This window comes from Anomalospiza imberbis, chromosome 2, assembly GCF_031753505.1.
Source record: "Anomalospiza imberbis isolate Cuckoo-Finch-1a 21T00152 chromosome 2, ASM3175350v1, whole genome shotgun sequence".
Lineage (NCBI taxonomy): Eukaryota > Metazoa > Chordata > Aves > Passeriformes > Viduidae > Anomalospiza > Anomalospiza imberbis.
Window position 1 is genome coordinate 63,542,529 of NC_089682.1, and position 123,854 is coordinate 63,666,382.

General features: G+C 37.8%; 2 protein-coding genes across 10 annotated transcripts; both read right to left on the bottom strand.

Moving 5' to 3' along the window:
* Nucleotides 1–15,140: 15,140 nt before the first annotated feature.
* On the bottom strand, nt 15,141–100,146 carry YAP1 (Yes1 associated transcriptional regulator). 8 transcript variants are annotated; one of them, XM_068181428.1, is made up of 9 exons: nt 99,515–100,143; nt 96,336–96,583; nt 51,439–51,554; nt 43,181–43,294; nt 30,616–30,809; nt 29,046–29,093; nt 21,720–21,850; nt 17,593–17,705; nt 15,141–16,975 (listed from the first exon to the last, which is right to left on the bottom strand). In XM_068181428.1, exons 1-9 carry the CDS (start codon nt 99,836–99,838, stop codon nt 16,737–16,739), a joined length of 1,527 nt encoding a protein of 508 aa, XP_068037529.1. In that variant the 5' UTR covers nt 99,839–100,143; the 3' UTR covers nt 15,141–16,736. The 8 variants fall into 8 exon arrangements, with proteins under 8 accessions (XP_068037529.1, XP_068037530.1, XP_068037533.1 ...); XM_068181429.1 differs by having other exon boundaries at nt 30,628–30,809; nt 99,515–100,142; XM_068181432.1 differs by lacking the exon at nt 43,181–43,294 and having other exon boundaries at nt 99,515–100,146.
* Nucleotides 100,147–100,609: 463 nt separating this feature from the next.
* On the bottom strand, nt 100,610–121,320 carry CFAP300 (cilia and flagella associated protein 300). Of its 2 annotated transcripts, XM_068181437.1 has the most exons (7): nt 121,051–121,259; nt 120,546–120,627; nt 118,839–118,911; nt 113,353–113,519; nt 110,945–111,117; nt 105,990–106,056; nt 100,610–100,991 (listed from the first exon to the last, which is right to left on the bottom strand). In XM_068181437.1, exons 1-7 carry the CDS (start codon nt 121,242–121,244, stop codon nt 100,860–100,862), a joined length of 888 nt encoding a protein of 295 aa, XP_068037538.1. In that variant the 5' UTR covers nt 121,245–121,259; the 3' UTR covers nt 100,610–100,859. The 2 variants fall into 2 exon arrangements, with proteins under 2 accessions (XP_068037538.1, XP_068037539.1); XM_068181438.1 differs by lacking the exon at nt 120,546–120,627 and having other exon boundaries at nt 121,051–121,320.
* Nucleotides 121,321–123,854: the final 2,534 nt, after the last annotated feature.

The window sequence follows — 123,854 nt, forward strand, 5'->3', positions numbered from 1 at the left end:
TTAAGGCTGCCAGAGAGATTTCTTCTTTATTTACTACTGCAAAGCAAAATACAGTTGCCAAGGATTCAGTTAATCTGTCATAAAAAAATCAATTGACCTAGATGGCTGATGCTTTTCTTTGTATCACTACAAATGACACATCCTTTTTCTGTTTCAACATTGGTGGCATGAAAGTTTAACAATTAACAAAAAAAGCTAAAGTAACCACATTAAATTTGTAAGTATGCACTGTGAACAACATAAAAATAGCTTAGGATGCTTGAATCATTCCAAACCAAACACAACCTAAAAATAATGAAGTTAAATTTAACAGAAATCAAATATATTTAAATCCAGGAAATGCTAAGCTGAAATAACCCCACTTTGCTCTGACTCTAAAAAGTTATTTCAGGATCATAAACACTATTCAGATTTTAACTGAGCTAGGATTTTTTTGAGGTTTCATCTATATATTTTCTTCTGTTTGAGATTTTAGCCTTTACAAATGTTTAGCATCAGGCATTCAAGAAGCAATTTAGCATTTATAAATGGACATTCCCAATTGACTATTATGTCTAGAGCATTTTTCAGGAGGTAAAGGATTGAAGACAAAGGAAATTCTTCAGTTTAAGACATAACCATTTCAGAAGTTAAGCACGGCTCTGCATAAGAGACTTTTGCTTGAATAATGACATTTTTAAAGAAAACCGAGACATATACTGCCATTTACATCACACTTGGTAAAAACATCATTCAGTTGCATAAGTAATGTAATCTATGATGAGAATCTCTTCTGATTTTCAAAACATCGACAAGCTTATATTCAGGTTGTATATTGGGGGTGCATGCTTATATATCTTACATTTTAAAATGAGTGTGGTTCCTACCAACACTTTTCCATAAAGCCTCAAAGCTTCTGAATTAGGCAACACTATGTATGTAGGATACATTTCCTATCTCTTTTTCTTCTTTTGTGTAAGCAGCTGGTGCAAACTCCATCTCTTTAAAAATTGGTTGTCAAGTATTTTCTTCTTTCCTGGGATATACTTTTTATTTATCTCAATTTTTCATAAAGCTGGGTTGAGTTGCTATTCTGTTTGGGAGAAGGAGGTGAAAGACTACTGCTTCAGATAGGACTGGCTGTATCAGTTTCAAATTCCTTTGGGTTGGAAAAAGTAGCAGAATTATAACAGAAGAAAAATTGGGAAGGGCCAAAAAGCAAATTTTAAAACATCAGTTGTAATTTGTAGGTGGCTCATTTATTATGAAGGAGAAGAGATGAAGTCCTAGGTTTTTGTGTCTGTCAGTGAAAAATTTAGATTCTCCCGGCTGGTAACAGCAAAATTCAACCCAAGTTTGATGTTTATGAGCTCTCTCTCCCCCAGAAAACCACAAAGTAATCAAATAAATGCCTCAAAATAGAGAAGGCCAGCTTCAGCTGGAGACCAACAGCCCTCAGACAGTTTCAACAGCATGAGTGTCACAAGGACCATCTCATCCGCTGGAGTTACTTGGTGGCTTCTCCAAGCTGGTGAAGTCAGATCTCTCCACACACACTTCCTAAAGCTATATGGATAGCTTAAAAAATCCCCTTGCTCAGATATAGCACTGCCACAGAAGCCCAGCTTTTTAAGGGGATCCCTGCTGTTAGTGAACTTAATGGGTTAATCCTATCATCACAGGATGTGTGGACTTTGGAGGACTTGCTCAGGCAAGGATGCTGGTGCCTGAGTCACCAAATCTCTGGAGATCCCAGTCTTTTATGTATAGCTCCCTGTCGTTGGGAGGGGGATCTGTGCTGAGAGAAGCACAGTGCACAAAAGGGGCTGTTGGAGTATCTGACACCCTGGCAGGAACACTGGTGGTTCAAAACAGATTGGCCATTGTAGCATTTGGATCACTTTTCAATTCCTCCCAGATCTTTTAGAGAAAAGGTGGAATTTACCCTGTGAAGGGAAGGTTAAAATCATGGAAGTATTCATCAAGGAAAACTGGATTCAGTTGTTGTTGAAGGTCCTGCACACAGATCTGTGATTTACTGTAGGCTGGAAGCAACGTTTAGAGTTCCCTGTCACAGTTCTTAATTATGTTGTGCAGAGCTCCAAGCTTATTTAAAGTTGCAGCAGACAAGTATGATTTGTGTGTTTAGGATCAGGATGATTCACTCAGACACATGAAACCCCTGGTCTGTACTGGCAAGGACAGCCCAAGTTCTGCTGAGAGTGGGCTCTGCTGGTATCAACTGTAGTTATTCCCTTGCTTTATTTAAAGCCAAAAAGAATGAGCAATTTGAAGGTAGTAGATTTAAAAGAATTACTATTATAAATCAGGGGAAAAAATCCAGCTAAATGGAGAAATCTCTTTTAGGGGCTGCATCTCCTACTGCCCCGTCAGCTGTGTTTCAATTTCTTTTCCCCCGACATAAAAATAAGATAGGACCTAAACCAACAATCCCATTATTAACTTGCACTTTATGGCATAGCACAGCTGTCCAAAAGGATGCTGGATTACTGGCTCTGTTTGCTTTTATCTGTCCACAGTCTGGAATGATTCACTTAATTCAGTATTTCTTAAGTTTTAACTGTGGTCATGCTTTGATAATTGAACTACACCGTGGGAATGGGATAAATTTCTGACACCCAGCTATCACACCCTCCACTAAAAAAACACAGCAAAGGTGACATCATGATTTTTTTGGTAAACGATGTAGAGACTCCACATAGCTACTGAATGGACAAATCAAGCAATTCACCTTTCATCAAAACCACTTTAAGATAGCTTTAGAGGATTAGTAAACTTCATGGGAAATAACAGATGAAGGGTAAATGTGCTCTCATTTAGGTCAATTGCACTGGCTATGACTGCACCATTACTGGCACCTTTGCAACCACTTTTGTCAGTCCTGAGACTGACTACATGTTCCTGTTCCCCTCTCCTGGTCAGACAGAATGGCATTAACAGGTCTGTATCAAACAGTGAATGCAGGTGAAGAACATCCCAGGGAGAATTTTCCAGGGTCCTTACTACCTGTGGTAACTCGCTTCTGCACATGTGATTTGACTTGCTAGCATTTTGATCTTGCTGTTCATAGAAAAATCTGTGCAGCTTCTAAAACATTACAGAGTTCATGATCCCTCTGGTACAAATGAAAGATAAAAGGCTGGCCAGGGCAGTTTTCTGGCATCCCAGATTTTCATGGCAGCTGTAAGCATTACTGAGTGCAACAAGGTGACACTGTTGATGAGCTAGGCTCCCAGAGAAGGCACTTGCACTTTCAAAAAATATTTGGGGTGTTCTTAACCCTATGTATTTTTTGTGGATACCTTTCAAGAATTACTTGTTAGCTTGTAACATGACAGAAACCCTGAAATGGCTTCATAAAGCAAGTTACTTTCACAGTGGTAAATTAACTATACTCATTTCACCTATTAAAACAGACATGTGAGGTGAGGAGGTTTGCCAGAAGTCTGTGCTCTATTGCAGTTCAGGGTTTGGTTTGTGATCCTATGTAATACCCCTGCTCATCCACTCACAGTGATCACTTCACTAGTCAGAAGTATCAAATGACTGGTTTTGCTTTGCCCTTCCACACAAAGAAACTAGAATAATTTGCATGTATAAAATGGCTATATTATTAATATATTATTTTCCATATCAAGGAATCAAGAGAATTACTGCATTTTGTAGATCAGGCATCCTGATTGCTGGCATCAGCTGCAGTTAATAACCTCAGATAGATGGTGTGGTGTCTTTTGTGCAAGCTGGACATGTACGCTGCTAAGGAGGTCTCTGCTAACTGGACTCAAACACTACTTGAAGAGAACAAAGTGCTCCCAACCCTCTTTCCAAAAATAGAAAAGGGAGAGACAATACTCCTTAAGGCATTTGCCAAAATGATAAGGGAGATGAACAAAAACCACTCCCAGCAATACTTCAAGCTCACCAGAATGCTGCTTTCATATTCCAGTGCTGACACTGCTGATCCCAAACTCTTGGCAGTCCCATCTCACCTGTGCGGGGCAGCAAGAAACAGCAACATTATCTTGCCTGCATTTTGAAATAAAATCACTTGAGGGGGAAAAAAATGTTAGTGAACTTCTGAAGGAAGTGACAGACTCTTTGATGGTATCACCTACATCGGCATGCCCAGGCCTGAAACCCCACCTCTCACATGTTGTTCGCTGTACATTTAGGTCACTGAAGTACATCTCCAGGGAGGGGCTGTCTCCTGAAAGCTTCAAGATACATTGCTTCCTGTCTCCCTAATCAGCTGTGCAACAGGGTAAATTTAGAAACAAAAGGCAGCGCAGCAGTGCTGGCAAATGGGTTTAATGCACATTAAAACCTGTTCTGGAGAAGTCAGAACAGGTTGTGCATGTCTTCAACCCAGGCTCTCGGCAAAATAATAAATGACTTGCATACATTTAGCACCTTTCATCCCGAGAGAGCCTGCAGTATTTTACATAATAGGAGTTATCACCTACCCACCCATGAGCAGGCACCTGTGGAAGGCAGGGCAGGCTGCACAGGCCAGATGGGGCACAAGCGTGGTAAAGAGGCAAGTGAAGATGATCTCTCTATTCAAGCACACAGGAGGAATTTAGGTGGGCACATGAAATAGCCAGGTTGGAATTTAGCCAGGAAAACAGTATGAAACAGTGCTTGCTTGGCAATAAATACAGCGAATTATTTAATGACCCTGAGTCAAACACAGCATTTCATCTTAACTTACTGAAATTGCTCCCAAACGTGTTTATATTCCACAAAATTCTCTTTCAAGTCTTCTGAAGCTTGTTTATTCAAGGGTAGAAATGTGAACAGCAGAAAGTCAGCTACAAGGAAGACCTTCCTCAGTAGGGAAAAAAAAGAAAAAAAAATGTTGTAGAGAGAAAGTTTTGAGATAAAGGGGGTGGGAAATATGCCACTCCCTTAAGGAAAATACATACCAGTAAACAAATGATGTGTAAGTCTGCAGGCCATCATTTTTACCACACTGCTCTACACTAGAGAACGTGCAAAAAAGACTGTTCCATTAGAAAAGACCACACACTTCTTTGGCTGGATTTTTTCCCCTCTTACCCAGTTTGATGCTTTTGTTTTTGCCAAGACTGGTATCTGGGCTTAGCTTCAAGCTCATCAGTACTTCTCCCCTAGAGTTTCAGCCAAAAATACATCTTTTCCACAAAGGCTGGATGATTTTCAGGATGATTTTACTTCTCTGCAGGAGGTTTTTCTCCTACTAAGTGGGAGCTGTGCTCAATCTATTGTATCTTGGCCACACTCGAACTCAACTTGCTGGTTTAATTCACAGACAAATTGCACACATGCAGTACATTTAGTTAGAAGACAGATAGCAATAAAGCACCCCTTACCACAGTGGAAACATTTTGTCCAGTTTATTAAAGCAGTTGACCTTATTTAAAGCATGCAAATATTTTCAATAGAAGAAAAGAGGATGTACCAAAGGACATTTTAAGCAGAGAAATAATCAAAGCTGGACAAATGGAAAGTTTTAGCAATTTATTTAACAAATACGTTTTTTTGGATTTCATTTTTTGCATTTTTACACTATCAGTACAATTGCAGGAGCAACAGGGGTTACTAGCTGATATAAGGAAGGGGTCCATTGATCTGAAATGCTAGGAACCTGCGTTTTTTAACCTAGTCCTTGAGCTCTTCAGTTCTTTGACTTGGTGCTTAGAAGTGGACCTCAGAGGTCAGCTCGATCTTTCAGCCACCCGAGGCCAGGTCAGCTCCATCCAGTTTCTGAGAGATGCTCATCAAACTTGTTCTTTGAATGCTGCCACAATAGAGCTACTACAGCCTCCTCAGGCACCACAAGCAAACAGCCAGAAGAGTAAAAGAAGGTTTTCCTAACCTAAAGTTTACTTTACTCCCATGTCACTTCTCACCCTTTACTCCATGGATAACAGATTCATAGTAGCACTTGTCTTTTATTTGAAGATCATCTTTCCCCATTTAGTCAGTTTTTCTGTAGAAAAACAGCCCAGCTACCTTAATCTTCCTCTCTCACCATTTTCCTCATCATCACTGCTTGCCTCTGGACCATGTTCAGTGCCTGTCTCTCATCAAATGCTGTACTCAAAAAGTCTGACCAGCACTCCAGCTGCTCACTGATACGAACCAGTGCAGGATTCCCTTGAGCCTGTTCTGTTTGCATTTATGCATCCCATGAGAGCACATATATTTATTTGTCAGTTAAATAACAGATAAGTCAATTTTGTGTTGATCTCCTGAGCCACAAAAGCAATTTTCTCTATTGACCTAGCAGGTCCTAACTTAAGATTCCTGTAGCTGACTACTTAGTACATACGTGTGGATCTGTCTCCATTGGTTTGTCTCCATTTTTTCTCCAAACACTTCATTGACTGATCTTGTCCTATGGCACACTCAAAGCCCTTCCGAATTTTGTGTATTTCTAAATACAGTTCACAAATATGTGCAAAGTATTAGTTCATATAAATGTATAAAATGTAAACATCTCATCTGAGATTGGAGTATTTGGATAACACAGAAAGTATATAATCCATTTTTACAGATGACACAATGAGAAAAAAAATAAAAGAAAAGCCTAAGATAGTAGCCACTGGAGTCAGTTCTAGAAACAGTAAGAGTACTGTTTGACTATTATGGGATATAAAAATCTCCTGTTTGTTTCACTAGCAGGCTAGGTCCAGTACAAGCACAGCATGGAGTCCAAAGGGCTAATTTAACATCTAAGGTCACATACTCATAGAATCATTATGGCTGGAAAAGACCTCCTTTGACTGAGCACACCCTTGTCAGCTAGACATGGCACGAGTGAGATGTCCAGCCATTTCTGGTACACCTCCATGGATAGTGCCTCCACTGCTTCCCTGGGTGCTGAGGGGGCACTCCATCCCCTCATCCAGATCATTAATAAAGACATTAAACAGGTCTGGCCCCAGTACTGAGCCCTGGGGAATCCCACTTGTGACTGGCCTCCAGCTGGATGTAACTCCAGTCACCAACTCTCTCTGGGCTTGGCCATCCAGTCAGTTCTTCAGCACACAATAAGCAGTGCACCTGTCCGAGCCATGAACAGCCAGCTTCTCCAGGAGAATGCTGTGGGAAATGGTTCAAAGGCTTTTCTGAAGTCCACACATACAACATCCAGAGCCTTTCCCTCATCCATAGGCAGGTCAGATCACCTGGTCATAAAAGAAGATCATGTTGTTCAAGCAAGACCTGCCTTTCCTAATCCCATGCTTCCCAGACTTCTGGCTTCAAAAGTATCCTGAGTCTGCTTTAAATGCCTGGACATCTACTTGGCATTTTATATTCCAGTGCTGTTGCTCTAATAAAGACATACCTAGCAATAAAGTCAGAGCACAGAAGTAGCTACACTCAAGTTCAGAGTAAATCCATGTTAATACATTTTAAAACAGTCTAGGCTCACCCATGGAGGCATCTGAAATCTTTAAAACCAAAAGAAACCCCAGAAACTGTCATGGGATCTTGGGGATAGGAAAGCAATCCAAAAAACCATCTTAATCTCTGTTTAAAGATAATAGCTCAAGCAAGTAGCACAGTACGTGCTGTGTGTCAGTGGAACATGGCACTCTGTTGTATCAGGCACCCACTAGGGGTTAATCCTTGCTATGAGTAAACTCTTTGCTCTATAATGTACCAGTTTGTGTCTCGATAGCCACACACACACATCTTTGTGACTGTGGCAGAATTCATACACACTAAGGCGCAAAGCATGGATTATGCATTAAACGTGAAGGTAAACATCAGCGTAGAGAAATCTGTCCTGCAGCTAACCTCCATTTGGTCCCAGCTTAAAAGCAAAACATGCTCTCTCACAGGGATCAGAGACTGGCAACCTTACTTCTCTTACCCCAGCTCTTTGTTTTTGCGTTGTGTGCAAGGTGCCTTCAAGTCCCCATCAAGACTGGTTTCTTGAGAGGCAGCACAATGGAATAACACATGTGTTCATATCCTCTCGTTATTCATTCTGGTTTTCTGATTGAAATTAGTCTACCTCACACCTAAAACCCTAAATATTTAAAAATAAGCAACAACCATGCAGACTCTGTAAATGGGATGACACTTCTACTTTTTTTTTTTCCTTGTGAAGCCTAGAACAAATATAATGCTCATGAGAAACTGAGTTGTCTTTAGGCAGGAAATCAGTGTTTATGTATAGAATATCTATATATAGACACACACACAAATGCATGCAACAATACTGTATGCCTGAATATATGTATAATGATGCAAGATTTCCGCCCCCTCACATTCATGATCATTCAATGTACTTCTACACCTAAAGGGTCATTCTTGGCTTCCCAGAAGCAGCTCAACAAGAAAGCTCAATCTAAAAAATAACTAAAAACTTAAGGACTTAGGTACAGAAGTGTTCAGGGAAGAAAGAACTGGTGTACGTTAATGTGTCAGTGGTAACTGCACTCTTTCCTGTCAAACAGAAGGGAATTGAAGCTAACTGGTGAGCAGCACAGGAGGGCTAACTTGAGTCAGTTCACCTACTGAGTGTTCACATGCCAGTGAAAACCATCATTTGGTATGCATGGATATACGACCTTCCTGTAATGCGTTTGTGTGTTTAAACTTGTACAATCAGATGCATACCTTATACTACATTGCAAAGATTATATTCATATGTGGTGATGTCACTGAGTAGAAGCCCCAGAATAGCACAGCTTGAGAATGAATTAATAGGAAGCACTTAATGCTTAACCCTCAAAGCATTTTGCAAACATTAACATTTCTGTGCTCCCAGAACACAAGTAAAACCATGCACACAGCTTTCCTGGGAAATGATAAAATGCCTCACTCAAAGGCTCAGCAGGAAGTCAGATGTGCCATTACAAGGTGGGAACTTGGCAACTGTACCCAGGTAGATTGTACCTGATTACATTTTAAAAAAACATCTTTATCCTGTTTCAGATGTCAACAGTGCAATCACTTCAACAATGTGGTCATCTGTTAGATGTTAGTTACATTGAAAATAAAATGCAAGCAAATATGAAAGTGCCAAGACCAGCAGATGTCTGTGAGTCTTTTCCAAAAAAATGAGACATTTCCAAAAGGAGCTAAGAAACACGGTCCTCCTGCTGCAGCAGTACACGTCTGCTTCCTACCTATTCTCATGAACCTCACGAGGCTCCATTACTTTCTTTTCAAGGTGATGATAAAGCAAAATCCACACATTGCAATAGCAAACTTCACCAGCAGAGATGACAGTTGTAAGGAACCTGAGCCTTATGGCAGTCATGGATCTTCATGTAAAACCAACTCGTTTTCCAAACCATGGCTAGTATATGGATGAGAGGAACTTGGATGCAGATATTACTGTTTGAGTGACAGATTTTCTAGCATTCTTGCCACTAAGCTGCAGAGAGAAATTTCTATTTCTCAGTGATGTATTGGTGCTTATAACAGTCATATTAATTAGAAAAATCTACATCCACAGAAAGATTACCAGATCCTGAAAGGCTGTTCACAGGAACAAAGACCTATAAAAGGAGAGTCATATTTTAAGTGAAATACAAACATTTGAAAAATCAAGGAAGTCACAGTTTTACACACTGGCAAATACAAATCTAAACCCCAGTGCTTTAGAGCAGTTGCTTGAATCACCTGCAGGCAGGGGTGAAGAGGGTGGCAGGTACAGGCTGCATTGATAGGGGGCCTTTAATCAGCCCAGCAGTTGTCACCTTCTGGAACAGTGACACTTTTCTCAACCACAGCCTGAATCTCACCTGTATGGAAAGAGCCAGGCTGCCCCACAGGCTTTGCTTTTGCCAGAACTTCTTGGACTACACTGATAACCACTTTCAGGCTAAACCCCACTGGCCTAACCAGAAGGTACCTCACTGTTACTGCCATTTGCTGTGAGGTATCACCACCAAAGTCACACAATTTCTTAGCACTGTGGGTTTGGGATTTTGTCATACACAAATATAACCAGTTACCTCGTTTTGACTGTAGACTTTGACAGTCCAGGATTGCAGCTGAACCTCTCAGAGGCCTCTGGGTCACACTTCAACAGAGGATGATGGGTATGAAAGGGTTACATCGCTGGGCAAACTCTGAAAATGGCCCCTTGTCAGTCAAGAGCGCTGAAACAATTGTATTGCATACCTAACAATGAAACTATGAGAGAAAGACTGAATTACTCTGTCAGCTTAAAAAAACCCATCATGGCTAACATCAGGTTAAGTGCTGGGTAGGAGTACTGCAACAGGAGGACTGTTGCCTTTGCTCCTGCTAGGACAGCTGGCTGCAGAAATCAAAGCAATGACACAGCCAAACTTTTCCAGTCTCAAACAAGATCAGAAATCCACCATCAGTCAAAAAAACCATGCTTGCCCATAACCATCCTGTACCAGCAGCTGGGCACCAGCACGTTTGGAGTCAAGACTGTAATTCTGTGTTATATTACACACTTCAAACACAATGGCAGCTGGATTTCAGAATGGAGGAACTCTGCTCTCCTCTGGGGACAAACCTAGTACTACAGTCCAGTCTTTAGGTGTTAGGAAAGCAAAACTCACAGATGATAAATACAATAAATAATTTAAAACACACTAAAGCAGCTCAGAATTGACATATATGAGAGGAGGAGAAAGAGCATATCAGGCGAGATTGAATGTAGCATTTTTATGGAGCTCTAGTTCGTTGTTTGCAGGACATTGAAAATAAAGCCTCTCGGGCTGCTCCTGACCCCTCCCCTTAAAAAACTAACAAAACAACCCCCTCCCCCCCAGTCATACTTGCTGATAGACAGGAAAATCCCATAAAACTACTTTGCCTCTCATATTCTAAGCTGAGCCAATTTAATATAGAAAACTCTATCATCAGAGTGACCAACTGCATTCCCACATAGAGAAAATAAAACCAGTCTGTGGACAGCCTCGATCTGTGGCATTCACTGCTACAACCTCTGCATTAAAGACAGAGGAGTATGTCTGGAGAAGTAAAAACTGTGAGTTTTCCACAAAATCCATTAGGTAGTTTTGTCAGATGTGTCAGTATTTATATGTTTCCCACTCAACAGGCTCCCTCAGTGCCTAGAGAAAAACACATTGGCTGTTTTATTTAAGAGGCATTCAGTACTGGATATGGTAGTTGGTACAAAGCTCTACCCTCTGTTCTAAAGACAATTTGATTCTTCAGTTAAGAGTTGGATTCACACTGACATTTCATGTCAACCAAGATCTCTCGTCCTGTATCGACATCTTCCTATTTTGATGACACCGAAGTTTAGAGGGTGCAGATAACCCCTGTTAGCAATAAGAAGTGGTGACAACAAAGGTCAAGAAGCACACCTTTACTCTTCAGGAGGAATATATAAACTCTGGATGCTGATACTGTAAATAAAATGAGTAGCCCTGGTTTATCTCTGAATGAACCTCCAAAACAGGAGGCGCTATATGGATCATAGCCTGATCTCAAATAATTATTCTGTTGATGATCCAAGATGAAAAATGCTTTCTTTGGCTGATAACTGGCACTTTCCTCCTTGCAAGCATATTATTTCTGGCTTATTGAAATGAATACTTTTTATTTTTAACTAAATGTTGAAATTATTTCAAAGAGAATTGTGAAGTAAGCCTGTAATACCTGGACCAAATATCCTGTTTTGCAGTAATACAGTCTATTTAGGGCTGCCTCAGAAGGTCACTCATACTTCAACTACTGCAGTATGTCACCACCTTAGAAATGAGAGTGATATTAGCAAACAAAATTGGTACCTTATCATTCCCTGGCACTGGCCGCCTACTCCCAGGTGGAAGGTGTGATGTTACATTTAAATTTAAGGATCTGCGTGACTAAAGTTGGCTATGAACTCAGAAGTAGAAGACAAACTGATAAATCCATCAAGGGCTGTACCCTTAACTAAGAAAACACAAATGTGCTGAATTCCACAGGGTTGGGGCATTTGGTGCTGAACAGTAACAACTCTGGGACTGCTAAAATCCAAACAGTGTATAACTTTGGCCTTTCCAAACTGCACTACATTTTAAAAAAAACCCCATCTTTCAGACTGTTATATAGAAGGTCAAAATTAATGAAACCTGTCAAGATATTTTACATCTTCGGGCCCTTTCAAGGTATGTCATTACATATTTCACAATTCATAAGTCAAAACTTGGAAATGAAAATAGTGTGTCTTTATTGATAGTCTGCCACAAATTAATGCATAAACTTAAGAGTTAGCCAAAAATGTATCTGCCATCCAAACATGGCAAGCATTATCTGAAAAAAGAAGAAATCTACTTTCTTCTAGTAGATACCCAGATGTTCTGTTACCAGGTCTCACTGCAGTGCCATTTGCAATTAAAGTATTGTTTTACACAAGCTACATGATGCTCACCAGAGTCACTGTCTCTTCATTCCTGCAAGCACACAGACATGCACACATCTTATTAATGTTAAGCCTTTACTGAAGCCAGTGGAACTCATTTGTCTCTCAGGTGAGCTTGCACACCGTATCTGCAGAACTGGAGTTTACAACTACAAAAGCAATGACAAGGGGGACAACAACAACAGACGCACTACAATAGGCATTCCAGCAATTCAATGCATCTATCTTACGGAAGGAAATCATATCTTTACATGCTATTGAATGTTAAAAACGAACAAAGATGTTTAAGCACAAAGTATATATTTATACCAAATAAAACAACTGAAAAAGTATTACATAAAGAAAAATAATGTAACAGAATGTACTTAAGTACCTAGCTTACAGTCATGCTCATATCTAAAAATAACATTGTTAAGTAATATATATAATTTTGGACATAATTCTCTAACATACAACATGATTCTGTGATTCTAAATGTGGAGAGTACTTTTTCCATGATACAGAACACAAATTATTTTATACAGGCACACCTGCTAATTTGTATAAAAAACATGCTTGTAAGTGAAAAGGTCACTGTAGTACTAATTTACCATGTAGTGTTAATCACGTTGAAATTGTCTCTTCTCCTTTTGCATTGGTGAGCGCCAACACTGAATGGTACAATATTTGATCCATATGGTTCACTGACACTGCAACCTGTTCCCAAGCAGTAGCCCTACCCGGGTGTTAACAGTACAGTTCTGTACAGCCCCATCTGTCTGCATATAGTGTATTTAAAACTAACAGCTATTACAATTATTACAATGATTTCTGTTTCAATATATACATCAGTATAAAATACTACCCAAAACACTTTTGCATTTCAAACAATTTTAACCACTTCATCAAACAATGCATTTGCAGAATTAAAAAAAAAATTCCGAATTAATATTGATTGCCAACAGTACAGCATCTCTATGGTATGTTTCCTAATAAGTGAGAGAACGGAAATGTCTTATTAAAATAAGTATCACAAAACATAATTAATGTTAGAGCTGTTCAAGGATTCCCAGTTTGTCAGTATCTACCCTAAGCCATGCTACCCAAATACAGTATAAGCCATTTAGTGTTTCTACAATGAGAAAAAACATTCAAATATTAAAGCTGTGACAAACACACAAAAGCAAGGAAAGAGAATTTGTTCTGTACTCATTTCTGTTGTAGCGAGGTACAGCATGTCAGGAGTTTGCACTCAGTGCATCATATCTGGTTGTCTGCATAGACTGAGGAATGAGATGCTGCAGAGCAGTGCTGCAGAGAGGGACCTGGGGGTCCTGGTCTGTGGCAAGTTGAACATGAGCCAGCAGTGCCCTGGCAGCCAGGAGGGCCAACCCTGTCCCGGGGGGCATCAGGCACAGCATGGCCAGCCGGGAAAGGGAGGAGGGGATTGTCCTGCTCTGCTCTGCACTGGGGGGGCCTCACCTCCAGTGCTGGGGGCACTTCTGGGTGCCGTGCCACCATATGAGAGGGATATTGAACTACTGGAAAGTGTCCAAAGGAGGGCAGTGAAGGTGGTGAAGGGCCTTGAGGGGAAGCCACACTTCATGGCTGAGGTCACTTGCTCTGTTCAGACTGGAGGAGACGAAGGGAGACCTCATTGCAGTCTGCAGCTTCCTCATGAGAGGATGAGGAGGGACAGGTAAGATCTCTTCACTCTCAAGATCAGTGACAGGACCCAAGGGCATGGCCTGAAGCTGTGTCAGGGGAGGTTTAGGCTGCATATCAGGAAAAGGTTCTTCACCCAGAGGGTGGTTGGGCACTGGAACAGGCTCCCCAGGGAAGTGGTCACAGCACCAGCCTAACAGTTCAAGAAGTGTTTGGACAATGCTCTCAGGCTCATGGTGTGAAGCTTGGGATGTCCTGTGCAGGGCCAGGAGTCGGACTTGATGATCCTGACGGGTCCCTTCCAACTCAGCTTATTCTGTGATTCTCTATGTGCTATGATACCTGGAAACAACTGTGGAAGACAGCTGAAATAGAATCAACTCTGAATTTCCTTGCTGTTGTGGTTTTATGTCAGATCGTTCAAGTTAGGAAAACTTAGTGTCTTTTTCTTTTCCTGAAGGGAGGGAGAGAGAGGAATTCAAAATGAAGTTGCAAAAATGCTACTAAAATCACTATCTTGGACACAATAACACTGCTTTAGGAGCTACTGTGTCATTGCACAATAAAAGTGGCCTATTAATCGCTGAATTATTGGTGTAGCAGAATATATATCATTGTGAATGTGTTTTAAAAATTATTATTTTAAAACTTGCCTGTATTCCATAAAAAAACATAAAATTTTGTGTTTTTCAAACACTAATACATTTATGTAAAGTAGTAAATGTACATTTATAGTGGCAAATTTCAAATCTCTGCCTCTGCTGCTTCAGTTTTTAAAATAGGGTTTGGTTAAAAAGTTTTCATTCTTTACATCGTCCTAAACCACAATTATTTCTGAAGCATAAAAGAAATCCAAATGGCAATAGTAATATGATGGGGTTTTTTGTTTGTTTTGCTGATTTGTTCCTAGCTTAAAAAATAATCAGTGTCTTGAAAAAAAATGCAAAACAGTAAACCCCAAAAAATCTCTCCTCAGAAGAAGTTCCTGCTAACTGAGAGTTTTTTTCCAAAACTAAGTTTCATGCTTACAGTATCTTTATAGTCATGTTATACACCCTTGAAAATAAAGGCTCACTGTTGAGAATGGTGACAGGCCCTTAATTATAGAGGTGTTAACTGGTGACACTATTTTCCATCAAAAAAAAACCCAAAAGCCCTACAAAAATTCATAGCTTATATTGAAAGTTTGATTCACACTCATTTTGTTCATTTAAAAATACTCTTTGGAAACTTGTGTCAACTCCTGCAGACAACTTAGTGATACATCTTTTCCTGTTAAAATAAAAATGATTCATATTCACCTCTACCCCATGCTAAGCTCTACTACTAATATACACTTCATTACCTGCTCATGTCACCATCTAACACATATCTTTACATTCTTCTACATATAGTGTCCAGGGCTTATTTTTCACCAAACAGAACTTGATAACTATTACACGTAGAAGTTTTTATTGAGAAGTTTTTTGGTGTTCTAGCCTTTTCATTGCAACACACAGTGATAATAATAGTTCAGAATTTTTGTCTGTGTTAACTTAAAAGAAACTTTTTATAACTTTTTTTTTTCATTATGGATTTTAAAATCTGAACTCACTTAGAGATCAAAACAGAAAACCAGAAGAGAGATTAGATGTAATTTTAAAATGGTTCTGCTACTTTAAGATGCATTTAAAATTTGTACACATAACAAAAGACTCTAACTTTTACATTGCTGTAATCAGATTCTAATTCAAAGTCTCACAAATACACATGAAAAATAAGCCACTGGTCATGAAATCTAATGATTACATTCAAAGCTAGCCTTAAAAAAATAAAAAAAGTTACAGGCAAAACATAATGGTTTATGTACTCACTAGCTTATCAGGCTACAATAGGCATGGTTTAAGTATAAAAAAAAGCAGACAATTTAGATTTAAATAAGACTGTGTGAAATCAGAAAAAACCCTTAGATTTCACTATTAAAAAAAAACCCAGAACACCTATAATTACTTCCCATCCTACAGCTATAGTTAAACCAACTAACAAAAATAATCAAAGTATTTTTGACAAATGGAAGTTAGGCTAGAGTATGTGGCAACAATCAAAGTTCATATATGTTTCTATGTAAAATGACTCATGATTTACTATAACATAAAATACGAACAAGAGCACTTTGTGGCTAATGCAAGAGCTACTAGTAGGAACACTTAATGCTAAACAGTCTTCAGCCCTCCTTTACGTCATATCTCCAAATCAGTATTGACTTCTTTTGACCAGATACATCATTTTTGGCTTGTCACCCCAGTATGTCATGTTTTACCACTTGCCACAGGCAGCAGGAGACAACTAGCTGAGCAAACTACAAGCAGTGACATGCAGTAATTAACTCTCAAATCTGAGTACTTAGATAAAATGATACGCAAGCGCACACTAGGACAAAAGGAATGGCATTCGTCATCCAAAATAGGCTCATCATCCCTCCCCACCCCCCTCCAACAGTAGTTGCAACAGCAATAGAAAAAGATCAAGAAGATGTCTGTTCTTCAGAGTCAACTGTGGAAAAAAGTCAGCAATATATAACAGCAGCGATGGACAAGGAAGAGCAAACCAAAACAATCTTGTTGAGCATTTGTTCATTTACTTTTTCTGAACACAAGCCAAAGTGCACCACACCGGCTTGTTCTGAACTTCAGATACAGATGTCCTAATCTCCTTAGATCCTTCACAGATTTAGAATTCAGTCTCCCTGAGGCCCCTATAACCAAGTAAGAAAACTCTCTTTATCTAGCTTGGTGGCTGCCAAGACAGATTCCATGTCATTTAGGATGTCAGAGCTCAAAGCCTCTTGCAGACTTGGCATCAGTTCTTCTCCTTCTATATTCATTCCATCTCCTTCCAGTGTCCCAAGGTCCACATTTGTCCCTGGAATGGCTTCAAGGTAGTCTGGGAAACGGTTTTGATGGGATGGTATGTTACTTTGGCCGATACTGTCACCTAGTTATAACACAAAGATGGATATTAAGTATACTGGAAGTACCAAACCTACAATTTATCAGGACAACTGGTTAGAGGCTAATCATGTACCTCTTGCATCACACAAGCAGTGTGACTCACAGAAATCCATCACAAACCCCCAAAGATAACTTGGCTGCATGCAGATGCATAAAGAACATGCCTTTGTTTCCAATTTTCACCTACTGACCCAAATCTTACAGATCTTTGATGTCATTTAGCATAATTTAATTTTTACACTTGAAGGAAAAAGTCAATACTAAGTCAAATACAGTTTTGGAGTAGTATTAACAACACTGGATGAGGTACTATTCTTAGCTCTGAACAATATTACTTCAAAAAGCAAACATGCTTAAATTCCTTATAAAAACAGGAGTGATACTACTTACAAGCAATTTCCCCATCCTCCCAATACAGTTGATTACAAATATGTTTTTTCACAAATCTAACCACAATGTTTTTATCAGAAAAACAGGGGAAATAGGAAAAGGTAGAAAACAGTGCAAAAAGAATCAGAGCTTTTCAGAACTGCTTGTTTTCATTGCAATGGATACAAGTGTATTTGGAAAACATGCATTAAAAATGTACACAAACCAGACCTGTATCCATCTCATCAACACTGTTCAGGAAGTCATCTGGGGTTCTGGGTACACTGTAACTGCTCATGCTAAGTCCACTATCTGTGCTTTCATCTCTGGAGTGATATGTTCCACTGTAACAGAAGATAAGGAGTTAAAAAATGAGGGTAGAGCACTGAAAATATAAAATAGATGCTTGTTTTGAACTAATTTATGAGCTTTGAAAACATTGCTACTATGAGAAATCCCCTATTCTAATAAAAACTGAAGCATTTGTTTGCATGAGACACCTGGCTTTTATTTTATGCAGACCTTTTCCAATTAAAACCATATTATTTAGATTCAATTTAACTTGAGAACATACCTAAGCAGCTTTAAGAAATGGCCTTCTTGTGTTGTGCATAATTTTAATCTTTTCACACCCACCCACAGCTAAAACCTTTCGAAGCACATCAGATAATCCATAATGATTATAAAAATAATAATAATTATGGTGCACCCTTTTATGCTTCCATAAGGATAAAAAAATAAGGATAAAAAATACTTCTAACTTATGTTAGAAGTTTAATCAACCACTGAAGTGTATTTTTAGGTCACTGCTGTTATAAATAGTTGGAGCTCCTTTAACAATTCTTCAATTGCTTCAATTACTACTTGTTCAGTCACGCACATCAAGGCAAGAGAGCACTGAAATATAAATCAAACACTGGTACAGAAGCCATCCTATAAACAAACCCTGCTCACAATGATCTTGCTGACAGAATAGTTAACCAAACTGATGGCATGGGGCCTTACATGCCTTCACTTTCTTACTGCTATGTCCTGCCAGCGCAGCAAGCAAGACCAAGAGAGTCACCGTGGAACATGTGGGAAGGAGAGGGCAAGTAGGCCACTGTGTTGAGATTATATAGTATGGTTTTGGTAGCAGGGGTCTGCAGGGATCACTATGCTGTGTGACACAGCAGGAGGAGCTGCTCCCATGTTAGACAGCTGCTTCCAGCTGTCTCCAAAGTGGTCCAGCTGCCCAAAGCTGAGCCCATCAGTGACAATGATGGTACCTTTGTCATAACATATTTAAAAAGAGGGGAAAAGTGCTGAACAGCAGGTGGGAGAGAGGAGCAGCCTGCAGGCCCCATGGTCAGTGCAGAAGGAGGGACAGGAGGTGCTCCAGGCACCAGAGCAGAGATTCCCCTGTAGCCCGTGGTGTACAGCCCATGGTGAGGCTGCTGTGCCCCTGCAGCCTGTGGAGATGCCAGGGGGAGCAGAGATCTGCCTGCAGCCTGTGGAGGATCCACACCAGAGCAGGCTGATGCCTCGAGGAGGCAGTGACCCCATGGGAAGTCTGTGCTGGAGCAGGCTGACAGCACCTGTGCCCCATGGAGAGAGGAGCCCATGCTGGAGCAGCTTTGCTGGCAGGAGCTGTGGCCTGTATAAGCAGCTGTTGAAGGCCACCATTACCTCCCTCCCCCTCTGCATCTCCTAATATTCAGTCTTTACAAAATATTTTCAAAATCTGTTTTTCTTCAGGTTATGTATTCTGAGATTCACTGAGAATCCTTACTGATTTTCCATCTGGCATCCTCAATGAACATCAACTTGGTTTACTGTTCAAATTATCATTTGAAGACATACTAATCCTCCTCATGATGTACTTGTGATGTACATAGAATATGCCTTTTTGTCAAGTGTGAAGAACCAAAAAAATTATGAACAGCTATTCAGCATCAGATGCCAGTAGAATGCCTTCAGCCATTTATGCATATATGCATAAGCATATATGCTTCAGCACATATTTATGTATATAAGTATATATACTTGATTCCATGAAGACACCTTTGCCACACAAGAAAGGAACCTAACATTTCTTTATAGATAAATCATAAATATTTCCTTTTTTTAAGATTTATTTAAGAACAGAATCACCACACGTTCAATACAATCCTAGTAATTAAACTTAAACAATTTAGAACTTCTGTGAATAAAAATCTGGTTTACTTTATGGGACAAAATACTAAGAACAGAACTGAGACTATGCTGAACTAAATCACTGCAGAGGAGAAGGCTTTTTGGCTGCTGCTCTCATACTTGGAATGTCCAGTACTTCTCTTCAAATCACTCCTTAATACACATTTCCTCTTTCTTCAACAAGGATTTGTTCATTCAGTAGTCATACCACCCAAAATTACCACATGCAACTAAACAGCATTACCCAAAATAGAGTGGATTCGTCTTCAAATAATCATTGTTAAAATATGTGTATACAAAAGAAGAAATACCAACTTAGGAGTTAAACAGAGAACTACCATCACTACCAATATAAATCTAACCGACAAAAATATTTAAACAAGTGTGGCAAATCAAAAGGTGAAATAGTCTAATGAAGTCTGCACTGATGAATATCCCATTAAAAAAATAATCAAATATACCATAATGACAGTAAGTACTGAAGACAGCAGGCAGATTTGATTATGCATTTTAAAACACTACTGAGCATTATCCCAAATTACTCCAATGTAGTGATTTTCTGAGATTTTTTTTAATGCTTCTATTATATAGGCAGAAGAAAATATTAAACAACCTAAACTCTGAATATATAACTCTGGGGCCTAAATTTAGTACTGTCTCACCAGAAACTTTATATACACCCTATAAAGATAGAAAGGAGCATTTCTCAAAGTCTGAACTTTAACATAAGGAGTATCAACAAGATCTTTAGGTCAAAACTATTGGACTGCTTTCTGAGACAGCAATGCATATTCACAGATGTCCGTTCTTAAAAATCCCTTTCCCACATCCATATGACAGAATTAGGTGTGGTGCCACACATACACCAGCCTAGAAAGATACAAATTTTCAGACCAAAGTGCAAATTAAAATAATCTGAACTCAAGTCAAACACAGATTTTCAATACTTTGTATGGGGTAAGGGCTACATAAAAAAACCCCAGTTAAACATATATGCAATAATGCAAGCAGTATCTTTTTGCACTTTGCAGTAAATATCAACCTGCCATAAAATTACAGTATGTAAATTTGCTCTTTCTAGCTTTTTCCCCTGTTTCTAGGTAATGGCAAAGATCCATCACTTTATATTTTATGTGTGTAGAATCACAACGGATAAACTGCATCAGTCCACTGCCATGGCTGTTTGAAACCTAAAGATACATTTCCTTCAGGTCAGAAGACAGGTTTTGAAGATGTGAGGACCTGTATGGTGTATGATGGCAACAGCGTTCCAGAAGTTCAAGCTAGAATGTTATTATACCACATTGATACCATTACCTATCTACGGAGGCTTCCCACAGGAGAGCAAGTCAGGTTTAAATTGTCTTGTCTCTTATTTCTTAGGACAAAGCCAGCACAGTTGAGGCTCATGCAAGAACACCCTACAGTATGGATACCATGTAGGGTAATCCCTCCAAAAAACATCAGGTTTTCTAATCAGAATTGTCTGTGTAGGAGATAAATCATCCCAAAGGGACTACCCAAAATAAAGATGTCATTTATCTCAAGCTGCAGCAGTGTCTCTAAAGTTGTAATGTTTGGTAGGAAGCATTTGAAAGCTGAAATTTGAACTGTATCTCCAACAAAATAAATGCTTCAAGTCAGAGGGATTTAGGAAAAAGTTTTATGAAAGACAACTCTATATTGTAAGATTCTAAAACCTGAATGAAAATACCCACTTCAAAATAATACAGCATTTAAAATGAAACATGCCACTATTTGTAGATCTAACATTATCAGAGTAAAAATACTGCTAAATACCTGAAGTGGATGGGAGGGGTGAATGGAGAAACCTTAAAATGAACCTCAAGCTGCAATCCTAAATGTGCCTCACAGTTCATTTGATCTCACAGCGAGCTATTCACAAATTGAGCCAGTAATTTGAAATGACTGTTAGTCAACAGATTATGCAGAGGCAAACATGTTATGACTTTGAATAAAAACCTTCCTACAAGTCTGAACAGACTACTTCCTCCCACAGGAGACAGCTTTTAATTTTCAACTTTTACTAGACTTGCCATTTAAGGAAAGATTCATTTACAGCTGTGGCTCTTGGCACGGACAGATGTTCAAAATAAACTATTACATGTACCAAACAGAATTTTAAATCAAATTTCTTTCCACTAGTAGCTACTCCTACAAACCTGTTAAGAAAGGGATCAGAACTATTTGTAGTCATTGTTCTCAGTTCCTGAGACATTCCAGGAGATGACACAGGGTTTTGAGATCCACCGTCTTGTTCCATTGTTGGAAGCTGGCTACGGAGAGCCAATTCCTAGAACAGCAGGAGAGGGAGAAAGAGAGATCATGTCAGGCATTTGAACGCACTTTTTGGATACATAAACACATGACATTATAGATAATTGATAAAGCTTCCTGGAATTTTACTGCTTTTACTGCTTCCAGTTAGAAGAATTAAATGAAATTAAACTGAAGTTTCTGAGGACAAACCAAGAATCTGTACTGGCTTCAATGAAAATGCAAGTTCCAGCAGCCATGACCACCATTACAGAGATGGCACTGTAAAAGTATTTATGGATATAAATATCTGTATGCTTACAGAAATATTTTCTAGTTCACTACAGTATCTTTCTGCTAAGTCTATACTTAAACCAAAACAAGAATTGTTAATACTATCTGACCCCTAATATAACCTGTTTAGCTCTGCTAAATAGCATTTTATCCCCATTTCTTTTAAATTCTGATTTAGTTCCTGGATTCCTTTGTACCTTTCTTGTTTCAGTCAGCAAATTTTCAAGTCTTTCCCTAAAAGTCTCTATTCATTATTCCTGTTTGAGGCATGCATTTGAAATTTCTGACTGATCAAATCAGTGATTAGTTCCCCAAGTAAATTTCAAAGCTCTTCAAATTCGTAGTAATTTCTTAGCAAGGACAAGACACTGCACTTCTGAAGTTACAAACGTAAATTGCATATAATTTTTTACACATCTGAATGTTCACCAGCTTGAATAAAACCATTCATTAAGCTTGTAATTACTAATTACTAAAAGTAAGTGTTAACATAAAATGCATTCTATTAAGGGCAGATGGAAATAAGCAACATTTGGTGTAATTTCCAGTGATTCCTCTCCCCTTTTTAAACAAGTAATCCATGAGTTACACATGCGAAAATACAGTAATTTTCTTCAAGCAACTCTATTCAAACATCATCAATGTCCCACCAAGACTGAGCTTTGTTATTGCAGAGATTGATAAATCTATTGACTACCTTGTCACCATTACTGGTAGTATGTGACTTCCAGGTTGTGCCTGGGAAGATAATCTTGGGCAAAACCAATCCTGTCAATCTTGACAATAATCAGTATTTCTCACTTGTAAAATAAGAGGTCGTCATCCATTTTCAATTATAAGCTTAAGGACTACTATACTGTAGTCTTTCAGAATGTAAAACTAACTTCATTATGTACAACTAACTTTGCCCCAGTTATTTTTCCAAGTGATTTCTTTTTAAGAAATCTAAGGTTATTTTATTTTATTTCCAGCAGACTGCGTATTGAAGCTTTCCTACTGCCAGGTTTTATTTTATTTTATTTTCATTTTTCTTTTTCTTTTCTAATTTGCATATGCTTCACTCCCATTCCTGTGGATTACTATTCTACATATTCTGCATATTCCTTTAAGTTTTATGTCTCGCACTAGAAAATTTTCTCACTACAGTTGATTAGATCTCTGCAGAAAGTGTACAAGCATACCATTGTTTTTTGCATTCATCATACTCAATTACTACTTCAAGTTAACCCAGCCCTCTGTTCATCACCACTTATCTGGCAACTGTTCTAACAAACAGTAATAATACTCCATCCCCATTTTCAGATCACAGGACATTAAGCATCTTTTAATAATTTCTAAAGGCTTATCCATATGATTTTCATTTGCTTATGTAATAAAACCAAATGTAAAGCCTATATAATGACATCTTATTCACAGCTAAGTTTGCAACTTTGTATCAGTCACAAGTTACCTGATATACAGGTAGACTCATCCATTTGTAAAAAAGAAAGAAAGAAGTGTTACTTCCTGGAATTTCCGAAACAGTGATCTGAAGAAGGCAGAAGGTTTTAGACCAGCTATCCCAGAGATAAGTCCAGAACTGCTCACCCAAGTCCTCTGTCCTTTTCCCTTTCCCTCTTAGTTTGATCTGTACATTACATCTTTATTTCCTCGGGCTGCAGTCCCTGATTTGGATGAAGAGGAGGAGCCAAAAGTGCCAGCAGACTGCAGAAGCAGCATAATCACATACCAGTGCCACAAAGAGTGGTAACAAAGTAAAATCTACATGGAGTCATTTCTGTATATGAACTAAAGTGACATTTTATTTCCTTTGTGTGGCCTTTCCAATTTGAACTGCCTCCTGATTCAATAGTTGTGAAGAAGATAAGAAATCCAGACATCCCCTTTCAAGAGCTACTGACACCAGGAAAGAAAAAAAAAAACCACACAATTTTTCTTCTGTTACTATAAGAAAAAAAGTCAGTACAAAGGAATAAGAAATAGGGAAAAACAGTGGAGTTACCTTCATAATTTTCTAAATCCTCAGAGTGTAGGAGAGGTTGAAGTTTCATCAATACATGAACTTAAACAGTATGGTAAAAATAAATGCAGCTCAAGACACTAGCCAGCTAAAACAAAAAAAAATCTCATTTCTCTAAAGGCCCAATAAAGAAATGTATTAAACCAGGAGAGAGAACTATATTTTGCCTACTTTTTGGCATGTACTACGTAGTGAAACTAGTATTTTTTTAATTAGTACTACTTTTATCTTTGTTTTAACAACATTGTTAAAAATGGAAAACTGCAACTATTTTTAACTATTTATAAGTAGTATTACTGCTACTTTTACAGGAGTCAGAAGCACTTTCCCCACAAAAGAATGTTATTACTCATCAAAGTAATAAATTTATGTCATTCTGGGAGTCTGAAAGAGAAGGAATTACCAAAAAAGACAAGCTATTGAGAAACAAATACAGGGCAATTTTTAATCATTCTGTAAGATAAGCAAAGTTTCCTAAAGGCCTAAAGAGTATGTAAAGACTATTTTTCCTAAAAGGTATAAAAAATGGAAGCTGAAGTTGTTTTGCTTGAAGAACAGTCCTTTAATTTCTCCTCCCTTACAAACCTGTTTTGTAATAAAAAAGTTGTAGATTTTCTACACTTAAAAAAATGTATGGGAGTGTCCAAGCCTCTCCCAGCTCCAAAACAGAGCAATGTGAACTCAAGGCTTTTAATTCATGCTTTAAAATATGTGCTTTATTAGAAGTATTTAAAGTCTGGAGGCAAAAATAAAACTATGACAAAATCCTGGCTTAGATTTCTATGAATTGATCTCATCCTATTTTTTAAGTATGTCAAACTTGTTTTAAGTACCTCTGGAAAAAGAAAAGCTTAGCATTCCTATTGTTAGCACAAAAGCTGAATTTTAGTTATTACACAGAGACCAAAATTATCTGTCATCTCCTTGAATAATTTTAAAAATAAGGTTAGCACTGTGTAATTTATCTGGCTGACCTCATGCACATTTTTTTCATAATTCCAGACAGATTAAGTTTTACATTAAGTTACAGGTCATTCACACCATGTTCAAATTAACTTCATAAAATTACCCTTTCAAGACCATTTTTATCTTCACTGGCTTTTGAGGAAAGGCAGATGACTTGTGCAACTCACTTATTTTCTTACAGTATTAAACCCAGGATATGCTACTCAATTTGACTTTATATATCCTGATAATTGGTTTTGCAAATTTACTTTAAAAGTGCCAATTGTAACATTTCTGCCCCCAGCCATCACCCAACTTTCAAAGGATCCACAGACTTTCCTGGGAGGGGAGAGAAGTTTTAGGGGAAAGAGAAGACCACAGCAGACTTACAGCACCAGTTGCTTCTTCAGATTAAGTGCTTGCATTTTTGTGAGGGCCACAAAGTTACAGCATGTATACAAAAGAAACAGGGAAGACACGGGGACAGATGGAAGACAAATGAACTCCACAATGAGGAGTTGGGCAATTTGTGAGGACTAAGCGGTAAACAGACCATTCACTGCTTCACAACAACCGGCACAGCCAGTGAATGCAGTTCTGATTTACTATACAGACTTTTAAACAAGGTATTTATCCATAAAGATCTACACATATGAGCAAGCAATACAATTCTTTTGTTGATCTGTAAAGCTTAGAAACAAGCTAGAAACAAGCAGCAGATACAGAATGAGCAAGCATATACAGAGGAACTTGTCTCATAAATATGTAGTATGCTGATCTTACTAACAAATAGTCTAATATTAGCAGCAGATAAATAAGAAATCTTACATTCTCAGCACAAGAAAATAGTCTGCACAACATCCAAGAATAATGCCATCAGTACCTCGACATTATTTCCCTCTATCTCTTTCCATAGCACACTGTAAGGGAAGAAATCTGTTACTTAACATCAGTTCAATTTTGTGACATATACAAAACTTGATTGACATCTGCTCTACATTAGAAATTTTTGACAACCAGATGCTAACTGCATGAAAATGGAAAGAGAGTGAGTGGGGATGGAGTGAAATTCAAGTCAACCAATCTCATACTAAGACAGTAATTATTAAGGTTTCACAAATAACTGATGATGATAAGCACAAGTAACTGAACAAATGCTTGATGTTTTTAAATTTCCTGGATGTATCAACAGTTCTTGCTGATACACAGTAAGTCTGAAAGTTGTAATTTTTGCTACAGGTACCTTTGAAATTTTTAGAATTTCAGTAAAATACATCCTCATTCAAACAAGAAGAGCCTCTTACCATGCTTTCTATAAAAAATGAAACTGAGCAATTATTTGCTATTTCCAGAAGGTGCTAAGGCTTCCATACACAACACTTGGAATTTTAGTGTCACCACAGCATACTGCAGTACCATGGCAGAGAGACCAAAACCTAGTAGGGACACTATGGTTACCCAATACCAAAAAAACCTGACTGTAGATACCAATACAACCATGGTACTGGATCCAAGCTACATGGGGAAAAATGTCAAGAAGGATGAGGATATTGGACTAGATGACCTCCACCAGAGTCCCTTCTAACCTAGTGATTGTGTGACACGAAAAGTTCAGAGATCCAGTTAAAAGTTTAGAAATATTTCTCAGATGTTTTTAATCCATCTATACAAGAGATTTCATTAGATGCAAGCTTCAAGAATGCCAGTGTTACATAATTTCTTACAAATGAAAGACCTTAGCAATCCCTCTCTAAAACAAACTTAGACTTCCCAGAATTAAGAGTGCTGAACATATGAAGATTTAATTTTTATTATTCCTTAAAAGAATATCTAAAATTTAGCAAGAGAAGCAATTACTCTGCTACCAAGCACAGCTTTATCATCAGGGAAGCAGGTAATTCCTCCAAACTTCATTAATTTTATTCAAAAAGAAAGAAAGACCTGTCTGAAAGAAAAAGGTGAACAAAGAAATGTTAATTCTTTCTATACATTTTCCAGATTCACTAGGTCAGCTGTGATCTGATCAGATGTACGGACTGGGACTTCAATAGCAGCATCATCAGAGAAGACAGACTACATTTGCCTCTACAGTACTAGGCCTCAAGAAGCATTTAGAGAACCAGAACCCAGAAGCAGTTCTCTAAACACTTTCTTCCACCTGTGGCTATTCATTACATTACTGAGGTGATATGAAAACACAGAAAGTACATTTAGATGGTGCAACACGAATAGTCTAGTATTACAGAACTTTAAAGGTGACACGATTGCCCATTCTTCTACCCAACAGATCACTCACACACACCTTGACTCATTAGTAAGTGCAGATTAATAAAACTGATCCCAGGCAGGAGGTATGGTAGGAAGCAAGGTTAAATATAAATGAAATCCTGATTTTTGTATGAATCCTTGAATCAGTTTCCACTTCAAACAGAGCAGAGTGACCACTACATATACATTTGATGAATTATCAGTATAGTCCCTTTGAGTTTTCGCTGTTTTTTAGGATTTACAGCCATAATTTCAAGAAGTTCCAATAACCTCATCTTACAGAGTAAAGTATGAAACTGATAACAAACTTCTCCATTTCCCGTATTTTTTTTTGAGTTGGCAACAGGAAGAAATTAGTGGAAGAGTGAACAATGACAGGGCTTCAGGCATAGAAGAAAACACAGAATATACTTTTGGCATGCCGTAAGAAAAACATCCCATGTGAATGAACTAATTATGTTAGAAGATAAGGTGTTTTCAACTGGTATGGAGGAGTTCTCCTTTGTTTATTCTCTTGTATACCCATTATTCTTGAGGACATATTTTTTCTTCTCCAGAATAGGATCTAATACTGATTGATAAGATCATTATGTGGCTAATGCTTTGCTAATGAATCAAACTACTACATCTCAATTAAAATGCTTCTGTTTAAGAGCTGCTCTGGTATTGTCAAACAGGAAAGTATTTTTTCCAGGGTGTCAGCACTAAGGTCTGAGGTTCCTGTATCACAGAACTAGTAACATACAAGGTTTGTGGTTCTCTTCAGAATGCAACAGTACATCAGTACTAATCACTTCCAAACAGAGGATATTTTCTTTTATTCTGTTTTTCTTGCCTAGTGCATACAGAGATATTTCTTAAAAACAAAGTACAGTGCAAGCCAACATAAATATTGTGCTAAGAACCAGTAGATTAAAGAACTGTTAACAATAGTAAGCATGAAGTTCTCTGAATATATCCATAAATCCACCCTTCCAGAGATTCATTCTCTGATCAACCTCTTTAGCAACTGAAAGAAGACCACATTAAGTTGTTTATTATGCTTCACATTTTGAACAATTTTACTTTGGTCAGAGCTTTTCATAACTGTTGTTTCCTATACAGAAAATGTATATGTGCAAGAGACAGTTAAATGTCAAAATGGAAAAATTATATCTGCATGGCAATTATTTTGTTAGTCTAATCTATAAAGTAATTCTGTTATACTATGCATGCTTAAAAATCATAACCATTTCAAGTGACTTTTCTTTAAGTGATAACAGATATCCTTCTCTAAGATCATACCTGCTTTAACAAACTGATAAGAACATTCATATGAGCAGTACTTAAAAGTCACCAACTACTACCTTAGATAATTTGCTTCAAATAAACATCTTGATGACATCAGGACTGGAACAGCAGTATCCTCAAGAACGCTAAACAAGAAGGTTGTTTTCAATGTAAAAAAATGTGCAATGAATTCCTTGTTTGCTCTTAAATATTGATATAAAGTTGTGGCAATGCAGCACTCCTAAAAACAGTGTTAGGGCTGTGACCAGAAAACCAGAAAAGTGATTCTAAAATGTGCATGGCAGAGTTTGGATTTTTTTTTTTTTTTGTTTTTTTTTCTTTTTTAGAATGTTTTCATGTAGCAAAAAGTTTCCTGCTAGCCTAACTTAATGCTCTCATTTCTCTAATTATGCTGAAACATCAGTTAAGAGCCTACCTGATGTTTTGGAGAATTTGCTGTGCTGGGATTGATATTCCGCAATGCCTAAGAGTAAAAATAAGATGGATAAAAATTACTTTAGCTGCATGGTTTACCTATGCAGGCTGTCTTATAAACACCATCTTGTAGTATCAAGCCCCCAAAACAGGCCAGATGAGACAGGATATGGGAGTTAAGAACTGTGAAAATCATGACACAGTGAAACAAAACTCACAGATTTACCAAGGATACATATTTGACAGATAAGCTTAATGACTAAGGAGAACAACATGAAGAGAATCGGTTGTCACCTGCTCCAAAGTTAGTCAGGTTCTCAATGACAACTGAGGCAAGAAGACAATTAGAAGGCCTACCTAGAAGCATGCTAGCACAGGGTAAAATATCTGTTTGTGGATTAATTGCAAAGCAGGAACAGCAGAAACCCAGGTGCTTAAGCAGAGAGAAAGTCCTGATGCCACCTTTGCAATGTATTCTTACCTAGAGTTCTGTAAAAAGTAATGCCTGTAAAGATGACCCATCTTACACCAAGAGATGCTGAAGATTCCTACAAAACAGTCCTTGTCTACAAAGGGGATAATGGAAGTCACATTCCAGGACAGAATACTGCAGGTGATGAAGAAAGAGAAAAGCTGTCTTTGAAGACATTAGGATGTTATCCTCTTCTGACACAAGGCCCATCACCCAAAGTGAAAAGGGAAAGATTTTAGAAGGTTTTCCTCAAAGAAAAGATTAGTGCTTTTTCTGCAAGTGTCAAAAACACAAAGAAATATCTTAAGTATCTAGCACAGATAGTAGTAACTATTAAAACACTCAGATTGAACAATCGAAGCAGAAGGCTTAGAGTCAAAAGGAGATCAAGCCCGAACTCCAATCCAGAGATTGCAAAGTCCAGCCCTACACTTTAATATTTGCTACAGCCATATCCATATAGTAGAAAATACAGCCATATCCATATAGTGGAAAACACTGAAAGGCATATTTTGCAGCCTTATTATGAAGTTTGAAATTCTTCAGCATAAGAAAACCACAGGTTCAAAATGCAGCACAAGTTACTCAGTTGTTTCATGCTCACTCCACCACCAAACAGGTAAGATTTTGGCAACAAAGCATCTCCTCAGTGTATCTTATATAAACTTTGAAAATACTTCAAAATCATACAGACTGCAACAGGTTCTAAAACTGAAAATTTTCCTCCACTTAAAAGGGAGAACTAAAGTAGCTGTGGGAAATAACTTTTTGCATGACTTGGAACTCAATGAATATTAAGTATATTATTAGGAGGAATATCCAATCACATCAACAGTCCATGCTGTCATCCTTATAGTTTGTGAAGCCTGCTCTTTAAGAATTTTGTTAGAGGGAGGAATGAGGGAGGGAAGCAAAATTCTCCATTTTAAAAAATCAGATACTTTCATCACCAAGCTGATATCAGTAAGAGAATGAATTCAGACTTTTTTAGATCTCAAAGCTTTTTGTATAGTCACTGGTCTTTAAGACTCACTGAAACAACAACTTAGAAAAACCAAAACATAACATACAAAAGAAATAGTGGAAGTAGGTGTCTAACCTGTGGCCTCACCTGCCGAAGCAGTTCTTGATGCTTCAGTCTCAGTCTTTCTTTCTCCATCTGTAGCTGCTGAAGTCTCATCTGTTGTTGCTGATTGGAGCTACTCCCTCCCATCACACCACCCTGGGGACTCTGAGGAGCCAGAGGAGGTGGCTGTTTGACTGGAGCACTTTGGCTGATTCGCTGATTCATGGCTAAAGAACCAAAACAATAAATATTTAAAAAATAAATTCAAACAAATACATGCAAGGAAAGTAGTATCCATGAAAGTTATCCATTAAAAAAATCTACAAAATTACAAGGCATGGCAGTACAAAACATGCAGCTACACTGATGTTCAGAGTGTGAAAGGTATGCTCATGTGTAAGCAATCAATGTGTGTAAAATTAACGCAACAGTCTCACAGTTAAGACTACATACTTGTTCTAAAAGCTTCTGAAAACAGCTTAATGTGCTAACTGGTGAAAAATTCAAAAGTGGTAGTAAAATATTTCAAGTTGAAATAGAAAAATCTCTCTTCTTTCTAATAAACTATTCTCACTGCAGACACAAATAGTAAATAACTTATTTTAATCATGTGGAATCTTAGGTTCATTTAACTTGAGAACACACAGAATGACAAAATGGATCATTTCACCTTTACTGAAAACAATTTAAGGCTACTCATTGTGGTGCAAGGTCATGCAACCAGCATTCACATCCTTGTCACATCACTATTTTAGTGTTAGAGACTTCATTTAGAGCTTCTTGATAGGCAAAATTAGAGTTGGTATAGAAATGGCAAATAAATGATACAGCCATAAATACTGACAACAACATAGAAAACACTAGTGCTTCATTTTCTTTTACCCCTCAGAATTATACATTGCATTTTTCCTGGGGAGTGGACACTAAAAATATAACTTTGAAAGCATAGTGCACAATAAGAACCCATCTTCCCTTCCCCTGTAAAAGCAAGGCCTAAGACAATTTTATTTTATAAAATAATACATGACTGGGATGCATCTATTTGATGCATGAGGCCTGATTTCTCCCTCACATGACACCAATATTGTTAAAGTCAACAGAGGCACTAGAGTTCCCAGAGAGAAAATAGGGTGGGAAAGGCTGACTGTATTGCAAAGGCACTATTTTCAGGAGCTTTCAGCTTGGAATTACCTCTCCATCTCTATCATGTTCTCTGTAACAAACTGAATCTGTTAACACTCACAGTATTCTGCAGAATGCATTTGCTACACATTCTGTGATGGAAGCAAGGATGGGAGAATGGCAGGGATTTGGTTTTTTTTTTTTTCTTTTTTTTCCTGGGAATGAAGATTATGGTTTACAGAAACTAAGGAAAAAAAAAAAAAGAGAGAAGTTCTTTTAGGAGGACAGGGTGAAGTGGGGAAAAAAAAACATCTGTAGAATTAGTGTAAATTAATGTTTTCATCATATAGAGGATTCCTGGACATTGCTAACTACCATAAGAAAGAAGAATTCTCTCATAAAAAAATCTGCATCATCTTTTCACTGAAATGCCCTTCAGTCTCCACTGTCTTTTGAGTGCTCAATTTAAGGTACAGTAGTGTTGCTCTTCTGTTCCAAGAAAGCCAACATATATTTATCACATAATACTAAACCAATTAGGGACCCAACTCTGCAGTCTACCCTTTCAACTAATCCACTGGTCCAGCACAGACTCAACAGTCTAATAGGCAGAAGGGTCATATTTTCATGAGTCCAGCCGACATAAAATGCTGTAAAACAGCTTACAGTAATTTGAAACAGTATTTCATGCAGTTACTTGTTAAAGAGCTTCATACATATAATTGCTAATATTGTAAAACTTCCTGTAAGGTAAGTGAACCTGTGAAGTAGGAACAGAAACTGGATCCCAGGACCAAGTAGAAACAACTAGAGCTGCAGTTCAGTTCCAACCTACAAGTCTCATCCTGACTCAGCATGAAAAAAAAAAAAACCAGTGGGAAGATGACATTCCTGTGGATCAAAGCCTAAAATCAAGCAGTTGATGTTACGAGACATCCAGTGTCACTTCACCATCAGAACTGAACTTCAGGACAGAAGATGACCAGAGTGAGCCAATTAACCAGCTCTGCCATGCGAGCTGTGGTGGTCTCTGGGCCAGTGACAGGAAGACAAGGCCCAAGACACCACCTAGAAACTGTTAAGCCAAAGTTCTAACAGCATCAGCAGCTGTCCTGTAAGGATGTGGGCAGTGAACATTTAACTACAAGCACCAGGAGCTCCACTGGGCAATATCTGCTGGAAGCTTGACAGCAGTTACTCAACCTTCATTTATCAAAGCAGAAGCAAAGTTGAAGCTAGAGAAAGCAATGCAAAAAGCAAGGCAGCCCATCTAGCAGTTTTAGACAAGCTAGACAAGACACTACTAGAGTGGGGAATAAATCTCCTTCTTTCTCTTTTTCCAAATCTTGAACCAGGACCATGCCTTTTACTCTATATATCTTACTCTCTTTCACCTTATAAGCAGTAATGACATTAGTAGGGGACAACAGAAAACAGCCTTCTCCTGCTGTTAGTTAATTCTGCAACCCTATCCTCAGAAGTTCCAGGATTGAAACCCTACTATTAAACAAGACTGAAGGCCAATTACAGTGTAAAGTCAAGAGGGAGAAAAATTTGAAAATTACAATCACCTGAAATGAGCACATCTAAGTTAAAAGCAAACTAGCTTGTAGAATTTAAGTACCCAAAGCTGAAAAATGTAAATTTTCTTTTGGTTAAAAAGGCTCCCTTTATAGTCTAGTCTCCAATTATATAATCATGGTTTCAGAGTCCTACCTCAAGGCAGTTCACAGTCAAGTCATGTTACAGATAACCTCATAAAAATTTAACAGTGTCTAACCTTAGGTAAACACTTCAGTGCAATATCACTAACATTCCTTCAACATGTTATGAATTTGTTTTCCCTGCATGCACCATACAAGTATCTCTTTTCCACAAATAGGCAGCTTTGTATTTCCTGCTCATGCCACTTTCTGCTTTTTTTATTTTATATATGTGTGTCTTTCTGACAGCTGCTTGTATTATTCCTGTTCTCTCTGACCACTGTTTGCTCAATTCTTCTCAACTACTGACTTTGCAATTTTAACTTTAAGAAATAAATCATGTTTCTCTTATGCTTTGCATATTATTCCCTCATCCTAGATCCCCAAAGCATCTTCTAATGTCCATTTTGAAAGTAATATTTCTAATTAAAAGCATACCTAAAGCAGGAATATCATAAGATATTAAGACTTTGGAGTATACATAAAATTCATCAATAATTATTAGGGGATCACTTAATGATATGATTTGGTAACTATTTGGAAACCGAATCTAAAATTCCAGTTTCTAAGTTATTATTATTATTCATACATCATTGAAAGAATGTTTCTGAACATTTTATTATTTCAAGAATGAAAGTGCAAAAGACTTCAAATTCATAAGATTTTAAAGTGTCCTCAGAACAGATTGTGGAGATGTTTTTATATAAGTGAACTCTCTTTAACTGTGAAATTAAACTAAAAGTTAGGATATTAGAAGGAGATGATGCTAACTGAATTTTACTGACTTAACATATCCAAGTGAAGAACCAGTGAAAAAACCACAACAATAGTATCAATGATTTTCATACAACTTGGTGATTACACAAGTGTACTATCTTCAAGGGAAACTCAAAGAAGAAGGTAATTATCTATAATTTCCAACACAGTATTTAATGAAAAGAGTGGGGGGGAAACACATCTTGTTTCAAGTGACAGGAAAAACCAGAGAGTTTTAAAGCTTTTTGTTGTTGATTTGGGGTTGAGGTACTTTTGCTTGCTTGTTTTGTTGGTGAACTTTTTTTTCTTTTTACATTCCTATTCCCCATTACTTACCAGGACACAACTGCAGAAATCTGCACTCTAAAGAATATGCTTATTAATGTGATCTCAGACAGCAGACTTTATTTTTTCTACACCTCATGTATTTGTTATCATCCTGACATGCACAGTTCTTTTCAAGTACTTCGAATTCAAAGGTGAAGAGCTTTATTTTATCTGTTAGCTAGGAAGCTACCAGTTTCTAATGCATCCTGTTCCTTACCTTCCATGGCTATGGAAATAATTTAAATAAGGGGCTCTGCACCCACATAGCAGAGGCTGCAAAGACCTCACAGGCAGAGCAGGAACAAACAAGCCTTTGTTTCTAGAAGAGGGGGATTTGAGGGAGGAGGAGGGGCAGACAAGTTAAAAAACATGGGCAACTTAAGACAATAAAAAGATCTTGTCCTAAAATATGGCTTCACAATCTGCAGAATACAGTCAGTTGCAATTGCTGCAATTTGTTTTTGACAAAATTACTCATCTTTAACTGCTACACATTAAATGTTCTACTGTCAACAGCAGAAATGCCTCTTCTGTACTCTTACCAGACAATACCTGACAATTCCTGAAAAAAGTTTAGACTGCTGCCAACATACATGAAAAAAATCAAACAACCAAAACCCAAAAAACAAAATCAAGAGAGAGAAACAATCACCAGGCATTGGTGCTAGAGAGAAAAGGCCAATAAAATTTTACCAACTCAAGAATAAAAGGCTAACTTCTCTCTCAAGATGCCCGGTCAGTTGAAAATCCCAAGTCCCAGGGCAGTGATAGTTTGCAGTAACACAGCACTTCTCTCCTATGCAGAATTACATGCAGAGATTGCACCCTTAATGATTAGTAGACACAGCTGAATATTTGATGTTGTTTCTTTCCTACTTATAATTTCACCCTTCAAAGCTAAACCTAATTTTAATCAGCCAATTCGAATACATTATTTAGCTGAACAAAAAACAACAAAAAAGCTCAGGATGCGAGCCTACTATAGCTGACTGTCCTTACTAATAAGAATCAATGTTTTCATTGAGGGCACTAAAGAACTTTTGTCCCCTTCAGCTCCATTTTGAAACTAGACAGCTATTGTGCATAATTTTTGGCGATAGTCAGGCTTTTACCTGGTGCTAGTTTGCAACACTTCAACAAAGGCAAAAGTCTTCTTTGATTACATTTAAAAGAGCTGTGAAAAAAAAATACCAGTAGGATTTGAAAGAGCCTCGGAAGTAATAAAAATACGTTCCAAGGAGCTTTTTAAGAAAGGCTTGGTACAATGATGTGTTGTTTAATCAGGACAATGACTGAAACATGACTGGTTAAACTATTTGTTGTTTAACCAGTCATGTTTCTGGATTGTATTCTATATAATGTATTGCTTGCTACGTTACTCTAAGGAAATCCCACTCACAGTTTCATAATGCTGTTGTTATGAAACAACCTAAAAATTAGCACAATAAAATATTCCATTGCTTTCAGTCTCTGATTAATCTGACAATCCTGGATCTTAAGAGTATGGGAGAAACCACAAATAGACTGTTCTCTGGGCTCATTTTGCTGCTTTAAGTGTACAAACAAATCTTAGCGTCTTAGGCAAACAGAAATATCCACAGACTCCTGAACTGAACTTTTGGTTAAAGCAAGAGATATCCAATGAAAATACTATTACAGAATCATGTCCAAACTACAGACTGGTTACTCTGCATTTATCAACTAGTTTCATTCAAATTAAATTAGTATTCTTCTTTCTGTTTTAGTACCACTATCGCATATGCTGGTTAAAACAACATAAATTAAGTTCCTTTTTCTTTGATAAATCTGCCACTGTTTTTGAAGTCTTTCTGTATTGTCAAATGTAGATGTGCAATAGCCAGACTGACTTGAGCACCATTGAGACACTACAGCATGTACAAACAGACTCTTGAATCACTGGTAACTAAACTGGAGTAAAAAGCTCTGTCAGTTCTTTTCCCCCCACAGCAGTAAACAGCAGTATTTATAAAGCACTTTCACTCAATGTATGCCAGTTTCAGAAGAACTAAAATATTCTGGCCAGCCAGAAATGCAAATATAAATTATATTCAGCAGTAAAGTAAGTAAGTAGCTTTTAGAAGTTTCAGTGCACACATATAAAACAAAACTCTTCAATAATGGGCTCTTATTAAAACACTCTTTTAACTCTCTATATAACTCTTCTTCACTTTTTGAAAAAAAAAAAACAAATTTTAATTTTGGAAGGTTAAACAAGTTTTAAATTACTTGACTTATAGAACTCAACTGACACTGTAAGTATTAGCACTACAGAACTATATAAGACACAGTGCACTGGACAGATTATGAGAAGAAACCTGAACTAATGTTGTTTGAATTTAAATGCCATGTATGAAACACTTAAGACTGCAGCAAGTGCAGGAATCTGAGCTAACCAAGGCCTTGTATGTCTGTCCACTGACTCTCTGGCAAAATATATTTAATGAAAGCTAGTCCACATGTTAGACCAAAATTTAATCAGTCAAGAGTCTACATAAGGCTATTAGCTGTGAACAGTTTCACTGTTTAATCACCACATAATACTTCCTGGGTTAATTAACCAAAAAACAAGCTTCTTTACTATTTCTTATAAAATAATGTGATAACTTTTTAAAATGCAGGTTTTCTTCAATTTATTTGTGTGGAACAAACCCTGTATATATGCAGCTGCACATCTTAATATTTTTTTTTAATTTGTCATAAGCCCATTAGAAATGATTAAACATAAATTACAAAATCCAGTAAAAACTACTATGACAAAAAAAAAAAAATCAACAGTATACCGTCAAGAAACACTTCTATATGTAAGAAACTACCATCATGTTTCAACTCAACTGAATTTAAAGACAAAAAACCTGATGTCTTTGAATTTAAGATCATATATTATTAGATACAGACTATATAATTACTGCGTGTATATATATATTTAGATTACAGATAATGAATCATGTTCAAAATGATCCACCTTCAACTTTTAACACAGTATGCTCATTAACTGGAAAGTGCAAACTGCTGTATTAGAAGGATATGGTGGAAAAAGTGTCCCTGTTAGGAGTGCAGTTTCCTTTCACTATCACAGCTGCTTAGCACAAGGTTGCAAGCATGCATTATTTTTACTGGCACCCAGAAATCATTAGCAATAAATCTTCTTTCCTGAAAAGGATTAAATTATTCTGAAAACAGAACAAACCCCCAAACAGGTATAAACTTACATAAACCTACTGTCCTGATAAATTCTTAAGAAAAGTGTTGGTTTCTCTCTCTTTCATAGTCTAGAAATATTGTACCTAAAGTAGGTAACTACATCTTGACACAATACTTATGGACAGATTTAGTGATTTCTTCAGTGAACTTCAGTTAAGAGGTATAAATACATCCTGCTTTCAAACAAACCCAGATTTCACTTTCTGATATAATCATAGACAACAAATAATTATTTATAGTCATTACCATAAGGCAGCATCTGCCTTTTACAAAGGGATGCTTACCAGTGAAATTTCATCTGCCTCTGCAGATTCGCAGCAGACTTTGACAGAAGTCACTGGTTCACTGAAAACTGATGCTGCTTCATCTGTAAACATCTCTGACACACATACCAAAATACAGAAGTCTTTACCCCAACCTAAGTGATCTCCTGAAACTGTTCTTCTGGAAAAACAGAGACAGGTAAGTGAAAAATCTAATACCACTAGACCTTTTTAGTTGAGTCAAATCCTCCTTTGTTTTATGGCATATGTAAAGAGGATATGCCATTGCATTTGCAGACCAAAGCCACTTGTGGCTCATGCTCTGCTTTTTGTGCAAAAAACTGAAGGCAGATCTGGAACTTAAGAAGCCTTAAATGCTATTATGATCAGACACAAAATCTGGGCTTTTTTCTCTTTTTGACTAGACAAAGGCCAAACCCCAGTTTTCCAATCTAGAGCTCCAGTTCTATCTTGTGCAAAAATCTGCATCTTGAAAGGCTCCTACAAACTAATTTGAAGAAATATATATTAAACAAAGTGCTAGACAGGTAAGGAGTAAGAAAGCAACACTATGGAATAGCTCCTTTTAATTTCTGATACTTAGAAATTAGCAGATGCTCAGAAGCTTAAGCTTTAATTGAATTTCAAGCTTTTTCTGTGTTTGCTTGCTTTTTCTTTAAACAGAAATGATAAATATATGTTTCAATGAAATGTACATTTTACTATCGTGTTTCTGAACAAGCTATTTTCACTTTTTCAAAGGCACAATGTTTTTATACTACAAAAAAAAAAGGAAGCAGAAAACCTGGTATACATTCTCTATAATCATACTGTCATCATCAGTTTTATTTCGCTTTCTAATTATGCAGTCAAGCAGCTACTGTACACAGAGCCCCTATGGCACTTTTCATAATGATATTAAACATTGTCTTGCCTTACCTTCCCCCTCATCCAAAATTCATGCAGAACTTCAAAGAACATTAACATTATCTCTTAAGTGGGAGTGATAAAGTCATGGCAGTGATTTCAACCTGAGGTCACATATTTTGCTTCATACCCCATTATAGCAGCTCCAAGAATTGGAAGACCAGAAGGAAAGAGACTGGGAGTGTGCAACACTGGTATGACCGTAAGTTACAAGCCTTTGAAACCCAAGTTTAGAATAAAATAACAAGGAAACTCAAACAATATCTTGTTTTACTTCAATCTCTAAAGACACTTGTCTGACTACTCTACTGGAGTAGTAAGGTCTCCACACCAAACTTAAACCAGCAGAGACACCAGAAATCAACTGCCAGTTTCCAGTATTTTCCCACTTCAATTTCATCTTTGAATTTAATATATTAAGCACCCTCAAAGTGCAAATTATTTAAGGTTGCATTTCAAAACCAAGTCCTACCATTGGCAAACTTAAATAAGAGTTAAAATCCCTTTAATGGTATTTGATACAAAAGCCAATTCTTGGAAAATTACAGCAAAAAAGCTGAACAATTTTAAATTTCAACTGGTTCTAGGAAATTTGATTTTATAGGAAAAGCAGATGTTCTTCTACTTCACCAACTCCAGCCACTCAGAATGCATAGCTGATGTGCTTCCTATCCAGATGTTCTTTGAGTATCAAGAAAACACATTATGTTATCTGAAAGGCTTTAAAATCCAGTAGGATCTGTGAAGAATGACCAATGAACAATAGCAGAAAAGACAAAATGGTCCAAAAGACAAGTTCAACCTGACAGTCCAATTCCATCAAGGGAAAAAAAACCCTTGTCTAAATAAAATAAAAAACCAAGGCAATTTGAAGCCTCTTACTATGATGACTGCAAAGGCACTGAGAAGGTAGGACAGCATGCTTTTACCAGATGCTCCACTAGACAAGAATCCTGCTGACACAGGCTTAAGGACCAACCCTCTCCCATCCCCACTCCTTTGATCCCATGCCATCTTTATGACTGCCTGTGCTGGGCATAAGACGACCCTCCTTTAATACTTAGTTCTTTCCTAGATATTAAAGTTTGTGAATTGTTTTAAAGTTGTATTTGTAGACTTGGAGGATGAAAGTCTGAGCCACAGGAGTTCTCTGACAATTAAGTGGTGTAGCTGAAGACCACTAACCATTTCAAAGATGTTAGATTTGAGTCTTGGAATGAAGTTCTTATCTTCAACTTGGAGCACGCAGGTTTTAGACCCAGCCTACCCCACAGCTGTTCTGACAGAGGCTCTTTTCTGATGCATTATTTTTAAAAGCCTGCTCCAAGAAAGAATATATACTAATTATATTTCTTTATTTTCTGTTTAAAAACAAGAATGCTATACCAAAATGCTCCACACCAAGTCAGTCCACCTAAAATAATTTTTCCAACTGATTTTCCTTCCACTTGCTCTTTTCTAGCTACAATAATGGAAAATTCCAAGCACTAATTAAAAAAGAGCTATATCCACACCTACTACAGAAAATAAAGATGAATGCAAAGCTTCCATCTGATGAAGAACATATAGACATAAAGGCTGTCTCCGTGGAAGCTGGGAATTCAGAAGCAATAAGGGCAAAAACTCTTCATACCTTCTGCTTCTGAATACTGGAACAGAGGAGTATGTTTGCACATACCATTCAATAGCTTTGTTTTCTTCAATGGTTCTTAAGATAGGTGAAAGTGGCAGAGAGAGACATTAATTCCTCCTTCATTTTCAATCACCATTAGCATCACTGTAATAACGAAGAGCTTCAACAAGACAAAGATGAATTTATCCTGCTTCTCGAAGTATTAGTAGTCACAAATATTGAAAACCAAGCCCTTATAGTAAAGCACAGTGATAAAAAAGGGTATGGTTATATCCTCAGGGGAAAATACCAACAGAAGTTTCAACCTATATTAAGCACAGAAAGGTAAACTTCTGAGTCATTCACATGCTATTTAAGGTCACAGCACATATTTGTCAAGGATCTCCACATAGTAAATAAATGCAAGGCTCAGTAATTTAACTGTCAAAGAGATTTTTTTTTTTCTTCTTGACTGGAGTGACTTAAGGAGGCCACAAGTAAGAAAGCAACAGGAATAGAATTTTGTATTTTCTTGGCTCAAATGATAAAAACATAAACCACAATACAATGTGTACAGCTTAGGTTTTCAAGGAAAACTCCTTCAAGCTCAAAAGCAGCTAGCAGCTTGTCTCTATTTGCCGTCACTCTAGATCAGAAGAGCCCACATGCTTTTTTTTTTCTTTTCCTGCCCCTTTCAGTTACACTTGAGCTCTTTGACTGAAAAGGTCTGGAACAGATTAAAAGTCCGACCACAAAATAAAGAGCCTTGGCATGTACTCAAGCCTGTCTGGGATACACATACACAGTGGGCCCAAAAAGGGAAGCTATGCAGCAAGAAACCCTTAATCAGTCTTTTGGACATTTTTAACTTCTTTCAGTTTAACTGCACAGCCTTAACATTTGATAGAGTTTCAGTACGCACAAGACAAGCAGCTTTTGCCCTTATAGTTGGACCACTCTATTTACAGGAATACAAAATAGTTGTGAGAAGCAAGATTCATCTCACTCACAACCTCTGTCCATTAAGGCATTTTCCACACTCCTTTTTAATTCCAGTCCATCTTTGGAAATGATAAAGTAATGCATGTAAAGAAAAACAGATACCCTGCAAGATTACCTGAGTAAATGTAATTGCAAAAGGCAACACATTTTCAAAATGACTGCTTCCTTTTCAGCCTTACTCACATACTAAGTAATTGTGAAGTTGCAAATTACCCACACACTCTTGCAACGTGCAAACAGGTCTGTAGCTCTGGCTGGTGTTAAAGCCAGCATGGACATTTGCCAAAGGTGACACCCCACCTTTGGGCTCAAGTTGCATAGTGGTTCAACCTGTCTACAAACTGGGGAGCAGTTTATAAACAAAGTGTGACAATCTGGTGTTCTCTGTAAGAGTAAACGGATGTTTTAAGTAAGCACTCAAGCCTACAAACCAAAAATGCAGAATTTCTAACAGACATTTCCGAAAACAAAACAGAACAGTGACAACATGTTGAGTTTTGTAGCTCTGTATTTATATGGCATTCATGGAGTTAATGCCTTTCCCAAAAGGGGCCCACAGTTGTTGTTAGGTCAACCCCTGTAAAGCTTCAAAGGTTTTGCATCCCCTCAGCCTGACCTACTCAGTGATCTGCACACTGTTTTCATTTAGCAGCACTGAGTCCAAAAGTAAAGCCTGAAAACCACAATGATCTCTTCTTTTTTTTTTTTTTTTTTTTTTTTTTTAACTTCTACTGTTTTTCCATGGCTCTGGAAAAATAACTAAAATCCAAAGGAGTTGAAAATAGTAAGTTATTGGAAAAACAAATCAAGGGCAAGCTAGTAAGACTGACACCCACAGGTCATGGCTTTACAAAAAACCAGAAATTTTAATGCCATACTAAATACATCACTTGGATAATCTATGAAAGTAGCTTAGAGTCTTCACATTACATGTGATTTCTATTCATAGTCATCAGTGCCAATATTTTATTGAAAAGTTTGCAGTTCTGCTCTTCATACAGATCAAAAATATAACTGAAAAAAATTACATAAAAGTTCTTTTCTGTTGAATTTCTCCATCTTGAGTTTGTGATTGTTAAGTTACTATTTCTATTTCCAATAATACATAGTCTTTACCCCACAAAAAGGTTACTAAAACAGGAGCAACAAAACTAATAATTCCTTATCTTATTGTTTAATACAGAAAGTTTTGTCATGATAATCACTGTGACAAGCTGGAATTATAAGCTGGTATATGTTTCAAGTGTATTTAAACAGCATGAACTATTATTTGACAATGCCCTCTTAAGATAGCACAAAGGAAAGTAAATATTTGTTTAGGAATTAAAAGATTCTTCTGGGGTAATGTTTTGCTAATTTAAAGGGATGAATGGGCTTGACTGAAACTGTCTTAATAAGTAATTTCTGAATGTCACCACTTTGGGGAACTGTATGGATCATGTGGCAAAATACCGACCCGTAGCATTAGAAACTTGGGTAACATACAGTCCTGAAGGATATAAGCTAATAGTTTTTATCTTAAAAAAAAAAAGTTATTTAAATAAGGCCTCTACAACTCAAAATATATTTTAATCGTACATAGAAAGTTTTCAAAATATGCTTGCAAAATTAAAGCTGAGTGAACTGAAGCAAATCAAGAATTCTGAATTGAGATGAACTTTTACCAAAGCGTGGGTCAAGCCTTGGGTCTAGCCAAGAAGTGGTCTTGTTCTTATGGTTTATGTAGTAAATTTCTCCATCCTGGGTCATAGCTTGTTCCCATCCATCGGGGAGTGGGCCTGCAATATAGAAGGAAGGAGTTCATGGCGAGCTCTTGTTTGCTCCAGCTGAAATTGATCTAAAGAATATTTTAACATTCTACATATATAACAATACATGAAACAGAAGAGTTTCAAGCTCATTTCTGGGATTAAGGGCAAAGAAGTGCTGTGTGGGAAACAAGTAACAGGAAACACTTCTATCATTTTTATTTAGGATGTGGACTTCAATTTTCCAACTTGTTTGTATCCTTTCATATGCTTTTGACACATCATTTTGCTATAGCATTCTAGTATAAAACCAGCAATAAGTCAAGCCTGCCAGAATGAAACCAGCATGTGCACCAGGAAAAAGAAGTATAGCATAATTCTACCTCTCACAGAAAAGTTCATCTAGTGATTAAGACACACGATCAGCAACAAGCTAACACTGAGGAGATCCTGAAATATTCCTGTCTTTCACAAACAATTAAAAAAGAAAGTGACAAAATTTATTTCCTCTTTACTTCATACTCTAACTTTCAGTGAAAGCATTCAAGGCTTAAGCAGACAAAAATGCAAACCTGAAGAACAAGGCAGGCAAACAAGCAATGACAAAGCAAAGGCAAGAAAACACCATGAGCAGTCACAAAGACACAGGGCTATGAACAGCAGTGCAACACCTCTACAAGCAGAAAGGCACACACAGGAAAAACTACTTCCAGAAAATGGTCAAAGGGAGGTACATAATGATGTTGTGGAGTCCACAGTTGATGTCTGAACAAAGAGCCTGAGGAGTGGTTCCCATATGCTCCCATCAGCAGCTTTCATTCCTTTACAGTTCTTAAACCCCTCATTCACATCTCTATATGACCATGTACATTTATCCATACTTTGCTTAGACTGAAAACTATTTTAAAAAATTATATTTATCTTGTCTTATCTAGGAGGTGCTTTACAAATATCTAAATTAGACACAGGAAGATCTTCCCTGTTTTTTAGATTTAAGTACAACCCTTAAATTTTACAACAAAAGATTCACTACACATGTTAAGAATGTAAAAGAAATTAGAACAAAACCTGCTGTAGCAATAAGCCATCAAGTTCCTCTACTCCTCCTCAGTGTAATACAGTAATACAATAGCAGAAGCCATCTGGCTGTTAGACTTGGACTAACAGATTATTCTGTATAATGTAAAATACACTAGGTATACACAGACATCATTATTTCACACATGATATTCAGGTATACCCAAAAATATGTGTGTATCTGATTAATGTCTACTATATCCAACTTCGAACTACATTAGCTCTTGACTGTAACTGTGTCCTGAAGTCATGCTCCTGCTGAAGAATTCAGTCTAAAGCTGGGAGGAGAGGTGGGGAGGATAAATTTGTTTGCTTAATCTCAAAAGATGTTCTTGGAGAAATGTCAAAAAGAGTAAAAAAATAATTCAATTGCATTCCAATAATATCCCAAGGCATAATCAGGACAAGAATTTCTTACTGTGGTCTTTGAAGATCCCTTGCAAACTACATTTCTAATTTAAACTTTCATTTTGGCTCAGAAAACAAAGCCCTTCTCTAACAACTTCACTACTCCATCATTAGAGCTACAGATGAATTTCAAGTGAGGAAAAACAGTGAACACTAGACATTTTCTTCCCACCTCTAACACTCTAAATGTTGCCTACAAGTAACGAGTACCTTAGCTTTTATCAGAAGCTAGTGAACAGAACAGGCAGGAAAGAGTGACAATATTGCAAATGATGCTTAAACCCTAAGATACTCACTGTACAAAAGGACTTTGATGAAGGAATGAAAGCTCCAGTGCAAAGAACACTGTATTTTGTTACCATACCCAAAGACCAGCCAGCTAACCAGTGAGATGCTTTTTTACAAAGCTGGGGCACAGGAGCACAGAGGCACAAGTCAATGAAGAACTAAACCCACGCCTTTACTGCTGAGCCAACACGCTAGCCATGCAGGCAGACCTTCTCACTACCACTCTCCTCAGAGTCCTGCTAAGCCATACCTGCCTTGGAGAAACCCATCAAGAAATTCTTTGTAAACTGCAAAGCCAGAAAAAACCTCTTTGGCTTTAGGAAAAACAAAACCAGCCTTGGGGTGTCAGTCCTGCTGAACACTGAAATCTGTACTGGTCCAGCATGTTCCTTTGTAGCAAGTAAGAACAAAATGCCTTTGAAGAAGGCTGCCAGGAGCTGATCAGTCCATCCACCTGGTGGAATAATGCTACTTATGAGATTCAGTGATCTGATGAGTACTAACTTACTATTAGAGACAAACCTGGGCAAGGTTCTCTTCCTAAATAAAATGCACAGCTGTGGAACAGGACAAAAAGGTCCATCTGCTCACCTGGCTGTGACAGCAGCAAGCCTTCCTTGCTAAGTGCTATAAATGACTGCAGAAGCAAGACCTTTTATCTCTAGAAACTTTTGGTATTAATAATCTAGCTTTCTTCCTTGGACAACAGACTGCTCTCATGTTTCTGCTGTCATTGTTACATACTGAAAAGGCAGTTCAAAAACTGAAATTATTGCCTTCTGTAATTCCTGTTTGGTTTTGTGAGTAATTGTGAAACTAGAAGATAGGTCTGATTTTCTAAAGGGTCACTTGACAAACTCTGTATTAGAGGCAGCTACCAGAGGAAAGAACTAAACCCATGCTGAGGAATAGGAGACACATACACCCAGAGCATCTAGGAAAATTCCTTTGCAATTACATGCCCATTTTCCCCCAAAAGGCTCAATAGGAACAGAATTTTCAGCGTTAGATAACCTAGGTCACAAAAACTGAGTCCTATATTGCAGCTATTCAGACCTTCTCACTAAAATTTCCATAATTACTGTAGCTCATGTTGTATAGAAACAGCAATACTGGGTCTAACCAAAAGTCCATTTAGTCCAGGCATCTAGCCTGAGCTGATGGACAGATCTTGTTGGTTGCTGAAAGTAGCCCATTTAGCGACTGTCACATTCTATAAACTTTTAAATAAAGCACCAAATACATATAGAGACCTAAAAGGTATAGAGGCCATGAATAGTCACTTGGCCTCCAGTATGTTGGGCACTGGAACAGGCTCCTCAAGGGACATGGTCATAGCCTCAATCCTGCCAGATCTCAAGAAGTGTTTGGACAATGCTCCCAATGGTGTGACTCTTGTGGATGTCCTGCATAGGGCCAGGAATTGGACTTGATGATCCTTCTAAATCAGGATATTCTGTGACTCTATCACAAGTTACTCCTTGGGCCAGTTTCTGTCTGCTTACTATGTGCCAAAATATCTCTCTTTCAAGTACTTCTCCAGTTTCCCTCCAACTTTTGTAAATATTTAGCACAAACAATATCCCTGTGACATGGACCCCCCACTAGTTCCACTAGTTCTGTTTGGTGCCTCCTATGACAATTGAACACTATCACAAATGTAAGTTTAGAATTCTATGAAGCAATTTGCACAGGGAGACACAACCCGTCTAGGTAGGGAATTCTGTCTGCACTGTGGTACTTTTGAGGACAAATTTACCAAAAAATTAAATTCTAATTTCCAAATGTAAGCCAGCTTTCCAGAACTACTGGTAAGCCATACCTCTGTAACTAAATATTTATATAACGGTGTAACTTCATATAAATAACATGTAATTTTAAAAGCCTGTGTGCATGTCTCTTTGGTGCATGTGTCCACTTCTTGTGATTTTTTTTTCAACTTTCTCATATGCCATGGAGTCTGGAATGCAAAGCAGAGCTTGCTGCTGGCAGAGAGAATGCAACTGGAAAAGTAACAAAAGCAAAAATGTAGTAGAGATTCAACTATGCTGGGATAAGAAGTGAATCTTGCAAGACTCTACAGTTCCTAACACTTAATTTTAAAACAAATGTAAACAAAGCCGTATTTTATCAACAGGTCAATGCGTATCAGAGGGCATCTGTATCTATCTACCAACTGATTATGCATGGACAAGCTAGGAACTATAATACCTATGTTCAGCAACAGAAATCACCTGCACCTAATACAAACACTGATCTCCAAGAACTTTCCTAATCTTTCTCTGTGAAAGCTGAACTTTTTCCCTTCAGTCACTCTGGTTCTAAAACTTCCAAAATTTATATCAAAGTCCACAATATTTACTTAAAGTACACCTTTATCCTGTCAATTTAGTATAAAAAGACACTATTTAAAAAGGGGTGGTTTTTGCAGATCAAGAAAGAAATTAACATTATTGTCACACAGATACTTAGAAACTCGAGTTTCACAACAGATCATAGTGTTGACTGTACACAAAACAGAATTTTGTAGCATGACTGGCTACATAGGTGCAATCTGCATCTGAAGTGAGCAAGGACTTAAGAGAAGAGCTAGAACTTGTTTTAGTTATTGGGAATGTTATTATAGTCCTTCCTACCCGCCTGTCCCCTGAGAATTATGAATTCAAGTGTCCATTTTCTTACCAACATTTAACATGGCACTAAAGCCTTAACTTAAGAGACAATGGAATTGCACTAGGTCTACAAACTTTAACTGGGAAACTCAATTCAAAACTGCCACATAAGAATGAAGACAAAAGAGGACAAAGACAAATAGTCTGCTCCAAGGCTAATTATCTAAGGTCTAGGCGTAAGCGGAAGAGGCTAAAGTATGCAGTGCTGTCAAGCATGATTCAAGCAAGATTCAGAAAATAAAAGTATCTGAAGAACAGAAATACATAAATACAATTATCCCATCTGTTGTATCATCTGTAATTGTATATGAAACAGCCACTGTTGACACATCCTATACATTTCCTACTGAGGTAAAGTTATATATTTGAAAATAAAATGTACAACTTTACCTCAGTAGGAAATGTATAGGATATGTTCCTAAGAAGAACAGCATACCATTATTACTACCTTTTTGTTTGTTTGTTTTAAATCAGGACAGAAGAAACTATGTTGGTTTTTTTTTTTTTTCCCTGTTCTGTTTTGCTTTAGGAAAAAATGCTTAGAAACATAATGCAAAAAATCAGAACAGTCACAATGACTTTTTATATACATCTGGCATATTTACAACTAACAGGCTTGTTTCCTTTCCACTACTGAAGTAAAGATGCAATCCTATTTCACAGATGAACCAACAAATGCCATCTAATAGAGCACTGTGCTGCTTCTCTGGATACATATGGCCCAAACTATTTTAGCTGATTACACGTAGCAACTAAGTTAAGAAAGACAGACAAAAACACCCTCACTTTCCACACACTGATGACTTCCTATAAAGGATGTATCTAACTAACACTCACAGAATAACTCATTCACAAAAATCATGCCTGGAACAGATGTCCATCAACTTCCTTGAAAAAATGTCATTTGCAGCAAGATACCTAAGTCCCTCAAGAGATGGAATTTCTTAAGACAGATAACCTAAAGATTTCAATCTCATGCAAAACTACATCTTTCCCATTTTTATATTTGAATAATCTTTCGACTTGCCCTTATCACATCTTTCCTGAGTTCTTCTTCTCCTATTTATCCAAAAAGACAACGGGTTTATCTCCAATATGTACACATCAGCTTTCAGATTTCTCTTCTCTCTGCATCTTCAGTTTGCTTTCCTGTTTGCAATTCTTACATTTCAGCACAGTAACTTGACTTACAGGCTCCTAAGGCAGTATACTAGAACTTGGACAGTAACTTTAAGGGCTAAAATTAATCAGCACCATACAACGTCTATACAGAAAGGAAAATATTCTCCTTTGTGGCATTTCAGACAGTTTTTTGCAAATCCGTGATCTCCAGCTGTCACAATACTTACACTCATTTTTTTCCAATATCTTTCATGAAAGGCTCTCATGCACTAGTGTATGTTTCACTGCCAGCAATAAGAGGAAACTTCTGTCTTAAAGGTCTCAACTTGATTTCTCAAGGATGAATACCCAAATTAGAACATTAAGTAGTCTAAAATCTGAGTGCCAACATCATGACTGTAAGTTCCACTGTGCTGAAGTGGTACATAGTTACTTGACTTTTCCATTTCTCTCAAAGATTATTCAAGAGGCTACCAAGGAAGCATAAGCTACCATGAACTCAGTAATAAAAAGTAACAAAACCAGGTATAAGAGACTTTAGTAAAAACAAATATACAGTCATAATTTAAAGTTATTACATAAACATTTGCCAGATCAAGTATCAGAATCGCATCCAATAAATGCAGGTTTGGTATTACTTAATTCAGAGCAGACTTTTGTTAATAGCAAATAAGGGTAAGCAAGTGCATCCAAAGAGCCAGTTCCAAGTCATACTACCTCAACTGCCTTAAGCTTAAAAAATCCTAACACCACATAAGATGTGATGCAATTCAGTATACACAAGAGTTCTGAGTCCTTCATGCACTTTATCAGATTCAGAGCACTTGGGGCAAAAAAAAAACTTCACAGGATTTTCAGTTGATGTTCAACACAGTATCATCTGTGAAATTAAAGATAAATGTTCAATTAACTTGTATCCAAGTAAGTGATTTCTCAAATCACAAGACAACCCACTTGCACATTTCAACTGTTCTTTACTGCACAAAGAACAGTATCTATGCAGCATCACTCTCTCACACACTTACATCAGGCAATTACATGTAAATGCTCTTTTAAAAATAATCCTTGTGTCCAGATTGCTAGCTTCTTTTCTTATTTGTTAACACCCTGTTATAATTTAACAGTACATTTTTTTGCTAAGGATCCTTCTTTTTTAAGTACATAAAGTGATTCCTGCTTTACTATCAATATTTTTTCCTGTCAATTCTTGGTACAAGAATTGTAGGAGGTTTGAGGAGTTATCTTAAAATACAGAATTCATGTCAATATTGAAACAGCAAGCATTTAGTTTTAGCACCAATAAGCAAAAAGGCAGGTCAGACCAAGGAATTGTTTCCTTTCTCCTATTCTCCCTCCTTTAGAAATGTCCCTACAAAAACATGCCACCTCTATTGCTGCAGGTTTCCTGGGATAAATTTACACAGAAAATAATCACACTGTTTTATTTTCACATCAGAGTCTGAGACCTTAATTGCTGTGAATCACGACTTCCTGAACTTGAACAGGACTCATTTGTTTCAGGATAATCCAGCCTCCTGGCCTAGCCAGCAAAAAGTTTGATTAACTTCCCCTCTAATACTCAGTCATGAACAGCGGAGTTTGGTCACGCCTGTTAATCTTTTGGTATTGTCTGCAGCACATGAATTGCAGCATGAAACAAAGCTGTCTAAACAGACCACAAAAGCAGCACCAGAGAATAACCCTTGGGAAGTACAGGAACAGCAGACACACACAAAATACAGTCAGACTGTGAGAAAATAAATATAACATGAACCTCAGTGACAGACAGGAGGTGACAAAGCAAGGGCAAGACCAAGCACTCAAACAAGCATGGCACCAAAATGCTTGCTCTCTGCATAATCATATGAGAGAGCTCTGAAAACATACAGTAGATTCTACAGCAAGAACAAGAACATTTTACTGCTGTCTAGTGAGAGGCCCTGCCAGGCCAGCTGAAAAACAATTTTATATTCCAGGAAAAGACTTAAGACTTCCCCAGCTAGAGTAATAATGACCATCATACTGGATTTTGGAAGTAATAGAAACACAAGATGAAAACCAAAACATCTCTGCTTCTAAACAAGGTATTTGCTTGATCCATTTAGGGAGGACAGGAAAAAAATTATGTTCATATTAAATGTAGTAAATGTCAATAAATGGTAGTATACCATCTCTAGTCAGTAAGCAAATGGAAGCAGAAGAGCACTGTGAAGCACAAAAGCTTTAATGTAAATTGATATTAATGGTATGGAAATTCTTGTCTTCATCAGTTCAGCAGCATTTTTTGGTCAAAAGAAAATAGACAAAAATTCTTAAAATTTTGAACCATTCCTTACATTCCAATCCTTACAAGTTTGAACCATTCATTTGAAAAATAAAAACATAAATCAAAGAACTACAGTGCTCTTTCTATAGACAACATAAATATTATACAAATTCTCTTATTTCAACTATCAGCCTCTTGCTTGATAGATTCATCAACAAATTTAAAGTTTCAAACCAGGATAACTAGAAGAACATTTATTAAATCTGGACTGCCTTTCCCCTGATTAGAATAGCTTGTGGCTTACTTGTATGAGCTTTTTAATAAATACAAATTTTGCTTACCTGATGCTGAGTTCATGATGTTCTGCTGCACAGAAGGACTGGTGGGAGCTGTAACATTCATCTGGGAAAGCATGGCCTTCCTAGGATCTTGCCATGTTGTTGTTTGATCAATGTGACTAAGACAAAACAAAGCAAGAGTTAGGACAGTCAATGATCTGCTAAGCACAGAAAGTTTAACAACAAAAGGTTAAGCTTGCCAACAACAGCCACATTCAAAACCAAACAAGAACTGTTTGGATTCTCTCCAAGCATCACTGTATGTCAGATTCTCAAACCCTTGCCCTGGCCACCACTACTTTCCCAACCAACAGCTGCAGCAACTAGAGCTAGAGCAATGGCTAGATAAGGTTCATCATGAATACCATAATCTAAACTGTTGTACCGTAACTAGATGTTGTACCCTGGAACAAAGCATTTGCTTCCTTCTCTCTTCGATCACTTATTTGCCATTTTTTAAATGTGACTTCACAGATTTTCAAACCAAGCCAGTTATGTCTGGAATCTCAAGCACAGTCCAGTAGCTCAGCATGAAGAGTTCAAATTCAGGGCCTAGGGAGTGGTAATGAACGGGCTAGTATTGCAATCATTAGTGTTCCCAAACTTTCTGTGCATAGACCACATCCACAGATTATCGGACGGACTACTCTCCTCCCCACTGACACCTGAACAATCTCTCTGTGGTAGCTGAAGTAACCAATCACACTAAAGCAGTAATGTGAATGGAATGTGCAGCTGCCTTTCAACTTCATGTGAAAAGATGAGGACTGTGTGACAGTCAAGCAACCCACCCAGCCCTCTGCAAAACTTTGGAAGTTTAGATTTCTCTGTTTTGAAAAAAAATGGCAAGTACATTCATGGAAGTATTCAATTCAATGAAAATACAAAAGTGTAATTAATCATTATTTTACTTTTGGATTATGTGATTAGCATGTTTTGCTAATGAGCAACAGATGCAGTCTATTCATAAAGGCATCAATTTTACCTTGGTGGCATTAAGCAACACTGCTCTGAGAAGTACATAGGGACAAAGATAAAACTCCAAATGTACATGAACACTGACAACAAAATTTGTTATCCATCATTTAGAACTGGTATCAATAAAAAATAATATTCAGTAGATAGTATTGTCATAAATTAGAATCCAGTGCATTATTAACTTGGTACCATTCTTTCCTTAAACAAACTATCCTTCAAATTATGCTTTTCTGGATTACATGGAATGCCCCTTTTCATATTCTTCAGCAAAACCACAACAAGTAAAAAATTCAGAAGAACATAAAATGAAGCAGTAGTCACCAAAATAATTAGTTATGTCAAATTACTTATCACATTCTAATCTTCTGTTACAAAGTAAACACGAACTAGCTTTTAAAAAAGTTTTAAGATATGTATATTTACGCTCTCTAAACATGCACACAAGCAATTCCAGACCAAAGAATTACAGAAACACTGTAGTAACTCATTTAATACAGTACGTGCTGGTTTTGACTGGGGTAGAGGTTATTTTCTTCACCATGGCTAGTACTGGGCTATGTTTTAGATGAACCTGACCTCCCTCTGACCATCACACCAATAAATTATGTTTGATGGCTGGGGTTAAGCCTCAACAAGATACTATTATGCAGACTGCATCTTTGGTTGCGCAGGTTTTCAAATATTCAGCTTCACTGAGAAACATGCCACATACAGCGAGACTTCTTTGTTTCTTTTTTAAGCCTATTTATTTATAAAACATGGTGCAACATAGTAAAGACTACCCTATATATACAGGACTATATATAAACCTTCATACTGGAGAACAATTTTTCACTTTTCTGCTGGTCAGCAATGAAAACAGGTAAAGATAATACAGATGTAAAAACACTGCACTGTAATGCTTCACAGACTGTGTGTTTAAATTACTGTACCAGCACGTGCTACTCCTCCCCTCCATTTCTGATTTGTTATATTTGCTCAACTCAGTTCTGGCAATATTGGAAACTGGGAAAATACGACTGTACCTGTAATAACACATTCATCTATTTCCATTTAACTCTTATAAAAATCCATGTAACACTATGAACTAATAAAATGCAAGGTACGTAACTTATAGTATTTGTTTTTTTATGCTATTTGAGTGCATAATAAGAAATAGAAGAAAAAATGTTTTCTCCCTGCATTACAGAACCATTTTTACAGTTAACTGTATGAATGCACTGAAACAACATCCATCAATTTTTCAAAACATATCTGAACATGGGACAGATGAATGGATCATGGAAGAAGCAGTTTTAGATGTACCTCCAATTTTGAGCACAAGAACAGCATAAGTGATTCCTCAAGACAGCTTAAGCATGCCACTCAAAGGTACAGTTAATGTTCATGTGGAGTTGTTAACAAGGATAGCTATTTTAGGCAGTAGCAGCTTCCAGCTTTTCCCTAGCTCAGTATCACTTGAGAAAAGTCAGCATGTTCCTTACGTGACCAACTGAACTACAATCAGAGCAGTCTTAGAGCCAAGAGCTATGGAGGAAAAGTCTCAAAGTAAGCAAGCTTATTTTTTTTCCCTCCCACTCAGCTCAGTACTTCATGACCTACATATCCATTTCCTCCACACCTTCCCTCAAAACTTTTCTCCTCAACCTCCATCAAATCACAGTCCTCGTATCTTACCTGCTCCACATCCTGAGTGTTTGAATGCTATATATTAAGAAAGCACCCAAAACACATCACAACAGATGAGTTCTTTCCTACAAATTCCAAATAATGCCCAGCTGACAGAATACAAAGTAGGCAAGTCCTCACTTGTATGGATGAAATGTTGAAATAAATCCTAGTACTACATGGAAAAATATAGGAATTCATTTTGTTCCCATTCGCAGCACATGGACCAATGTAACTTACTATAAACACCGTGTATTTTTAATTATCAAGTTAAGTATTGAAATAGGACATTCTCCACAGGTAAAGATCTTTCCCTCTGTTTTGAACAGCAGCACAGAAAAGGTCTCAATGGACATAACAGGAACTGACATCAACACTGCATTATCTTTCCCTGCATTAAGTAGATTTTTTTCTCATAGGAGCTGAATTACACAACTGCCCCTATCCTTACATTACAGATCTTCTATTTTACATAAGCTGTACCATATCTCAATAAGCAACTAGTGTCAACACAAATAAAAGACTAAAAAACATTAGCGAATTATATGCAATCAATGTAACCTATAAATGAACCACTATATATAGTATGTATTATCAAATTAAAACTTAAAATTCTACCTACTCAGGAATGAGAAACACGGCTCTGTACTGTGTGAACAGAACCGAGTGAGTAAATATTCCTGGAATTAAAACAACATTTCTAGGATAATCAAGCAATAAAAGACATTTTATTTTACAGAATAAATTCTCAAATCTAACATCTATCTGCCACTGTTTATGATTGTTCATTTATGTTGTGGAGAAGCAAAACTTTATTAAACTGGACAAACATCGTATAAACTAAGGAAATCAGACTGTACCATAAATGTAGGTCTGTGGTAACAGGCCTTAGAAAAACAAAACTAAAACTAAGCATTTGTTAGCAAACTTATGTGAATTCTAGTATCAAGAAGAGTGACTGTTCCAAGACACATCACCCACCATCCTCCACCAAAAAGGACTTTCAAAGTGCTGTGCACTACGAAGAGCACAAGCTGCATCTCCTCACCTGTTGGAACCCAGAATGTCCCTCAGACACTCTTGGATGTTCCGGGCCCAGGTCAAAAGCATTTGAGACCCTGGCATGCAGCCACAGACCCCTGTGGCTTTGAACCTGATCCATGGAACAATTTACCAACCTTGCAGGAAGAACGAGAAATCACAAAAGTTTAGCTATTATAGTAGAAGTAGTCACAAAGTGAAAGGAAGAATTTTTGAGTGCTGTACAGGGGGGTTTTAGGCCTTGTACAGAGGGGTCTGAGTTTTGTACATGGGGGTCAGAAGTTCTAAGATGGAGGGACTTGGGCGTGCCCTGTCCTCTTTCCTTCTTCTTCCTAACCTTCATGTTCTTGGTGATGTTGGCATTCACAGATTGGTTTAGAGTAGAAAGTCACTGTTCAATATAGGTGATGGGCATTGGGGAAAAACCATAAACATTTAACACATAATGTATGATATAAAAGAGGGCACCAGCCCCCTGGGTGTGGGAGTGTGCCTTTGCCTGACTGCTGAACGGACCGCAGCAGCTCAGGGAGAAATCTTTTAGATAAGACGCAACAAACTACCTTGAGACCGAACGACTGAAGACTACTGAGTCTTTCTTTGATGGCACGGGTTGGATGAGTGACTTTTCCATCTTTCGGGGTCACCCCAGTCTGGGGGTGAGCCCGGTCACTCACCCATTCTCAAGTTCTACAGCCAAATACAAATTATTTGCATTTTGACAACAACAACTTCAGAGAAAAGAAAAACGTTCTCATTTTATATACACAAAGAAAATTTCTGAAGTTACTAAGAATCAGAATTTCTAATTGAAAGAAATCTTTACTGGCATTAAACACTATCACATGCCTAAAGATTTGTCAGATTCAAATTCTAACCAAATTTTAGAGTTTAAGGTTTGGGTTTGTTGTGGTAGTGGTTTTGGTGTTTTGCCTCTTTTTTTTTTTTTTTTTTGAGGGAGAGGGGAGAAGGGTGTTGAAGATTTTGATTTGAGTTTTGGTTGTGTTGTTTTTTTTTTTTTTTAAGTACATTGGAAAAGAAGCAGGAGATCTAGAGACCTAAAAAAGAAAAGGGAATTTACTTTTTGTTTTAAGAACCCTTTGGATCTTAGTAGATTAATAAAATAACACCATTTTAAAAACAAAGAACTCATCTGCCCCTTGTACAACGTGTAATATACCTTCCCATTTATTCTCCAGTTGCTGCACTGAAAAGACACATACTGCTTTGTTAAAAGCCATGTCAGAAACATACACAAAAAAGACACTCAAAGAATTACCTAAAATTCTTCAAGAAAGGCTAATCTAAGAGGTCTTCAGTTTTGATATTCTTTAGTATGTATTGCAACTACAGGGTCCCCATTGGCAGGTGCACTTTCCAGGGTATGCTGAGAACTTCATTTCAGAATTCCTAGTCATTATAAAATCATATGTCTTTCTTGCCCTTTTTGCCTTTATTAGCATAGAGTCACCTTATATATGCTATATAATTTATAACTAGAACTTCCCTTTCACAGAAACAGATCTTAGGACAGACATTACTAACATAAGCAGGCCAGAACTGCAAGACTATTTCGGTAAAGTGTGCAATAGAAATGTAATGTTAGGAAGAAAAGCAAAAGAGAATGAACAGATATTCTAATCCTCAGTACCAGGTGATCTTACTGTATGAAATTTCTGCAACAGCAAAAAAGCATGAGGTCTGATCTACACATAAAATAATAGGTAAGAATAAATAATCCGCCACTTCTCAGTACATTTGCACATGGCTTTTCACAAAAGGACATTTCAAAAATTCAGTATCAAACACACAGAAAGACAAGTTTTTCCTAAGTATAAAAGCATCACTGTAAAAAACTATGCAAACATCTTTCCATAATGTAATGCTTGTGCTTTAACAATCTAGAAAAGACTTATATTTTATGTCTGTGAGAAAATTAGATTTTGGTTTTCAGATTTTTGGGGCTGTTAAGAATTCACTGTAAATCACATTTTAAGAAAAGCAAAACACGAATGCATACCACATCATGACAGACCTCCCAAGGGTGTTGACATGGCACCTAGTACTTTTTGTTCTGGGGATAGCTAGGAAAGGCTTTGTGTAACGTAAGCAAGTGCACAAATGAAACTACATCTAATTATGTTCTATTTTTGGTGTGAAATGTAAACTTTTTATTAAATCCCAAATGTCAGCTGCTCCATTGACAAGCACGTCACCTATGATTCTGTTTTGTTAAATGAATGAGATATAGATTCTTCTCTTTCATTTTTTCTTTGTCTTCCTAACCAGCTAGCTTCTTTAATCCATATAATACATCACTTTCTGAAAGGTTTTCGCTTTTTATTTATATTTGTCTATTAACTTTAAGGACTAGTAAAGAGAAAGTGTCTCCTCATAAATGCCAGAATTATTTTAGAGCTCTCACCAGTACATTTCAGCATATCAGGTCTTGATGTATATACTGAAAGTTAGCTTTCCTCGTGATTCCGGAAGAAACTGTTTATTTATATATTTCTGCTCTTGAAACTACCACAAATTGTCAAAAAAAAAAAAATAACTAACCTCTTTACCAAATCTTATATAAACTTGTCCTGTGTACAGGCAGTGTAGGGTACCTCCAAGACACCCACTTAGCTATCATTTTTGCAGGCAAGGAAGAAATCAGTATATCTACTTCTGCAGAGGCCTGAGCTCTACACCAGAATACCAATATGGTGGTCTGACCAGAGGGTAGCTGTCAAAGTGGCAGTATCCACTAATTCAAAAATAGAGCTGGATGCATATCCCTAAGAAAGTGGCAATAGCTGGAAGGCCGAGATCAGTTTGACAGGGCTGATGAACTAGGGGGATTCCCACAGGTAAATTTTCCATAGCTGCATTTAGAAATGGGATGAAAAAGAAGGTTTTGAGTATAGAAGCCTTGACATGAACTGGTCTAATTACCACTCTCAAAAACTGGAGTGTAGCATGCAGAGACTTCTGGGTTATGGCTGCTGATGATCTTAGGATATTTACACACAATGGAGTGGATTCAACTTTGCCTGAGGATAGAAGGCGTGACATTCTTTGTGCATGCACCCTTTTCTATCCTATTCAGGGGATTTTGAGAATTGGAAAGGATTAAAACAGGAATCTAAGTCTTCAGATATATGGGCCATTTTTAATTAGCATATCTGACTGTGCAGGTGCTGTAACAAAATTACAGATTTATACTTTAAATACATTATTTGAGAAGATTTCAATTCCAAGCAGAAACAGTATAGAGAAAAGCCTGAAAGGGAGATGAGACATCTCAGTTAGCAATTACATCTACCCTTAGTTCAGTCCTCCATAAACATTTCCCTGAATTTGTACCATTCTTAGATGAGGATACACATTTAAAGTGACCATAAACCCTTTAAGGACCTTCCAACTGGCTTTGTAAAGAAAAAAAATCCAACAAAATCCAGCAAAAGAAAAGGCTGGTTACAGAGCAATGAAAATGTTATCTGCTGAGAGATTATATTCCACCCATTGCTGGGGAAAGCACTGTTTCTCCACTTGTGTTGTCCATTTATTTGCAATATTTCCTTAAGTTTCAGGACTGTTACAGCCTAATTATATAAAAGCACATGGCAGTAAAATTCAAAACTTCCTAATCTCACTGTTTCCCAAAAAGCATCAGAAAAAGCCCCTAAAATTTGTAAGAGATTATCTCTTATGGGTGGTAATGTCTGCAGGTATGGTCTAATTGCCTGAAAGAACTAGAAACATTAATACAATTTTCTGAATATTCCTGAAATAAATAAAATGGCTGTATTTTTGAGTTCTCCTAATTCTTCCTTCTGCTTGGCAGCCTTAATGCATTAACTAAACAAAGCTTGTGTTGGATTACTCCATCTACATCACTGATCATGTTCTCACCAAACTGCACCACAGGCATATGATGCCAGAGAGCACACCAGTAAAATGACAATAAACAATTCTAACTTTCATTCAGCTTGCAAAAGCATACCTTAAAATTGACATGCAAGTGGTTCAGTGTGCAATCCTGTGGTGCCACAGCCGTGATTTCATTAATTTTGAAATAGAATAAAAGCAAAAAGTAAGAGAATGGTGGGCAGAAGCATCCTGTTGACCAGGTGGGAAGAGAGCCTGTCAGAGTTCAAGTTCCTTAACCTAAGCATGAAATAAAACCACATGCTATCCTACAAAATTACAGTCCTAGGCAGCAGAAATTCTTCCAGCAAATTAATGGTCTGAATCTGAACTAGAACAATGCAATAAGGGAAACTTAGATGCATCTGACAAAAGTCTAATTAGTCAAGAAACAGATTTTGCACACAGTCATTACTAGTCAGACAAGTTCTTCAACAAATCTCTCTGGAATTTATTCCTAAGGTGGTTGAATATTGCAAGATAGTAAGAGGTACCAGAAATTCCAGAAAGCATGGCCCACAAAGCTGTGGACAGTGATACATAAAACACAGTATTTAGTATTAAGATATTCAAAGGCAGCCTTCATTAGCACTGGCCTACCTGCAGACAGTGCACAATACATACACCAAGGACTTAAAAACTAAGCTTCCTGTTCTGATTATAAACACCACACTGTTTTGAAGCTGCAGAACAGCACTGCACTTCTTAGGAAAGCATTCACAGAAAGGTCCTCACTTCAGAGTGTGTAATGCTAAAATGGATGTGAGGGCAGTAGGTAATCTGACCACACGATGAAAAGATGGTGAGATGAAAAAGAAAAGGAAGAGACGAACGCATGATGTGATGTTCAAAGGTTTGCCAAGGTAGCCCTACTTTTATTATAATGTGCTCTTGAAACAACTATCTTTTGTCAAAGCCAAAATGGAAGCAATAACATGCATTATTATTTTGCATTTATTATTCTTATTCCTCCTGCCCCTTTTCCTGCCTTGCACTTAAGGACCTCATATAGAAAAGTAGGGCTGGTATCACAATATTTACAAGTTTTTAAATTGATTCCCAAAATTGATTCCCAAATTAATTGATTTATTCTTGGATTCCACTGTGGATTTCCCAAGTAAAATAATTTTCTGAGTTTCAGGAACAAATAAGGAGTACAAGGACATTCTCATTTCCAGAGCTTTTTCCATTACTTTGAAAACTGTAAGGCATAGCAGTATTATAGAGACTAAAAAGAAAAGTCCTTGTTTTGCAGTCTTTTTACCAGTTCAATTATTTTCCAAAGTCTATAAAGGACTAAATGCTGTGATCACATTCTCTGTCACCAGATTTATTTAAACTTCCCCTCTCAGTTCCCCAGCAGAAAAAGAGCCTACTTTTAATGGAAACCTCCCTTTCTTTCCACCCTACCCCCAAAGTTAAGAAGTTTGCTTCCCATGGCTAAGTCATTCAGCATATGAAGAATTCACCTTTTTTTCTCTCCTTAATTTTAAATGAAAAGATAAAGATATATCACAAAGGAGGGCAAATATAAAGGAAGAACTGTCTCTGCTGCTATTTCAAGTGATATTACTATATTTGTTTGACTTTACAGATACCCTCCTACACTCCTGCTTAGCAAATGCTGAAGACCTCCCCAGGATGCCTTCTGTAAAACTAAAGACAAGATTACACAAACACTAGCTTTCACATTTATTAAGGGAAGGCAGACGATTTCCAGAAGTGATGGGCCATGGAATACTTCATCAGTTTCGTGTCCTTTTATCTCTGAGATTCTATCTCATTTCTCTCTCTTAAAAGGAGACAAAGAAAGCAAGAGGGAAATCAAATGCTTCTTTGCATGAAGAGAAGCCAGGCAATTTTACGCCCCTCTCAAAACACCCTACTTTTGTTGCCTGAAGGTTTTCAAGTCAGAGAGGCTTGCCTAAGCATGCTGCAATTAAAGCTGCTATAGCCAGCTGTCTCAGTATCTAAAGGGGGCTGTTCCTAGCAATCCCGTCGATTAACCCTGAGGCTAACCACCACTAAGGAAAACAAAATATTAAGATAAAAAGATTCTTTAGGTTGTTTCCTTATTGCTCTAAGTAGGAAGTCTCAGAGGGCAGTTCAAACTGGTTGCTTGAGTGTTCAGACAATGATCACTCCCAGATGGCCTTGACAGGATGAGCTGACTCTTAGAGAACCATTAGGTAGGACCTACTGGAAAATGAAGCTTTCTGCTACAAAGTGAACCTGTTTTTCTTGCCATTAAAATAATTAACATTGACATCTCTTTTTAATTTATGTTTCAGAGCTCAGACTTCACACCTGAAGTTGATCATCTGTTCAGATGTTCTCAGTTTTAGTCATACTAATAGTCTTATGGACTATCTTTGCCCGCATTTGAGGGCTGCACTTCATTTCATATAATACCCAAGTCATCCGTTTCCTTCTTATGATTCTTGTTTCAGGGAGAGCTTTTTATTTTTACAATTCAGACAACCACCACGTGCTGCTGAGGTAGGAGGCAATTATTCCTGTCCCTAAAGATTCTGCAGAATGCTAAGTAAAACAAAGAACAGAATCTTCCAACAGCAAGTTGCTGCCTGAGTCAGTACTTGTAAGATACCTTCTCAGTCAACCCTAGGCAACCTTATATACTGTTTGTCGCCAGCAGATTATTCTTTTTCCTCCCCCACCCTTCAAACCCCTGAAGACAGATTTCACAATCCACCAGAGGCAACAGATTTCTTGACCCCAGATACACGATATTGTCTGAAGGCTATGCTTTGAAAAGTTATTTTTATTTACCCATTTAACCTAGAGTGGCAAAGAAAATACAGAGTTAAAGCCTGAGAATAAACTAAACTACTTAGTGTATAATTTTAATTATCATTTAAATGTACACTACACTTAAATATAATAGCTATTACATTTTTCTTTAAAGGTGACCTTAAAGTGTTTTTGACCTGAGGCTTTTAAAGTTGCAGGTTCTACATTTCTCTTCACCATTCAGAAAGAGTTTAAGGAGCATATTTTTAAACAGTATTCAAAGGCCCATTGTAAAATAAGCAAAGGAAACTAAAACTAATTTTGAACTCAAATTTCACTGCATGTTTCAGACGTTATCAACTGGAAATATTAATTTACTTTTTGGTTTATTATTAAGAACTTGGGTATTCACAGAAACTGAAAGGTTGAAGGGATTACTGGAGGTCATCCAGCCCAACCACCCTGCTTGAAAAAGTAACAGAGTAATAACGAAGTCCAGGATTGAACAGAAACTAAAAGTTTGACTGTAAAATCATCAACAACAAACAAACCCTAGTTTTCTAGCAACAATTAAAGTCTTAATTTATTTCATTAAATCATCATAATAAATACCAATACCTCATCATTTATGTATTTGATTTGCAGTAATTTAATGTATTTTCTGAGTATCTTTTGGTAGAGAGAGAATTACAAATAAGGATGACAAAATATGCCAAGCACATGATTTTATCTAAAAGCATATCACTTTTATTACTAACAGTTCTTAAAGTATTAACAGTTTAGTCTTTGCCAAAATTAGCAACTACCATGCTTTATCAATAAATATAGTGAAGTATTAATTTAGAAATTGTTCAACCCTTAAATGCAAAACAGATCACAAAGCAAAAACCACAGATCTCCTAATTTCACTGAATTTCAGCAGATTTGTAAGCATTGAAGTTCCAAATAAATCCTATATAACCAAAAGTTATCACCTTAACTTAGTACAAATTAATCCCAAATTTATAATCCCTGCAGTCTTCATCTACTAGTTATGAAAATCAGCACTTTTAACTGGGGGAGTGGGATGGTGAAGGGACTGTGGTGCTGCCATGAGAGAGGGGGATAAACACTGTATTAAATTATTGTCCTACATTTTTAAAAAACATGTACTCAACTAGACTCATATGTCTAGTATCTAAAATGCTTACAAGTAACAGGCCTCTCTAAAGATATGAATACATCCTACCCACACAAGAGATCAGACAACAGGTCACTACTGATTACTACTGTCTCAGAAGACAATCGTGTGGGTTTTTTAATGGCTAACATCATTATAATCAAGCTTGCTTTCTAGCATCGCCCCTCCCCACTTTTCTAACAGTTCAGTTTAGAGACTTCCCCAGTCCAAATTTTATGCTTGGATAATGTAGAGTTTATTTTTCTACAGGAAGTGAGATCAGTTCTCAATACAAGAACTCCCTTACAGTGTTTGCTCACCATTAGTCAGCACTTCCCTATGGCCTACCCCTTTCCTCCACTCCCTTTCAATTCCAAAAGCTGCCATTATTGGCTTCCAATTTTTTGGGATTTTTGCCTGCAAATTCACAAACTTATTTTAGAAATTCCCTGGAGGGTGAAGCAGCTTTTTTTCCCATGAGTATTGTCACTTTGAACTCCTGAACAAAGTGAGTTCCTTTAATCTCTTCTATAAAATAGACTTCCTACAGCCAAATATCTTATCACCATCCTACAGGACCACTTTTGTCCATCAACTAGGCAGCCAAAATTGTTTTGAAACTTTCAAATCAAACAAAATTCTCACTGCAAGCTCTGGAGGTTGTCTAGATTTTGTCTATTTGCTTGGGTAGCTCATTCAGTAGTTAGCCTATAAAATTCCAAAGACAAAACATATTTGTTCCACAACCCATGTTTGGAAAATATAATGCCCCTGATGTCAGAAGAGCCAACATGCATATCACATATCAGTAATTTCAACACACGAGTAATAAGACACAGCTTTTCTGAAACTTAAGCAGTAGATTAGAGAACCTAGTTAATGGAACCATATTGATCCCAGTTTTATGCCAAGCTCTCAGGAAGCAAGCCTGTATAAAGGTTACCTGATACACACCTGGGGCAAGGCGCCTAAACTGCACATGAACAGTTGCAACACTCAGTGACTGACTCTCACTGCAAACTGCAGAATATATCCACTCTTGCCCTTTCAACTCAGCACTCTAAACTGTAATCTTCAAATCAGACGATGTAAACAGTACCTGAAGGCAAAAGATTTAAGATATATCAAGAGGAGACTGAAACTCCCAATATATTTTTAATTCATAGTATTTCATAGACATAGATTTAAGATATATCAAGAGGAGACTGAAACTCCCAATATATTTCTAATTCATAGTATTTCATAGACATCCACACTTAGCTTGCTGAAATTGAACACTGAGCTAATATAATCCTTTTGGTCTGCCCCATTCCAGTAATCTTTGATATTCCTATAAAATGTTTGAATTGTATTTATCAATGTGAATCGATTGCTTTTAGTCACCATGTAAAGAAAGCTTACTATAACAGATGTCATTCTTTTTCCCACATAATTTTTACATTCAGAATTAAGGAAGAAGGAAACAAACCACTCTGCTCTTCAGCTCCAAGTTTCTTAGTTTTGAACTAAGATGCTTGAAAAACCAAAAAAGTAAACATTTACTTGGCTAATGCTTTCTAAGCTGTGGTTTAACACTTCATAGTTCCAGGTACTTAAACAGCAACTTCCTTCCAGAATTTATCAAAGCTCAGTAGCAAACATTCACTGTTTAGTCGCGGCGTCTCTATGCAACATTTAGTGTTATCTTAAAATTTATTTTGCAACCATTTCATTATCACTACACAGGTCATAATTTTAAACTTTATCTCAAAACCTTTTAAAAGTAAACTGTACATTAATAAGAAAAAAAAATCTATTCCTAGATACAGTGATTCTAGCTGTATAAACTGGGACATTAAATATTCTGGTCACTCTTCTCTGCTACCTTGTTATCCTTTAAATATATTTTCAGAAATCTATTCCTTCAGAAAATTGTTACAAAATATTTATGTTCAAATGAGACCAGAAAAGGACTGTTACATGTCTGACAACGTACACATGGTTCTTCCCAAGAAATCTATTTAAATTTTTATGTTTATCAAGAGCAACCAAATTTAAGAGTATACTAAGAGCAAAGAATATACTGCAGAAGACATATGAAAGAAAATCAACCAGGCCCTGGAGTTGACTGGCTGTATTTCAGAGTCCCATTTCTTCATGCTACATTTCTCCTCACCTCTGACTTGACTACTCGCATATGCTGAGCTTGTCAGAATTGCAATCTTAAGTAACTTGCAGTAGTCCTGTAATCTTGCAGTCTATCTGGTAACTCTCCTACTCTACTACAGGGAACAGCTGCTTGGACAGCAAGCATCACCCAATCAGCCAAATACCACCTTCTGTGCTAGAGCATGCACAGAGCAGGCTGGAAGCTGCTGCTGCCAAACTCTGCTCCCACATGCAGGAGGAGCAGGCCTGGGGCACTCTCGTCCTGCTCACAGAGCAGCCAAAATTGCACTTTGCTGACTCTGTCCATGCAATCAGTGGGGGATTTGTCCCTTAAATACAGTAACTGTATTGAGACCGTATCAGTGTCAGTACACACAAGACAAATTAAATCTGCTGATAGACTCATGCTGCTACAGTATACTTAGAAAATCATCTGTGATGAGGGATTTCAAATGAATCAATTTCCTGAATATCTTCATAAGATGTTATCTAACACCTTATCTGAAAATCACTGTATATGTTAGAGTAAAAATGTCCTGCAGGTGAAAGCTGCTGAAGAGCAGTTTGCACTAAAATAAATCACATCCATTAAAAATTAATTTGCATCCTATCCAGAATTGTGCAAGGATCTAATAAACTGTTTAATTACTAAACATCGGTAGCTATTTTGTGAGATAATGACACTCAAGTAATTTCTGTACTTTTATAAAATTGAAGGGGACTACACTTCAAAACAGCAGATGTTAAAACATGGTTTATCTGACTCTGTAACTGCTATTTATTTATTTATTTATTTACACTCATGTAAAAAAGCAACATCACAGTGAACACTTCAGCACGGTACTGGAGGTGATTAATTAGGGAGTGGCAGAGGAAAGGATGAAACATCAAAAGAAAGTGAATACTGTAAGCGTAAAAGAAAAAATGTCTTGCAGATGTATCTGGCAATCTTGTAATATCAACTTCTCCCAAGGAACCAAGCTGCATGAAGAGATGCTGACGTCACCAAGGAAGGAGGTCAAAATCTGCAGATTTACAAACCACAGGAAGAATTCTTGCTGAGAATGAATGAGCTGTTGAACCCACTGGACAGAAATATACTGGTGTGGGAGATTAAACTGGGACGAAGACTCTCACCAGAGTGGAAGGAAGTGCTGAATACTAACATTATGAACCCTCTCCTACTCTAAGGCAGAGGAAGAACACAGAGCCTTTTAGCTCAGGTGGGAGAATGAACAAAATTTGTTGAGCAGAAAACTACCACAGATGAGCAACACAACTTATCAGAATACCAAGAGTAACAGAAGGACACAGAGACATTTGTGTACCAGTGGCAAAAGAACATTGAAAGTACAAAATGGAGAAGAGACATTAAAAGCTGATTTAAAATTCTACCAGTGTTAAGAACAGGTTTGATTTTCAATCTGTACAAGCCAAAACAAAACTTTACATACTTGCAAAGCAAAACTAACAATTCTTTCTTTAAGCATGTATCAGAAATTCACTGAAATATCAACTAAGAAATGGAAAAAAAAATCATCAAAAGCTGCAAAGCAGTAAGTTTTACAGTAAAAATATATGCCAGCTGCATACAAGAAATTATTACTTTCCAATGCTAGAATTATTTTTTAGCATTGTGCAATCCTCTTTTGAAAATCTTGACCTCCAAGAAATAAAAAAAGTTTCCTCACTCTCACATTGCAAATTATTAGATGAAATGCTTTTACTTCACCATAACTGGTAAAAACCAAGATTTTCCCTTAGTTTTAAACTGAAGGGTTTTCTAAATATCCCAGTACCCTATAGAAATGTGCCCATACTCTACATAAGGTGGTAACACTGTTCTCAGCACAGAGAATGCCAGTACTGACTTAGCAGTTTTTTGCACAAAGCTGCCCATTTGCTCCTTGCTCTCCTTGTTTTTGCTTTGCTGATCAAAGGAGTTGCCAAGTTTTTTCTTTACCATTACAAGGCAGGAAAAATGGCTCTCCTCGGAGAGGCCCCTTGTGAAGGTCACAAAGGTTAGCTCCACAAGCCCTAGAGTCTGCTCTGACGCTGAAGTGATTGGCTGGCTTCCCTGCAGTTAACCTGCATTTCCCCTCCTTCACAATAGTGCACTGGTTATGGAAACTAAATATGAAAGAACTTGGTGGGGGAGGAAAGAATTTCTATGGAGACACATTCTAAAACACTCACAAGTTCTACTTGTTTGAGCAGCCTGGAAACCTAGCATTCTAAAACATTTGATTTCTTTCTCAAAACCACAAAAATTTCAGTCAGCAAATCTCTCTATTTTGAAAGGAAAATACACAAAGTTTGCTTTTTTTTTTACATACAAATACATAGATACTACTAGTCTGCCTTGGTCTGGAAAAGGTTTAAGATGCTTACTTGCCCCATTTCTGGACTTAAAACAAGTGGAATCCACACATCACACCATCTTAATGAAGACTAAAATGAAGACAACTAATCAGGATACAGATTTGTAGCACTTTTCAGCTCCAGAGCAGTATCACACCCAAGGCACTTTTTAAATTTAGGTCCTAAAGTTAAGTAATGAAGACATCTTGAGATATCAAGCAAAACAATAATTGTGTTTTAGATGGTTGATTAAATCCACTTCCCATTTTTATAAATTCAGACCTACCAATCCACAGGTTTTTCTTATACATAAAAAATTTAACCCATAGTGTATACACTGAAAGCTCTAAGCCAGTTCAAAACATCTACTCCTAGAAAATGGATTCAGTATTGGTCCAAGTAGGGGAAAGTAATATACATTTTGTATATTGAAGAATTAACTTTCTGAGACTTCATATTTTGGGGACAAAATTTCATATCACTTTACAAATAAAACTTTGATTCTCAGCATTGCTCGAAAAGCTTTTTTACCACCCTGAAAGTCAAGCCAGGCTCCTTCCTCTCTATGTAACTACAGGTGTGAATTTCTGTCTCCAGTGCCATCACCCGTATGTTTGGACAGATGAAGCCAATTAAAATTCAGCCAGTGTCTTTGATGCTGAACCTACCTCTGCAGCTGTTCTGAGTTCATTATGTTACCAGGAGTCAAAAGTACTTCCAGAATAGTCAAGATGCATAGCCCCACTAAATAGGTATTTCAAACTGTTTAAGTCCTCTCAAGATTTAACAATAAGAGAGAGGCTCATACTACAGTTTTATCTTCCTAGGTGGAACCAACCAACCAACCAAGGCTTCCTCTTCTTAACCAGATGCCTCTGTTCACAAAACATTAAGGAAAACAAACCCTCTCTATTAGGACACAACAACAAAATACTGAGAATGCCAGAATCCGAAGCTGAAAAAAATAAAATACATAATTAAAGAAGGAATATTATAGTTCATATAAAAACACAGAAGTGGAAGCGGGATCTTGACCCAGTTACTTGGATTTGTTCTCCTGTAAAAAGATTCAGTGGAAGTAGAGACACCTCACGGGGTCTCCAGAACTACTTCAACAAGTTTAGATGTAGATGCAAGGAGAGATCCATACAATAGCCATATTGTAATAAAAAGCAGAAAGTATATGTAGGAAAGAACTGCATCTGATCATCATTAATACTTACCAGAGAAACTTTTAAAGGGGTACAAAAGCACTATACCAAATTACTTTTCTCCTCTTTTGCAGGAGAACTTTTACCACCAACGTTTGCCATTTTTTTGTTAGCAGGTATAATAAGGCATAGCACACTTCTGACAAAAAGCTTTATCAAACTTCTCAAGCCTCTTTAGGGGTGGGCCACAAAGGTCAGCACACCTAACACGTATCAAACCCATGCCTTCCTCCACTCTCATACAAATGCTGGGTACACAACGTGCTGGCCAGCAGAAAGCACAGACACCAGATCACCTGAGACATTTGCAACACCAACACATCACTTAACTTTCGAACTTGCCATGACAATAAAACCCCAGACGAGAAAGAATTGGGTCAAGAGTCAGTAACACATGCTATTTTGCTACCAGGCACATCTTTGACCCCCCCAGTACAGAACAGAAATTCTTATCCTTCTGGCTGATGTTGCTATGCAGACAAGAAGCTTCCCATGGTATATGCTATGATAACATTAAGGCATTTCTCCTGCTTTTGTTATTTAGGCAATACAAGGCAAAAAACCTTTCTTATACCACCACCACCTACCCAAACCACACTAGGGGACTCTGCTGATGCCATCATGTTTTCTGACAAGTATTTACTTAATTATTACATTAACCCATTCCTATCTAAGGAATTAAATTTATTACCTGAAAAGTGTAGAGCAACATCAGCTTACTGCAGCTCCTGTGCTCTTACAGTCCCCATAGTTAAGAGGAAAGAAAAAGCTTTGATCCAAAAATATCTAAAATATCCAAAAGTAAAAAGGCCAACACTAGACACAAGTAAATGAACAAAAAACCCTCTCCATAATCAGCAGTAAGACAGGGATATCACTCAAATCTGTAACACAGGAAAAGGCTAAAGTTCAGGACTACGGTTTTGTAAGTTTTTATGTTAAAGGTTCTGATTGCTGTAATGCTTTAATAATGTCACATCTGGGCCAAGGAATAGATGCACTGTAACCAGCCTCCTTCTGCTGTATGTAATACAGGAAGGACATCCAAGACTGTTTTGGAAAGCAACCCCCTTCAAAAACATACTTTATGAAAATGCTGAGTAATTCCCTGATACAAGACTCAAGCAATTTAAGAATCTTTGGAATGGCTGTAGGACGAACTGTCCTACGTCATTCCTGCAACTGTACAGAAGAAATATGTTCAGACCTATTGCCTTTTTTTGAGCAAGTTACAGAAAAATTACTAAAACCAGTCTGAACACACGCATTTCTTAAAATTTGAATTGAAAAGAGCTTCATGTATGGCAAAAAGCTTAAATGTTTCATTTGCACCTCAGTTTCATTTCATTTTATGACTTACGATGTAACCAAGAGGTCAATAAGCTTGTAACTTCCAAATTAACAACAGCAACAAAAAAAACCAAAAAAAACAAAAAACAACAAAAAAAAAACCCAAAAAAAAAAAAACCAAAAAAAAATCCCCATGAATTGACATATAAAATAAAAGTAAAAGAATACAGAGATAAATGAAGATGAAGATCAAAATAATTCAGTTTTATGTTTTCTGCTTGAGTAATATGGTTATCTCAACTCATCATTATGACATATGACCTCCAAATTTAGGTTTTTAGCTTAAAATTTGACAGGTCTTATTTTTTAATTTAGCCTATAAACACCAGTAAACCTAACACTATGTTGTTAGTGCAACTTCCAAAATTTTTATTACCAAACCAACTGAACCAAAGCAATCTTTACTATAATTTCATTGTTCATACCAAACATATACCCACTGAAGTAAACCTGATCTACTAAAAAATGAAAACTACTTTGTTCCTGATATTTTAAATACAAAGTTATAAGAGAATGCAGAGATTTTCCAATAGGAAAGGGGAGCAGGTCAAAGAACACAACAAAAACAAACATGCCAAAATGTTGGCTTACAAGGTAGCTTAGCCCAGTGTTCTCCAAGCTTCTTTACCACAAACTTTATCAGTAAAACAATTTTGAGTATGCACCCACAATCTACGTACATTTATAAATAAAATACATGTAATACATGATGTACATTACAAAACATATACAAAGACAGGAATAAGAAAAGGATGTGCTAAAGATGAACTAAGCACTATTTTACTTCTTAATTTTTATTTATTAATGGTCCAAAATACATTTTCCTCACCCCACTGGACTGTCTTTCACAGCACTTGGGTTATACACACCCCATGTTGGAGACCACCAGCTTATACTGTCTGAAAGATGAATATCCTTTTGAAATGCACTCGCTTGCAGAATTTGGTCTTTTAAATATAAGTGGAACAACTATTGGAAAGGTTGATGACAGATATATTTTAAATCAAGACTAAAACCATATATGTTTTGATTGTAACTGACTTTTATTTTTTACAGGGATCACATTTGTTACATTCTACCAAAGTTTTTTGAAACTTCTAGTAGGGAGGAGACAAGATAAAGCTGGCAGCATTTAACAGTGCAAATTACTGTTTTGTAAGACGTTACACAGCTTCACCTTTCCAGCTGGGGGATCAATTTAGGCACATTACAAATATTACCTGAAATTAGAAGTCTACACTGAAAGCTACTGGAATTTCTGTTGCCTGTTTTCATAAATGCAAAGGGAAATCTGATCTGAGGTTCATGCTGAAGATTCAGTCTGAATTAATTCTCTACCAAATACAATAGGATTGGGAGAGGGGGTGAAAGAAGGAAAAAAGACTGTTCTAGTACAAAGCCGAGTCCAAATCCAGAAAACAAAACAAAATCATACGCAGCAATGAAACCAGGCCTCACGTACAGGGCACCACCCACTACAAAGACAAGGTTCCTCCATTTGCTGATTGCTGCAGACAAGAAACCCTTTAGTTTGCCATGATTTTAACATCAATTCACATCTAGAAGGTGACCAGATAGTGACTGATCACCTCCTGAAAACTATTACTTCAGAGGATGATGACTCTAAAAGCTTGAAAGATGATGCTTTATTAGGAAAAGAGCTATGATAATTTACAGAAATATTTATTTCTTCTAAATGCTATTACTTTTTTCTAGATCAAACAATCAGGTGGTGTATTCAAGCTATTTAGAAGAGGGACAGGTTCAGCAATACTCTTAGTGATTTCTGAGCCATTGGGCCACAAGGCTCCATTTCTACATATGGATAAACAGAAAAAACAAATAAAAATCATGTGCCCAAAAAAGTCAGGAAGACAGACAACATTTTGAGAAAATCAGCCTTACATTGATCCAACACTCCCCATGGCACATAGTATTAGCAAGACAGTCATTGCAAAGACTGAAATTCTTTGTGAGTACAGTTGCCTAAAAAACCCTGGTAAAGTGGCAGGGGAAATTATGGCCCACTTACTAAGCTTACATTTGTTATGAGAGAGTGCTATTTATAATGTCACATGCTGGAACTTGTTCCCAAGCTAGCTAAACCTACACGCTTAGTTGACTCAATAGACAATGCTGCATTGTTAAGACTAATCTCTTCCTACAGGCTACAGTTTCCAAACCATGAAAGTTTTTATACATTTCAATTTTTTTCAGGAGTTCTGAAATCAGAAAACTTCAAAATATACATGCACATACAGATACACACAGTATGACTAAACTACACACACAGTAACTATCACTAAAATTCACATATCCATATGCAAACTGAGTCATCAGAAAGTCCAAGTACTTAACATAGGAGCCAGTGGGTTTTTAAAGTTCCTATTTCAGACATCCAAGATGGAAGGGACTAAGGAAGAAAGCCTGGGAGTGTGTTCATGTCAGCATGGAGCAGCAGCTCTCATGTCACATAAGATTTTGACTAAGCCACCTTATAAAGTATTTGTTTCAAGTTATTTCCCAAGAGTAAGGTTCTGAGAACGTCTAGTTAGTTTAAGTCTGACAAGTTCACAATTAAAAACTAATTTAAACAAAAATTACCGAATGCTGCAGACATACTGGATTGCAGACTAGCTTAGTTTTGCACAGCAAACAAGTTTCATTAAGTATTTCAGCCATGAAAAGGAACTCAAGTTTTTAAACATTTGCATACCAACTATCATAATAATTACTGAATTTTAGGGATTGAAGTTATTCAATTACTATTTATTTGAAACAGCAAATTGATTCAATTACTTTTATAACCAGCTTCAGAAAGCTGAATTTTGATATCTTGGGATCAAACTATGTTGATTTTAAAATATCTGACTGAATACCTTCTGACTCTACCCCATCCTGAAATTGATGAAAAGAAACAACTTAGAGAACAAATCTACTAAATCTTAAAATTTCTTATGTAGTTTGGGAAAAAATAACAAATAAAGTCGAAAAATAATAAAACTATGCCTTCTCAAACTACTGCCAGATGTAAGTGATTAGCAGAACTGAAGTATTCATAACATCGCCAAGCAACTCTGACAAGAGTGCTTGAGTTCTTTAAGTCAATCGTGATCAGCTGCTCTTAATGCCTATAAACACACACCTAACAGTTACCAAAATACAGAGACTAAAAGTCAAGATAAACATTAAAAGGCATCAGTGTACACATGTACTTTTATTTTTCTGTACAGACTTGCTGTTTAATGTATTTACCTTTGACATTTTTATAGTTATATAATGAAGATTTGTATTTGAACTCCCTCTTTTTGTTGCTAGTATCTCAACAGGATAGCACTCAACAACCAAAACAATAATCTTCTTTAAAAAACAATGCTTCACTGAAAAGATAGCCTCCAAAAGGATATATTTACATACATGCACTGTTTCTTGAATAACATGACAGCAGGAATGATATGAGCACTATTGATAAAACCTGGTTCAGATAGTCTCCCATGTCTCATGTTTCATTGACTCAAGATGAAAGCAGCCTTCTAAAACATTGGAGGGTTAAATTAACAACTATCACGGCTTTCCTCTATAATGCATCTCCTAGTTTTCCCATACCAAGAAGCCATCAGGTTTATACTGTAGGAGGATGAAACAGCTTTGCAAAAACAATATATGATTCCCTTTAATCCGAAGGGGTTTTTAGGCTGAAGGGCATCTGGTCCCACTTGTTTCACTTTTTTCTGATCTTCACAAAAACACCATTATTCAAGCTGACTGTAAAAATTAAAAGAAAAAAAGATGGAGATAGAAAACTGCTAAATTACTTAAAGCATAAAAAATGGACTCCAAAAAGTCAAACCATGTTGGAAAGGCACTCTTTCAATTGCCACAGGGTCTAATGATATTTTGACAAGACTGCAATTATGCTTCTGTTATAAGAACAGATCTTGTTCTCCGCGTCTTGCCAGGATAATACTGCTTTTAATTAATGCTTTTGTTGTGAAGTGTTCCCTCAGGCAGTAATAACTTTTATAATAATTTCAGTATGTAGCATGTATTTCCCCACACCATTTACTCAAAATTTCTCATCATTTGGCCTTATGGATAATGCCCAGGCTCTTGCTTCCCAGAAGGCTTCAAAACATGGCTAACCCCTGCCATGCTGAGCAAGACACTGTTAAAACATGTCTTCGTACAATTGTTTCCCTCTGCTTCCCTCAGGAAGAAAGTAATACTACATGCCTATCAGACTGGCACAGTGACAAGAGAACCAAGTCTCCTTATAAACATAAGTCCCAGTTTCCCTTTCAGGAAGCAGTACACACATCTTTCTTCTTTTCCAGTAGTTGATATGTGCTTTTAGTGTACATTTTAGAAACAGTTGCAACCATTGCCAAACTGTCATAAGATGCTGATCTTCAATTCCATTTACTGATCACCAAAGCTGGGTAAAACAATACAAGTGCAGCTTTTCTTCTTAAAATCCAGTGTATAACCCACCTCTCAAACTTGTAAAGTTATGGTAAAGGAAGTTCCAAACCAGAGTTTCAGCAAACAGGCCGTTACTGAAGCCTTGGAACTTTGACACACATTTACCTGAAGCTTGAGAGAAGTACAGTAATGGGTGGGAAATATTATGAAATCCCTGTCAAGAAAACTAGGCCTCAGATTTAATCCACTCACTGCCTCTTTCTACCACAAACAGCAGTGAAGTAACTAACTTGGTTTTTATTTAAATGTTACTAATTAATAAAACATGACTGTCTTAACTCCACAAGAAGGTGGAAAGTTTCAAACTAATTTCTATATGCCAATTAAAATTGGCTTTACAAGGTGTTTTGATAGATTATATTGACTTGTAAAGTCAATAAACATACTGAAGGAACTCAATTTTAGCTGTCACATATTCTCTGACCATTTTCAAGAAAAGAAATTAAAATATTAAATCTCACTTCCACTGAAACATTCAAACTTTGTGCCTTTGCTTGATTAAAGTGGTCTGTATTTCAGCAAGTTCAGGTCTCTGAAGTTAAAGGAGACAGTATGTTTAAAAGCAACAGTATGTTTATACCTTCAACAGAGGGAAGAATTAATGTTACATTTACAAACAAAATTACAAACATTATTTCCAATTATTTTTCATTACTTTTTATTTCTCTAATAAAACTAATCCAATATTCTGTCTGATCTCTCAAACACAAAATTAATTTCAGAATCCTGTCCCCATTTCAGGCACAAACAGTTTCTCCTGCATGGTCTTTGCATGACTTCACTGGAAGTCAACATTTAAATAGACCACTATTTGTTAAGAATAAATGTACATATTGTCAACAGCAAAACTGATGGATTACATCATATGGCCTTTATCAAGAAGGTCAAACTAGGTGACAGATGCCTCCAGTATTTCCAAATTCCCCGGTGGTAGCTGGAAAGTGCATTTGTCTCAAGGGTATTACTTGAATTTTTTAGCCAGGTTGGATTTGTGTATTTAGTCTAACATCTAGTAAAACTAGTAAAACCAACAAGTTTTGTGATTGTGATTTGCAAAAGCAGCCAGTAAAAGAGTTCCAAGGCTTTCAATGTAACAAAAAATGAATTTAATTCGTAGAAACTCTATTTAACAGACATAAAACCACTCACACAAAAACCAGCATTGTGATTGTGTAATTATTTTTAGAATCAAACCTACTGCAACATTGAGCTTTTGCAATCTTAACTGCCAATTTCTTTTACACTGCTGACATATTTGCCCAGAAAATAACTACTGATGGATTTAATCAGAGGTCAAATCCAAACCAATAATAAACACAGGCTTTCTTTACAAATGGCTGAATTGCCCCAATCAATAGAGATCCACTGGTTGCCTCTGAACAGCAGGCTATAAGCATCAATTTAAGAAATTATCTTTTTGACCCTTCCCCTTTTCTTTCAGAGGAAGCTTTACTGCATTACTCCATTCCCAATGTTTCTCATAATAAAGCAAAACATAATCTTGGAATTAAAATGGAATCATCAAACAGAAGCAGATTGAATAAAGAGTTGGAATACTAGACCTCTGGCGATCAATACTATTAATATCAAATCGTTCACAAAAGAAGGCAGTATCCAACCTCTAGAAATCTGTAGATTGGCTTCAATTAATGCTACAATCAAAAGCTTGTACTATGAAACAGAGAAGTACTAAAAAACAAAATCAAAGTAATTAATTTTTACTGTCTCTCTCCTGTAGTTACTGGGCGACATTACCATCAGTGGCATATCTAGTGCATATCTAGAAACAAAAAACGGCTTACAACCAAAGTGTAAAAGAAGTGTGTAACTCAGAACTGAGATTTATTTCTTTCTGATTTTGTCACACTGGCTAAGCTGTAGAGTTACTGTGTAAAGTAACTCTACAGTTACTTTACACAGTAAAGTACTGTGTAAAGTAATATTAAAACCCACATGAAACCACTTCAAATATTAAAATTTCCAGAATCAGAACTACCACCTTTAGATCTCAGGCACACTTGATAATTTCTGCTTTGAGATAAATTTCAGGCTATACAAAGTCCTTGACTGAATTTACACAAAATATATAACAGTGTTGTGCTTTTTTGCTCCAAGGATGTGTCGTGTCAGCCACTGAAGTTCTGTATAGAGCAGTGAGAATTTTAATGGCACTTATTTCTTAAAACATGTTTTTGTGTTACAAGTCTGACTTCTGCTTAAAATCATATTGTATGTATTTTGATCTATGTATCTGATTATATACATATGGGAGAATAAAAGGTTCACAGATGAGCTACATACATCTTTCTGTAATGAAACATACACTGAAACTATTTGCTCTATCCTCATATAATATGACAGTTAATTAAAGCATTCAAAGTTTACTTTAGTTTTACACAGCACAGCAGTTAAACCAAGCTGGTCAACTGGAAGAACAAGTCATAAATCAAAAAGGAGCCATGTGGAGCAAGGAACAAGGTAATTTTTTATTCTGATGTTTGTGATGAACTGCAAATGCATTAACTATTTACACAAGGAACAGGAGATTTTAGAAAAGGATTGAACTTTAGAAGATTTATAAAATACTACTGATTACTCACACTTTTAAATGTTTAGTAAAATATCTGAAAATAATGGTACAGGCTTGAATTCTTTGTTAATATCAGTTCTTCCAAGAATAAACCATAACAAATTCCTTTAGTAGCAGACCTGTACCTACACGTTTCTTGCTTTCTCGTTTACCCACATCAATTTGTGTTGGTCTGACACTCAGTATTCTTCATCACCCTGTTTAGCCTATGGCAAACAAAACAGCCACGTGTATTTTCTGAGAAAAAAACTGCAGCAAAAAACCCAAGCCCATCCCACCTCTTAGGCGTCCATATCAAACCTAACTTTACTATAGGACATAAAGCAGTAGCATGCTAATTTTGTCACTAAAATGCATAACAGATTGTACTGTATAAGCATGCAATTGTAATTCCAAACTGTCATTACTACTTAAAAGTGAACCAAATCATTACCTCTTTTATTGCTTCTGCTGAACTAATTTTCTTTAACATGAGAAAGAAATGAAGAAATGTCAATATTGCATTATTTTTACGTTCCTTTCTATTCCAGTCTCCCTCTAAACCCTCCCTCACATTACCTGCTGTATGAATTTGAACCTTGCCCAACATTTCAATTTTGCTGGTAAGTGTGCTTCAAGAACTTGCAATATGTTAAGCAACAAAAAGCCCCAACATGTTCAGCAACAAAAAAAAATCCAACCAAGAAGGAAGAGCGTGGTGTGGATACACTTGTGAACAAATTTATGCATTTACCCTTCTTAATAAAGCTTGCATTCTGTGATTTATTCTACTGACACAGACCTTCAGAACATCTGAGACTTTTGCTTGCACAGGTGTACTTACAAGAAAAAACTTTTGAGAACAGAAAATACTTGTTCTGATTTCACCTGGACTAGGAGCAGTCGGAGTTGCAACAGACCTATTACTTAAAAGTTGAGCTGGTAAGTACAATAGTTACAGCATTAAATATCCCACTTAGATCTAGTACAACTCACAGTACTTATCAATACCTCACTTTAGATCTAAACCACTCTGCTTTTGTAAAAAAAAAAAAAAAAAAAAAAAAAAAAAAACACCAACAACAACAAAAACCCCAACATTTTTTCCCTCCATTTTATTTTTAGCACACTTAGATCAAATTATTATGGAGTACAGTTTTATGCCAGCAAGGCAGATATTCTGGTGGGAGTGGGAGTCTGTTATAGACCACCCAATCAGGATGAAGAGGCAGATGAAATATTCTGTAAGCAGCTGGGAGAAGTCTCACCATCTCTAGCCCTTATTCTCATGGGAGACATTGACTTACCAGATGTCTTCTGGAAGTACAACACAGTAGAGAGGAAACAGTCTAGGATATTCCTGAAGTCTGTGAAAGAGACTTCCCTTACAGAGCTGGTGAAGGAGCCAGCTAGGGAAGGTGTCCTCTTGGACCAGGTGTTTGTGAGCAGAGAAGGACTGGTGGATGGCCAGAGGCCATTTTGGTCACAGCACTCACAAAATGAGAGTTTTCAATTCTCAAAAGGAACAGACATCAGCAGTACTGCCACCATGGACTTAGAGAAGGCAGATTTTGGCTTGTTTAGGAGCCTGATTGAGAAAGTCACTTGGAAGGTCATCCTAAAGGGCAAAAGAATGCAAGAAGGCTGGACATTATTTAGGAAGGAATTATGAAAAGTATGGTAACAGGCCACCCCAATGTGGTAAAAAGACAAGCTGTTGAGGAAGACTGGCCTGGCTGAACAGACAGGCTGAACAGATAAAAAGAAGAGTTTGTGATCTTTGGGAGAAGGGGCAGGCAACTCATGAGGACTACAAAGATGTCATAGATTATACAAGGAGAAAATTAGGACCAAAGCACAACTAGAACTTAAATTGTTCACTGCTGATAAGGGCAATAAAAAAAGTTTCCATTAATGCATTAGCAACCAAAGGAGAGCTAAGGAGAATTGCCATCCTTTACTACAAACAGGGAGAAGCATAGTGACAAAGGATGATGAAAAGGCTGAGGTACTTAGTGCCTTCATTGCCTCAGCTCCTCTTAATAGTAAGACCAGTTATTCTTAGAGTACCCAGCCCCCTAAGCTAGAAGACTGGGATGGGGAACAGAATGAAACTCCCATAATCCTAGAAGAATCAGTCAGTGAGCTGCTACACCACACAGACATGTCTCCATGGGGTCAAATGGGATCCAACCAAGAGTCCTGAGGGAGGTGGCAGAAATGCCATTTTCCATCATTTACCAGCAGTCCTGGGAACTAGTGAGGTCCTAGCTGACTAAAGGTCAGCAAATGTGATTCCCATCTACAAGAAGAGACAGAGGAGCTGAGAGAGTACAGGCCTGTCAGCCTAACCTCAAGTGCTGGGAAGGCCATGGAACAGATCATTTTGAGTGCCAACACTCAGCACATGCAGGACAGCCAGGGATCAGGCCCAGCCAGCACAGGTTTGTGAAAGGCAGGTCCTGCTTGATCAACCTGATCTCTTTATGTGACCAGGTGACCCTCTCAGTGGATGACAGAAAGGCTGTGGATTTCCTCTAGGTGGATTTTAGTAAAGCCTTTGGCATCATTTACCACAGTATTCTCCTGGAGAAGCTGGGTGCTCATGGCTTGCAGGGCTACATTGTTCACTGGATAAAAACTGCCAGGATGTCTGAGTCCAGAGAGGAGTTGTGAATGGAGTCATGTCCAGCTTGCACACAAGTGCCACACAAGTGGGGTGAGCCCAAGGGCTCAGTATTGGGGCCAGCCCTGTTTAATGTCTTTTCTGAAGATGTGGATTAGAAGATCAAGTGTCCACTCAGCAAGTTTGCAGATGACACCAAGTTGGGTGTGACTGTTGATCTGCTGGTGGCAGATCAACAGGGCAATCTGGACAGGCTGGATCTATGATAACAGTTGGTCAAGGGCAACTGCAAGAGGTTCAACAAGGCCAAGTGCTGGGTCCTGCACCTAGGTCACTGCAACCCCAGGCAGTGCTACAGGCTGGGGGCAGTGGCTGGAAAGCTTCCAGATGGAAAAGGACCTGGCTGTGCTGGTCAACAGCAGCTGAATATGATCCAGCATGTGCCCAGGTGGCCAAGAAGGCCGATGGCATCCTGGCCTGGATCAGCATTGGTGTGACCAGCAGGAGCAGGGCAGTGACCGTGCCCCTGTACTCAGCACTGGTGAGGCCACAGCTCCAATCCTGTGTGCAGTTCTGGGCCCCTCACTGCAAGAAAGACATTGAGGGGCTGGAGCGTGTCCAGAGAAGGGCAACGGAGCTGGGGAAGGGTCTTGAACAGAAATTCTATGAGGAGTGGCTGAGGGAGCTGGGGGTGTTTAGCCAGGAGAAAAGGCAGCTCAGGGAGAAGCTCATCACTCTCTACAACTGCCTGAAAGGAGGGTGTAGCCAGGGGGAGGTCAGTTTCTTGTCCCAGGTAACAAGTGACAGAACAGGATGAAATGGCTACAAGTTGTGCCAGGGAGGTTTATGTTGGGTATCAGGAAAAATTGATTCACTGAAAGGGCTGTCAAACACTGGAACAGGCTGAACCACTTCCAAGGGAAGTGGTGGAGTCATCATCCCTGGAGGTATTTAAAAGACATGGACACGTGGCACTTTGGGACGGTGTACACAGTGGTGCCAGGTTACCAGTTCGGCTCAATGACCGCCTCCTTTCCAACTTAAATAATTCCAGGATTAAAAGTCACTTGTAGATCAGTCATTAATTCAGCTCAATACATTTCTTTTTACAGTAACTGTCTAATACCAGGTGCACAAAATTTACACTGTTAAAAAACTAAAATTAATATTATATTCCCACAATGAAAGTTAACTACAGTAACATTATTCATTTTGTGCAGATTTTGGATCCCATTAATGGCTTGAACAGGCTGAAACTTGGTTGAGCACTTGTAGGCTCAAAAATCAACACATACATGCAGTGGCAAAAATCCAAGTTGTCTTCCTCCCAGCACCCCTCCATAAACTCACACTATTTCAGATCTTCCAGTTAAGCTAGAAGTTTTGGACTGTGATAAATTGCAAGGAAACAGAAGATTCTATACAGAGGTAAGAAATTTTTATTTCAGCTTTATTAGCACATCGTCTTTGATAGCACACATCATGTGAGCTAACAGCTCAATTCAATGTTCAAGTTTTTTAACTAAAGGAAAAAAACCCCAAACCAAAAACCTCAAAACCACAAACCAAAACAAACGAACAAAAAAAAAATCCAACCACAAAACAACCATACACCCCTTGCTGATTTCAGCTGAATTTAGTTCACACATCAAATCTGTAACTACAGCAAAGCCAAGTTTGTGCATATTGTTAAAATAAAACCAAGCTCAGACCTCAATGAATTAGCTACAGAACACATACTGGATCACAGCAAAGTATAATACTTATCAAGCATCAAAGTATGCCTTTTTTTCTGGATTGCCCTCTTATTTTTAGTTGTTAGTCCTAAGTAACTAAGACATGCATTGATGAGATTGGAAGAACCATTGTGGCACCCTAACCCAGTTTCAGTGAAGAAAGGTAGTAACTCTACACAGATGGCTGCAGTAAAACCTGAAGTTTAAAAGCCAGACAAACATGACTGCTTTTTAATTTTTCTTCTCCATATGGGTCACTAAAAACTCCTTTTTCCTATTAATTTTTGCTGTTTTCAAAGTTCATATTAAGCTAAATATTAATACATGGGTTTATTTACTAAAAATAAACCAAAACCAACAATGACCCCCTAAAACCTCCATCTAAACTAAAAAATTATACAAATTTATCTATACTATTTCCTCTACCCCCCACTGATGTACCACATATTTGGACCAGAAGACTGACATTTTCAGTTAGACACCAAAGTAGACCATCTTACACCATGTTTTGGGATACTCCATTCAGTGAAACCTGTGCCTCTATAAACAGCACAAGAATGCAAATTCCACAAACAGAAGATTATGACCACATACATATAGGAGCCTACACAAGGGGGATTGGGGTTTTTTGTGTTTTTTGAACCAAACATCTCGAAATACAATTTAAAAAGTTAGATTTTGTCCACTTTTTAAACTCACTTCTTGAGGACTGCAGTCAATCAACTCTCTGGATTTTAGATTTAGGATTGTTACATTTGTTGAGCATCACCATACCTGAAATGATGTGCATATAGATTAACAGAAAAACCTGAAGGCCCCCTTTTCTGGATATTCATAATAGATTCTGGATTCAAGACAGAAAAGAATAAACATTATGCCTTATTACTCAATTACTCTTTCAATGACTGTGTTTAATATCCACAGTGAACTTATTATAAAGAAGAGTATCAGAAAAGCACTGCTTAGAAGCTTTAGTTAAGAATTTAGAAGTAACATTTCAATAAAGCCTTAATATTTTATGTTGTTTCTCCTGTAGGTTTATGTTCAGCTACTATGAAGTTCATCAAAATGTTGTTTGATTGCATCACAGGGTAAAAGAGTAAAAACAGCATCAGTTGAACCTAAAATATATTTACTGCAGACAAAACAAATGGATCAAATACCCACTAAAGCTGCCCAGAACAAGGCAATGTAGAATTCACTCATTTGTCCACAGGAAATGGTAAGCATGTGATTTTGAATTGCAGAGAATAGTATTGACAGTAAATGTAAAAAATAAGCAAACTATACAACAAAAAACTAATGCACACTCGCCCCAAAAAACCCCAAACCAAAATCCATAACCCACCACACAACCAAGAAGCTCCTCTAAACCCCCAATCCCAGTCTTCCCAAGTGTAAACAAAATACTTTATGGAATAGAGGCTTGTTTTGACAAAAAAGTACAACTAGATTCTGATGTCAGATGGAATGATGCCACATGCATGTCTCTTTAGTGCCATTACTGATTTGCTTAATTAACTCTTGAGAAGCATCTACCTCACTTCCTCCTCTGAGCAGTCACACCATGACCTGGATCAGAGAAGGAGTTTAGCTGAAAAAAGATAATCACAGAAAAAGCTGATATATGGCTTATAGCATAACTACGCACAGCTTCAATTACAAAACCCAGAAAAAGACTGCCTCAAACAAAATCTGTAAACAAAGCTTCCTTTCACTCTTCAAACTCCACCTCTTCCAACATCTTTAACCTCATTAAGCTCTGCTGTCTTCCCATGACTTTACTTACTCACATCCCATCTGCCATGACAAGTTCAACAACTGAAAGAGAAAAATTAAGACTGACTGTTGCACCAAGAACTGGGGAGTACCACTGCTGACAAAAGACCATCTCTATGCACCAGTGTGATGAGCTCACATTACCGCCACACTCTGGAATCAGATGAGAAGTCAGCGCTGTAAGACTTCTTTCCAAAATCAAACTACATTATAAGACATGCTTTCCCAATGGAAATAAGCTTCTCTCTGTTCCATCTGCTTTCCTCTTCTCAGTTCTAGCTTGCTCAGAAACCCATAATTACAGTACACTGACAGTACAAATACAGAGGATGATTTCATAAACAAGGAGCAATTTCTTCTATTTTGAATAGGATTCCCTGCTATTATGACTTAGGACTCACCATATACATTTAAGAAACCATGTTATATACTGACTGAAATGCAATTACTGTATTACACATCCAGTAACCTGCCAGTGCTTCATGAAATTTAAAAGAAATTGCATAAATATGATCACAACTGTAAGCAACAACCAAAAAAGCTGATACATGTTAACCAGGTATTCCAGTAAGGCAGATCTCTGGATGAATTACTGAATACGTACCACACTGTACAGTACAGCACAGTCATTTGGAGAACTTACTCAATGTAAGAAGGTCATGGAATATCACAACACAGGACTAAAGTATATGAAACAGACCACAAAAATGTAGTAGGCTGACCCTGGTGGGCCACCAAGTGCCCACCAAACCTGCACTATCTCTCCTCTCCTCAGCTGGAGAGAAAATATAACAAAAGGCTCATGGGTTGAGGTAAGCACAGAGAGAGATCACTCACCAGTTACAGTCACAGGCAAAATACATGATGCAGGGAAATAAGTTTAATTTATAGCCAGTCAAATCAGAGTAGGGTAATAAGATATAAAAACAAAACTTAAAAAACATCTTTACCCCACACTTCCTTCTCCCTGGGCTCAACTTCACTTCTGATTTCTCTACTTTCTCCCTGACTGCAGTGCAGCGGGCAGGGAATGGGGTCTGCTGTCAGTTCATCACATGCTGTCTACTCAGGAGAAGGGCCTCTGCTGCAATGTGGTGTCTCTCCCATGGGATGCAGACCTTCACTAACAGCTCCAACATGAGATCTACCCATAGGCTGCAGACTGCTCCTGTGTGGGTCCTCCCCACAGCATGGGGTTCCCTTGAGGAACAGGCTGCTCCAGTGTGGATGCCCCATGGGCTCCCAAGTCCTGCCAGCAAACCTGCTCTGGTGTGGGTTTCTCTCTCCATGGAGTCACAGGTCCTGCCAGAAGCCTGTTACAGTGTGGGCTTCCCATGGGGTCACAGCCTCCTTCAGGCATCCACCTAGTCTGGCATGAGGTCCTGCAGGGGCTGCAGGTGAATCTCTGCATCCTCATGGACCTCCATGGGCTGCAGGGGCACATCTGCCTCACCAGGGGCTGCAGCAGGAGCTGCAGGGGAATCTCAGCTCCAGAGGCTGGAGCACCTCCTGCCCCTCCTTCAGCACTGACCTTAGGGTCTACAGGGCTCCTCCTCTCCCATACTCCCACTCCTCTCTTCAGGTATTGCTGTTCTGCAGCAGTTTTTTTCCCTTCTTAAATATATTATTCCAGAAGAACTACCTCTGTCACTGATGGCCTTCATCTTTGCCAGCTTCTTAGAGCCAGATGGCATTGTCTCTGTAAGAATGGAGGAAGCTTCTAGTAACATCTCAAAGAAATCATCCCTATAGCACCTCAGCTATCAAAATTCTACTATGCAAACCCATTATAGCAACTGCCTTAATTGCTTTCTTTTTATTAATAAGAAAATACCATCTAAACATATTTTTTTTGGCTAGCAGAGAAACTTCAGCCGCTTTACAAAATGACTGTGTCCATCAGGAGCTACATTAGATATTTTGCTGAGCCGCAGAGAAATCATCTTATGAAGGATCATTTTAATAGGAGGAAGGGAGGATATGGTATCTCCAACCTTGGATGTTTTCCAGACTTGGCTCAACAGGTCACTTCTGACCTGATTAAGCTTTAGCAACATTTGTGTGCTTTCAGCAGAAGGCTGGAAGAATGACCAACCTTCACTAAGTACTAGGTTGGAGAGATAATACTAATGACACTAATGGCTATGGTTGTGAACTTCAGGGGAAAAACAGACCAAAAAACCCAAACCATGTCTAGATCACTTGTTGTTTCGTGGTTCTTTGTCCAGTCAACTTAAGAGCTGGACAATGCTGAGCTGTCTATGGAGAATCAATCAACCTTTTCTGCTGTGAGAAGCAAGCTTCCACTGAGCTAATTAGTCAGGTGTTTTTCAGACTCAGCCAACTGTCCCTTATTATCTATTTACTAATTGCTACATTTGAAAAAACATATTCAATATCACAAAATCAGTTACAGATGGTTGACAATCTTTAAAAAAAATCACAACTCTGGAGAGCCAAATACATCTCTTTTGGTTACTGAACTATTGTGCTACGTAGACATACTGCATGGCACAGGAAAATATGGTGTAAGCATGTGATATTCAGATACTAGGAAGTATAGCATGGTATAGGCAGAAGTGGTTTTGTAGCAAAATTTAGTAGCATATGACAGTTTCAAAGCATGGTTGAAACTAACATTGTTTCAGCATCACAGAAACAGGGTATATGAAGAAACATAAGCCATCTTCCAAATACACTGCCACCGCTCACTTCTTTAATTACATTTCCATTCAATTCAAGATCTACATACATTGAACAGGTTCAGTACATCTAGTATATATCATTAGGTACATGTGTACTATCATCCACAAAATATTTTGTTCTAGAAATTGATCTTGCTTGGGTATTTTAAAGCACATACACATCATTTTCTCAAACCAGCATACTTCCATTTCATGGATGCAGCTCCCAAACACCAGCCGACGCAAGTGTAGATGACCCTTCTCTTTTGAGATGAATGCATCAACAGAAGTATTTGCATCCCAGCGTTTATACAGAAGGCTCCCCTTCTGCAGACACAGCATTCACAGTAGGCATTAAGCTTCAGAAACCAGTGACTACACAATCTAATTAGGAACAGCAAGTATTGTTGGTTTTTATTAAAACAAACAAAAGACAGCTACAGAATGCAGATAGGTCCTGATATGACACAAAGAAACAGTTACCAGTAAGAAACTATAAAGCAAACACACAGCACTAGGAAGGAGGAATCAGCAGCTCTTGCACCAGTGGTGGGACTCTCACTAACTTTCACAAGAGCCTATACGCTGGAATCTATCCAAGAGAAAGCAGCAGCAGCACCATAGCTCCCCAATGATACAAATTTACTTTTGGTCAACTGCTAAGTGCAAAGAACTGGGGAGAAACAGGTATATAGAGTAAAAGGACAAGTGGCAGTAAGAATAAATTGAGTAATTTTAGATGGAAGGTTCAGAATGGTGAATGCTGCAAAACATCCCTAACCCTTCACTTGAAAAAAAACAAAAATTGGAAAATGCATGAGTTCAGAATATGAAAAAGATGGGTGGCAGGGTTAACTGAAAAAAAGCTCCTATTCCAGAAAGATCCAGCAGATCTTCAAATTTCAAAAGAAGTAGTTTCCAGAGGAAAAGACAGCATAAATACCTGCATACAGTAGTTGAGTTTGCAAAGTTTTAATCAATGGTAGGTGCATAACTGAATGGTTGCATTCAGTTTTTATATACTTCAGTAAAGTAGTCAAAGGCCTCATAAGTTCATGTCCCCGCTGCAGGTAAAGGCTATAATGATCAAATATATTTACCAGGAGAAATCAGAAAGAAGTCATATAAGAAGTAAAAGCACTGTGAATCAGAAAAATTGTAGGTTTGCTTATACCTTTCACATAAAGAATTTTACAAAGTTATAGGCAAACTATGCAAAGATCCTGGCAAAGTAAAAAGCATCAACACCAGGATCTCCTGTATTTCAAATCAATTCCATACAAACATGCATGCACATTTGCATACAGAAAATAAGAGCTCAACTGTTTCTTGCAGATATAAAGGACTTCTTCCCATAAATTTTATCCATGACAAAAGCCAGCAATTTTCACTTCATTGCCACTCCCTCAGCTATTTGATAAGTAAGTTGTTACCTTAGCTTGGAAACCACTTGAAATCGTCCCCCTTAGGTTTCAGAGAGCTAGCGTTTGAGGCCATTTTAAAAAGGCCAAGTTTGACACAGACAGGAGCCTACACTTATACTCCAACAAGACTGCAGAGCAAAGCAACCAGTTAAAGTTCATCCACAATCTCTGAGTTGCTCATCATCACAGCATAAACAGGATTCAAACTGTAGCTGTCAGCAAAAGCTACACAAATAGTTGCACCAGAAGAAAACAAAAGTATCCCCCTTCTGCTTCCCTGCTCCCTACTCCAACGCAACACCAAAACTCAAAGTTGGAAAATGGGTACCACAACGATGAAGTTGACTGATTCTTTTTTCCTCGATACATTACCAAATAAAACTGAAATTTAATTCATTACGAAAGCAATGAACTGTCCAACTTCCTCAACAAATTTGAATAACACAAAGCTGACCAGTCTGACAACATCAAAAAAAATGGGGACAACTTTGAATTGCAAACAATTTTTAAAAGCATGTAATTAAGACTTCCTCTGACCTTGTTAACATGGATGCTAAAATGTTAATTCTTAACTAACTGTTTATGCTAAGGTCTGTTTCACATTTTCTCTTCCTTATGCCTAACCAATGTCTAAATTAACCAGGATATTAAATATCCAATAGATCTTTTCCTTCTTATTAGTCATTACAGGAAAAATAAAAAGACAAAGCCTCACAATCAAAGATTAACAGTTCTAACACTACAAATCTGAAAGTTCCTGCCCTCTGTTACTTACTAATTATTTGGTTCCAAAATCTTAGGTCTGCTTAGTTTTAGAATTAAAATCTCATAAAAAGTGAAAACCTGAAATACCAGTTAAGAAAGAGAATGCTTACTTCAGTTCAAATGTTATACTCAGTGACCAGAAATAAGTGATATACACGGTCAGAAATTAGATGTGCATGTGACATGTTTTTCTTATATCTACAAAAACAGCCTCTAAAGATGGCATAGAACATGCTTCAAAGCAACTTTGTCACAGCCTTTTATATATCAGATTACACCTTTTAAAGTATATATATATTTCATATCCTTAACGCATGCAAAGCTGGCTGTTCTGGGAGTGACAAAAATTTTGTAAATAAAAATCACTACTGAATTATGTGTTCATTGGACATTTAGGTTTATTAACCATATCAACTACACCAACAGCATAGTTAGCAAAAATAGGAAATTTCTCTATTACTCTATTTTTCACCATTCTAAAGAGACTACATGAAATGTTGCAATCAAAATAATCGCAGAGGACTTGCCAACCAAGCTTTTCAAATAAGTACAACAAATTAGAAAAAAATAACTGCAAAGTGAGATCCAGTAAGAAAATATACCTGTGAGTTGCATTTATTTTCTTTAATCAAAGAATTCCATTTTGCCTATAAACCTAGGCTTCTTCACTTTCAGATGTTTTATTCAGCCATATATGTCTAACTTGATAACCAGTAAAGGCAAAAGTTACTTGCAACAAGGGATTCAGAAAGGGAAAGGCATCCTTGAAGTTGTAACACTGTTTAAACAAAACTGTGTAGCGCATACAGACTTCCAACGAAGTTCTCAATAAATCAGAACTCACTGGAGACAAACTAGCAATAGGTAATGACCTCACTTGACTTTCCTATAAAACAATTCAGCAGGAAAAAAAACTGCCTTCAGAACCTCGGTGTAATAATCAGTAACTACACTGAACCCCTAACACTGATCTAAGTTACTAAACAGCATATCAGAGACTCAGCAAGAGAGATCTGGTCTTTCACTGTGACGCAGCAAAGCCTCCTTAGCAAAATTAAAGCAAAGTCCAAGACTGTTTTCAAGACAGCTTTTGTCTCCTTAGCAACTGACATGACCAACAGGCAGCATACTGGTAAAAGTCTTACTTTACAAGGCAGCTTTGTACCATTACTTTGACTTAACCAGCAATTTAGAATACTTGCCTGAAATACAGCCTGAAGTAACTTAGTTAAAAGCCAAATAAAACAGCAACAGAGTGAATCCCAGAAAACAGACTCCAAGAAGCACTTCAGGAGGCCATGAAACAGTGTCACAGCTTAGTCACGCCTTACAAAAACTTTTGTTCTCTAAATAAAACTCCAGTTTTATTTAGCAAAAAGTAGCTATGAGGTACCGTTCTCATTAAAAACAAATTTCCCCCATGTTGTAAATTCCTATTCAAATGCTTAACAAAAAATACAGTACATCTGGTAAATTTCCCAAGAGAGCTTGCCATCAAAATCAGGTTGAGCAAACTGTTTGGGAGACAGTGTCCAGCCAGTACATGGCATCTGTCTGTTAACATTCCATTACAACATTCCTCCAAGAATTTGCTTCCCAACATGCTACCCCCCATGCTGTTAAATTTTTTCTAGACACAATTCTGTCATTCTTTCGGCCAAAGTACCATGTAGTTGGCCCATATGTTAGGGGCACCTACCAGAGGACTGCTATTCATAGAAACATCCCACAGATTTTCTGCACTCAACCAAGTGAAATTTTGTTTCTAATTTACATGAGAAACTGAGTCAGGTAAATAACAGCATTTACATAATCACTCACAGCTTGTTGCCACAGGGAGAGAACATAAAAAAAAAAAAAAGAAAAGAAAAAACTACACCTTAAAAAAGGAATATTTACTCAAATAGCAAAAGACAGCAAGTTCCACCCACCATTATTGAGTTTCACTGCACAGGTATATGAGAACTGTACAAACAATAAATGCAAGCATGTTGGAATGTATAAAAACACAAGGACACAAATTAAAATGAGAACTGAGCAGCTATCAGTTTTAAAAGGTTAAACTAAATCTAATTATATCATCTGAATTTGTTCCCAGCTATCAAGATAAACACATGTAGCTCTCTAGCCACATATAAAAAAAAAGATGAACATCCCTAGTTTTGGATGACAGATCTCTGTTGCTGTTTACCTTATTTTTGTTTTTCTTTTCTTTGGTTGGTTGCAGAGGAGAGGTGCCTAGTCTTAATCAAGATTGCTTGTAACTCAGACTAGTTTCAACAGTTAATCCTGTACCTCAGCCTTGAGCAACACCTCCTGCTCTTCTGGGCATCACCCCCTAAGCACTTACATCCAATGCTTACGTCCCATACATGAAAATGTGTCTTTGAGAGCAACAGGAACTCTGCTTTACTTTTACATGTGACTTAATTTAGGTCCTGACATTAAATATTTCAGCACTCCCAGTGCTAATAAGTTACTTTCTCTGAGGGTTTAGTTTAAAACCAGACAGAGTGAAAAATCCAATTTGCTTGCTGTGTCAGCTTTTAAAAATTTGCAGCTGTTATGCCACAATTGCAGAGGGAAATTGAGTAAAGTAAAAATGGTGGCTTTACATTTTGAATTTTAAAGCTACTGTTATTTTTTCATTTCCAGAAGGAAAAAGATATGAGACTAAGAGATGAATCTTGTAAAAATCTTGGGTATGATTTTACCCAAACATGCCACTGATCATTTCAACAGCATTTGCCCATTAGAAGTTTCCTGCAAAAATATGATATAGTAGTGCTCAGTCTAACATTCGTGGGAATTTTCAAATTAACATGCTTTTATTCTTTTTCTATCAAGCAGGAATTTCCATCATGTGACTGAGGGGTTAAGACTATCCTATGCTACAAGCCAGATGACTACTAAAAAACCCACTACTGTAATTCTTTGCCATCTTCCACACACAGGAAAAAAAAAGCAGAAGTAGTTCCATAGTAGCGCAATTACATCCATAGAGCTTAATGTTACAACTCTAACTCAAATACAACCAGATGAAATATTTAATAAGTAGAATCACAGAAGAATCTTTTTTAAACATGAAATTCTGATTAAGCCTGTATTTGAATACTGTTCTTATTACTAATCAGAGATACGTTAGTATTTTAATTATAAATGACTGGTTAAGACTTGGTCACAATTACAGCTTTCAACACAATAAAAAGTTTTCAGATCACCAGTAAGATAAAACTAATCTCAAATTTGATTCAGGAGATAGGAAAACAGTATGAGATACCTATATAAACCCAAAATCAGATACTGTAACACACAAAGACTATTTTTATGAGAGATATGTGAAAGGCAAAAACCCATGGGAAGAAGAAAGGTTCAGGTCAACAACTAATTAAAAAAAAATCCTCAGAGAGAATTATTAACTTCCAACTAGGTGTCACAGATGCTGTATTTTCCCCAGCTCTATTTTCTTTTGAAGATAATAATTGTCAGTATGCTTATAAATAAAAAAACCAAACATTTGTGAAAACCATGAGATATGTTTTTGGTTTACCTGAAATCATTATCTCAACTGCTTTTTGGAATAGTCTTATAAAATGACCCTGGTACAGCAGGGTACTGAATGCATAGATAATGTTGTTTCACCAAACACAAGGAAATGTGTGCCACTGCTTTCATTGATGCCCAGTCTCTGTGCTAACACTAATGAAGTATATTTGCCCTTATTCTTCCTCGGCCCTTTCAAAGATATTGAAATGCTCAGTAGAACTGTGAATTCGAAAAAACTTGTGCCATTGTTCTTTCATAGGACTATTCAAAGTAAGAAGTGGAAGGAAAAATACACACTCAGTAGTACTGTGACTGTCTTCCCTTAAATTGTCAAAAACATGTTAACATGTTTAACTAATGTTTTTCCTTCAGCTATGTTCTGAAACTGACAGCGTCCACAGTACCATTTTTTCATGGCTTTTTCTAGGAAGATCTTTGATCTTTTGAGTATTTTCTTAAACAGTCAAATCATCAATATAAAAATGCAATTAACTTGACATATTACAAATAGAATTTAGCAACCAAAGATTTTCAAAAGTGGAGAAGCCCATCAAAAGCAGTGGCTACAGTTTTGGCTTCCAACAATACTGCTATTTCACTGACCAGATTGCTTAAACTATAGAACTATAAACACAAGAAGTCATATTGATGACTCTGAATATGCACTTCAGTAAATTAAGGTATTCAATAAAATATGCAGCTGTGGCTTCAGCTTTTTCAACAAACATCTTTTGTCCCTGAAAACTAAGATTACTTTGGTGGGGTGGAGAGACCAAGGGGAGCAGAGGATATTGGTGTTGTGGGTAGTACCAGTCAGGGGTAAAAACAGGATGCAAGAGAAATTTAACATCATCACTGGATATTTTTCATGTGTGACATAAGGAAATTAAAAAAACCAAACCAAATTAAAAAAACCAAACCAAAAAATCATACCAACAAACTTCTCTGTTGTCTTAACACTAGTTGGTTTTGTAACACCCAAAGCCATACCTCCGTATGGAGCACATGAGAAATGTGTAACAGCAATCTTTTTTCCTGCCAGATGGATAAACACCTCAAACACACCCACAAATACTAATGAAAACCACCTTGGCCTCCTTCAGGAAGTCATTCAACACTTCAGAGAAAAAATAGGAAGTTGTTGATAAACTACTTGCAAGAACTACTTCCTGTAGGAAAAATAATTACAAGACTTGTTTGCTGGACAATCAGTTAACTTTTCCTCACACTACAACAAGAGAAGAAGTATTACACAAGCTCTGTAAGAATTAAAAGCATAACTCTAAAATGATACAAGAGTAATTCTAAAACCGAGCAAAATTTGTTTATTCTTTCTGCAAGCTGTTGTCTGCTACTCCCACTGCACATTATCTTTTGCCTCGAGAGCGATTCCCTATCTTTCTGCACAGTTCACCGAAATGTCAAGCAGCAGCTGGCTAACAGGAAGCGGTTAAAAAGCAATGCAATTGACATCACCACACAAACCAAGCTCGGCTTTTTTACTGTATGTTTAAGAATGGGCTACACCAGTGAGAGATGACTCAGATGTGACCACTTACTAACCAGCAAGTCTTAACTTATGAGCTCCTCTGAAGGGGCAGTATCAATAAAAAATAGTTTTACCAGCTGTACAGTAAGCAGGCCTTAATCCACTGCTCAAAATCATTGCTAAGGGAGAATTAAACTCAATATTACTACTCCTAACAATGAGATGAATGCTAATGAGTGGGATTCTGGCAAATCATATGTTGGGCATTCATACATAAGGGGGTCTGTTTATCCAGATGATAGACTTATTTACAAGAGTAGTTCTGGTTCAAACCCTATAGTACTGCTCTCACCTTGTTTTAATATGTATAGATGGGGTATGTATATAAAATATTTGGCCAAACAAGTCTGTGCGTCTATCTCTATAAATACACACACACACAGATGATTAAGTATTTTCTCTCCCATATACAGTATTTTCATTTCTTTGCACAAATCACTGTGTTTGCACTGCTTGACCCACTGATTAGTGGAAGTGACTGTAATTCCAGAGTGTATTAAGTATGGTACTCAATTTTGTATTATTCTCTTTGCACTGTAGCATATTATGATAACTATAACCATAAGGCTTACTGACATCTGGAAAGAATCTAATATTGTTACCTATTCTGCAAAGATCTTTCTAGAGCCTGATTACCAGACTGTTCACAGAGCAGCTACAGAACAGAGCAAGTGGAAACAAAGAGCAATGCAGCCAATGAAGAAAAAAAGCCGAATACTTGAAGAGACACTAAAAATCTGCATATGGTAGAAAGAACCACATTAAAGGTAATTTAGAATCAGAAATCTTAGTACTTACACTTCAAGCAAATGTTTAAGGCATAACTAGGCAAGATGTGAACTTTAACAGTCTTGTAGGTGTGAGATAGAACTTACCACTCATCACTGAAAAAAACCTTTAGTATACAAACTTGCTACTCAAAACTAGTCTTAAATTTCTTTGGGCTTCCTACACATACAGAGCAAACATTGTGCTAGCACTTTAAATGCTTTTTATAAATCTCAAAAAACCCCAATGATGTCAGTGGATCTCACCTATAGATCATATTAAGCAACCTTTTATGAACAAATGTTCTTCAAGTGTGAACAGAGCTGTCCTCATTAGACTCTCTCATACCACAGCATCACCCAAGGAAAGCCAAAAGGAAACAGCCCGTTACACTGTTTAAAATCTCCCAAGGGTCAGCATATGACCCAGGAGGGAAAGGTTCAAAAAGCACAGCCTTTATTTTTTTTCCTAACAACCTGGTTTGTTTCCACTCCTTTCCCCTTCAAGACACATCCTTCACAGCTAGCAGCTCTTTCAATCATTTACTTTGGATGTCTGCTTGAGAACAAACGATCTTGCTCATGCAGATGAGTTTGCCAGACTTGTGTGTACTTTCCAGGCTCAGGCTCTTTATTGTTCTTGCTGAAACCTGACCCTTTGAAATGGATACCAGGACACCAAGAAAGGACAAAAAAACTTGCAGAAGAGAAAGGAAAGATTTTTGTGGTAATAATCAAACTGCAGAAAAAGCTCTCCAAGAATAAATCCTTCACTCTGATTTCACCTGAATGAGCACAATTAAAAAATTCATTAGAAGAGCAGGAAGCTCTTAAACTCTTTCATTTTCTGTAAAATTGACAGTGCTATCAAGAACAAACACTTGTGGCAGTAAAACTTTAAAATTAAATATCTATTTTTCATGCTTCATAAGGTGCTCTTTAAGAGCTCTAACACAGTCAAAACAAAAGTTTGCTTTTCATTTCAAAACTCATTCTGTTCTTTCCTCAAGGTTCAATGAGCTACAGTTCTCAAATGGCGTAAATTACACAGTTCAAAAAAAACTTCTACTTGTGCCTGCTGAAGAGCTCATATTCTCGAACACACTGATCTGTTAAACTTCAGCAAAGAAAATATCACATCTTCAAGATCTATAGCTAATGCTTATTTTCATATTTCTAATAGAGAATGATTGTTCTCAAAAGGGAACCTTCAGGCTCAAATAATTTCAGACAACTAATGCAACGTCTTTTTGGTTGAAAAGGCAAATTTCTCTGTATGGAAATACCACAGCTACAGGAACAAGAAATATTTTTAAGAAGCTCTGCAAGTTCAATTTTCATTGCAGAAAATGTAAATTTGTTATTGCTTTTGAAGCTACAAGGTCAACTACTTCAATTGGATTAATCACAATGTTTGAGTGAGAAAAGTAGTAATAAATATGTTTTTCTTGGCTGAAACAAGTTTTCCATAAGTACCACAGTGCTACCTCTCCCCACCCTGCAAATGACATATAATGGGTTATTTAGAGACTTGCTGTCAAATAAAAAGTTCAAATTATAGTCAAAGTATTTGAGGGCAAGTTATGGTCTTGGTGGGCACATTTTCAGAAGGAAGGACAAGTCCCTGCTGTTTTACAAAACTGCACAGAATTAAAGAAAATGCTTCCTGATGGACTGAGTGTCAAATGGATGGCACGTCTAACTTTTCTTCAGTTATAGAAAAGGTGATACTAATTTCACTGTGTGGAAAAGTTACAGCTCTAGGAACATGAAACAATGTTAGAAATTCTGAAATTGCCTTTTCATTGCCAGGAATGTAGATGAGTTAATATACAAACACAAATACTGTAATCAAACACATATGTTAATTACCTCGGGAAGAGAGAATAGGCAAAAAACATTCTGGTTGTGTATTTAAACAATTGCCTTTAATCAAAACATAAAAAGTCCTGACATACTGACAATACTCTCTAAAGTTAACTCTGTATTTTTACATCTGTATTATTAAAATTAGGCAACATGTATCTTGACCTGCATGACAACTCTGACAATATTCAACAAATTCAAAAGTTTTGTTGTTCAAGAATGACTATGCTAATTTCACTGATTTTTTAATACACAATATAATGGATAACACTGTTTAGCTAAAATTAAGATAGGACAAATATTCACAGAGTACCATACAGTTTTCAGAAACAGTAGAGTTGATATGTGAGAAATACTGAAGTGGTAGAGTCCCCTACTTAAAATCACAAGCATGTTTTTAAAAATATGTATTTTAAACACACTGAAATTTATTGAAATTCTAAGATTATAAAAACATAAATACCCCAACAAAAAAAAAAAAAAAGCCAGAGATACAGCTAATTAAAAAGAAATTTGACTTACTTAAGGAAGTATCTCTGTCCAGATGGTGTCTTAGCCATCTCCCAACCTGGTGGCAAAGGTACATCATCAGGGATCTCAAAAGAGGACTGGCGGAGGTGTTGAGAAGATGGAGCTCCAGGTCCAGTCACTACTCCAGAGGGTGTAAGTGTCCCTGGAGAAACAGCTCCCAGCTGCAGTGATGCTGGAGAGGAATGAGCTCGGACATGCTGTGGGGTCAGGGCTCCTGCTGTCCCGGCATCAGTGCTGGCCTGCCAGGAGTGAAATTATTTTTATTAAGATTCCTATATTTCAGCAGAAATGCATCTGTCAGAAGACAATTCACTGTAAATGAACATTTCAGGACAAATTCATAGCTCAGTTGTTCTAAAGTTCTGCTTATTTTCCAGTTACTAGTCAAGCAAGCCTCCATGTAGTTTGGTTAATTAGCATCACAAAAGCCCTTGTGCAAGTCAAGAAATATTAACTGTAAGTGTTGAGAGCCCTTAGTTTTATTCTGAAAACTAAAGTTCTTACTCCTCAGCACGGGGTTAAGAACAAACCTGCCTGTAGTCAGCAGATCTCATCCAGAGCATTAAGTGGTGGTTTGTTACTGGACTGCACCCACTCACTACCATCACACCCACTTTCTGCTGGAGGAGTTAATTTCCCACTCTCCTTTTCAAGTGGGGGTGTGGGGATTCAAGTATATGCACATACAACACCATTTCCCCCCTCCCCGTAGGGATTTAAAAGATCACACAAAGAGAAAAGCCATAGTGAAATGCCAACTGGCAGCAGCGAGTTCCAATGGAGGAAGACTCATGAATTCAACCATTAAAAAAACCTAAACAAGAAGAGTGAATATAACATTTCCTAATAACTCAAATTTTTAAGTCAAACTTTTACAGTCTGTCCATGCTTTATCTAAAGCAAAGCTTCAGCAAACGGCTGAACCAGTCAAACAAATGACCCAGAAACCCATTCACCGGAGTCACCACTCATAAATACACAGAAAGTCCTTGCCAGTACTAAATACATGTCCAACATGGAATAGAAAAGGCAGCTCTGAAAACCTGGTTAAAGTAAAATTGGCTTTTAAAAATATATTTACCAACTAACTGGTCTTATAGACAGACCAGAACAACATTAACACCTATAATGAGATGCATGTATCAGTCCCTGTCACACCTCTCTACACAAGGTATTGCACCATAAGGGGACCCACTTACACACTCTTACAGTTCTGCTTCGCTCCCTCTGGATGCAAGCACACATGAAGTTCCATGTGTTCAAATGGAAACAAATCAGTTTTCACTTATATGCAGACAAAAGAAGCAAGTAGTAAATCAAGTGGATTTGCAATATTTTAACTTCTGAGAATCGCAGAATTATAGAAAACAGAGACGTTTTCTTTAAGCAGAATGTTTATGTGGCATAACTAAACAAAAAAGAAAAATGAAAATAGTCAAAAATGAAGCAAATTATTCTCTTGCTTTAGCTGGATTTCAAGTTTATGTTTTAGGAACCACTGAGTGGTACAAGGAACAGAGATCCAACTAAATATCATTTACAGACAAAGATTAACATACACAAGGAATATAAGGCTAAGCCTAAAAGTACAACCAAAAGCTGTGTGACCATCACACACTTTTAGAGCATTTCAAACATGACAGCTATTTAACTGCAGTTACTGTATTTAACAAGACATAGCACCAAGTGTTAGACGAATGTTACCCATTCATATTTGTACACAATGGAACCGCAATGAGATTTGCACAAGTTGGGAGAACACTATACATAAACCCTTATTCCTTGCTGGATTTCAGTACATTAATAAAGGTCTGCAACTCAGAAGCTAGCAAAACTACAGAAGCAGATCAGCTCCACCCCTTCCAATTTTCTTTTCAGTCTTCCTATATGAAGGCCAGACTGCTTTTTTTATGTATTTGGAAAATGAATTAACTCCTAGGCTGTTAGACTACGTGCCAAGGTTCAGCCTGGAATGAACTTCTGAAGTCAAGTTATAAATCGTTCAAAACAGAAGTTTAATAATGGAAATGCTGACAGACCCTTAACAACACGGGTACCAGGCACCAGTAAACAGCGAGTTTCACCCTTACTGGCTACATAGATAAAGTGACAACAGCCAATAATACAACCCATTTTATAGCTTAGCAACTAAGTTCATTACTTAATAACACTTGACTAGGTAGGCACAGTCTCCATCCAAAACGTTGGTTAACAGCATTAGCTTTCGCTCATATTCACACCAGCACTTAGGTCTTGGTACAAAAGTCCCTCTGCTTAAATACCAAACGGCCCCGGAGGCCGAGCAACGACCCTGCCCCGCACACCCCACCCCGTTCCTCCCCGGCCCTGCCCCCGCATCGCCCCTTCCCCCCGGGCCTTCCCCGCCCCCTTCCCGGCCCTGCCCCGCATCCCTCCCCCGCATCGCTCCCTCCCCCAGGCCGGCACGGCCGAGGCCCCACGGCTCCGAGTCCCAGTCCCAGGCTGCCGCCGCTGCCCTGCATGCGGGTGCTGCGCCCGGCGGACCCTGGACGCCGTCAGACCTGGCGTCTGGCTCGGGAATTAACTTCGGATGTGCGTGCGTGTGTATGTGAGGGGGTTAATCCTACTCAACCCAGCGCCGTGCTGAAATGGTGGAAAAGTCACATCCATATTTACTGTCTGACGGGGCGAGGGGGTGTAGGTTTGGCACCACTTCATCGACCCCTTCTACAGAGGGCAGGGAATTGGACCGCAAAGCGACATTCCAAGCGAAGCGTTTTCACCCAAGTTTTAGGGGCTCCCTCCCACTGTCGCCCTCCCGGGGAGGCCGAGATAGCCAAAGGGCGGATGTGGAGTTCGGGGCCCCGCTGGAGACCGGGACGGGGCCAGCGCTCGCCCGCCCTCCCGCCGCGGTCCCGGTCCCGGCCCCGGCCCCGTCGGCGTCTCGGGGCGCGGGAGGCGGCCCTGCCCCAGGGGAAGAACAAATAAAGGGGTGTGGGGGCGGCAGAGAGCGCCCCGACAGCCCCGGCCAGGCGCCCCCCACCCCGCTCGGCCCCGTGGATTCCCGCCCCGGCCCCCTCCCCCACACGCCTCCCCCGGGAGGAGCTCGGCGGCGGGGAGGGGGAACATGGCCCGGCCGGGCTGTCCCCCGCCCGCCCGCGGCGCGGGCCCCTTCCTTCCCTCCCCCTCACCTGGCGGGAGTGGGCCTTGGGTTCGGGCGGCTTGAAGAAGGAGTCGGGCAGTTTCCGCAGTCGCATGGGCAGCGTGTGTGGCACGTTGGCGCCCTTGGGGTTCATCACGGCGTTGAACAGCGCCTCCAAGTCGGTCTCCGAGTCGCCCCGCACATGGACGATCTGGTGCCCCGCCGGAGGGGGCCCAGCACCCGGGGGCTGCGTCGCGCCGGCCGGGGCCCCCGACACCGGGCCAGGGGGCTGCGGCGGAGGCTGCTGCTGCTGCGAGGCCGGGGGCTGCGCCGCCTGCGGCGGCTGCTGCGTTTGAGGCTGCCCAGGATCCATGGCTCCGTCGGGACCCCCCGGCGCTTCCCTGGCGGGGCTCGGCGGCTCAGAGCCCGGATTCCCAGTCCCGCATGCCCCGCTCCCCGGGCCGCGGGCTCGTCCTGCTGTCGCCGGTGCTTCTCACCCCTCGGTCGGGAAGCCGACCCGCCCGCGGCAACTGGCAAAACAACTCTGGCCGTGCGGCGCTTCCCCGAGCCCGGCCCAGCCCGGCCGGCGCCTGTGTCCCGGCGGCGGAAACTAACTCACACAACACACCAAACAAAAGTTCGCAGTTACGCCCGCCCGAATCACTCTCCGCCGCCGGCTCCACCCCTCCTGAGCCCGCCCGCACCGTATCCGAGCGAGGGAGCCTGTGTTCGCAGCGCTCCTGCGCGCCCGCCCGCACCGCCTCCCGCCCGGAGCGCTGGGGGCGCTGCGCCGCCCCCCCAGACCCCGCTCCGCCCGCGGCCCCGGCCCCGGCCCCGGCCCGGCCGGCAGCGCACCGCCCCTCGCTCCGCGCCTCTCCCGCCCGCCCGCTGCCGCCAACCAAAACTTTTATTTTTCTCCCTAACTTCTATCCCAATTTCCAGGAAGCCGCTCCGCGAGGGGGTGGAAAGGGGCGGCCGCGCTTCTCTGCCCCCGGCCCGGAGGGGGCAGCGGCCAGGGACCCCTCCCGCCGGTCCCCTCCGCGCTTTCTCCCGATTCCGCTGAGCTTTCACCGACTGCAGAGGCCTCCCCTGCTGATACGGGTCGCGGGTCTGTAAAACAGGCTCATAAAAATGACGAGACCTCTAGAGAAATACTTTTTATTCGATAAAACGGGGAGGGAATGGGGGAAACGGCCAAGAAACAGCTTCAAGAACTATAAATAGTGGAAAACTTTTGTCACTAACCACACAGTAACATCTGAGTGAACGAGAAGCACTTCCGAGCACTTCAAGGAGTAGAGCTTTCCTCGTCAGAAAACTATGCAATGTCTACCTGAACGCAACAGAAAGAAGGCTATCTCTATAATAAAACTGGAGACCAGCCAGGTTTATAACTAGTTTGTAAATAGGCTTCCATCGAAACAGTGATACAGAATATTTACATGTCGTTTGCAGGGATCCACAATCAAGTAGGCAAAAGTCTGTTGGTGGCTTTTGCTTGAAGGGTAACACAGGCCATTAGCATCCTGGGAGGAAGAAAAAAACCAAAACCAAAACAGTATTAGGGACAATAGGGATATCTGTAAGAGAATTAATAAAATCTGAAGTTAATAATTTTGTTCCAGTTGTAACTGTTCATTGCACAGCAAAATAGAACAAATACACCACAGTTTATTTAAATGGTATATGTCCCCATGAGGATCCCAACACTAGAAAATGCACAGTAATTCTGACTGGATGTATCAAATAACCTTGAGGTAAATGTAATATTAATATAAAATGTAAAATTAAACATCTAAGCATGTGTTTACACAATTAGAGCCTAAAATACAAATTATTAAATATACAACAGCCCATCATGTTTCCTTTGAAAGAGAAAAATAATCACTTACTCTATATTAATACATAAAGTTGTTTCATCTGTAATTTTTACCACTTAGCGTTTGCTAATGCATCTGTTCAGGTTCCAATATTTGCATTTAAGCAAAACGCTTATTACAGATCACATTTACAACTTTGGACTATTACTGGAAACATTTTGTGTGCCAGTCCTCAGAAAGGGTTTGAAGGGATTCTAGACACCTAGCTGCAAAATCCTGGTTATGAAAAAAATACTTTCAGCTGACAATCAGCAGGGGAACTGGGTTCTTCACATTAACATCCTACGTCTGCACATGTCAATAAAAGCTTCAGTGTTGACAGCGCAGCACAGCTGGACACACTTCAAATCAGGTAGGGATCCAAAAACTAGATGGAGGGATTTTTAAAGCGTTGGGGTTTTTTACTTAGTCAGTGTGGTAATTGAACATGTGAAAGATCAATAAATATGTAGCTGACACTTCCTTTCTTTTAAAACATGTAACATTTTCCTCCCGCCCCCCAACACCTTTGTACAATAGTTGAAACGATGTGGGTGGGTTCTGTTACACTTTTCCTGCTTGAGGGAAATTACTACATTGCATATATTGTTCATTTTCTCCAGGAAAATTTTAAACTCATAGATTACAGACTATTCGAGATTTCACATCTCTTGCATTCTTCTGCTGAAGCTGTCTTCCTTTGCATAAAAGGAATACAGCTTTTTTTGGACCAAAGAAACATGAAAACTGTAACCTGGTTAAGTCAGTCAGCTGAGAAGGAAAAGAGCTGGGTCCCCATTTCTGCACCAAGGACCATTTGTGAATTTTATCCTTTAGCTGTTACTGGCACCCCATTTTCTCCTGCTGTTTTAAAGAGAATTAATCCATTATTAGATGGTCTGGTGTCTTCTTTTGGGGGATTGTTCAAACCCTAAATCTTTAATTAAGATAAGCACCTCATAAAAGCACTGTTTTAGACAGGTAGAGATTTGATAATGTTTATTCCCAGAATTTTCCAATGGTAGTCAAATGCCACAAGCTAGAAATAGCATTCTATTTTTAAGTGGCACAGCATATAAACTCTGTAGCTCCAGTTGTAGGATACCTGGCTTTCTTCAGGTGTTTTCTAAGGATGCATCTGTAACAAACACTGGATTCTCAACTGCAGTAAGGAGACCAAATTTTTAAGATTTTATAGTGCTCAGCATCAAAAGGCCTTTGGAATTTGATCCAAAAATAACCTAAGCTCATGCATGTAACTGAAGGAAAAAAAGTAACACAAGATCAGCATCAAGACATGATTGATAGTTAAACTCTTTTCCCATTGGTACTGAGGATCCCACTCCTGCAGTCTGTGTGGAATTGATTGAGGTTTTGAGGTTGTGGCAGTTGAGGTTTTGACTGTTTAGTGGCAGTGTGAGCCCACTAAAAATTTGTTCAACAACTCAAGAACAAAAACAATGTAAGTTCTGGTGATGAGGCATTTCAAGCAATTACCAAACCTAGTATCAGGAAAATAATCAATATAACCTAATTAAATGAAAAGGTTCTTAATTTTAATGAGCAAAAGAGGTCATAAAACCCCTAAAATGCTTGAGCATAAAGGCTCTGATATTTACATTCATGCATGTACACAACTAAGAATCATACCAATTCCATCTGCAGTGTGGACTTTGGTTCACACATGCAGGGGGTGTAATGATTGATTTACTGATGTTAGAGTAGGATCATTTTATTTTTTCTTTGTAGCAACACAGCTGATGATTTAAGAATACATATGCATAGCATAAAACAAAAATAAAAATACTGCTGAAGATTTTCAAAACTGCATAATGTAATTGACATTTTTTTAAAACACTTCTTGAATAAACTTTGCATTATTCTGTTTTCTAACACTGCCACAGTTTGGGTTCAGGTAAAAAAAGTTCTAAAATACCAGTGAGCACTCCAATACTTAAGCTGTAAAAGTGTTTCATTATATGCAAAGCTCCAAAGCTCTCAAGGGTATTTAGATTTCAACAGAGTACTTTGTCACAAGATGTAAAATTATTTCTCTTGTGATGCCCAGGTCTATCAGGTTTTGATGCTGAAGAGCTCTACAGACATTTGTAAGAGAGACCTCAAGAAATTAGAGGGCTGGACAATGACCAACCATATGGAGCTCAACAATGGGAAAGTTCTGGATTCTGCACCTAGGATGGGGCAGCCCTGGATGTACAGACAGACTGAGGAATGAGATGCTGCAGAGCAGTGCTGCACAAAGGGACCAGGGGGTTCTGGTCAATGACAAGTTGAACATGAGCTACCAGTGCCCTGGCAGCCAGGAGGGCCAACCCTGTCCTGGGGGGGCATCAGGCACAGCATGGCCAGCCGGGCAAGGGAGGGGATTGTCCTGCTCTGCTCTGCACTGGGGTGGCCTCACCTCCAGTGCTGGGGGCAGTTCTGGGTGCCACCATATAAAAAACACATTAAAGTATTAGAGAGTGTCCAAAGAAGGGCAATGAGAATGGTGAAGGGCCTTGGGGGGAAATCATTTGAGGAGTGGCTGAGGTCACTTGCTCTGTTCAGCCTGGAGAAGAGGAGACTGAGGGGAGATCTCACTAGTCTGCAGCTTCCTTGTGAGGGGAAGAAGAGGGGCAGGCACTGATCTCTGCTCTGTGATGACCAGTGACAGGACCTGAGACAACAGCACGAAGCTGAGTCAGAGGAGGTTTAGGCTGGATATCAGGAAAAGGTTCTTTACCCAGAGGGTGGTTGGGCACTGGAACAGGCTCCCCAGGGAAGTGGTCACAGCGCCCCGACAGAGGTCATGAAGTGTTTGGGCAACACTCTCTGGCACACGGTGTGACTCCTGGGGATGGTGCTGTGTAGGACCAGGAGGTGCACTTAAGCATCCTCGTGGGTCCTTTCTAACTCAGCACATTCTGTGATTCTGTGAACTATAACTTAGAACTTTAAGATATTTACATCTCTAATAGTGTGCTTTTTAAGATACTGTTTTAAAATTGTGCTCAGCTGCACAAGTCACTTTTATGATATCAGCTTTTTAAAATTTATTTATTTTAAAAATTATTTATCTATTTACATCAGGCTAGGAGGGTATGTCCTTTTCTTCCAGATACAAACCACAAAATCTTGGCTTAAAAAATGTCAGGATTATAGTAACACTCTACTGTTATTTATCAAATGAACTCAGAAACTAAATCCACTGCAGAAATGTAGTTATGTCCTTGAGAGAAACTTTTCACCACAAACACAAGACATTTGTGCTCCAGTAAGTGTCCTTCTTGTAAGTGCCATGTGGACTGGAGTAGTTTTGATCCACATAACTATCAAACAGTCTAGGCACACTGTTTAAGCCTTTCTGTTTTCTGAGAGAAAATTCTTCAGGATGTTCTTTAATAGAAATCATAATTTCAGAATTCTTCTTCACCCCACAAATTTTCAGAATGTGCAGTAATGCCCAATTTTCCTTCAAGGCTACAAGGAGGATAGCCTGCTCTGCATTAACATTGGATCTTCTTTTGTCCATCTATTTTGTTTACAAAATTTGCTAAAATTTGGTTGGGGTTTTGTTTGTTTGTTGTTTTTTTCTTTGTAGTACTGATGCTATTTAATGTATTGCCAACACAGTTAGGGGAGCTCTTTAATGTCTATCTGCCTAAACATAGAAATCTGCAAAGTTCACATCAATGCATTTGATTTAGAGGTGTGAAAGGAACAGTAATAACAGAAGAACATCCAGTTACCAGGGTTTTGCTTTTTTGTTTTTATTACAGTCTGCAATCCAGCAGAAAGATAAATTTTGATACACCCAGAAAGTGTTTATTTTCAAAAGCCTTTTATGAATCATACATGCTACTTAAAAGATGATGACCAACATATGAACAACTGGGCTATTGGCAACCTACAGGGAAGTTTGTGCAGTCTGAAATGACATCAGCTACTGCTGTTGAAAGTCAGTACATTATCTGACATTTAATTATCACATATTCTGGTTACTCAAGAAGAATTTGGAGTAGTTCATCCTACTGTAACAACTTAAATGACAGATATGCTGAATCTAGTAAACATGCCAGTTCTCAAACTTATCTTGATGGTAAATGTATGATTTTGCAAGGGAAACAGATAGGAATGAGACTTGACAAAGGAGGGGAAAAGAGGTTAGCAGTTATCTCACTAGCCCAGCCTTTTTGAATACTAAACTTCCTTGCAGTGTTTACAGAAACAAATGCAATGCAAGCTATTCACAAAGCTCTAGCAACATTTCAAAAAATAGAACTACAGGAGTGCATCCTTGATCCTTACTGTTACCTCAAGTTTTATTATTATCTAAACCTAGAATTACTCAGATTTTTATTTTTCTTTTTTTTCATTAGCTAATTTCTGGATGACTATTATGACTTCCACTGTAATCCAGTAAACCTATTTTTAGTGAGTGAGCTACCAAATAAAACTTTAGCTGCTGGTTACTAATTAAGAGTTAGTAAAGAGGATGAGAAACTGGATAAGTTCAGAGAAAGAGTTAATGAATAAAAAAGTGACAGCTATGGGAAAATAACCCATTACAAGGGAATATTATATTTTCTTTGTGCAAAATTGAATTCATTATTGTTATGTATATTACTGCCAGTAAAATCCCATATAAAAATTATTAATACTTACATATGCAGACACTCTGAAGACTGTAGAAATAATACGTATTTCTTTTGTTTCAGGGTTCTTTTGAACACTGAAATACAGGGGTATAATACATAATATATATCATAAGTACTGATAAATAGACTCTTTAATTTATTAAATAAATTTTTAACATATGCACTGTATCCTTGCTCAAATTTTATGAAGGTCAAATTTATAGCCAAAATTCAACTTAAGTCATACTGAACATGAAAAGTTATGTGGCCATTGTTAGGCAACATGGTTATTATGACATTTTACTGAAAAATATTTAATATGTTTAGTAATCTGACTTGGTTTCACTGTTCTCAGCTACTAAATCACAGCAATATTACCCAGACCTAGATGATTCCAAATACAGAGTTTTCATTTTGATAGATATGAAAAATTATACAGCTAAACATTTCATAAAAATATTTTCCCATATTCTTTGAGAAAGAACCTGCAAAGTGAAATGAATCTTAATACAGACTACAAGAAGTAGCAGCATTAGTGGTGAAGAAATACATTCTTTAGCTTATTTTTAATTAGTATATAATTATAGTTTAGGTTTATTTTTTCTCCTTTGGAATTTTGTATTTATAGTCAGCTATGCAACTTGGGATGGGATTAGTTCTGAGCTTTTATATTTCTAGACTGTTGTGAAGATTGCCATTTCTTCCATCACATTTACTAATAACACTGAATATTATTGCAAAGAATCCAGGCATCTCAACCTATTTGAAGTATTTTAATATGTAATTTTTCCTCAAATCTGCTTTAAGTGATGCTTGCATTTCTTCAGAAATTAGATCATGCAACTGCTACTCATTTATCTAATTTTGCAGATTCCCACTTACATTAACTCACTGTGGAACAGCTGAGGCTTAAAACTTCCACACTTATGTGCTTCCAAGAAATGCCTATCGCAAAACCTGCCTTGTCACAAATTGGTTCCATTCCGAAGAAAGGTCCCAGTATAGACAAGTTACAAGAAGATGTGTGAAACACAGCCCAGTTGAACACCACACCAGGTCCAAGCTGTGACAGCAGTCCCCTGTTACCAGTGCTTTGGCAAAGCTTCTTTTTATAAGAACAAAGGAACCCCAAATCAACCAACAGCACCTTTGTTGATTCAATCTCTGCAGCCAATAAAAGAGATTGACTCTCCAATTAACTGATTTCATCTGTAGAGTAATGACACAGTCATGTTTGAACCTATAGTGTGAGGCTGATCTTTCCCGTGGTCAGTCAGTAGTGACGCTTTCTCAGAACTTTTTGTTGCATCTGACATGTTGACATACTCAATTCTGGATGAAGACAGCATTGCTGAAATCAGTACTGACCCCAGTTGTGTGCCTTCCCACCCCTCCAGAGATGTCTGCCTTCTCAGCAGGACAGCTCAGCTACCTCATGACTCAGCTTCTGAACCATAGCAGTTTACAGACTAGTGCATTAAGCCAAACTAACCCAGATGGCACTTTATGCTGACACACCAGGCTGTAACTGCAACAGTTCAGAAACTCTTCAACCATCTCTGTGGAAAGAGTGACAACTTCAGAACGTGACATAGAGGATTAGTGGCATTATGGCCTTCTACCATGTATCACCACCACCAAAAGCAACAGTGGTATTTAAGTTATTCTGGCTTCAGATTCTTGATTCTTCTGTCAGAAAACTATGCTATCAATTTCTGGTTTCTTAATTTTCATATTATATATATATATATATATATCTAGGATACCAAAGTAAGAGTTGACAAAGTCTTCCTATTTATTCCACAACCTTGAGAAATTTTCCCCTTGTGGTTAGCTTCCTGTAAGTAATTTTTCAAAATGTTTATTTTCAGTACTTTGGTTATTTTTTAAGGCAAAAAATTGTGTCTGTTAAAATCAGATGAGATTCTTCCTTTGCTGACTTGAAAGAAAACAAAGAGGTTGCCTTTGACAAGCTCATTTGCTCTATTTCTTTTTTTTTTTTTTTTCCCTGAAAGGTTTTAGAAAAAAAACTATCTTGTCCTTTTGGAGAGGATAGTATTTCCTTAAAAATAATGTTAATAGCCCCATGTTCTTTCAAATTGTTAACTTCTAAACTATTCATTGGATATGGTAATTCATCATTTTAATGTGCATCTATTCTCTTTTTATGAAGAGCAAACATCCTCATGGTCTCTATTCACTTTGGGCTTTATTTATATCCCTCACCTTACTGGCAATATTTTACTAGGCTTTCCAAACAATAAAAGAACAACTTAATGCTTTCACATACATTCATTCATTATGGGGAAAAGGGCATGGAGATGGAGATGAAGAAAGGAGAAGAAAATAATTACTACAAGATGCTACAGCAGCTGTCACCATGGAGAGACACTGTCAGAAAAATCAGGGGTTAAGTACAGAGGACAAGATTTATCAACAGAGATTCATAGATTGTATTTTAATTAACAAGTTTATGTTATGTAAATATTTCCTTTAAATCAAAATACTGCAAGGGATTTTAAATTATTTAGGTTATACAGGATACAACACTAAACACTAGTGTGTTTGAATTTTGGATGGATTCAACTGATGACAGAGTCGTTACTGATGGGTAACAGACTACAAGTTGTGTATTAAATTTTTAGTAAGAATATATCACTCTTTTTCCAAAAAAAAAAAAAAAAAAAAGTCTGCCACTTAGTAGCTGTATTTGGAAGTCCCTAGCTTGTAAAATATCTAGAGTTGTTAATTTCAAAATAATTATTGCATTCTCTCATAATAAAGCAATGCACATAGAAATGCTTTAATAAAATGAAACCTCAAAACTTTTGACACTATTTTGAATGCTAGTGCCTTGGAGTTAGAACTCAGGTACGGCCAGAAAAAAAAACTCTAATAAAGGTAAGTAGGTAAAAGCTCATTAACAGGTCTGCTGCTGCCAGCATTAAAGGCACTTCTGTGGAGCTCTTCATGCCAAGGCACTTGCCCATAAGGAATACTGTAACAGGACTAAACAGTGGCAGTCTATACATCCATAACCTTACTGTTATTAGACTGTATTCATCTGTGGCAGCTGATTTTTCAATGCACATCATCAGCCAGCAGCTAATAATTATTGAAGTATCCATTTGTTTTTTTTACCAAGCCTTTTACCAAGCCTTCTGATCCTCAAACATAAAAATTAAACCTTAAGGACAGTACAGTTTACAGAACTTTTAATACCATGAAAAGCTTTTAATATCACTTTACAAAGAGTAGAAAGTGTCCAATGCAACTGTAATCCAAGATACAATGAAAACACACAGAGGATAGCAGTCTAAAAAAATAATTTAAACAAAACTTGGTATTCAATAGGAATTTGAGGGTGAACTTTTTGGTAAATAGAATTTAAGAGATCACTACTATTATCAACAATCTTTTACTGAAAATAAGAGGCTAAGAAAGTAATTACTAAGTAATTACTAATTACTAAGAAAGAAATTTTAATTGCTCTATTTTCTGCTGTAATTCGTGCAAGAATGAAGTAATACAGTGCCGAGAAATTAGAAATTAAGTCAAGACTGTCATTACTGTCCCTATTCAGATCCTCTCACTGTCTTTTTCTTTCTTAACACAGTGGAAATAAAACAGAAGCATCATTTTGGATAAACTGGGAGCAGGGGGAAATGAGACCAAGAAAAAGACAACTGTGATTCTGAAGGGGGAGGAAAGGTCTGAAATGTCAAGATCAAAACTTTTCTCATGGGACTGACAAAGAACTCAATACTAAAGGAGAAAGATAAAAGATTCAGTGAAATGCTAAGTTTACTTTTCAACTGGTAACCAGTGCTAACACCAGCTTTTCTGGCAGTGAGAAACCAGCAACAGAGAGACACATGGTAGACAAATTCTGAAGATCACTTACAAGGTCACTTCAAAACTTGGGAGGATAGAAAGCAATCTGCCAACTGGAAAAAAAAAAACAAACAAACAAACAAAAAAAAACCCAAAAACAAACAGCACAGGTATAGATCTTAAAATATTTTCTTCTAAATATTTTATAGAGGACAGAAGCAGCACACAAGAGGAAAATAAAAAGGGCTAATAGGGAACAGGTTGAGGATACAGAAAAGGTAAACTTTGAAAGCGGGATGAAATTTTGGGAGGATCTTGGCAGAGACTTTTTCTTCTGTTTTAAGTAATTAGAACTATTTCGCATCCTTATCAAATTTTACAGCATGAAAAGGAAAAAGAATGGAAAGAGGTTTAACGAGATAGGAAGGTAAAGAAAATGAGTGGCTTAGAACAGAACTTGAACATGTTTAGGATAAAACAACTCAAAAGCAAAGGGGACCAGTAAAGTGAAGGAACTGATTGGATTTGCACATTGTCCTAGATTAATTCAACAACAGAAGAGCAGAAACAGCTGCAGTCAATGCAGAGTCACCTATGGCCCAGGACTGAAGGAACAAGCAGCTTTATTCAAGTGCAGAATAAACAATATAGAAGAAAAGGGAGGGTAGAGTTAAACATTGATGGGTCCTTTTATGTCAGATGGATCCTTTTATGTCAGAATTTCTGAAGAACCCACTTGATTCTCATCTATGTACGAGATGATAATACCAAAACTACTCATACTAACTAGAATTTTAGTAATATCTTTTACAATCTTTATATTCCCATCAGCTTAACTAAGAATGAGTCTGTATAACCAATAACTACATTCCATTTCCCATCAACCAGAACATAAGAAGTTTTGTCAATCAGAGAAGTCAGCATATGGATATATCAAAGCAGGGCAAAAATTGTGGTTTTAGTCTGAATCTAAAACTCTGATCAATTACCTCTAACCTCAGTGGAAAAAAAATCCTCACATAAAATTCCAAACAATTCCATACACTATATCTGGGAAAACAAATCAGTAATGTACAATAAATTTACACAACTCGATACAAAGCATCTGTGTACACATACACAGCTGTACAAAAAGCGAGTAACACTTACCTCACCAAGTCTTTATAAAAAGCTTTTGTAGTTTCTAAGTATGGATCAACTACATCTTCAAACTGGCAAAGAGTTCCTCCAATACAAAAATGCTTAAAAAGACAGAACAGAAATTCCTCGCGATCCAATTGAGTAAATAAGTCATAATGATATGAATCCTCCAGAAGCAAGACCTTGTGGAACAAGGAAAAAACAAGGAAGTCAAATTGATAAAAAATTATTTAAGATTCAGTTTATAAATAATGCAGCTAGTATGCAGTATGGTACACAGAAATTATGTCCATGTTAAATACATGGATGAGGGATGGAAATACATATTTCTAAATCCTTCTTCCAATGATGCGATTAGGTTCAAAATTCTTACATAAAATATAAAGCAGAATCACTGTCAGATTTATGCCCAAAAGACATAAAGGAATATTTTTCAAGCCATGTTATTTCACTGGTATATTATCTGTCATGCTAGTGAAACAAGCAATCTGAAAATAACCTACCTATATTTGATATGTCAATTGCTGTTAACCAATGGGGTAACTGTTTTTGGTAACATTTGCTTTTTCACTTTTAAATTGACACAGTTATTTCACATTTGTAAAGGAATTCTATGATCTCTCAGAGGAGATCACTCAAACTCCCATCACTCTTTATTACAGACTCCAGTGAGCCCTGATCTGTAGCCTGGATTAGCCAGACATGCATCCAGCTGCCTCCATACGTGTCACCTGCCTTTGGCTGAGATATTATGTGAACACAGAGGACTTAGAGGACTTGCTAGATTACTGTCAACATTGGTTCATGTAAATGTGGACAGGAATTGTAACTCACAATGGCTACAAGACATTTGAGTCACGTCAGCCAAAATGCAGATGCCAGCCCAGGCAAACTGGTCAAAGTTAGACATTAATCCATTGCTCTCTGGCTCTCTTTATAACAAAACTACAAAATCTGAGTAAAAAAGGGTCAGGGCAACAGCTGTTCTGGATGGCCACCTCATACATATCCCAACCTCCCTGGCTGAAACAAGAAAAGAATTGGCAGGTAGGAAAGAAACATGGAGTCTTGCAGCCAAAGGCCACTCTCTGACACCGGGAGACAGTTTGGTGCCCCCTACAGTCTTCTGTTCTAGATCCCTGACTAAATAATTTGAAATTTTTATGTCATTCCTGGATTTTGACTTATTCTTTCTACTGTCTTAGGTCTTAGGAGTAGGAATCACCTTTGTTTCAAACCAATGTTAAACCCTCAACTTGCAAATGCTGACAGACAAATCACTTCCATGGGAAGGAAACTGGGAAGACACTGAAACCGCAATAATTTCTAGTTTTAAATGTTGCCTCTAACCTTCCTACATAAAATGTGTTTTAATTTTCAGAAAACATTTCACATATACCCAATTTATAAATAAATACAAAGTATTTTGAACTGTTAGGCTACAAACTACATGTGAAATTCAAACATGAGCTTGAGTTCTCACCTTTTCCCAGAACTTTACAAGACAGACCAGTATTTCAGGCCACATCCTGTAACCAGTGTCACTGGTTCAAATGCATTGCCTTCAAAGGATTTGCGAAGTGCAAATGAGTGCAACTCTATAATTATTTAGTACTTATGTTGATTATATATACAAGGAAGAGCAAAATCCAGTTCTTCCACACTATGCTTTGCTAATGCTACACAAACATAAATTTAAAAAATGGTTTTAGCTTATGAAGTCAAAAGAAACACAGTAAAGACATATATTGATTAAAAGGGTGCCACTGTTAGAGATTCTTTTTCAGATAATCTGCTTTCTGACACTTCCACTAGAGTATATCAAACAGTTTTACATTGCAGACCTGTTCAGGAGTTGTATTTAGTCATTTTCCAGTACTATACTGAAAAATAATTTCCTCTTCCATAGCTCCTCTTGCTTTAGAGAAAATGTATTAAGATGGCTTTCTTTTATTTATCTAATGCCTTCAGATATTATATGATCAGCATTCCTGTCCAGGAATGCTTCAGGATGTAGCTATCGAATATATTCAATTTAATCCACTACCTGGAAGGCTGGGTGAACCTACAGCTCTGAGTATCACAGCACCACTCATTGGCATTCTCCTAAGCAAAGAAGCAGCTGCATTTCCCCACACAACCCCAGCACTGACTGCCTGAGACACAGGTGGGTAGAAGAAGGCTTAACCTTTTTCTCCCACCTAAAAATGAAAGAGGGCTCACCTGGAAAACAAGTAATTGCTTTCACATATTCAGGCACTGCAGCGCCTCAACTTGATGAGGGAAGTTGTTTGTAAACCATGGCTATTGATGCCTGTTTTTACCACTGTCAGAAAAAAAGCAACCTGAAAAATATGTCCTTATAGTACCTAATAGGGTAGGAAAAATGATATTAAATTATTCATTACTATACTGACCTTCCTTAATTCATCAGAGATAACAATATCATCGTAATAGTCATCATAACATTTCACAATAGTTCCAGCTTCTCTAACAATTCCTTCAGAGTACAGCCGATCAAAAAATGACATGGAAATCTGTGTACAGGGTACCACTGTAGCTTCAATTTTTGTCACTTCGGAACCTGGAAGATACAGGAAGCTGATTCCGTGTTTCATGTTTTTAAAAAAAAACACACATCATGTAACTATGACTCAGTCACAGAGTCCCTCAAAGAAAAAAAAAAAAAAGAAAAAAAAAAAAAGCCAAAGAAAGCTAAGAAGGAAACAAGTGTAAAGAAAACATTGAATTCATCTGACTATTACTTTCCATTAAGGCTCATGTGTCTGCTCCCCCTGTTGGAAAATACCATCAATGGAAACTAGGGATAGATGGAACACCATGTGAACCCAGCATCGCATTAGATCACACCCTCAGAAGATCATAATCCACAGGTTAAGCCTTAAAGCATCTCAGGACATATGCCAAAATTGGCATGATGAAGTATGGAAGTCAATAGCTGCTAACAGCACCCCACAAAGTAAAAACCAAAATGAACACAGCCTCAAAGAATTTTTGATTTGTGAAGTACTATATTGAACTTATAAAAAAGTTTTTTTGTAGCCACTGTAAGCTCTATTAACCAGCTATTTCAGAAGATGAAAAAGGTACTATGAACACTTCCTATATGAATCTGGAGCATCATCTGGAGTATCACAGTATTTAATGTAATCATTAAATGCAGAATATATTTTTCTATAATTTTTTCCCACTTGCTTGCAGATCATCCAAGCCTGGATCCTGTTGCTTACAGACATCTAGTGCCATTTGAGATGCCTGCCCTACAGTATTCTCCTTAAAGAGGTATCAGTCCATAAGGGCACATATCTTCTCTACATACAGTGTTACATCTACAAATCTGTCTGCATGGTGTTGGATAACTTTTGGCATTTCAAATAGCATTAGGCCCCATGTTTAAGAAGCTTTGGACTCAACCCAGTTCTGTCTCTCTCTGCAGTCCAAGTGTTCAGCATAATGATAGAACATGTTCTCTACCCATCTCCAGGTCCGCCTGAACAACCTTCAGAATGGTTCTGAACAGGAGAGGGTAGGAGAGCACGAGTGAGCATTCAGCACAAGGGCAATGTGTCTCAGCAGAGAGAATATTCACAACATTCCAGCTGTCCATGAGTTTATTCTTATCTCTTCTCCTCTGTAGGTTCCCTTGATGGGAGACTGGCCAGCAACATCACAGTATCTAAAGGCTTTTTTTTTCCATACAATTAAAGATAAAATTCAGTGCTGTCCTGACAAACTGACCCAAAGGATAATTAAGAATTACTATTCAGGAAACGTCCAAATTTCCCTCTAAATTACAGTATTTCAGGACCAGGAACATGCCAAAAAGGGATGCATGAACCATGATGCTTCCAAGTGCACCTATCATTTCATTCCAATTCTAATCTTTGTAAGCACAGCATAAATTTTCTCTGGCCCCCACCTGCAGAAAGCCTTGGGATTTCTGCCATATACTATTACATAGAGCCTATTTATTCACAGGTTAAGTAGGGCTGGTATTTTAATACCTATACCTGGGTAAATTGTACCACCCAACGAATCAAGACAAGGAAAAAAAATAAAGAGAAGTTATAAGTCGATAGCTTGAAAATATGCCTACTTAAGCTAAAATACTGACAGAAAATTTTAAAATTATTTTATGGGACCATTGTGATGTCAAGAAAATCTGTTAAAGACAAAAGCACAGCATTTAATTGCTTGGCTTCCTGTCTACCGACAATGTTTATGAAAGGGGTAACTTTTATTAAAGAATAAAAGGTTTAGTACCTTCTCCTACCTGTACACACACTGACTATACCAAAAAATCATATGACATAACCAAGAACAAGTCAGAAAAAAATCATGAATTACAGGATTGCAACCTATGAAAAAACCCCAAACTGATATATATTTATTTATTTGTACTTCCACCTCCTCACTTCCATTTTCCTCTAACTTCTAATTCTCCAGCTCCCTTTCACAGGGATTGAATTTTTATTTTATAAGGGATTTATTATGACAAAAATCAGCTTTTATCACATAAGTTATTTTAAAATTAACATTAAAATCTGTGTCAACTAACAAACATCAGATGCTAAAAGACTTGAAAAAAGTGAAAGATCCAGTTACTGAGCTAAAAATATAGGATATTGAGCTATTTATAGGCCTTAAATTATAAGGATTTTAATGGTGGAAGGGAAGGAGACTTCTGCTCTGAAAAAAGGCTTTATGAAAACTTTAATAATGAAAAAAAAAATCAAAAGCTTTGTAATTTGTTCAGTAGTTCAGAAAACCAAACTACACATGGAAAAGTTTAAATACACTGGAAGGTCCTGCTCTCTATTTGAGAAGTGAGATTTGAAATTCAAAATTTCCTGGACAAGAATGATAGGTTTTAATAACACTATAAAAGTAAGCAGTGAAAAAGGAAGAAGAAATGCCTTGACAACTCTACAAGCGGAAAACAAAGAGCTGAAAAATCCTGATACAGTTTAGGCTTATTGTAACAGCCAACTCTGGAATATCTATGAAGTGCTGCCAGTATACTTTCAAATTAACACATTGCATATCTAGTATGGGGCAGATAAACCCTGGATTAGGTATATTTAGAATTCCTCCAAAATCAAAGAAAGTTTCTTATCTAAGAAAAATATCTTGTAACGTACCATTTACAAAACAGTTTATATGCAATGCAAGTTCAGTGCTCAGTATTAAAAAAATATGGTATTTCAAAAGTAAAAGGTGTAGGTCGATGATTTATGGTTTCATATGATATCTAAAATTCTTTGCAAATTACATCCTATAATAGTAGTTTAAAATTTGCTGATTTAAGATTACCTTCCAGATTTTAAAATCCCATTCTAAAGACATAAATTGTTGAAGATTTAAGCACATATGGCAACTCAAGAATTCTTTTTTAGGCAAATCCTATTTTTTTATTTACACAAATAGATGGTAACTTTACCCCTTTGAAGATAAATTTTCAAGTGTTAATTGAGCTTAAGCAGACACAGTCCTGCCTCCCTAAGACTGCTGACAGGTGCAAGGCCAGCAATGTATCCAGGGAAAAACGACTATTTAGTTCTCATTGCAGCTATTTAAAAAACACAAGACTCAATACATAAATGGGTATGCATCAAATTTGCTCCTTTTGCTGCTTCTAGTTTTGAAATATCAGAGTAACAGATGAATAGGTGGCTTAAAGCACATCAGAAATATCAGATACTCTGCCAGGCAGTCAGAATGAGGTGAAAAAATATCCCTATTAGGGATGTTGCCCTACAGGCAAAAAAGTTTGGTTTGAGACTAGATCATTAAGTATCCTTCTGATCAGAGGAAGCAGGCTAGAGAATATCATTGTGTATCATTTACCTAAAATGTTTTATTTCAAGCAATGTTGAAGCTGAAGTCCTTGAAACAATGTATTATTATGGAATTCTACCAGGACAAAAAACGTACATCAAAAGGTGAGAGGGGACCACAGTCTTAAAAAAGAAAAAAATATTATGAAAATAAACACTACTGTAATGTTTTATTAATTTATTTTATAATGCTGACATCTTTCTGTGGGTCCAGAAATACTTTCTGCCCAAGCTCATGGAGGGCAGGGGAAAGGAGTTTTCTATGGATCTATTTAAACCCCATCTGTATTATGCACTCAAATTATCTCATGGATTAAAAAGAAAAAAAAGAAGAATTACTAACATTTTTGTTTGTAGCAGAATAAATGTGGTATTTGAATAAATGTAGACTATGTATTTTCTTCAGATTTTCTAAAAAGCAAAATAAGTATGTGTCCAGTATTTTTTAACAACAGGACTGTTGTTTTAAAGTTACTCCACAGTGATAAGCAAATGGTATACCTGGATGAATGTATCAGCATGCCTGAAAAAGCAAATACTAGAAGATGATTTTTACTTCCTCCCACTCCCAGCTAATTCTTACTATATTTTCAAAAAATGCACATAAAGACTAAATATAGAAAAATGTGCCAACATTCCTCACCAAAAATAGGCAAAGAATGGGAAGATGAAATTTTAAGAGCAAACAGGGTATACCAGCTGTTCAGGATTTAGAAAGGGAACCCTTCCAGTTCTTGGGACAAAATGCTTCACTTCTATGCAGAGGAAGATTGAACAGAACCAAGAGTTAAGCTGGGTTACTTGGCAAGAGACCCTCCACTCTTAACACAAGTTATGTAACCTGCTGACCTCCACTACAGGGACTGTCAAGTTATAGACTAGACAGATAGCCTAAAACAAATCCTGTCTAAAGCAAGAAAAGGTTTACTACTGGCTTAAAATACATCTATTTTCTTTCTGCTTGCCAGAGAAAGAGGTACCTGAAGGGGTACTTGAGGTATTTTTTGCATTTTATATATATTTCAATTGTTTTAACAGTTGGGTGAAGTGTTTGGAAAACGGATTTTTGCTGACAAAAAAGTGGCAGTGTCTAGTGTCATTGTATATAGTGGGAAAAACTTATGCCAATTCCAGAGAGCTGAAATGGAAAAATTAGAAAATTCCCAAAGCTCCATTAAATATTTACACACAGTAACATTGCAGACAAACCAAAAGAAATGAGGGATTCTCACTACCCTCTTTTGAGATATTCCTATTATGCAAAATCACTTTGGCAATATGCAATAACATTATGCATATAACACCATTACATTATCACATGCAATTGCCATGAATTTTTGTGTGCCATTTATGTAAAGAAAAACACAATTTCAAAGTGGAGCCACAAATTTCCTGTTTGCTTTTGGCCTTCCTGCTTTAGCATCTCATCTGCAGCTCCAGACCTAATGGAGTGCGTTCAGAAGTTTCTGATATGGCAACAAAGCTGAAGTGACCCTGATGGCATGGCTGCAAGCAGAGCAACCTGTCCCATGGGGCTCTTCTGTGCCTCCACCACCACAGCTTACAGACAGCAGATTTACATGAGCTCAGGGTGTGCTCTACTAACTCTCTGCTCTCAACTTTAATTTGTAACAGAGCAATCATCTCAGACCTGTCCCAAGTCCGGTCGTTGCCTCTATAGAAGAATGCCCTTCTCCAAATGTTATCTGCATATGGTACTACTGTAATTCCACAAATAATGCAGCTGTTTATGTCCGGATACATGATCAGGTCAAATGGATGCCACAAACCATTTATAAACAGCTTCAGGTGCTTGATTTATGGAATGATGCAGGGGTCAAAAGAAAAAAGGGCATAACAGGTGACAAATAAGTTATTTTATTTTAGAAGTAGAATCTCTTCCTATTACTTAGTAAAAGAAGTAATTCTTTAAGGTATTTCAACTAGCTGAAAGCGCATATGTATGAACTGTAATTATGGTAAATTAGAGCAAAATAGTTAAAACACAGACTTTTTTATTTAAGATTAATTTATTCTAAATTTACCCAATGTGGTCCATTGTCCTGAAGCTGACAGCAACTTTAAACTGGAGTTCACACTTTGATCATTAAAAAATGCCTATAATATTCAAATAAGAGAATACAAGTTAATGAAATGAAACAGAAAATCATCAATCATAGTGCCTTGGACTTTCAATCCAAGTTGTAAGGCTCCAATTAGTAAGCAGATTCCTTATGATTTACCAGTTTGTGTACTAAATATCACACCACCAAAGTTTGTGTACTAAATATCACACCACCAAATCCACGGGTTTGTAACTCAGTGTAGCCAGTGTCTTTTATATATAGAAGATATCTTCAGGTGCATATTTATATATGTAGTACTCAATTTTTATAGTAAAGCTGTTTTAGTCCAAGAACACACAAAAATGTATGAAATTCATGGAGGTACAAAATATTGAAGATGAAAGTTCTATCTCTGCAAACAAGGTCGTTGAAGTTAAAAATGCAATGCCAAGTATGATTTTAAAATTTACTCTTTTTAAATATATTTGAAGCTTGGAGAAGTGTAGAGACACACAAAAATAAACAGATACAGAGGAGATTAATAAGTTATTGAAGGGATGAAGGATATATTCCACAATAAGATTTGAAGAATTCAATCTTATTGATTTATCAATTAAAAGGAGACATCCATAGTAATGTTGATAGATGGCAAGTTTCCAGGATAGATAAGCCAACTAAGAAAACCCACACTTACAGACTGAATAATCACTGAAGAAACTGCTAAGAAAATGAAATGATGGGTCTTTCAATTTCTGTATCACTAAATTTCTTTATCACCCCTCTGGGATACAAAGAGATCAGACATTACATGTAATGGTCCTTTTTTCCCAATTACTTCACAGCTTTTCAGATTTCATAACTTCACAGCGATATCTTTACATTTTTAATTCAAAAGAGACAAGCATTGAGAGGGTAAATGGGTATTCTGTAAACTTCAATAATTTGAAATGTTTATCAGTGGAAGATGAAATAAATATTGGTCCATTTCTGTGTGAATTTCTTTAAGATATAAAGAGGCTGAATTCTTTATACATGATAACAATATAATGTAGACATACAAATTATCAAAAAGTTGTTTTTAAAACAACAGATGTAAAAATCACATAGTTTTTAAAACCACAGGTTTGGTTTTTTTCCGTCTGCAAACAGATGAAGAGATTTGACTTTGCAGATGACAGAAATGGAGGACATAAAATCAGCAAGAGATTTGAGTCTCAAAAAGCTGGGAGTTCAAAATTCTAGTATAAAGCAATGGTATCCAATAAATTTCAAAAGTTTTATTTCCAGATATGTGGTGCACATGCACATCTAATTGCACTGTGAGAATTTACTGTGAGAAATTTACTGATAGCATTGAGTCTGTGCACTGTTTGAAGTCTCACACTAGGTGGACTTCCCAACACGAAACCCTGCAGCCAAGATCAGCATCCAGGTCAGATTTCCATTCTTGGGAATCCTGAAAGACTAAATTGTTCCCTCTTAAAGCAGAGTAACATTAGTACAGAATAAAATATTTTTACTGGACAATACAGTTAACCCACAAAGTCAGAGACTTGAGCACCACACCTAAATCATCTCCTTTCAAGGAGAGTGAGCAAGCCAATAGCATTCAACACTGCTAATGTTGAATACAATTTCATGGGGGGTGGGAGGGATCAACTTAAAATACAAAGGATTTAGAACTACCATAAGAAACTCATCCTTTTGATAGGGCTTAAACTGCTGGTCAAAACTGAACGCTTGTGCTGTGATCCTGCCTTGCATGGACCTGAAATGGAAAAATGAGATTAAATATTCTGAAGACATACATAATACCCTATTTTGACCAAGTATACTTTGGTTTTTCATCCCCATTCTCAGTTATAAGCGCCTCCAACCCTTCGTTGGAGGGCTCGAGCTGCGCTTCGAAGCTGAAATAGATCTGGGCTCACTGTGGGAGGCCAGGACAGACCTTCACACCGCAGAAGGCGCGGTTTGCCTGCCTGGAAAATATCAAGGGGATTTCATGTGAAAGGGTTGCAGGGAATAAATGAGGGGAAAAAAAAAAGAAAGATAAGAGAAATGGACGCGGACCCGCCGCCACAGAAGCGGGCGTCCTGTGGGCGCGGCAATGGCTCCAGCCCTCAGGACGGCCCGCCTGTTCCCCCGCCGCCCCAAGACAGAGGCATCCCGCAGCGGGCGTTCCCCCCACCATTTGAGGAGTCGGTCCGCGATGTCCCTGTCCTGCAGGCAGGAGAAGGTTTTCTGCGGCAGCGCTCGGAACACGACCCGCACCGCGCCGCTCTCGCCCTCCGCGGACATCTTCCCGCGGCCCCGCGGTTGCCGTGGAGACGGCGCCGCTCCGGCGCGGAGCCCGGCCCCGCTCCCGAGCGTTCCGCCGCCCATGAGGGCCGGCGGACTCGGCTGTCCCCTTTCTCTTCGTTGTTTGCCTACAAAATCCCTTCATTCAACACCAGCCTTCCCCCCTCTCCCCTCTCTTCCTGTCTCTGCGCCAGGAAAGCTCAGGCTTGCCCAGCAGGCCGAGGCAGGGACTGCCATTGCTGCCTTTGCCGAGGCCACCCCAGTGCCGTAGCACCAAAACTAACTAGGAAAAGGCCAAAGTTATGAATTGTAGGCTTCTGGCGAATCGGGGCTGCTGTTCGCTTCCGAGGAGGCAAAGCCATTCGGGAACAGCAAAGCCGTACTTTCAAACTCTTCCCAGTCGAAATTAAAGGAAAGACCATTGTTACTTAAGGAAATTATTTCCTTAAGTCTAGTAAAGCAAGGGACACCTTGCACAAGCTGGGGAATTTCCTGTTCCTCGCAGGGAAAGCAGTGAGAATTTAAGGCTGCTGCACATTTCATGCTATTTTCTTCAGCAGCGTACCCCGTCCAAAGCCTATGCTTGCTTAGCCACAAATTTCCAAAACTGTAATTTTCCCATTAATCTATTGCTCAGGCTTAGCAGCATTCCCATGTCTAAGAAGTTTGGCAGTGCTTCTGTTGGTTTCTAATTATAAAGAAAAAATAATTTAAAAAATTTTAAAATTAAGCTGGCCCACATCTTTGATTAGAAGTCAAAACTGCCGGCACACATCACCTGGTCTCATTGGCCTCTAAAAGGCTCCCAAAGATTTGACTTGTGAGACATTCATCAAACGAGCTTGTACCAAAGGAATTCAGAATAAATTGATATAATAAGCCTGTTAAGAAGCCCTGTGTTAATACAGTTTCAGTAGAATTAATTTCTCACTACATACTGAATTTTCTAACAGTGCAGTGGGCTGCAGTTCAGCAGCCCAAGTTGCTGTATAGCAGCTATGTATGTGAGATTTAAGGAGCCATTCCCCTATATTTTCTTCATTCTGTTTTCTCCAAGTGTTTTGCAACACACTTCCGTGGTTTTTTTCCGCAATAAATTTTGCTCACACCTAAGCAATGAGGGAAAATAAAGCTACGGTATACTTCAAGATGTTTAAATGGGTAAAGATTTTTTAATGGTAGCTCAAGAGGGGATAAAGGAAAAGTGTGCCTTTCTTCTCAGTGTTTAAATACAATGTAAAGTGGTAGCATGTGATACAAATTATTATAACCTTCTTCTCAACAAATCTCCACCTACTCCAGCACTACCCCATCTGTTAAATTCCTCTTGCCACTAATATTATTAACCAGTGATTAAATAACCAAAGTGAAAGAACTGGTTTGGGCAGGGAGTGATGTGTGGCAACAACTACCAAACACATAAATTCTTAATTTCAAGTTGTGTGGACTCAAATGCAGGATTTAAAAACCAAACAAACAAAAGACTGAAACTTTAGGTCTTTATGGAAAAATAATCCTACTGACAGTGAGGATTTTATCTGATTAAAGTGTTGAATCAACTAGCATATACTCAAAACCCCACAGAAATCTAGAGTGTTTAAACACTCTTGATGAATCAGGAGTAAGGAAATGAGCAAGGACTTCAGGACTGACCCAGAGGGATCAAGACAGGAAACTCTGAACTATGGAATTAATTTCTTTAATGTTGTGCCATTTACCTATCATAGATTATGATTCAGTAGTTCCAGTTTAAGCAGTACACAATAATAAAAGTTAAATTGGGACTTTCAGTTTAAACACTGACCTCAGTATCCTCTGATGTCATGAACAACAGCCATGTTCATGGCTGTTGAAGAAAGTCAGGCACAGTACTCTTTTAAACACAGACATTGAACTTGGTTTTTTAAAATGTTGAGGATTTTATCGTCTCACATAAGACATTTGGAGGGTGGAAAATGTATCTTTCTGCTGTGAAAGGAAGTCTGGTAAGTATATACTGTTAAGCAATAGTAGTCACTCCCTTTTAAGCAGACAAATTTTCAGCATTGTTTGTTTTTCACTTATTTTCTTATGTGTGACTTTGAAGAGTTTTACACTGCTGAATAAACTGCAGGCCTTAAGTGCAAAGCAAACAAACCAGCCTTTCCATGGCAAACAAAAATCAAATTACAGAGGACCAGCCCTGTTGTACCTCTGCAAAGTGCATCAGTCTTTAAGGCAAAGGTCAGCTGGTGACAGAGAAGCAGCCTGTTCCACTTGGAGTGGTAGTGAAGAACCTGAATGGCAGCACCTCCCTCCTGCAGAAGTCTTCAGCATCACTAAGGGATAGTTAAGCCATGTGAATTAGCCAAATGGAGGAGGAAGGGGGTAATTATCAGTCTATATATTAATCTGTGACATAAATTAGTCTTTCCAGTGTTAAAATACTGTGGGGTAAGTCTGATGGAGAGTGAATTAAAGTTCAGATCCTGCATCCAGTCTATAAGGAGGACTAGAACCATCCAGCATAGAAGGCACTGTACATTACAGTGAAGTTCAGCTCCTGCAGAAGATTTATGGGGTATCAATGTCCAATTCTAGGCACTTGCACTGATAAGAGATTCCAGGTTCAAGTCTGTGAGAGACAGAGGCCAATTAGAAGCCAAATAAAAATGTATCTAAAACAGTGAATAGAAGTCTGTGGTATATCTGAAT

Excerpts from the sequence above, each read along its gene's own strand:
- YAP1 (XM_068181428.1), bottom strand. The coding sequence starts at position 99,838 with ATGGATCCTGGGCAGCCTCAAACGCAGCAGCCGCCGCAGGCGGCGCAG. Across the intron at positions 29,094-30,615 it reads TTCGGCAGGTGAGGCCACAG|GCATTGCGGAATATCAATCC; the intron begins GTTAGACACCTA and ends TTTTACTCTTAG. Across the intron at positions 21,851-29,045 it reads CAAATTCTCCAAAACATCAG|GAATTGGCTCTCCGTAGCCA; the intron begins GTAGGCTCTTAA and ends CTGCTGTTCTAG.
- CFAP300 (XM_068181437.1), bottom strand. The coding sequence starts at position 121,244 with ATGGGCGGCGGAACGCTCGGGAGCGGGGCCGGGCTCCGCGCCGGAGCG. Across the intron at positions 120,628-121,050 it reads GCGGACCGACTCCTCAAATG|GTCCATGCAAGGCAGGATCA; the intron begins GTGGGGGGAACG and ends TTTCCATTTCAG. Across the intron at positions 111,118-113,352 it reads TCTCTGATGAATTAAGGAAG|GTCTTGCTTCTGGAGGATTC; the intron begins GTCAGTATAGTA and ends TTGTTCCACAAG.